Source organism: Dermacentor variabilis, chromosome 1 (genome assembly GCF_050947875.1).
Source record: "Dermacentor variabilis isolate Ectoservices chromosome 1, ASM5094787v1, whole genome shotgun sequence".
NCBI classification, from domain to species: domain Eukaryota; kingdom Metazoa; phylum Arthropoda; class Arachnida; order Ixodida; family Ixodidae; genus Dermacentor; species Dermacentor variabilis.
In genome coordinates, this window is record NC_134568.1 from 107,760,739 (window position 1) to 107,885,983 (window position 125,245).

General features: G+C 47.5%; 1 protein-coding gene and 1 pseudogene across 1 annotated transcript; one reads left to right on the top strand and one right to left on the bottom strand.

Annotated features, from left to right (window-relative positions):
- The first annotated feature begins 30,608 nt into the window (after positions 1–30,608).
- On the top strand, positions 30,609–104,602 carry LOC142582723 (alpha-L-fucosidase-like). Its single transcript, XM_075692703.1, has 9 exons — positions 30,609–30,694; positions 66,642–67,008; positions 78,662–78,768; positions 79,854–79,984; positions 88,544–88,674; positions 88,772–88,869; positions 90,508–90,640; positions 100,088–100,258; positions 104,137–104,602. The coding sequence occupies exons 1-9, from the start codon at positions 30,691–30,693 to the stop codon at positions 104,450–104,452; spliced, it is 1,458 nt and encodes a 485-aa protein (XP_075548818.1). The 5' UTR covers positions 30,609–30,690; the 3' UTR covers positions 104,453–104,602.
- On the bottom strand, positions 56,574–58,572 carry LOC142571787 (uncharacterized; annotated as a pseudogene).
- Positions 104,603–125,245: the final 20,643 nt, after the last annotated feature.

Here is a 125,245-nt window from a genome sequence, read left to right on the forward strand (position 1 = left end):
TCGCTGAAGACTTAAGTTGGAATGATCACGTGGAAAATGTACGTAAAAAGCTATCTTCTGTTGTAGGTATAATAGGTCGATTGAAATCCTTTCTTCCTGTTAAAATTAAAATTTTACTTTAAAATACTTTAGTATTGTCAGTTCTGCAATATTGTAACCTCGTTTGCGGCACTACTAGGAAGGTGAACCTTACGAAATTGCATTTGCTCCAGAAAAGAGCCGTGCGATACATAGCCAATGTCCCTCGTTTATTTTCTACGGCAAATCTGTTCTCAAAGTTTGAAATCTTGCCTGTATTCTTTTTATACAATTATCGTTTAATTTTGAACTACAGGTCATACTTGAAGTCTAATAACTCTATTGTGTTTACCATGGCTGATTTAAAAGCTAACCGTAGCACCCGTGATACTAGGCATAAAGAGGAATGGCACGTATGCACACCTCGGATCAATTACGATAAACAATCATTAACGCTTACTGTACCCATTCTACTTAATCAACTCGCACAAGAAGACTTTGATCCTTTATGCAACTCCAATAAAGAAATAGGACTTTTCGACAGTTACGCCAAATAGACTAGAATGTCATAATATTTCTATTCACATATTACAGTCATGAGTGCATGTTAGCACACCTGTTCATATGTGTATATAGATCCGTGTGCATTGCTTGTGCATATAGTATGTATCTGAATGTGTGTGTATATATGCATAAATGTGAAATTGTATGTGTATGCAAGTATGTATGTATTTTGTGTAATTTCATACTAGGTTTTTTCTTTCGTTAAAAGTGCATTTGTTTCCAATATTACTTTGTTGCAAGTGTTGCATCTTTTGTGATGTTTCTGCAGTGCGACAGCAATTGGCGTCAGTTCAGCGACTCGCTTCGGGGCACGTTGACTACAAAGAAAACATGGCGCATTCTTCGAAGTATGATTGACCCGGGAGGAACAAAAACAGTCGCGAATCGCACACTTAAGCTGCTTGAAAACGAGTTTGAAGGTCGGGAAGCTGACATGATAGACAAAATTAAAGAGATATACGTAGGAACTGTACCGACCGGGCAATCCACCAAACCCGTTTACGAAGGTCAGGACCAACCGGAACTGGACGCCCCTATAACCTTTGAAGAGGTTTACGCAGCGGCACACTCCTTCAAGAAAAACACGACCCCAGGGGTAGATCAGGTCACGAACGCAATGATTCGCAATCTAAGTGACGACACGCTAAAGAGCTTGACCAAATTCTTTAACGACACGGTCTGGACAGAGGACGGCGTCCTTCCAAAAAAATGGAAGGAAGCAAAAATTATTCTTATTCCAAAACCAGGTAAGCCTCGTAACATCAACAACCTTCGACCCATCTCCCTAACGTCGTGCGCGGGGAAACTCTTTGAAAAGGTTGTGCAGGTCCGGCTCTCGAACCACATAGAGCTAAACAACGTGTTCCCCTCCAACATGTTCGGTTTCGGACCCCAAGTGTCAGCGCAGGACGTTTTTCTACTACTAAAGCACGAGGTCCTGCACCCCAACAGAGGGTCGGAAGATAAATTTGTACTGGCATTGGACATCAAAAAGGCCTTCGACAGCATCTCCCACCACGCTATTCTGGAGGGACTGGAAGCGGTGAACTGCGGAACGCGAATTTATAACTACGTGCGCTCATTCCTCAGCCACCGCACGGCCACAATCGGATTAGGCTCCACGAGGTCCGACACCTTCAACTGTCCCGACAGAGGTACCCCTCAGGGAGCTATACTCTCTCCACTGCTGTTCAATGTAGGGATGAGAAAGCTAGCCCTGGAGCTAGATAAACACCCGAATCTCGGTTGTGCGATATATGCCGATGATATCACGTTCTGGGCTCACCTGGGGTCCTACGGGGACAAGCAAGAAACCCTTCAAAAGGCCGTAGACGCAGTCGTGGAATACGCGAGGGCGGCGGACATGGCATGCGCACCCGAAAAATCGGAATTCATTCGGGTGCGTGCGAAGTACGCAAGAAAGAAGGACTGGGTGCCGCTCACTCTGACTCTCGACGGGGTGCCAATTCGTGAAGTGGAGACACTCAGAATATTGGGGATGTGGATACAGCAGAATGCTGGAACATCTCACACCCTACAAAAACTAAAGGCGGTCACAGGAAACGTGGCCAGAATGATAAGGAGAGTGGCAAGAAGCAGAGACGGCCTAACTGAGGGAGAGACCATCAGCCTGGTTCACGCATTCGTAATTAGCCGACTCACATACGCCCTTCCGTATCAGGCCTTGACAAACCAAGAGATTAAACAGGCAAACGCAATAATAAGAAAAGCCTTCAAAGCCGCCCTTGGTCTTCCCGAATGCACTAGCACAGAGAGATTCGAGGGACTGGGCCTGCACAATACTTTTGACGAGTACGCAGTCGCGACGTTATATTCCCAGAAAGAACGACTTTGTTCTTCAACTCAGGGCAGGGAAGTATTGGCGAGGTTAGGCTTTCCCCTGAGACCCCAGTATTGCGGAGAGGAAACGGCACAGATAGACCGCAATGTTCGATCGCACATCGCGGTGGCCCCAATTCCCAAAAACATGCACCCCAAGTACCATCCCGGACGACGCAGAGCAAGGGCAAAGACCCTTCACAAACGTTTCGGCATGGGACCGGGGGTGTATTATACGGATGCCAGTCGAGCCAGCTCAGACACTTTCACCATAGTCTCTACATGCAACAACAACGTAACAACGGCATCCTTCAAAACCGCCTCGGCATGCGTGGCAGAGGCTGCAGCCATTGCCTTGGCCATTCAGGACGCCGAGCGCCAAACCAATTCGGCTGTCATATTATCCGACTCACAAGCGGCTTGCCGCCTGTTTTTACAAGGAACGGCACCCAAATCAGTAATCAAAATTTTAGGCACTCAACTAGAGGGGCACCACACTATCGTCTGGTGTCCGGCACACGAGCGACTGGCAGGAAACGCTAGGGCAGACCGTATTGCTCGAGGTTTGAACGTCCGAGCAACGGCATGGCCTAGCGACGTCCTTCCACCGAATTCTCGTGACATCCTCCTACAGCAAAGGCAGGAGCGGAGACGTTTTGGACATCCTCACTCCGATTTAAACAGCGAACAGGAGAGGGACTGGCGTCGTATTCAGACGAATACATACCCCAACCTGCACCACCTACACAGAATACACCCCACGAGGTTCTCTGACGAGTGCCCGTGGTGCACAGACACACCCACACTAAAACACATCACATGGGAGTGCCCCAGGAGGCCTCCGCACATAGACAGTCCCATATTACACCAACATCCACTAATGAGGAATAGGCAGTGGGAGGCATGGCTTGCGGACGAGGGTCGGGAGAGCCAGTTGGCTCTTCTGGACCAAGCCCAGCGAGCCGCTCGTGCCAGTGGGGCCCTGGAATAGGGGCTCCAACCATCGTGCCTTATTTTATTTACATTGAATAAAGTTTTACTCTCTCTCTCTCTCTGCTGTCAAACTTATAAGGGGGCGGGACCCTCGTCAAGCTGTACCCCAGATTTTAGTCCTGTCTCCTCTTTTTCAATGTGAAAAGCAATAAAAACATCATTCATCTAGACTCTGGCACAACTTAAACCGGTCAACGGCAGTGCCTTCATCACTAGGGGTGGGGGGGGTGGGGGTGGAGCGCTGTAGTGGACATTACTCATAGAGCCCCTTGGGAAGAAGAGATTGGACTAGATTTCACACCCGTTTTTGAAGTCGAGCTTTTAGCAGTGGTTTTAGAGCTTCGGAAACTCCCTTCGAACTCAATAAGTGCGGTTATTATAACAGATTCCCTTTCCGTGCGTTATTTGCTTACAGCTTCATCCAATTCGCCAACTCTAAAGACGTTTCTAACATTGGTTCCTCCGCAGTTGAAGTCTCTAAAACTATTACGGGTACCTGGCCACTGTGGCTTACATTCAAATGCAATGGCAGACTCATTAGAGCGAGTATCCGTGAGTTGACCAGTAGTGGCGCACGTAACAGCAATTAGATATAGAAAATATTCAATTCCAAGAGAGGTTAATGAATCAATAATAACAAGGACAGAATTTCAGCGCCTAAAATTTCCGTGGAAAATTCAGTGGTGTCAATCAAGGCAATCAGAAGTAGTAATCATGCGATTATACGGTGCCGTGTCCCTTCATTAAACCTACATGTACACAGGACTGGTCTGACGCTATCGCGTCTGTTTCCATCCTGCCAAGAAACAGAATCACTAGATCACTATATCTTGGTATGTCGGCGATACAAATTATTAAGAAAAAAAGGCATCTAGAACTTCCGCTTGCTAAATTAGGGTTAATGTTATCATCAGAAATGCTACATTTCGGTGCGTTAGTTATAGGGGTCAGCCACAGGGACGTGTTTGATGCCGTTTGCAGTTAGACACAATCAACAAAACGAATAACTTTTTGATTGTTCTTTTGTAAATTTGTATGCTTTTATGTTTCATTTTCTTTTTTTTTTCGTCGAATATGTAAGACTTCAACAGAATAGGTAATCGTTTCAGCACGCAATTTTTGGACAACCCCCAGTGTGCATATGAGCCATAACATGAGGTCATCATCATCATCACCATCATCAGTGCCATCGCATACGGGCTCGACGATGGTAGCCCCGACATCAACGCAGCCACCTGATAAATAAATGACAATTCTTTCTGGGCCTTCTGTTGCTACAAGTTGGTGACCTCGGACGTGATAAAACATGAGAACTGTATACGTCTAGCTAGTTTCTTCTCGACGCCATGAAACCGGCCGCCGAACAACGACGTCTCGAAGAAAACCGAACGTCTTCCGACGCCGCACTCAAACTTCCCGATTTCTGGCCCTAGGACAGTGAACTCTGGTTCGTCGACATCGAGGCGCAGTTTCGCCATCACTGATTCACATCTCAGGCGGCCAAGTACGGCAACGTCGTGAGTGCGCTTAACCCAACAATTGCAGCTTTGGTCCACGACAATTTGCTAGCTCCTCCACTTGATAATCAGGACAACTACGGCGCACCACCCACTCTGAGTCGCGACGGATTCAACACCTCCGCTCATCGGAGGAACTTAGTAAGAGAAAACTGACTGAGCTGCTTCGCCGCATGACACAACTACTCGGGACCAGTGCATGATCAGGAGACTCGAAAATCCTTCGGGAGCTCTTCTTTCAGCGTCTACCGAACCAGGTACCCATGATTTTATGTGCCTCACCAACTACGACATCTGTCGAGCCGTTAGCGACAATGGCAGACCAAGCTATGGATTCTTTCCATCTTGTGATATCCGCTGTTGAGCGTTGTAATGCACCTGTGGTGGCACAACCCCAGTTACAGCAATACTTCGACCAACCCGACAGTTCCAGCACACACCTTGATGCACAAGTAGATGAACTAACTAACTAGGTGACTGCCTTACGCTTTCGTGCGAATAACCATCGGCAGTGGATTCGCTCGCATGTCGAAAACGTGTCACGCCCTCCGTCTCCCTTTATTTATTGGTATCATGCCAGTTATGGTACTCGCGCACGTCAGTGCCGTCACCTCGCAACTTTCCGCGAAGTGGTCGGGCTAGTCACTGATGACGCCTAGTGCTACTGACCCTACATCAAGCCGCCTCTTCTGCGTCACCGACCGTGTCACCAAAGTTCCCTGTCTTGTAGACACTGATGTTGAAATTTGTGTCAGTCTCCCGACTTTTCAAGACTGCAGAAGACATCGCCATGACACGTATTTTCTCATCACCGCCAATGGTTCTAACGTTAAAACGTATAGCCAGAAATCTGTCACTCTTGAGCTTGGTCTGCGACGCCCTTTTCGATGGCTATTCACCGTCGCCGACGTCCGCGGGCCGATTATCGGCGCTGACTTTCTGTGGAAGTTTAACCTTTTCGTCGACCTTCGCCACTACCGCCTTCTTGACTCCTCCACAAGCCTGTCCGTACAAGGTATCACCACGTCTGCACCACCTTTGCGTCTCGTACAAGCACACACCCAGGTATCGAAACCGTGGTCCACCATCCTGCAGGAATGTCCAGAGCTGTTCGCACGAACCTCGCAATATCGTCCAATAGTGCACAACGTCACGCACCACATTGTCACTAAAGGACCACTAGTATACGCGCGCCCTCGCCGCTTGGCACCAGACTATCTGAAGATTACAAAGAAAGAATTCGATGACATGCTCGATTTGGGCTTTGTTCGTGCTTCCGCTAGCCCTTGGTCATCTGCTTTACACATGGTGCCCAAGAAGACGGGTGATTGGCGGGCGCGTGGCGATTACCGCACCTGAAAACGAAGTGGCGGTTCCCGATAGGTACCCCTATACCCCACATCCACGATTTCACCGCATTGCTTCATGGTTGCTGCATATTTACAAGGTGGATCTAGTAAAAGTCTTCCACGAGATTCATGTCGAGTATTCCGACATTCCTAAAACCGCAATCATTACCCCTTTTGGCATGTTTGAATACGTGCGCATGCCATTCGGCCTCCGTAATACCGCAAAAACATTTCAGTGGTTCATCGATCAAGCACTCCGTGGCCTTACATGTTGCTTCGTCTGTTTAGACGACATTCTTGTATTCAGTCGCTCTGCTGTGGAACATGAATCTGACCTACGTAAGGTGTTTCAACGCATCCATCAAAATGGCCTGGTTGTAAACATCTCGAAGAGTGAGTTTGGCGTTGCTTCTCTCGATATCCTGCGCCATTGTGTAGAACATGGCACCCAAGCATCCAGTGTCCAAGCGATTAAAGATTTACCAACTCCGTCTTCCAAAAAGCAAATACGGGCGAATTTCTTGGCCTCATCAATTACTATTGCAATTTCATTCCTCGTGGTGCTTCAATTTTGCAGCCTCTGCAGGTTCTATTCTCTGGCACAACACGAGGACGCCTATATCATGGACTAATGCTGCTGAATCTGCATTTATCGCTGCCAAGAACGCCCTTGCTACTACTACTCTACTGGCACACCCGCAACCAGACGCTCCAATGTCCGTTATGGTATACGCCTCGGACATTACTATTGGCGCCGTGTTTCAAAGCTGGTTGGCAAGACATGGCAGCCTATATATTTTCAAGGAAGCTGATACTGCAAAAAACCTGCTACACACTTTCGGTCGCGAGTTGCTAGTACTCTACCTCGCAGTGCGTCACTTTCGTCACAGCCGCGAAGGGCATCAATTCTTCATTCTCACCGATCACAAACCACTCATTTATGCTAATACCTCAAACAGTTCCTCGAACACTCCCCGCGAAATTCGCCAGCTTATATATATCTCCGAATTCACTACTGATATTCGGCATATCAGTGGTGCTGATAATGCAGTTGCTGACGCTCCGTCACGTAAGTCCGAGTAAAGCCAAGTAAATCGTTCCGGCATTGAATTCGTCCGCCTCGCTACCACTCAACGCACAGGCCGTGTACTTCAAACACTCCGGACTGCCAACGATTCTCTGCGCTTCGAAGATATCTTCCTGTCTGGGTGCAACGTGACAGTGACATGCGACATGTCTACGGGTCGTCCTCGACCTTACATTCCACAACAATTTCGGCAGCAAGTTTTTGACGCACTACACTCCTTATCGCACCCTGTAGTACGCGTCACACCGTCTCGTCACTTCCCGCTTACTGTGGCCGCGTATGAACGCTGACGTCCGTCGCTGGGCTCGGGCATGCATAGAGTGCCAGCGCGACGAAGTGAGTCGACACACTACGAGTGCGGCTGGTCATTTTCCACTACCAAGCGTTCGTTTCGGCCACGTTCACATCGATATCGTTGGTCTGCTACCATCGTCCTCAAACCAACAATACATACTAAATTGTATCGACCGCTTCACACGCTGGCCCGAAGCAATGCCACTCTCTCACATTACTGCAGAGTCCGTAGCTGAGGTCTTCTTAAATGCCTTGATTTTTCGTTACGGCGTACCACACACCATAACGACCGACAGAGAAAGACAATTTGACTCGTCCATCCTTCAAGCTACGCACATAGGTCGACAGCTTATCACCCAAGTTCCAATGGCATGGTAGAACGCTTCCACCGTCAACTGAAAGCAGCACTTTATGCCCGTGACTCCAGGATTCCATGGACAGAGCGCCTGCATTTCGATGTACTAGGTCTTCGCACAGCTCTGAAAGCAGAAGCACAGGGTTCCTCAGCAGAACTCGTTCTCGGCACCACACTTCGCGTACCCGGTGAGTTCTTCGCCTCGTCATCTGCTGACCTACAATCTTACACCGAACGTCTTCGCATTACAATGGCCACTGTTATACCACCTCTACTTCGTAACTATCGCAGGAATGTTTATATGAGCCCATCTTTACTTCAGAGCAGGCACGTATTTATCCGTCATGACGCTACTCGCGCTCCTTTTCAAGCTCCGTACGACGGTCCCTTCAAAGTCCTCAAGCGTGACGCCAATTTTTCTCACTTCTTGTCAGCGGATGCGAAGAGACAATTTCGTTCGACCGCTTGAAGCCAGCTCATCTTGACTCTGGCTGTGCCATCTGCATGAATGAATGAAGAACTTCTATTTCCACCAAAAGGGGCTGTCTGAGCCCGGCCCCGGCACGCCGGCCGAGGGGAGATGAGGAACTCCCCGCAGACTAAGGGCGAAGCAACGAAATCTTCCTTACCTCAGTGAAGAAGCCTTCATTGCAGTGAGGCCACCTTATGTCACTCCGAAATCTTCCTTACTGAGGGGCCCGCAGTGAAGGTTTCCTCTGTGCTTCCTCAGCGTAAGGTAGCTCCGAAGCTACCTTCATGCGTCCTTACGCCGCTCCTGGCACTGAACGGGTGCTTCACCTCACTGCTTAGCCACGTGGCATTTGGTTGGGCATGCGCGCTGTCGCCCGCCTGCGGAGAAGCGTGAGCACGGTACTTCTTGCCAGGCATGTTCGTTTCAGTCGCACGTTCGGCATCAATGGCGTTGCTAGGCGTTGCACTGCGCAGGAGTGCCAGCGTTGCTGGAGCCCAGCAAGTTTTGCGCTATAATGTGGTACTTTTTACGTTTAGTAAACAAAACTAGAATAAAGCGCGCACGCGTGTCTACATTAGCACTTCAATTTAAATATGGTGCGACGATACAACAACTTTTTATTGAATAATCGTGTTCGTGTAAAGCTTCTTAGAGCTGCTCTCGAACCCAGGCATGCGGCCACTGTGCCTTACGTGAGGACGGGCAAAGAGAGCTTTCAGAGTACGCTTGCTTCCTCCATCGGTCTTTCGCTCTAAAGAGGCCGCACGTAAGGTCAGGAAGCGGTCGAAGGAAAGGAACGTATCATTGTTTGGGCCTAAGGGCTGGTGAAGCTGCTTCCTCACGGCCTCAGCCGCCAGGCGGATGGTTTGCTGCTGGACGTTGGGGTCTTCGCTCCGCAGCCAGACCTCGAAGGCTTCTATATACTATCTATGTTTTGGCTGATCCCTGGGTAACCGGCACATTCTCAGGTTATGTCGTCTAGCGTACCCCTCTCGCCGCAATCTTTGCATTTGGAATCATTTTCGACCCCTGTCTGCGTAAGATAGACCTCAAAATGGGCAAGTGTAATTACCAGCTTGCAATCGCCTACATATAGGCGCCTCATTGTAGAAGAGAGACCCATACAGAGGTGGGAGGGTTCTCCTTTCATCTTTGTAATGCTCAGTGATTTCATGATATGTGATTACACTATCTTTCATTCGAGCCTTCGGGCTCTTCCGCAGCCGCCCGGTGTTAGAGAGCTCGGGCCAGCTCGGTGTGCAGCCTCATTGCCTAGGACAGATTCATGCGCGGGTATCCATATAATGGATATTTTTCTATTAATTGGGTTACCGAGGAGTATGCGTCTAGCTTCCTCCGATTTTCTTCCTTTACAAAAATTCCAAATAGGTGTTATGCTATCGCTAATGATTGTGTTCGCCTGTGTACCAGTGCATGCGAGTGCTATTGCGATTTCTTCAGCCGCACTTGCATCTGTAGTGTGTGACGAGGGCGTGATTTTGGGTATTCCGCCACTGTCTACGACAGCCGAGACTGCAGCCCCATGTCTAACGCACGCTGCGTCGACGTAGGCTACCTCATCAGCTATTTTATCATTCATTCTTCGTATTATGGTTTTAGCTCTGTGCTCCCTGCGTTCTTTGTTGTGTGTGGGGTGCATATTTCACGGTAATGACTGAATTAATAAATGTTTCCTTGTGTCGGAAGGAACGTCTGTTTTTTTTCATTCTGGACTCTGTCTGTCTGGAGGCCAATCCATCCAAGAATGGTCTCCCGGTCTCTGACTAGCTGAGTCGTTCTAGCTGCGCTATTCGCACTGCCTCTTTTAATTCTTGCCATGTGTTGCGCATATACCCATCCTGTGTAGCACCTCCGTAGAGGTAGTTATGGGAAGCCCTAGCACCCGTTTTGTAAATTTTATAATTATGGTATCGAGTTTGTCACGCTTCGCTTTCTTGATGTTGAAAATCGGGTTGCGTAACACATGCGGCTGATGATATAGGCTTGCAAGTGTCGTCTTTATGAGGCGCCTCTCCTTGAGGCCGTGGCTTTTGAGCGACACCCTTGTAAAGATCCCCGTTACCTATGCGGCATAACTTTCTAGCTTCTTGATTGTGTTCGTGTTCTGTCCGTTTGTGTGAATAAACATGCCTAATATCCTAATTTCCTCGACTCTCGAGACGAGGGATCCTTCTACCACGATTGCGAGGTCTGTTTTTGTCAGAGGGGAGTTTTTATTTCTGCCTTTTGATTTAATAATGAGTAGCTCGGATTTTTGTTGAGAGCACGACAGCCCTCTGCCCGCTAAATATTAGACAACCGTGTCTCCCGCTATCTGTAGTTTGTGTTCTATTTCCGCATCATTGCCTTTGCTTATCCAGAGGTTTATATCGTCCGCATACATGCTGAAATTTGAGTCCTCGATTTGACTTAATATGGGGGGTGTCCTCTCATTGCGCTGTTGAAAAGGGGAAAAGATTGACCCTTGGGGGGTGCCCTTACTACCTAGTTTAATTGTGGGAGATTCAATGTCTTGGAATTTCATCCTGACTTCTCTGTTTGTTAGGAAGTCGCTGATGTAGTTATATGTTTTCTCGCCGACCTCGATCTCCTGAAGCCCTGCGAGTATGGCTGCGTGTTTGACGTTGTCAAATGATTTAGTTAGGTCTAGGCCGAGGATGGGCCTTTGTGTCAGTTGTCTGGGAGCTAAGTATCTCGTTTTTGAGCCTGAGCATTACGTCCTGCGTGCCGAGTCCCGGCCTAAACCCCACCATCTCTTGTGGCCAAAAGTTTTCCTGCTTCATGTATCTAGTGAGCCTCGTCTGCACTACGTCCTCCATAAGTTTGCCCACATATGAAGTTAGCAATATGAGCCTCAAGTTCTGCAATTTTGGTGATCTACCTTGTTTGGCTATAAGGACCATGTCGGCTTTCTTCCCGCTTGTGGGAGGCGTCCAGATTCCCATACCTTGGCAATATATCTTGTTCACGCTGCTATAGGCTCTTCGTCTAGATTCCTGAGGAGCGTGTTTGTTACCCCGTCCGGTCACGGTGCCGACCTGGTTTTTAGACCGATTAATTCGGCCCGATCCTCAGCTTCCGTGATAATCGTGTCCGGCACCGGGTTGGGACTGCCCGTGTATTCACGTGGTGTCTCGGTATCTATCTGTCCTATGTACAGTTCAATTAATTTGTCAGTCAGCTACTTGTCTGTTACTGTGAAGCCGTGTTTTGATTTAATTTGGTTTATGTTTGCCTGCGTTTTGATTTGCTTGGGTGAAGCAGGTGCCTCAGGATGTTCCATGTTTTGGAGACACTGATTCCCTTATCCATTTTGATTATCCACTGATTCCCTCCTGCACCAATTTTGCTCGTTTAATTTTATGCGTATATCTCTATCTCCTTGTTGTGTCTGGCCAATTCCTGCCTAACGTTCCGGTTCCATCTTCGGGCCCTTAATTTCTTTTCTAGGTTCCCTTTTCTTTTCCACATGTTTAGCAGTTTGCTATCGATCTTTGGTGGTGCGTGCTCGTCTTCTATGGTGGTGGATGCGCTGTTCGCGTGCTTTTTCAGCTGTCCCGTCCATTCATCAATGTCGGTTAGGCTTCCGGAGGGTTCAGCTTGCCTGATTTGTCTGAATTTGTCCCACTCCGTAATTTTGGGTTTCTTACCTTGTTTGATCTTGACAACCTTGCCTAGCGTGAGCGAACTGATGTAGTGGTCACTGCACAGGTTTTGCTCCGTGTTTCTCCAATTAACTGCTCCTGCGTTCCGGCTAAGAGTGAGATCCGGGACTCTGTCCTTACTAATACTGTTGCCCATTCGGGTGGGCGTGTTGGGGTCTGTGTGAAGTGTAAGGGCGAGCGTTTGTATGTCTTCCCATAGCTATCTGCCTTTGCGATCCTGCCTATCATACCCCCACCCCAGATGAGCCGCATTGCAGTCTCCTACTATTATAAGAGGATTATTATAGAGGATTATAAGAGGGCTTTGCGAAATAAGGGTAAGAATCTGATTTTTCTTTGTTTCGGTGTACTGTAGACATTAAGGAGGAATATGCTTTTCCGGTCCTTTCTCTCAGTAATAATTTCCGTTAGTATTGCGTCACAGTATGGTATGGTATGGTATGAAGAACTTTATTTAGGTCCTGAGGGATCAGTCTGGGACTGATGCCCCTAGATGTGATTTCGTGGTCTATAGCGGTAATGTTTCTTTTCACGAACGTAGTTACCCTGGATTTTTCTCCTCTATCGGTGCCGAAGCTTTGATATATCGACAGTTTGGCCGGGTTTCTTCCTCTCAACAGCAGTGCCTCCATCGCCTGGGGGGGGGGGAGGGGGGAGCCGTGTAGTGGACACTACTCATAGAGCCCCTCGGTGGAAGAAAAAGAGATTGGACAAGCGCCATCAGGCACATAGGTTCGACGATGGTAGCCACGACATCAACGCAGTCACGTGATAAATAAATGGCACTTCTTTGTGAGCCTTCTTTCCCTACAGAGTCATCGTAATTCCAGAGTAAATAAATTTTCATGTATTGAGCAGTCAAGCATTTCGGTTTCTTTAAATATAATGTTTGTATCATTCGCTCAAACGCCATGCTCTATTGAATTGACTGAAAACGTTACGAGGAATTGAAAAAACTCTCCCTCCACAACTGCTGACGAAGCGCAGCGCGTCCAACATGCATTCAAGTATGGTATACATATAGTGCATTTAGTAGAGGTTCAATCACATGCACGTGATTTTCGAGCGACGGTGACAATTGACAACGATGAGTGACAGCTTCTCCCGTTGCCGAGGGCGAGCCGCCAGCGTTGCCGCGTCGCCAGTTTTTTTGATCAGCCAGAAAATTTCTATTGTCAGCCAGAAGACAGCACGGTGCCTGCTTTCGGTTACCGCGTTAATTGCGCAACAACATGGTAGCAGCCAGTCCATCCTCTTTGACAGCTTTGATGTGAATTCGTTCCTGCTAATTTTACTCGCCACCGTGACAGGAAGAAAGGATCAAATCAGCCTTCGTTTCGTTTCATCTTCTGCTGAATTTGAAGTATTGGCAATATTTTGTCCTTGAGATCAGCTGTTTTGACACTGTTAGACCTAAGACGCCACCGAGAGCCGCGAGTGTGTTTTGATTTGTCCTTGCCAAATGGGAGGGGGAAAGGAAACAGCCTTTCACGCTGGCAACTTGGAACGTATATTACTGCAGATGACGGCAAATTAGACCTCTATTGACACTTTGGATCAAACACAGGCCTCACGCACGTTTGCGATCGCTTTACAGGCGTACAATATTGCATTTATTCGTACAATAAAAGAACTTCATCGCCATTTGTTTCGCGTTGTCGCGTCCATTAATTTTCCCACCGCACGACGCTACAGCGCGACAGGGTCCGCCTGTCGCGTCGCTTGAAAAGCACGTGCACGTGGTTGTCTCTCCCATTGATCAAGACGAAAAGTAGAACACACTCTAAATACCCTGAAGGGGATACTGTGTCTGCGCACTCAACAAGTATACAAGCTGTCGTTCAAAAACTCTGGTTGCAAACCGTCGCGGTGTTCCGCGCAGTTGTCTTCTTCTTTCTCACCCAGACGCGAGCTACACTGGCGGTGTTGGTTTAGCGAACGCCTTGCCACGGCCGTCACCTTCCTGCCGAGCTTCTCAGAACGCAGCAGTGAAGGTATGATGAAGGGCTCGAGCAAGCAAGAAGCGAATGAAAAATCTATCGCCCTCTGGAGAAGTTGTCGCCGACCTTGACGTCCGGCCGTGCCGTACGTACTGGCGACTTGGTTGGCGGCAGCGGATGATAAATCTTCCGGCGCAGCGCTTTCTTTGTGTGTCTCCGGTGTTTGGCGTATAGCAGTTCGCCGCTGCAGCTTCTGCCTACGCCGTGTTGACGACTTCGTGGTGCTTTCATGCGGCGTCGTTGAATCTCCGATACTCTTTCAGGATTGTTCTGTAGTCCACAAGAGGTGTACGGGAGAGTGTCGCGGCTGCAAAGGCAGGATGTTGGCTGAGCCCGTACTCACGCGAGTCGTCTGCGTGGTCGAACGACGTGGGGGCCGGTCCATGCTGGTTCTTGGTTCCGAGCGTCCTTGGTGACGCTCTCGAGCCGTCATTCCTGACGCCGCCTTCACGAGTGCCGAAGCATTCGTACTGAAGCACGCAACTCTTACGTCGAACACCGCCTGCGTGACCGTCCCGCAAGCGTCGCGTCGTGCACGACCGGTGGCCTTTCTGAAGATGGTCTCTTCGCCCTTCGAAGCCGTGGCGACAAGTGTCACCGGTGTTCCGCGTAGCCATTCGCTGCTGCAGCTGTTGCCGACAGGACTCCGTGGTACTTGTGCGCGGCGTCGTAAAACCTCCAGTGCTCTTCCAAGATTGTTCCGTAGTCGCCAAGAGGTGGGAGAGCATCGCGGCTGCGAAGGCTGGTCGTTAGCTGAGCACGTGCTTGTGCGCGTGTTCAGAGCGGTCGAATGACGTTGGGGCCAGTCCATGCTGGTTGCTGGTTCCAAGCGTCCTTGGTGATGCTTTGGAGCCATTATTCCTGACGTCGCCTTCAGGAGTGCCGAAGCACTAGATTTAAAAGCCGTGTCTTTCACGTCAGCCCCCCCCCCTCCGCGCGACCGTCGCGCAAGCGCCGCATGGTCCATGACTGCCAGGCTTTCTTATAATCAGGTCTCTTTAAAATTCGAAGCCGTGGCAGCAGGTGTCTGCGCGCTCTCGCCCATCTTGTAATGATCCAGTGGTTTAACTGAGCTGGACCCCTGGATTTCGAGGTGCGCCATCTTGGCTTGGGCGGTTCCTTGCTGCCGACGTTTTCGGTGGATGAACGCCAGTTGCCATGAATTTCCTTTTGCGGTTGTGATTACGAGACTACCTAATGCGAAATTTTACCACAGCTCCATGCGTGTTTTCATATCGCCGTATACTGAGGCATAGAATTTGTGACCGAAATCACCGCACCGACTGGCAGTGGGCCAGTGGCGTCAGGGTTTTCGCAGAGGGAGGAGAAGTATGGAAACGCTTGTATGATGAGCGGCATCGGAGCCAGCTCTGGAAGAAGACGACGAAGAACGCGCGAGCAGTGGCACGAGCGCGAGGGGTATGCAGTCTGGGTAAGTTGGCATGACGAGCGGCATCGAAGCCATCTGGGGGGGGGGGGGGGGGGGCAGACGACGACGAACGAACGACCGGTGGCACGAGCGCGTTGGCGCTGTTACGCCGAGGGACGCTGACGCTCAACCCAGGAACGGGCGCCTAAAAGCTGCGCTCAAAAAACAAATTGGCCTCAGTGCGAAGTTGATCCTCTGTCCCCCGCCGCTGCTACCGCTCGGCACTCAAGTGCGCTAACCACTGCGCCACCGTTGCTTTTTTTCTTTATTAAATGGGAACAGAATTTTGAGCAAAACAAGAAAAGCAAAGTGCTACAGAAATTTAAGGTGACTTAAAACACATTCTCAGGCAAGCAATTTCAAACGTTCAGTAAAGACAAGTCCGGCGCTGTTCGTTTGCAACGTACACGGTGCGAACGTACACACTACGTTCACACTACGAAACATGACTGCTGCTTCGCGTGGTTCATCGTCCCTGTTTCACATTCTACTGCGCCCAAGGCTATGTAGGCCAAGTAACATGAACATGTCATATGGTGGGTCACATGGTTCATTAAAATGTAGGAAACGAATTGTGTATGGTGTCATATCTAAATATTTGTTAAGTGCTCTTTGGAGAATGTCCCAAAAGAAGACGGTATGCCTACAATCTACAAAATAGTTATAAATTGTTTCAGCATGCGTACACAAACAGCAGTTTGTCGACCACGGCACGAAACTGTCCCTTTATTTCAACCAGGTTTTGAGAGGAGTGGATGCCAAATGCAACTTAAAGTAAAAAGTTTTGATCCCTGGAGGAACGATCATTCGACGGGCACGCTTAAGTACAGCTCGGTAATAACATTCCAAATAAGCCGCACGATAATGGGGAGCAGGAAACAATGTGTCCATGAGTGCAGCAGAAATTTATTTTCGAGAGGCAGTTAAAATATAATCCAAACTAAAGCGAGCCTTTAGAAAGTGAATGCCTCAACAACCTCCTTCAAGAAGCCCCAAATGGCCGTTGGTGTATCGCTGGGACTACACATCTGTTTCTGAAAGGTAATCGATTAATCGAAGTTGTAACATCCCTCTTAGAAATGGATGGTTTAGATCACGAAAGAAGAATAACTGGCAAACAAGTTGCCTAACAAAAGGTGAACTAGGCCAAGACCCCCACTCAAGAGGGGAAAAAAAAGGTTATCATGCCGCATGGCCTCAAAACGGGAGCTCCATCCATAGGTAGCAAACGCACGATGGAAAGCTTGCAACCTAAGCCGCCGCTAGCAGTGTAACATCTGTAAGACAAACACAAGTCAAGCAGCTAGGAACAGATTGCAAGCTTCAGCTCCGCTAGATATGGACAACTGCCGCCCCTGCCATTTGTTAACCTTACATTGTACTTCTGCAACTTCCACTGACCAGTGAGAATTACTGTTGCGATATTGAGAGAGGGGTACACCTAAGTACTTGAAGTCCATCCTTCACTGAATACTTGCAGTGAGTTGGCATCGTTCACCAAAGACCTAACCAAAACCTTGAATTCTTTTCAAAGTTTACTTCTGCACCAGATTCTGAAGAAAACTGTTGCATTATGGCGAGGGCAATCTCTGCACTTTTCTTATCAGCACAGAAGAAAGCTATGTTGTCTGCATAGGCAAGTACACGGACCTCATTGGATAACAATTTGAACCCATGAAAGGTATGAACCTTCAGAATTCTGGCGCAAAGCAGTACCAAGCACGAATGCGAATCAGAAAGTATTTGACCCTATTTTTTGTTAGCCAAAGTAAGGTACATACAGATAATTGCAAATATATTTATTATTCTTCATACCTTACATTATTTTTCCACATAGTTTCCACACCGGTTCAGACCAGTTGTCCCATCGCAGCACTAAATTTGAAATGTCCCTGTGGTAGAATTTGTCCGGCTGATTGTGGAACCACGGTCGGACTGCAGTCTTGACTTCATCGTTGCACGTGAATCGCTGTCCTGCCAGGAACTTTTTCAGCGGACCGAAAACGTGTAAATTACTAGGGGCGAGGTCCGAACTGGTATGGTGGGTGGTCCACACTCTCCCAATGAAATGACCGGAGCTTGTCGGCGGTTCTGATTGCCGCATGTGACTTCGAATTGTCGTGTAGGATAACCGCGTTGTTCACATCGAGAATGCCTCGGCTTTTTCGCCTGATGGCAGCCGGCAGACGTGACAGTATCGAACAATAACTGTCAGCCATTATGGTTGAACCTTGTGGCATGAAATACAACAGAAGCAGTCTTCGGCGATCCCAGAAAACCGTTGACATCACTTTCCGCGCAGATTGCACTGACAGAATTTTTCTTCTTTCACTCCGGCATGAAATGTAGTTTCCACGTTTCATCGCCAGTAACAATGCGGTCCGGGAAACTTTCACCCTCCTCGGCATTCCATTGCAGTCGATTCAGTGAAGCAATTATTCGCTTGCCTTTCATCATGTCATCCACCTGCTTAGGCACCCACTGACATGAAACATTCAGGTACACTAAGGACCCGTGAACGATATCGTAAACACTCCCATACGAAGTGCCAAGCTTCCGGGAAATGTCCTTTGAGGTGCGCACATTGATCCGCTTTCACCATTGGGTCCACGCGGGAAGTGTCGTCAGGCAGCGACGCACGCGGCCTTCCCGAACGCTCATGGTCGTGCAAGTCTTCACGGCCTTTTGCGAACTCACAACACCACCACGTCACACTTCTAAAAGCGAGACACCTTTCCCCATACGTGGGCTGCGTTTACCTGCGGATTTCGATGCGCGTTCGTCCCTTCCTACATAGAAAATGGATCACACTTCGTTGCTCGTAAGCCGTGGACGTGTGAATTACAACTGCCACCTTCAACAACTGGCAGCAGCGTAGTGCCGCGGAGCTACCGGCAGATAAGGCCAAGCCGGTCGAAGAACCGCTGGGAGTGGATGTGTTTACTTATTTGCAGCTCTCATGTGGAAAAAAAATAGGGGCAGAGTCTTTTGGATTCGCCGTCGTACAAAGCGAATAATGTAGGGGACAAGGGATAACCTTGTCTTACCGATGCCTTGAAGTCTATAGATAGATTCGGATAGACAACCAGTAAATATTAGTGCCGTTATTATAACACATGACTTTGTCTTTAAAAGAAAAGACCCAATGTTTATGCGCTTTAGCACGCGAAAAAAGGAGTAGTGATTATCTTTATTAATGCTTTTCCCAAATCGACCTTAACTATTGCCAGCTGACATACTTTCTGCCACACAATCTTGCACAGACCGCGCAGCGTGGATATTTGTCTAGATTCATCTTCCTCTAATGCCACATGTTTGATGGTCTCTCACCACTGATCGAATTACTTCTTGAAGGCGACTAGCTAATATATTCTCAAATATCTTGTAATGCACGTTGCAGAGCGATAGGGAGCGATATCCCTCAACTTTCTGCAATTTAGGTGCTTCACGGATTTTTTTTTTGATAAGCACTGTGTGCCCTTGATTGAGCGTGGCGGTAGGTATCCAATTCTGTAAGCTTCTTCATATACTTTTTCAGGCAGGGAAGGTGGGGGTGCTCCACAGGACAAGAGGATATGGGATGTGTTCATGTATTCGCCACAGTATCGGCAGGGTGGGTATCTTCAGGTAAGAGGCCGCGGAGGAGGTGCATTCGCGCTGGTGTAGGGAGTGTTTCAGTCCGGGCCTTACGAATCAGTACACCTTGTTCGCGGGTGAGCACTTTGCTGAGCTTGGGGAACTTGCGCCTTGCCTCTCGATAAGGCCGCAGAAGCAGGGAGCCCACCTTTCCGTCTGGGCTGGTCGCGGAATGCAGGGTACAAGGCCATAAGTCTCGCAGCCGAGCTGATTCGCTCTTTCATTTACCGGCAGCCCGTCATGACCAGGTATTCAGATGATTTCTAAAGAACCCTGAAGGTGCTCTTAAATACATTTCGAAATGTGGGCCGGGAGATCGTTGTGCAACAATTTCCTGCAAGCCGCCTTGCAGTCGGTAAATATGATTCTTGGGTAGGCTGAGTTACTAGGGGGCATGTGTTTGATCGCGACTGCGATGGCTGTCAGCTCCGCTAAGGTCGGATCTGTTTCTGGGGGTACCTGCGTATTTGCAGTTTGAAGGCCGTTATTCACGACTGCTATAGCGGAGCCCCGTGCACCAACGTTAGCATCAGCGTAGAAGTATATGCCGTCAGGGTGTCTTGCCGTGTACCTCTTGAAGTAGGCAACTCGCTGGCGTCGCCTCTCCTTGCCTCGTTCTGGATTCATGTGGCGTGGCAGTGGAGCTATGGTTAGGAGCCCGCGTTGTTTCGGGGGTAGTGGGCACGTGTCCACAAGAGGCGCAGCTTCTGAATGATGACCGAAACTATGGAGGATGTGCGTGCCTTGACACGTGCGCTGCAAACGCAGTTCTTGGCGACGACGATGAATACTGACTATAGTTGCGCCACCGTGTTATGGCAAACGATGTCAAGGAGGAGCTTAGTGCTGGCACTAAACGGAATGCCGATGGCCATCTATGTCGCCTTCCGGATAAGCGCATTAAGGCGATTGATATCTTGCTAACGGAGATTGGTATAGGGCAGGTGATAGCGCAGACGCGACATAATTAGTACGTTTCTTAGTTGAAGCATATCTCTTTCTCTTTCACTCCATTGGCTCGGTTGGAGACACTACGCATCATGGGCAGCACCTGTTCTCCTTGCCTGAGCAGGTGCTGCACCGTCACAGCGGGACCTCCATATTTCTGGATATGGAGACCGACTATCTTAATACATTTTGGTTGAGAAATCGGCACGTCTTCATTTGCAATTTCTATTGTGGGTGGTCACCATCTTTTGTGATGGACCAGTAGCAACTCAGATTTTTCTGGCGCTCATCTAAGGCCAATAGTTTGAGCAGCCTCATGCACCATGTTCATAGCCTGTTAGAGAGTTTCTTGGATATGTCATGGCGAAGCCGTGTTGATCCAGATGGTGATATCATCTGCTTAGATTGCATATTTGATGTCGGGGACGTCTCGTAGCGCTCTGTGGACTATGCACATAGCAAGATTAAAGAGTGTGGGCGAGATCACTGAACCCTGCGGGATACCTTTCTGCGGATGTGAGGTACTGTTGTGAGGTGATGTCGCCTACTCGTAAGCGTGTACGTGCAATTCCGTAAGAAGTCCCTGATATAGTTATATAGCTTCGTTCCGCAGCCAGTAGTTTCGAGCTCTTGCAGCATAGCATCGTGGTTAACATAGTCAAAAGCTTTCTTGAGGTCAATGGCAAGAATAGCTTTAAGCTCAGCGCTGCTTGTTTTTTTCGGGATTTCTTCGTGTAGCTGCAGCAGAACGTCTTGAGGAGATAAGTGATGTCTGTATCCAATCAAATTATGGGGTAGGTGTTAGGATTTCTCAAGGTGACTAAGAAGTCTGTTAAGCACGATGCGGTCCATTAGCTTACCGACGCATGATGTTAGCGATATTGGGCGCAGATTCGCTATGGGTTGGGGCTTGCCAGGCTTCGGAATGAAAATGATACTGGCTGTCTTCAGCTCTTCTGGCAAGCTGCCGGTGTCCCACACATTGTTAATTTGCTGAAGTAAGAATGCATGATCGGCTTCTGTAAGGTTGCAAAGCTGTGCTGTCGTAATTTGGTCTGGTCCTGGTGCTTTATTCGGCTTTTTCTCTACTAAGGCACTCTGTAATTCCGCTAATGTGATTGGGCCGATGAGGATCGGCTGCGGAGCGACCGCGGTGAGCTGCAGCCTTCCTGAAAAGTCAAGCCATCGTGAAAGACTACTCGACGCAATGTGCTTGAAACACTACTTTAATGAGAACTCCGCAAATAAAACTCAGCTGAGAGATCACAATATGGGCGATTTGTCGTCTTGCGTTGTTGCGACATCGTAAGCAATAACATTACACCAGGAAACATGACGCAGCAGCACTAAACTCAGCAAGGTGTTGTGGTCACTCTAAACTCGGCGAACTACTCTGCGACAAACTCAGCGACAAGTATTATCCCGTCATAAGATTTGCTTAGGTGTCCCCACAGTTTCCTTTACGCCAAAGACGCAGGAATGAGATGGGAAAATTTATAGCATTTCTTAAAGCGCATCACTAAAGTTTTGCTTCCCGTAGATACCAACATATGTGTGTTGGATCTGCATGTTCTTTTTTTTTTGTTATTGCTGACTCTGCGACGCTTCTTTCTTTTGGCACGCTTTCCGATGCTCACTTTCGAGTCTTCCGCTCTCATCACGTGCTGATAGACTAACCAAATCGGCCTCGATTGCTGTTCTTACACGAAGTCTGAAGGCTTTGCGGTTACATATCCCCTCTCTTCGTTACCTCGTCTCGCGGACAGGTTTACCCACTCATATAGGAACAGCGCAGCTGTTTTATATCGAGAAACACAGCTCGCAGGCATGCGAGCTGTCCACAACTGCTGTCCTTTCCTCGTAGTGCTTGAGTGCACTGTTCTTACCTTCGGCTCAACATTACACTGGTGTCTGACCAGTCAGTATCTCATTTGCAAGAGCTACCTTCGTGACGCACTCACTTTCTTACTGAACCAAATTGTCCACAGATGGCCTAACTGCACCTCTAGCGTTGTATTGGCACAAAACCTCGTCGCAGTCAATGTGGTCTCGATCAACGGCCTTTTCAGCAACTACGCCACGGTGTGCGGATCCTGTACCACCTATGAGCACTCTTGTACGCTCACAGGGATTAATAGCATGTGATTTGGCGCTCGGCAGGATCATATAACAACGTATTCTTTGCAACTTGCGCGCGCTACTTCTACAGATGCCTCACATTTTTGCTGTTTCGCTTCAAGCTCATGTTCCATCCTTTCAAACTCTTGCATTTCTCGCTCCCGTTTTTCTAGCTCCCGTTTTTCTGGCTCCCGCTTTTCTACTCCTGCTTTTCCTGTTGTATTAGAATTAAACTACCGAACTATCTTATGTCCTCCGGATCACTGTGGATTTCTAAAATGGCCTCACGAATTTAGACTTCTGGCGTGTCTTCCTCTACTTCTACATAGAGCTCCTCACACAATCACAAGGCAGCTCTTGCTAAACTGATCATGTCCATGGTCACCACTTTAGGCATTGACACTGCTGTCGCAGAATACTTACGGCTATACCCACACCAATCACAATACAAATAAAAAAAGATTACCAGCGGTTCAGTTCTGCTTACCTAGAAAATTTGAATCCTGGAAATAATTGCACCAGAAACGACACCCGTACCCTCAGAAGCAACACCATATCCGCAAGTCGCCCACAGTACCCAGTTAGTTAGAGGAGGTGGTCAATCCCAAATTGCCTCCAGGTCATTGGCATTCCTATAGATAAACACGCTCCAACTATTTCTACGTAAGCACAAGGTCTGGCTTCAGTAGCTGGTTCAGATTCAGATAAAAGCAGCTTTCTGCCTGAGACACGCAACACGCACAATTTCTCTATACTTCTATAAACGCTGTACCGGCTTTTAGCAATTGCAGGCTATAAGACCCGAATCATTTCAAGTGCAACTCCAGACACTCACCCTATACTATGCATTGATGATGTGCTGCGTTGATGCCACCACCGCCATCAGTTCCTTTAAGACCCTCAAGGTGCATATATTACATTGGAGAGGCTAAGGGCGAAAAATACAATGCAAGAATTAGGAATACAGTACCTAAAACGGCAATTCACCGTATAAGATCAAAAGAAGGCATAGAAAAGAGAACTGGTGATAGCTCAGAAACAACAGGCCAAATAAAATACGTACTATGGAGAAAATAAATCTTCCAAAAGTACGCTATAAGAAATAGGCAATGTTCATGAATAGGTGTCCAATGTATTTCGTTTGATACTATCTTACTTCATGTAGGTAATGCGTTTTTAAAGCAAGTGGGGTCACATATGCTTACTAATGGCGCAGGTAAATTATTCCAATCGATCGAACTCCTAAAAAGGAATGACTGTGAGCACGTGACAATGTTGTGACACAGACGTAAATGTTATGTTCACGATCACGGCTAGTAGGATGGGATTTGGTCCCGCGACCTTGTGCTTACCAGTTTCGCCATATTTACCGGACCGGAATAAACTTTGGTGTTTTCCAGTAAACAGAGAATGATGATTGATGGTACGACTGTGAAAGTATGCTCTCTAAGATGATTGAGGGAATACTCTCTTAAGTTTTTCAAAAAGTTTTGTGTGATTTTATCTATCCCGCAGGAAGAAGTAAGTTTAAGATCTTCTATTACATTTTTTACAAAATTATAGTTAAGAATGATGGTGTTCGTTGGGAAAAAAATAGTTCGCGGTTGCCTGGAAAGTTTGTAAGCGTGTGATGGAGATTAGAATGATTGTATACAGGCACCATTCAGGTTTGTAACGCAGCGACGCCGGGGTACAGGTTCACCGGATGATGCGCCAAGTGATATAAATTCTGATTCATTACACCTTACTACATTCCAGAAGCCTTAATTTTGGTGAATATATAAGCTTGTTCGGGAGGGTAACATTAAAACGCAAGGATATAGGAGTCTTTAATGTGGATGGGTAAGCAGAGGCAGCTTCTTAGTAATCGGACCAATTGTTCTGGTTCTGCATCGGCTGTGTGAAAAATATGTTCTTTTTCTCTGTTAGATAGGCGTTTTACAGATTTATTATATTACGAAACATTGTTATTAAAAACACGTTCAGTCTGAGTAATCCGGTTGATTAGATCACGTACTTTTTTGTTTGAATATATTCCAGTTAGCATCCAGTGAGCGCTCGGAGACTTTAGGTCAGGAAGGCATCAAGAAAAATAACGAGTTCATTGTTAACAGCTGCAATGTTACCGTTTCTGTAGTTACAAATATTTTTAGGACGGGTATAGGACGGTAGAACTGATAGGCTAATGGGAAAAAATGCGAGTGGTCGTGATTGGTCAAGCCGGGTGAGTGGGTAACGCAAGCTGTGGTATCACTCGATGACATGAGAACAAGGTCTAGAATTTTCATGGTAAAAGCAGAGCAAAAATAAAGGCCATACAAGACAGAGAAATGCACATGACAGGCGCTCAACTGACAACTTGTTACTTTAGCGCCTGTCCTCTGTATTTCTGTGTCTTATGTGGCCGTCATTTTTTGCGCTGCTTTTACCACGAAGATCAGCCAAATGGCCCAGTTTTGCACTCTGTTGAAGGTCTAGAAGAGATGAAGTGTAAGAAATATTAACAATTTAGCTTAAGTAATTAGTAACAATTTGGCTTAAGTTGAAATCAGTGCATATATCAATAAAACGCTTCAAATCTGCGGAAAAATTATTTAATAAAGGACGCGTGTCTGGCCAGGAAATGTTGAGGCATTTGAAATCGCCCATAAATAAATTTGCTCCTCCTGGGAAACGACCCGCGATTTGGCATAAGCAATCGTACACACTACCACAAAACGGTGCTCGGTAACAAGCACCGATGACATCATTTTTGAAGTTTACAGAAACACAGCGCCATACACGTTCAATGTCACACGTTATGGCTAAGGGGAACAGTCAAAGCACCCATTAACAGCGAGTAAAACACCACCTCCTATTGTGATAACGCGATCAGCGCGATAAACATTATACTTTTTATTACAGTGGAATGACCATGTTTCGGTTAATGCAAATATGTCAGCGTCACAATAATTTAGTAAGCTGCACAGATAATCTTTTTTAGGAGAGAGGCTACGAATGTTAGTAAATGGAACAGGTAGCCTAGATATTTTAAGCTGAGGATCCCTACCGCTCGCGTTGTCGTATCGGCGCGTGTTTTGAACAGTACGGCGAAACCTTAAAGATCGAACTGATGCCGCGTCATCTTCATGGGACACGTGATGGTCCCATCTCATAGACCCTATCTTCATTGGCGTCATATACGTAACCCGTCATCGATTAGTAGCTTGTTATACATTAATTTAAATGACAAATTTGAACCTTTTGCGTACTCGATAAGGGTTTTTCTTGAATGACGTTTAGCTGCACTGAAAACTTCGCTGACTGCAGCACTGTTGTATTTTAGCGTTGCGCATTTCGATAGAATGACTTCGCAAATTTACTATTAGTGGATGTGCTCTCTCTGGAATAAGAGAGACAGAGAGAGCGATCTGGAGGAGGAGGAAAGTCACTAGAATAAAACAATTTATAAGTGCAAGTCTATGAGAAATATGAGAATGAGAATATGAGAATATCGCGCTGAGGTGGCCTCTTGGATCTTTACCCGTATGTGCTTAACATTGTACCCCTAGATTCAGTTAACTCCTGTAAATACCTTGGCATCCATATTACGAATTGCCTCTCATGGAAAATGCGCATTGACTACGTAATTAATAATGCTAATCGTAGCCTCGATTTCATTCGCCCATGATATGATATCGCTCGTTATCTTCAGGCCGGGTTAAAGTGTTATTAAGAATAGCCATTGTTTTTTGCTCTGACTGAAAACCGGAGTCTGTAGCAACAGTGTGGTATACCGGAAAAGAGTAAATTATTCCTACCAAGGTGGTCTTCCATATAATATAGTCCGGCACGCAGGATTGCAGCGTGTTTTGCGATGCTGCCAACCGTCTCATGCACGTCACCCAACTCGGGCTGCCATTTTTCAAAATTACTTGTCTGAATTTGTACACTCTCAAGCTTTTCTTTAACTTCGGATATCGATGGAGTTGTTAGGACTCTGGTTCTGGGTCCGTAGCTCGCAGTCGGGCGTCACACAGAAAGTGGCTAGTCTAGGCCACCGGAGCGCCTAAAATGTGGTAGCTGGCCTGCGCTACTGGGGCGTCGCACAAAGCGGACCCATGCCCTCGTCCCGTCGCTATCGTTGAGAGTTGGTTGTTGGTGAGATGGACGTCGTCAGGAGGTTGAAAGTAAAAGGTGTCTTAAATGCGTGGGCCCTTTTATGCCTACCCTACGAGGAAACCCGTCCTTCGCGTATAAGACGATCGCTTTCAACGTATGGGCGCAGCAGCGAGCGAATTGACCTTCCTGCCGCCTCTCGCTTCAATGCGAACTAAGCGGCGAGAACAAAGCGCACACGAAGCTATCAGCACTCGGCGCACTCTATTCCCATCCCAGATCCCTTTCAAGATTGGGCCCGCGTGGCCGTGCCATACACAACCACCGCTGGAGTACAGTTGATCGCGACTGATAATGGTTCGCGTCGAGAAGAGGCAGCGTCATCGACCAGGTCTACGTACGAGGTCTACCAAGCATGACTCGGTTCAATTAAGTCACGTACTACAGCACGCATAGGCCAGTGCTCATCTTCCTCGAAGAAGCGCTATCATCCAAACGTATCATCATATAACAAATTGATGAAGATGGCCTTAAAGTCTTTGGTACATAACCACTCACATGGACAGGTCAAAAGTAGGGAACGAACACTGCTACTACTCACCTCTTCTTCGTCGTCTCATGCTAGTGAGTGAGTAAAACGTTATTGAATATAAATAAAATAAGGCACGACGGTTGGGGCCTCTATTCCAGGGCCCCACTGGCACGAGCGGCTCGCTGGGCTTGGTACAGAAGAGCCAATTGGCTCTCCCGACCCTCGTCCGCAAGCCATGCTTCCCACTGCCTATTCCTCATTAGTGGATGTTGGTGTAATATGGGGCGGTCTATGTGCGGAGGCCTCCTGGGGCACTGCCGTGTGATGTGTTTTAACTCCCATGTGATGTGTTTTAGTGTGGGTGTGTCTGTGCACCATGGGCACTCGTCAGTGAACCTCGTGGGGTGTATTCTGTGTAGGTGGTGCAAGTTGCGGTATGTATTCGTCTGAATACGACGCCAATCCCTCTCCTGTTGGCTGTTTAAATCGGAGTGAGGATGTCCAAAACGTCTCCGCTCCTGCCTTAATTTTGCTGTAGGAAGATGTCACGAGAATTCGGTGGAAGGTCGTCGCTAGGCCATACCATTGCTCGGACGTTTAATCCTCGAGCAATACGGTCTGCCCTCGCGTTTCCTGCCAGTCCCTCGTGTGCCGGACGCCATATGATAGTGTTGTACGTGCCCTTCTAGTTGATTACTTAAAATTTTGAGTATTGATTGGGGTGCCGTTCCATTTAGAAACAGGCGGCAAGCCGCTTGTGAGTCAGATAATAGGTGTCATGCTAGGCTCAGTTAACATTTCGGCGTTGCAGCCGCGCTTCTCCGTTTCACGATTCTTTCGCGGTGTTTGTCGCAATTCTACCAAACACAGCAGCGACGAAGAAACAGCAGGTGATTAGTAGCGTATTCATACGCATCATTTAGTTAACTCCCACAGAAGATTATGTGTGTAATTTATTTACATATTTACAGCTGGCATTACAGCACAAAGCGCCATTGTTTTAGTAGAACACTGTATCTCAGCAGTCTACACGACTTATCGAAGCACCAAACATATGCACCCAAGAAGATGAAGACAACGCGGACCACTGACTCTCGCGTGCAGCCCTTTCTTTTTTTTTCTGTAGGGGAGTGTTCTATTGCAGACGTCAACAATTTGCCATCTAACGGTGCCTTAAGGAGGGTGAAGTCGAAATAGTGGCATGTAAAATTGCTCTAACGGAGCCTAAGCGAGCTCAGTCAGTGGAGCAGATTCAATTGCGTGCTGATACCGAACGGTCGCATCGTGGTAGTGTCGTATTACAGCAATCAGAAATTCGTTGACTTTAACAACGGAATGTCGAAGCGACAAAGCTAATTGTTTGCTGCGTTTATGAAGGAGGCACTGGGACTCGACCTCTTAAATTGGGACACAATGCCAACACCACGCACAGCGGGCGTCATTGATTATCTGGTCGCAAGAGGACTTCGATCGCATTTTAAAAATCCACGGTTACATCTGCTGCTTCAAACTTCATAGGACGCTACTCACGCTACTCAACGCGGCACCCAACATGGTACCGCCGACCAGCGTATCTCAACATAAACGCGCCAAATTCATAGCACAGACATGTCAACACATTAATAAAGGATATTTGAATGCAGCAAACGTGTAGTACTTTAAGACACCTAATGGGATTCTTGTTAAGAGCATCTCAATCATTTCAATTTTCCCATATCTTCGGCAGATACTTGATAGCTGCATTATACGCATTCAATAAACATTTGTTCACATGCGCTGTGCGGATACATGAACACAGACTCCCACATCGCGTGGTATCTGGCTAGTTTTTCACAATTCATGTTGTTGCACATTTATTGGAACAACGACTAAAGCCTCATAGAACTCGAGACGCACTCAACTGTTTTCTTCGGTAGCAACAAGTTACTGTATATAAAATTATTGCATGCGTCAAATGTAATTATGCCCGTTGTCATCTAAGTGCCCAAATCTAGGCGGCTTCATCGGCTAGCCCTTTATTTTCTCTAACGGGCATTCACGCTCGCGGTGCTCCTGACAGAGAAATGCCGGCACATCGTTTTCAGGAAGAAAGAGTGCTCGTTATTGTTTTGATGTCAGAGAGTCCCGATTAAGTAAATAATAAAAACAACCACTTAAATGGGCAAACTGTAAGCTTGTCTAACCTTTATCATTTTTGCCTCTAGGCAACCAAATTTGGTCAAGCTTGCACATGCGCATGCCGCCGATTGGTTTAAAAACGTGTATATAAATGGCGGGATGAGGGGGGGGGGGGGCGACGAGGCTCACGTGGCACACTAATCATCAAAAATAATTGACTGGTATACAATATTCGTAATTGCAACATACGAAAATGAATGAAACAGGTCCCAAAGCGCTAGTAGCCTTGCCCTGAGAAAAAGATACCAGCGACAAAGAAATATTCCACCCACTTAGCCAAATTTAGTTCCTTCTGTTGCATGAAAATGCGAATCGTTACTATTCATCTTGATAACCATATTGGAGCTTGATTTTCCATCCCTGGTGGAGCTAAACATTCTGCAGGCTATTACAAGGATAACTTTATATATACGTAAGGGTAATTCGACTTGACTTAGAAAAAACGTTCGCCAAAGGCACTATGACAAAACGTACCCGCCTTAAGTAGCGCTGTGGCTGTGGCGTTACGCTGCTGAGCTTGAGGCCACGGGTTGCATAATTCCACGGTGGCCGCAATTCTATGGGTGTGCAATGCAAAAACGTTCGTGTACTTATATTTAGGTGAACGTTAATGGGCAACTCCGGCGTTTTTTTTTTTTGCTATATTGGGATGCTGTCGTTTTCAAATGGCATTGACATTCCTGTCACCGGTAGGGTGCTTCAGTTTGCTCGGAAACGCAGTTCTTAATGACCAGTAAAAGAGGAACCGGAACTGAAAGGGGTAGCTGCTTTGTGCGACGTCACGATGAGTCGACGACATCAGATCGTATAAGCCACCGTAATGTGAACAAGCAGAACACGTGCTAAAGGCGCAGTACACGCGGCGCTAACGCCGAAAAGGCGAAGCTGATGATGTCTCCCGACGACTTACTTTTGTGCTTGAATGCATAAAACGAAGTTTTATTAAGAATGTAAATGGAACGCCAATGCATTTCTCCGCAAACTTCGGAAATTACTATCGCGAAACTGGTGTCGTCCTGAGAATTCGTGCCAAGTGCATTCGCCTTGAAACTCCACGGCTAGGCTTTGTAAATTGCAATATGGGCCATAAAGTCATTGGTTAAAAAATTAGTGAAATTTTGATGATTAATCGATTATGCATTTCAATTTTTTTTCTGCAAGTAATGTCCGCCGCTTCGAGTAGACCAGCTCATGAACTAGAATTGTGCCTATGTGCCACAGGCAACCTTTACAAATTTTTCAAAATGTTCGCTGAACCACCCTGTATATACTTCCATCCACGTCAGCAATATTATAAGTTGGAGGCAATTGCTTTTTCCTGTAAACTCGCTTTCATTCTGCGTATATATCACCACAGCAGCATAGGCAAGCAAAGTTGTGAACAGATTGCGATACTATTGTGCGATAGCGCGTATCTGGTTCATCGTGACGCTATCAGGGGGAAGCCGCTCACGCACCGGCGCAGCGATGGAGCCTCGCTTTTCCCTCACTTATCTCGCCTTAGCTCGAGTGTCAGCCGCCATAGCGCAGCATCTCACCAAACAGGCGCAGTCTCCCGTCAGCTGCAGAAAACAGCCATGGGTGAGCTCCGTCGCACTTCCGGGCGACCACGCATGATTTTTTCCTAGCCGTTTGGGCTGCTCGCGTGTTCATGCCAGTGAAAAAAAGATATTTTTTTGCTGTTGTTGCTGGTGCCATTCTTCGTGATTATTCGATCCAATGGCAACAACTCTGCCGCTTCCTGGTCGTCCGAAGTGCATAACTTTTTTGATGGATTTTTATTTGTTTGTAAATGTTCATCTAGTATGCTGTCTTCACTATGTAGATTCCTTCTATTGTGCTCTTTACCTTATACTGTTTAAAATGGCTGGTTGTCGCTTGCATTGAATGAAAAGAAGGGGAAGTAAACAGGCCCCAATTTTTGTTAGCCGCAACCACGGATATGAATCCAACAGATAATGAAGCCATAGAAAGCACAGGGGAAGTTACTTGTAATATTCTTGTTAGCTTGAATTGTAGAAGTGATAAGATAAAGGGAAACGAAAGTGTTTAAAAAAAAGTTGCCGTGTATCTATATGTGTATCTATGCTATCTGTATTTTGCTTCGCTTCCTATACATAATCTTGTTATTGGTTCAATTCAATAGTCATACTGGAGAACGTTGATACATTTACTTCGGGGGGCATTATAACATTTACGAGGTGTATATAGGACGTCTGTCTCGAGTTATTACGGCATGTTAAACACTGCTAATGAACAAGAACAAAAGAATACGCTTTAACTTTTGCAAGCAGAGGACGGCAGAGAACTAACTCAGGTTGTGAATAAAATCAGGAAATTGAGGGCATAAAATGGAGTTTAGGAGACGAAAGACAGGTGTAGTTGGAAACCATGCAGTAGAAGTAGTAGAAATAAAAATGCTTTATTGCTAGCGTGAGGTAGTCCAGTAGAAATGGTCGGGCCCTCAGACCAGAGCGCCGGTGGCCTCCGCTGTACGCCTGACCTAGTGTATTAGGGTCAATTGGCCCTCCAGTTGCTAAACAGGAGTGTCTCCCACTTCTCCGTTAATTTGATGTGTGTTGTGAGTTCCCGCATGGTGCGTACATCTGCCGGGAGTTTAGTGCATCCGAATGTGATGTGGATGAGTGTAGGGCTCTCTCCACACCAGTGGCATCCCTACTGTTGTTATCTGGCTTGGAACGTGGCGTTCATCCTGCTGAGGTGTGGAAACAATCTTTCTCAATTGTTTTAATCTTTCTCCAATCGTGTGCGTCTCTCCCATTCAGATGTTTGTGAGGGGGCGCATAGGTTTCTCGAGTGGTTGCTTGATCAGCAAGAATCTCACGCGGTTATCGTATTATGATTTGCGGTTGGACCTCCAGAGGCACTGTGAGAGCCCGCCCTATCGCGCGCTTAGCTCGGGCTATAAAGTTCGCTGTCTCGTTACCTTCCTGGTCCTCGTGACCGGGGCACCACACGACCCTGTGGTGGTGGTCATTTGATTTGGTGGGAGGTATAGGCTGCACACCTCTCTTGAATCTGATAGAATCACTGTGTTCTTCTGCTTTCTCTCTCCCTTGCGAATCGCCATCGCTTTCGCGAAGGTTTCCGCCACGATGGAACTTATAGCGCCCAGGCATGCCTGTACGACTGTCCGGTCGTCCGGCCCTGTACGTGGTGACCACCACAAAACACACTCGCGAGTCTCGTTTGTGGAATTCTGACACCATGTATCATCCTAAGGCATGACTGAGGCGACAGCAGGGTGTGCAGAACAAGAATGCTCGTTTAATGCATGTGCTGTACTTATATCTTCGGTAAACGCGCACTGCGCGTGTCCATATCATCTGTAGACGAGGCGCACGTGCCCGATACAGACGCGATGTAGGCTGGTGATAATAATGTCCCACCAACTACAGCTTGCCAACACATTGTTGGGAAGCTATATAACACAATTATGAAATCTTGGGGCATTCAGATAACGCGACAATCTTTTGCTGGAATTAATATAATTAGAGCAACGGTGGATATGACGAAATATACAATCAACGTCAATACGCCATTTAAATTAAAAAAAGTGTAGCAATTGATTTTAGTTTCTTTAGCGCACATGTTGCAACTGGAGCTAGTCAGTGCTGGCGGCGTGCTCGATAGTATGAATTCTGACAATAGCGCCACTTTAGATATAGTAGTCCCCAAAAGTCAGCTGCAAAATACAAATTGTAAGTAGAATACTGATTAATTTCGTCGCAAGTTTGAAGGTGTACATGTCGAAACTAATGCTTTTCTCAGAATTCGTACCCATAGTGGATGTAGCTTGAGCACATTCAGGCTTGACAGACTGAATCATGCCATTCGAATTGCTTACCTAATATAGTTATTAAAATTATAATTTGGGCGAACCAGTTCAGGACTGACTTCAATGGCAATGCTAGTGCACCTCCTGTTGTCCGCCAGTGGCTATATATTTAGCTAGCAAAAACGACAAATTCTGAGTCGAATCAGTTGTTCATAATACTTCGAGACAAGCGTCGTTGAAGCAACCGGTATGCAGCAAGACGGGCGAGAAAAATTTGCTTTATAAAAGTGCGAGTGCATTAATTACAACTTACTTGACGGAGATAAAGCCGGTGGTGTCTATCTCAGTCCTGCTTTTCTTTCCTTTTTTCTTCGTTTTTTGTTTTCTTTTTGCGTTACACCGGTCGTCATTTTTGCGATTAAAGGTTGTGATGACCTCAGGAATCCTGGTACATACCCACTTTCAGGAATCGACCAAGAATTGGGCGGCGTGACTAACGAAAATTTGATCAGTCTTAAAACTTAAATCGAATGTCTGCGAAATATTTAAGGGAGGAACAAAATTATAAAATTGAGGCCAGTCAGACTGGCATGAGCATAAGAAGAGGAGAAATATCACAAAGAAATAGACAGAGGGCGACAAAAAAAAACATAATTAGGCAGGCAGACGGCGGGCCTCAATAATAAAGTTTTCTATCGCTCTGTAAACATTCCTCTGGCGGCGACCAAGAACGACCAAGAATAAGCGATTAAAAATGTGCATTCATGAAATAATTATGGCCCCGACAAATAAGGCGGTGAAACTTCAATCATACTTCTTTGGTTGCTCTTGTCTTAAAGGCGACCTTCTTGGAGCAGGCTTCGTCTTAGCAGACGCGGACAAGACCTTCTAACCAGGGACGTACAGGGCGTCACGCGTATGTTCTGAATAAGTTACTTAGCTCGGCACCCGCGCTCCACCTACTGCAGCACTTCTTTCACATTTTCTTCGCTGATGCGAAGGAGACGAACTGGGTGTTTCTGCAATTCCGGCCCAGGATCAACTTCAGGCACATTTTCAAACAAGGTAGAAAACTGCGAGGTTCACGAGGGTGTCCACTTTTATACAGTTTGAACCACCGATATTAGATAAGTTAGTTCGCTCTGTGCTTACTAGTGTACTCTTGACGAGTTGTTTCCATTGCTTGTGTACTTCATTGTCCCCAAAACAAATACGGTCTTGTTCAACACTCTGGTCATTATAACGGAACAAATACAGCGCGCATTCTTCCCGCTCGTACTGAAGGCTCCATCTCGCTCGACGCTAGCGGCGTCTGTAATGTGGATCATCGCGAAGCTTCGTGGCTGTGCCGCTTTGGATCTTTGTCGGGATGCTGTACCTTTGGTCCTCGGGAGCCTATACATGCAAGGCTTACATGTAGACTCTTCATTTGGTCTTAGTGAAAAGCCTCGTAAATTAACGTGCCATAGATTCATCGGGTTGTAAAGCTCCGCAATGATACACCAGTCGTCACGGTGGTCGTAATGTGTCCAACCAGAATGTTCTGATTAAGCGGCATACCTATTCAGGTGAAATGCTGGCTCCATCGACAATTATTGTGAGAACTAAAAAAATAAAGGAAACAGCCCTTTTTGTCGTAACTACTTCAGTCACGAATCATGATGCACTGAAATGAATGATGATTTCAGAGAAAAAATTTGGGGCAGTGGAAAGCGATAGCATTGCAAGATCCCTGACTGCTTGTCACGCTTCTCGGTAACCGGAGCTTTCTTGTGGACGCGCGGAGGTGAGCACCATCTGGATAGTGTTGTTGCAAGGAACCGGGCGGTCCGCGTCGCTCAATGAACGGTAGAAACGCTGGAAAAGGAGTTTGTGTTCGAGTTATGGCGTAACAGAAATATTTTTACTGATATATTCGAATTACAATTCGACGCTAGCATATCTGTAGGGTGTTTTTAGGTCGTACATTACGATTTTTCTGACGCATTTTACTCTGAGGAATTCAGTTATTTCAGTAACGCCTATGCGCCATGCGGAGGGCCTTCGTGCGGTTCGGAGGGATCTTTCGCGAAATGACGTCCGACGCCTGATTTTTTGCGACACGTGGCCCTTAACGCTGTAGCGTTAATAATGAAGGTGATATGACATTCCTTTAGGTGTTTTCTAGGGTGTCATTGTAATTGCAGAGTAAATAAATTATCATGTATTTAGTATTCAATCATTTCGCTTTCTTTAAATACAATGGTTGTATCATTTGCTCAAACGACATGCTGAAGTGAATTGACGTGCAATGGAAAATACCCTACCTCCGCAACTGCTGACGGGTGCAGCGCGCCCAACATCCATATATGGCGGCGTCAGGCCACCTCCTGTGACCACGTCACCCGTATTGTTCGCCGCGAGCTCGAGGGCGCCTGTTCGCCAGCTTTCTCCGCGACGCCTCCCAATCCGCCAGCAACCACAATTGCGATGATTCAGGCCGTAGTCAGACAGGAATTTGAGAACATGGGTCTAAACTCCGTGTGTTCAACGTCTCAACCCAGCGTTCCCCAGTTCTCTACTGGTTTCCTCGTCCCCGACAGTCCTTTTCTGCCATATCTCGCCGCAACCAGTTCGAATGGCGTACCCCTAATGACAGGCCGATCTGCTTCCACTGCTGTCGCATCGGCCACGTCGCTCGTCACTGCCGCAACCGATGGCCACCACCTCCTCGGACATACGCCGCCACTTATTCCCGCACCTTTGGGCCTTCTGTTCCCTATGCCACCCGCCATGAACCCACTGCCGCTGATGTCCCTGCTCCGTACCTTCGCTACAGCGGCTCGCCCTCACCTCGACGCCATCAGCCTCGTTCGCCCCAACCCCGCCGCTTCTCTTCTCCGCCTATCGCGTCCCGGACCCAGCCGGAAAACTAGGCACTGCAGCTTCTGGAGGTGAAGCTGCGTTGTCGACCCTGCCCTCAAATGCTCTGCTCACGTTACCTACGAACCAAAACCTTCTTGACATTGACGTGCCGGCTATCCTGTCACTGCACTCATCGATACAGGCGCACATCTTTCTGAGTGCTACCTTCCGACGACGGCTCAAAAAGCTCCTCACCCCAGCGTCAGCACGCGTCGTCCGCGTTGCGGATGGCGGTACTGTGCCTATCGTCGGCATGTGGACGGCACGTGTCAGCATAGCCGGTCTTCTTCACCATGATTTCTCACACTCCTGTCCTCTTCACCGTGATTGCTCATTGCCCCCACGACCTAATTCTCGGCCTCGACTTGCTCTCCGCGCATTGTGCTCTTATTGACTGCTCTGCCAGTACCCTTCGCCTTGAGTTGCCGATTCTTGCAGAACCTTCTGACGCACCCTAGTGCCGCTTACGCCCCACCGGCTTTTTTCGCCTGCTGCCAAAGTCAATAGCCTTTATTGAACTGTTGTCTTCCCTACCAGTACCTCATGGCGAGTACCTCGTCACTCCTCTGCCCGACATTCCACTGTATTATGACGTTACCGTGCCTCACACTATACTTACTATTACTGCGAACCGCACTCGCACACCTATCTTTAACTTTGGATTGGCAAAGGAAATTCTACCGCAAGGTATTTGCCTTGCCAACGTTGATTGTCTCGGTGACCATCATGTGGCAGCGTTATCAACTGATGGTTCTTGCGGGCTTCGCAGGCTTCCTCGCGCCATCCTCGGGCGCCGATTCCAACATAAAGAATATGGTTGCGACGGACCTGTCCTCTGCGCAGGCTGAATACCTTTGCCAAGTATTATCGTTCCACCGAGATATTTTCGACTTCGACGATTGTCCTTAGGCCGGACGCTCGCGGTCAAGCATCGGTTTCTTACTGGCGATGCTATGCCTATTCACCGACGACCGTTCCTGCGTCGGAACGCCGAGTAATTCAAAGTGAAGTGAACAAAATGCTAGATAAAAACATCATTGAGCCTTCTTCGAGTCCCTGGGCGTCACCTGTGGTGTTGGTTAAGAAGAAGGACGGCACATGGCGCTTCTGTGTAGACTACCGTCATCTGAACAACATTACTAAGAAGGATGTCTACCCGCTCCCAAGTCTAGACGATGCCCTTGACTGCCTCCACAGTTCCAGCTATTTCTCTTCTATTGATATTCGTTAAGGATACTAGCAGATTGCTGTTGACGATATGGACAGAGAAAAAATCGCGTTCATCACACATGATGGCCTATACCAATTTAAATAATGCAGTTTGGATGATGCAACGCCCCTGCCACCTTTGAGCGTATGATGGACTCCTTGCTTCAAGATTTCAAATGGTCCACATGCTTCTTCTACCTCGACGACGTCATCGTCTTCTCGCCAACGTTCGACACTCACCTTGAGCGTCTAACAACTATACTTGATGTATTTCGAAAGGCGAAGCTGCAACTTAACTCGTCCAAATGTCGTTTTGGCCACCGTCAAATTACTCTTCTGGACCATCTCGTTGACGCTTCCGGAGTACAGCCTGATCCCGACAGGACTCGCGCTGTCCGAGACTTTCCGGTTCCGAAGACAGCCGCAGACGTCCGAAGTTTTGTAGGACTATGCTCGTAGTTTCGTCGTTTTGTTCCAGATTTTGCGACAATTGCTAGACCCCTCACTAACCCTTTGCTGCACCTTGTTGCATTTACGCAACATTCCGATGAACGGCGTTAAACACAGAAGCAAAGTCTGTTTAGAGCTGCCTGTACACATTGTTGCATTTCCGCAGCATTCGTCTAAAAAACGAGCCGCCTTGTTCTACATCTGTGCTCATCCTTCACATTTTCTACCAAAACAAACGTGAGGGAGGCTGCGCGCGCTCACGAGCATTGATACAGATAAGTTTTGCCAATCGTAAAGTTGTTTTTCCATAAGACAAAGCGAAAAAAAAATTCTTGCGCTAAGCTCCACAACCTCCTGACTCTGTAGATCCAAAAAAGCATTGTTATCTAGGAATAGTTTGTTCCTGGCGACAAAACGATGCTATGTTGCGCAAATGCAACAACGTGTACATGGTTTATTTTCTTCAGAAAAGTGAAATGGCTTCCAAACGCTTTTATGGCCGAGCAATGCTTTCCGATTGTGAACGCAGCGACCTTTCCTGGAGTGAAGACAACAAAGAGTGTAAATCCGGTTTGATTCAATATGTGTGAAAAATGTTTTCAGGTCTAATTTTCTTTTCAAAAGGAAGCGGTGCATCCGCACGCTGTCGTGTCGCGTCATCACCGGGCACAACCTTGTATAGAAGCACAGTCTGTGCTTCTATGTTCTAAGTTTTGACAATAACACGAAAACACTGCATTGTTTTCTGGCTGCACGGGAATCTGCATGACGTACTGCACGAAGTGTGGGAACCACCTTTGGTGCACAAGCAACAATTGCTTCTTAGTGTTCCACACTAAATAGTAGGTGCACCAACGATTGTCACGTGCAAATGAACATCCGAGTATGAATGGCACTGAGTATATTTTTCACCTTCAACTTCTTAAGGATTTGCACGTTGTTGCAAATACGCAACATACCCTTTTTCTGCGAATTCAAACTACAGAAATTCGCTAAAGTTAGTTTCCATGGGAGCACAGCTACTGTTATCCTTCCCTACAACTCGATGAATAATATTTTGAGGAAACAAAAAATTGTGCAGTAAAGGGCTAATCTTTTGAATAAAGGCGTACAATTCTCGTGGGGCACTTCAGAAGCCGCCGTTTTCTCTCGTCTCGTCACTCTTTTAACCTCACCAACCATTCTAGCCCACTTCGACCCTGATGCCCCTACAGAATTGCGCACAGATGCTAGCGGTCACGGCGTAGGTGCCGTCTTAGCCCATCGTCAGCGTGGCCAGGATCGCGTTATTGTTTATGCGAGCCGCCTCCTAGCACCATCGGAGCGCAACTATTCCATTACGGAACGAGAGTGCCTTGTTGCTGTCTGGGCGGTTGCGAAGTTCCATCTTTACCTTTACGGTCGCCCTTTTTCCGTAGTCACTGACCATCATGCCCTCTTCTGGCTCTCATCGCTAAAAGATCCTACCGGCCGGCTTGGTTGATGGGCTTTGATGCTACAAGAATTTTCATATTACGTGGTCTACAAGTCTGGCCGCCTGCATCAAGACGCTGACAGCTTGTCGCATTACCCTGTTGACGACCCTGACTCCTCCAATAGTACCAGTGCTGCTTGCGTATTCTCTGTATCACAGCTGCTTCATTTCGCCGACGAGCAATGTCGTGACGCCTACATCAGAGCACTCATCGACCGTTTTGAACACTCTCCGGCCGATGCCACTCTACGCCTCTTCGTCCTCCGCGATGCTGCTCTGTACCGTCGTAACCTTCATCCGGACGGCTCTGAGTTCCCTACTTGTCATACCTAAACACCTCCGCTCAACCGTTCTAGAAGAGCTTCACGACGCACCAACGGCAGGACACCTCGGCGTATCTCGAACCTATGACCGTGTACGTCGCCGTTTTTTCTTGCCGGGCCTTGCCCGTTCCGTACGACGTTACGTCGCCGCTTGTGAACTTTGACAACGACGCAAGAAGCCTTCCCAGCTCCCCTCTGGTTACCTGTAGCCACTCGACATCCCTGCCGAGCCCTTCCATTGTGTTGGCCTAGACCTTCTCGGCCCATTTCCGAAATCTACATCAGGAAACAAGTGGGTTGCAGTCGCGGCTGACTACTCGACCCGCTACGCCGTAACCCGCGCCTTTCCGACCAGTTGCGGAGCTGGTGTCGCGGACTTCCTTCTACATGATATTTATTTATTTTTATTTATTTATTTCATGTACCCTCAGGGCCATTGGCATTGGAGAGGGGAGGGGTTACAGGCATACAAAACAAGAAAAAAATAGGAAATATGATACAAGGAATAGGAGTATTGCAATAAAAGTTAACAAGTGTGTCTACTCATACAATATTAGCTAAGGCGTCCTTGAAAAGCTGGTAATCTTTGATGGTGGCTGTCAGTGCGGGAAGGTGATTCCACTCTGCTGCTGTACGAGGCATAAATGACTGGAAGAAAGCGTTAGTTCTACAAAATGGGACACCGACCTTGTAGGCATGATCTAATCGAGATGATAGGTGACGTGGGGTAGGGATTAATTCGCTACGCAGGTGTGGATGATGAAACATCTTATGGAACAGACAGATACGAAACGCTTTGCGACGTGAGGCTAGGGATGGTAGATTAACGCTTGATTTCATTAAAGATATGCTAGCGGTCCTGTTATAGTTGGAAAGAATGAAGCGAACCGAGTTATTTTGGACCATTTCTAGTGAATGTATTAGGTTTTCATGATGAGGGTCCCAGATGGATGCGGCGTACTCTAGTTTCGGACGTATTAATGTTTTGTACAACAGCAGTTTGAGGGAAGAGGGCGCTTTAGAAAAGTTGCGGCGGATGTAACCAAGCATACGATTAGCATTGTTAATTATGTATGTGATATGTGCAGACCAAGTGAGAGTGGAAGTGATGTGTACACCAAGGTACTTGTATGAGCCTACCGATTCTAAGAGGACATGATCTAAGGAATAAGTGGGGATACTGTTGCAAGTTCTTGATACACGAAGAGATTTACATTTTGTGAGGTTAAGTTCCATTAGCCATGTTTTACACCACAATGAAATAGCGTTCAGGTCAGTCTGAAGAGCGGTTACATCGTCACTGCTTGTTATTTCTCTGAAGATTACGCAGTCATCCGCAAATAAATGGATATGAGAGGAAACAGAAGAAGGCAAGTCGTTGATGTAGATTAGAAAAAGAAGAGGCCCGAGGACGGAGCCTTGTGGGACGCCGGAATGGACAGGGTTTGATTGAGAGTGAAGATTATTAGTTGACACGTATTGTGAACGGTTTTTAAGGAAACACTCAATCCAAGCAAGAAGTTTGGGGTCAATGTTCATGAGCTGTAGTTTGTGAAGTAGCAGTTTGTGAGACTTTATCGAAAGCTTTGGAGTAGTCTAGGAAAATGCAATCCGCCATTGAACGAGTATCAAGAATTAGGTGTAGCTTATGTATGAAGGAAGCCAGCTGCGTTTCACAAGAATATGTTATTCGAAAGCCATGCTGTGAACTTGAAAAAAATGAATTTGACTCAAGAAAGTTAGCAAGCTGTGAATATAGGATATGTTCTAAAATTTTGCATGGGATACTGGTTAGTGAAATAGGCCGATAATTGAGAGGAGAATGCTTGTCACCTGATTTCTAAAGTGGAATCACCTTACCGACTTTCCAATCAAGGGGCAGGTATCCTGTGTCAAGCGACTGTTGAAAAAGTTTTGCTAGTAAAATAGATGAATAAACAACAGTGCTGTGCAAAAATTTCACGGAAATTAGGTCATGGCCAGGAGCAGAGGAGAGACGCAATGATTTAATCACGGTTTCGATGCCACAGGGTTGAATTGTAATTGGAAACATAGCCTGGTAATCATAACAAGGTGCAGTGGGTGGGGAAACATTACAGGTTACAGAAAAGTTTTGGAAAAATGTTTCATTGAGGACGGATGCGATATGATCACAGGGTATGGCATTCCCAGAGTTATCTACAAGAGTTATGGTGTGATCATCTTTTTGGTTAATAACGCGCCAGAATTTTTTGGTATCATTTGTTAACATGGACGGCAGCGTGTGACATAAAAAATTGTTTCTGGCGTTTCTTAGCGCTGATACATATTCGCTTGAAGCCAATCGGTAGGCGCTCCAACGAGCTTCACTCGAGGAAAACTTTGCCGACCTGTACAATGGACTCTTTTTATTTGATAACCGTCTTATATGAACATTATACCAGGGAGCGTCTGACTTGCTAATTACGATGCGAATGGGAATGTACTTGTTGGTTAGGTAAGTAACTTTTTCTGCGAAGATTGCCCAGTTAGTTTCCACTGTACGGCTGTCGAAATCCTGCAGGAAAACATCAAGAAATGAGCATAATTCTCTATTAATCGCGTCAAAGTCTGCTTTATTGTAATTACGGATGGTTACAGTCCTTTTGGTATGTTTAGGTTGTGCGAGATTTAAGTGAAAAAAGAGTAAAGAGTGGTCGCTCATTCCTGGAACGTGAACGATGTTGGAAACTAGGTCGGGCTGTGAAGCGAGAACAAGGTCAAGGGTATTAGCAGCAGAGTCTGTGGTTCTAGTCGGTTCAGTTACAAGCTGTTCGAGAGAAAAAACGGAGCACATTTCTAAAAATTCTTTAGCTAGCGTGGAAGGTAGGTGTATCGTGGGGACAGTGTTAGACCAGGTTATGTTTGGCATATTAAAATCACCAAGCAAAAGTAATGGGCAGTTTGGGTAACGGGATGAAACGATGTTAACAACATCGTGTAATTCATTTACGAAGTTCTGTGTATAGGTAGGGGGCCGATAACAGACCCCAATGATAACTTTTTTATGATTTAGGGCGACGCATGCCCAGACAGTTTCTAAAGGGGTGTTGACGTGGATGCACTGTGAAGCGCAATTTTTCGTGATAGCGAGCAGTACGCCTCCTCCTTGTCGCCCAATGCGATCGCAGCGATAGATGGAGTAATTATTTGCAATAAGAAAGAGTCCGTGGTCTTGAATTTCAGGACGTAACCAGGTTTCAGTTAATACCACAATATCAGCGCTGCAGGTGTCGATGGCGGACTTAAGGCAGTCACGTTTGCTGATGATACTGCGGATGTTAGTAAAAAGAACGGATATCTGCGAAAAAGAGCGTCCACATCCCCTCGCGCGTCCCTACGGACTGCCGTGAGCCGAACTGGTGGCATTATCAGCTGAGGGCGGTTTCTGCGCGTGCTGTTTAACAGAGTTAGTAGGATGACTATCATGTGATGGCGGTTGCTTCGTATGCTCGTTAACCCAGTTAGATTCGGGATCGTACATGTAGTATTTCTTATTCATTAGTAATTTGTTATATCGGAGCTGATACAGACCTCCGTCGGATGCACTTTTGGCAAACTCGGTTAATTTCTTTCGAGCGTGACGTGTAGCAGGTGAGTAATCTTCATTAACTGTGACGTTTTTGTCCTTCGGCTTTTTCCGGGCAGAGAGGACTATCTCTTTTATCTTAAAGTTAGTAAATTTTACTATGATCGGACGTTGTTTTCCTGGCGAATATTGACCTAGGCGATGAGCGCGTTCAATGGCTGAATCCGGAAGGATGTCAAGTGCGTCAGCCAAAACTACTTTAATTTTTTCTTCCGATTCCGCCCACGATTCCCGGTGGTCATCTAATCCATAAAAAATGAGGTTGCAGCGTCGTGATTGATCTTCAAGTTCGGTCTGCCGTGATTGCAAAGAAGCAGAATTGATTGACAGCGACTGTACGGAGGTCTGGATGGTGGCTATTTCGTGATCAATTTGGTCAAGTGAGTCCGTTTTATCTTCAAGGTCATCTAGTCGTTTTTCGATGGCGCCAATTTTGATTTCGATATTTTTTTGACTGGCTTTGATGGCTTTAATGTCAGTGACCATATCAGACTGGATTTTTGCTGCTTGCACGGATCGAGCCTGAAGATCTTTTAGAATATGAAATATGACTTTCATCTGTTCGCCTGGCTCGTCAGGCAAGGACTGCAGTTCAGCCAAGGACTGAGAACGAGTCGGGGGACCTGGGTTCGACTCAATATCTCCAGAGCATAGTAATAAAACACCCATTGAAAAACAATCAACAGCAATATCACGGAGCACTCGTGGGCGCGGGAACAATAATAGGAAACGGTCGTCGCTCCTTCTGGCATACATGGAAAAAACGTTACACACCTGTAATGCGCAAAAGCGCGGAGTGTGAGACATGTTGACAGTGATGGTCCCGCGCCCACTGAAGAAACTGTCGCACTGGCGCCTTCTTATATCGACTGTGGTTGGTAACGTCATCGTAGACTTGGATGATGCGCAGTAGGCGGAGATGACGAGCGGAGCAGTACGGTAGGGGTAGTGCGGTTGATAGCAGAGCGGCGTCAATGGTATGGGGCTGGAAGGGCATTCGGGTTCACCAGGAGGCAAGGCTGTGGTTGACAGCAGGAAAAGCGGCAGGTACACCTGTAATGCGCAAAAGCGCGGAGTGCGAGACATGTTGACAGTGATGGTCCCGCCCCCACTATAATTTTGATGCATGGTGCTCCGCGTTAATTGCTAACAGACCGTGGCTGTACGTTTTTGGCCAAAGTCATTGACGACATCATGCGGGCCTGCTCCATACAGCATAAATTTACCACCTCCTAGCACCCTCAAACGAACGGCCTCACTGAGCGTTTGAACCGCACGCTTACCGACATGCTATCGAAATACGTTTCAGACGACCACCGTGACTGGGACCTGGCTCTACCTTACATCACCTTTGCGTACAACTCTTCCCGTCTCGAAACTGCCGGCTTTTCCCCGTTTTACCTCTTGTATGGCCGAGAACCGACGCTACTACTAGACACTGTGCTTACGTCCACCACAGCTTCAACTAGCACTTATGCCCGTGATGCAATCGCCCGTGCTGACCATGTTCGACAACTTGCGCGCGTTCGTCTACAAGTTCTCAGGACAAACACAAGCAACGCTACGACCTCCGTCACCGTGATGTCCATTTTGTGCCCGGCACCCTTGTGTTGCTTTGGTCACCATCGCGTAAAGTTGGCCTTTGTGAGAAATTGCTTTCCTGTTATACAGGCCCATATTGCGTGCTCCGCCAAGTGACCGATGTCACCTATGAAATTGTTCTAGCCACGCCCACTACGTCCTCCGCTGTGACAACCAGTGACTTTGTCCACGTCGCCCGACTCAAGCCCTTCAACTCTCCACGCGCCTTGGATATTTAACAGCACCGTGACGGCACTTTTGCCGTCGGGGGGTAGTATTACGATATTATCGGGAGATACTCAAGAGAAGAGCCGCCGCGAGAACAACGACGAAGTGGGTCGGTGCCCTTGGCGCGAGCGAATCTCGGCCTGGTGCTCTGGCTACAGTCCAGTGTAAATAGCCTGTAAATAGCCTCTTCGCCTCTTCCGTCTGTGTCTTTCTACACGTAACAATATAGTGCATTTATTAAACGCTGAACCACACGCACATGATTTTTCGAGCGGCGGTGACAACTGACAATGTTGAGCGACAGGTTCTGCCGCTGCGGTTGGCGAGCCGCCAGCGTTGTCGCCTCGCAGTTTTTATTTTTCTGGCTTGCCAGAAAATGTTTCTTGTCACCCGGAAGACAGCACGGAGGCTGCTTTCGGTTGCCGCGTTAATTGCGCAACAACATGGTAGCAGCTAGTCCATCCTCTTCGACAGCTTCGGCGTGAATTCCTCCTTGCTTATTGTACGCGCCACCGTGACAGGAAGAAAGGTTCAAATCAGCCTTCGTTTCGTTTCATCTCTTGCTGAGGTCGAAGTATTGACGACGTTTTGTCAATTCAACTGTTTTGACACTGTTAGGTCTAAGCCGCCACCGAGAGCCGCGAAAGTGTTTTGATTTCTACTTCCCAGATGGGAGGGGAGGGGGTGGGGCAGGGGGCACAGCCTTTAATGCTAACAACATGTAACATTTTTACTGTAGATGACGGCATACTAAAGGTATAATGACACTTTGGTTAAAACACAGGCTTTGCGCACGTTTGCAATCACTTTACGGGGGTATACAATACTGTATTTATTCGGACAATAAATTAAATTCATCGAAATTTTTTTCGCGTTGTCGCATCCATGTAGTTCTATGTAGTTCTCCCACAGCACGACGCGACAGCGCGACAAGGTCCGCCTGTCGTGACGCTTGAAAATCACATGCATGTTTTTCTCTCCAAATGATCAAGAGAAAAGGTCAAACACATTCTAAATACACTGGACACGGTAGTCTGTCATGCGCACTAAATAAAATAGAAGCTGTCGTTCAGAAACTCGGGTTGTAAACCGTTGCATTGTTCCGTGCAGTTATCATCTTTGTCACCCAGACGCAAGCTACACTGGCCGCATTATTGTTCTGAACACCTCGCCACGGCTGTTACCTTCTAGCTGAGCTTGCTCAGAAGGCAGCGGTGAAGGTGCCAAGGGCTCGCGGAAGCAAGAAGCGAATGAAAAATTAATTGCCCTTTCAAGAAGTCGTCGCCGACCTTCGCGTGCGGCCGTGCCGCAAGTACTGGCGACTTGGATGGCGGTAGCTAACAGTGAATCTTCCGGCGCAGCGCTTTCTTCGTGTGTCTCCCTTGTCCCGCGTAGCAGTTGGCCGCTGCAGCTTGTGCCGACGCCTTGATGACGACTTGGTGCTGCTTGCGTGCGGAGTCGTAGAATATCCGGTGCTCTTCCAGGAATGTTCCGTTGTCGCCAAAAGTTGGGAGAAGATCGCCGCTGCAGAGGCTGGTTGTTAGCTGATCCTGTTCTCGCGCGCCTCTTTAGCGTGGTCGAACAACGTAGGGGCTGGTCCATGCTGGTTCCTGGTTCCGAACGTCCTTGGTGACGCTTTTGAGCCGTCATTCGTACCGTCGCCTTCACGAGTGCCGAAGCATCCGTGTTGAAGCGCGCATCTTTCACGTCGACAACCGCCCGCCCGACCGTCGCGCAAGCGCTGCGTCGTTTATGACCGGTGGGCTTTCTGAAGTTGGTCTCCCTGCCCTTCGAAGCCGTGGTGACAAGTGTCTCCGGTGTCTCGCGTAGCTGTTCGCCACTGCACCTGCTGCTTACGCCGTGATGACGACTTAGTGCTGCTGGCGTGCGGAGTCGTAGAATCTCCGGTGCTCTTCCAGGAATGTTCCGTTGTCGCCAAAAGTTGGGAGAGCATCGCGGCTGCAGAGGCTGGTTGTTAGCTGATCCTGTTCTCGCGCGCCTCTTCAGCGTGGTCGAACAACGTTGGGGCTGGTCCATGCTGGTTCCTGGTTCCGAGCGTCCTTGGTGATGCTTTTGAGCCGTCATTCCTACCGTCGCCTTCACGAGTGCCGAAGCATCCGTGTTGAAGCGCGCATCTTTCACGTCGACAACCGCCCGCCCGACCGTCGCGCAAGCGCTGCGTCGTCCATGACCGTTGGGCTTTCTGAAATTGGTCTCCCTGCCCTTCGAAGCCGTGGTGACAAGTGTCTCCGGTGTCTCACGTAGCTGTTCGCCACTGCACCTGCTGCTTACGCCGTGATGACGACTTAGTGCTGCTTGCGTGCGGAGTCGTAGAATCTCCGGTGCTCTTCCAGGAATGTTCCGTTGTCGCCAAGAGGTGGGAGAGCATCGCGGCTGCAGACGCTGGTTGTTAGCAGATCTTGCTCTCGCGCGCCTCTTCAGCGTGGTCGAACGACGTTGGGGCCGGTCCATGCTGGTTGCTGGTTTCGAGCGTCCTTGGTGACGCTCTCGAGCGGTTATTCCTGTCGTCGCTTTCACGAGTGCCGAAGCACTAGTTTTTAAGGGCGCAACTTTCACGTCCACCACCACCCGCGCGACCGACGCGCCAGCGCCGCGTCGTCCATGACCGCTAGGCTTTCTTAAGCTGGTCTCTTTGCACTTCGAAGCAGTGGCAGCAGGTGTCTTTGGTGTCTCGCCCATCGTGTAATGATCCAGTGGTTTAACTGAGCTGGACCCCTGGATTTTGAGGTGCGCCATCTTGGCTTGGGCGATTCCTTACCGCCAACGTCTTCGGTGGACGAATCGCCTGTTATCACGAATTTTCTCTTGCGGTTGTCTCCAGGAACGACCTTCTGGACAGCGGAGATTGTCGTCTTCGTCGTCTTCTAAGCAGTGTCTCGACCCCTCTTTTCCTCGCCTTTGGCGAAACCGTCGCAGATTTGTCGTCCGTCCTTCGTGGCGACGCAACGTCGTCTGATGGCCGGGTCTTTGTCCTAGGTGGTCTTCCTGGCAGTGTGTTGGACCGTCCTGATCGAGAAATGTTCCCTAATAGGCCAGAGGCGGGAGAGCGTCGTGACTGCAACGGCTGGTCGGTGGGAACGGCGGCCTGCCTGCTCGTTCGCTTCCGCGCGCTACGGGTGCATGCGCTGCCGGTCGGTTCCTCCTTTTCTTTTTCTACGATGGGCGCAGAACAGCAAGATTATTATGCGAAGCATATTAACGTAGGTTTCGGGCCTTCGCGCGACGCCCGGCGGTGGCCACCATTGACCCTGAAGTTGGGTCACGTGACATGACGTCACGTGATGACGTCACACCGGCTGCAGATGGGGCCTCATATCGCGCCGTCGGTCGCCTCCCGGCGGTGGCCACCATTGACCCTGAAGTGAGATCACATGATGTGACGTCACGTGATGACGTCACACCGGCTGCAGATGGGGCCTCATATCGCGCCGTCGGACGTCGCCCGGCGGAGGCCTCTATGCTTCGGTTCGCGCCGTCGCGCGCGACGCGGCGGCGGCGCCACCATCGCTGCATCACGTGATATGTGATGTCACGCCAGGGATGAAGCGGCGCGCGCCCGCCGTCGTGTCGGTCTCTGTGCCCGCAACCGCGCCAGCGTCTTTGCGCCGGGCGTGTATGCGGTCAAGATGCCTCCAAACGCTAAGGATATGCTAAGGTTAAGCCTCCAATTTTTTCATTAGGCAAGTGCGTTTCTACAAAACTACGCGGGGACAGCGCGACAGCTTTATTCAATTTACGAGCGGCTCAATAATAATAATGAGGAGCTGACAAGAACTAATAACGAGCTTTATGGTCACATCAGTGACGAAGCGTTTGAGGCGGAGTATAAGCAACTGTGAGAGAGTACAAGGAGAAGGCGATCCACATCTAGCTTAATCCATTTCTAGAGCAAACGCAACTCTCCCGAAACATTTTGTCGCGTATGTATGTTCGCGGCACGCTGCCATGCGTTCGAAGCGTCGCTGTCAGCGTGAACAGAAAGGGCAAAAGCATTTTGGCTGTACAGATCCAAGATGAGGCCACACTTACTGAAAAATAGTCACAATTTGGTGCGAAAGCTTGCGAAGCATGATAGTGAGGAGGAAAAAAGTTTATTTATAGAAATTAGCTGACGATAGAATCGTCCGAGGTGGGTGGCGTCCCTGTCCAGGGTGCCGTCGGCCTGAGCTTGTCAGCGGGGCCTCCCACTGCAGAACGGTTGCTCCGGTGATGTATGGTGTCGATGGGTTGTGCCCACATTCCCATACCATGTGGTAGAGGGCATTCGGCGCAGAGAAGAAGGCGTACTTGTAAGCGTAGCTCGCAGGATACATGGCTTGCAGCAGGGATGCGTGCGGGAATGTGCCAGTCTGTTTTTTCCGGGAAATCACCGCGTCTTCTCGGGTCAACTTGGGATGCAGGGGTGAGCAGGTCCTTCTAGCCAGCCTCTAGTGGCTAAGGATGTTGTTGTAGCTTTTCAGCATGCCATTGTGTGGGTGAACCGGGGCTCGTGAACCCGGTGGTAAAGCCTGGAGAATGCGATCTCGGGCACCGGCGTAAGCCGCTAGGTTACCCGCCAGGGACTCGTGTGCCGGGGCAAAGGCAATGTATAGTTCTTGAAAGTTGCGCAGTTTCTCGAGGAGGCTCAGGACTTGTACGGAAATGCGGCCCTTTTGGAAATTTCTGCGTGCTGTTTGTGAGGCCGTGATGACTGTGGGGGGGGATGTGATCTTCCCCTCGCTTACCCATCGTTGCCGCCAAAGCTATCGCCGTTTCTTCCGCAGAGTCGATGTCTGGACTGTTCACCGAGGCCGCTGCTACCTGTTCTCCCTGGCCGTTGATCACGCTAACATCGTGGGCCGCTCTGTTCTTGTACTTTGCAGTGTCGGTGCATCTGGCTTCTCTTCTTGATCCTTCGTAGACCTAACGTAGAGCTTGTACTCTCGTTTTCCTGCTTTATGTGTTGTATTCCAGGTGCATTTTTCTCGCGATACTGGGCACCGTGATCTTCTCCCTTAGAGGTAGAGGGGCCCGCTATTTTCTGGATTCATACTCGACTGGGTAGCCAAGTCTTCTCAGCGTGCCCCTGCTAGTGCTGACGAGCTTCAGTCGCTCTGTTTGACTCGTCTTGTGGTCCTCTGCCAGTTGCTCCCAAGTATTGTCAATGTCCGGGCTGAGTAACTCCTCCATTGACGTCGTCGGGGGAAACCCCAGTGACATCTTGCAGGTATTTCGCATGAGCGTATTCAGTTTGTCCCTCTCGCTGTTTTTGAAACCAAGGTACGGGGTGCCGTAAATGACACTGCTGATTATGAGGGCTTGTATTAAGTTGATCGTCTCCTGCTCCTTCAGGTCGTGCTTTCTGTCACTCACTCTGGTGCGCGACTTGGGTAATTGTCGCTTGCAGCTTTTTAGCGGTAGCTAGACCGGCACCGTCCTTCTGGAAAGTAAAATGCAGGATACGGAGTACGCCCACCTTGGGTATGTTAACTCCGTGCAGAGCTAACGTTGGGTTCGGTGCCTCCTGGGGAGGCAGCCCTGTCGTCCTCTTTTTTGAGGGTTAGGAGCTCCAACTTTTCCGGGGCGTATGAGAGACCAAAGCGGTGTAGATAACACTCGGTCCTCTCGATATGACTTCCTGCAAGGCGTCTTGTTTTTCGCCCGCCGACCCTGTGGACGTCCACAAGGTCAGGTTGTCCGCGTATGTTGCGTGACGGACACCCCGGATGTTCCGCAAGAGGTTCGGCAGTTCCCTCATCGCTATATTGAACAGCAACGGGGAGATCACCGACCCCTGGAGGGTTCCTTTCTGCGGTATTTGGATATTGTCGGTCCTGAGGTTCCCCAGGCCTATGGTCGCCGTTCGACCAGTCAGGAAGTCCCGGATGTAGATGTGCGTCCGCCGTTCGCGGTTGGTATGTTCTAGGCTGTTGACCACTGCTTTGATGGAGGCGTTGTCGAATACCCCCTTTATGTCGAGTGCCAGGATGGTACCCTTGTTGCATGTTCTGACGCCGTTGATAACTTCCTCTTTCGGCTGAAGTAGAATGTCCTGGGTGGAGAGGTTAGGCCAACCAAACATAGTTTTCGGCTGGGGTTCGCCTTCTTCCAAGTAGGGCGACAGTCGATTGTGGGCCATGTGCTCGAATGTTTCCCCGCGGACGACGTGAGGTAGATTGGGCGCAAGCTCTGTACCTTGATGGGCTTGTCGAGTTTCGTCTTCGTCACGTCCGCTTGCTTCCAGGAAGCCGGTATACTGCCGGTCTTCCACCTTTCATTGATCTAATTTAGAAATCTCTCCGTTACCCCATCTTCCAGATTAAGGAGAATCTCGTTGTTAATTTTGAGCTATCTGGGCGTTGTAGTTCTTGTAAGGTTTTTAAGGCTGCCACCATCTCCGACTTGGTGAAAGGTTGGTGTAGATCTAGGTTTCGTTCTCCCTTATACTCCGGGTGGATGACAGGCTGCACCTTCCGTTGTTGCTCGTCTTGGAACTATTTCTCGTTGAGGCTTCGAACAGTTCTTCCTCGGTGCCCTAGAAGTTGTGTGTAAGTCTGTGTATGTGTTGCCCAGTGGCTGTTTTTATTCCGTCTTGGCCAGGAGGGTCCTTAAAACGTCCGAGGTCTTTCGGTTGCTTAGAGTTCCCTGTAATTGGTCGTAAACTTTATTCCAATCTAGCGTCCGAGTTTTTTAGCGTACTCCGCCACCTGTCGCGAGACTGCGGCAAAGCGGATCTTGAGTTTGTGGCTTCTCTTCTGCTTCTTCCATCTCTTCAATAGTCCTCGTTCAAAAGTAGGTGTAAGTGGACTTCAGTATTGTGCGCAGTGAGTTGGACAGTCTTTGTGTACTTGGTAACCAAGTCCATCACGTCCTTGGTCCACTCCTCGATGTCCTCGAGGTTACTGGGGTGTTCATCTTTGCGGAAATCCGGCCAGTCCGTAATTTTAGCCTGACATACTCTCACGAAGGTTTTATGATGCGTGATTTCGGTCTGCATGATGCGATCGTCGTTGCCCAGAGTCTCGTCCAGTCTCGACCAGTGGACTTGCCTTAGGCTATTGCAGAAGATCTCGTCTGGGCTTGTGCCTGTTGAGACGCTGTTGCTGATTCTAGTTGGTATTTGAGCATCGATCCACCACGTCAGCTGGTTGTGTTGTGTCGCCTTGTGCACCTTCATACCCTTCTTGTATTTCTCGGTGTCCCCAAGCCACGTGTGGAGCGTTCAAGTCGCCCACCACGAGGAGATTTTGACCCTTGGTGACTTTCTTCACTTCTCCCAGGAACTTGTCCAAGTACTTGAGGGTATCGTGCGGTGGACTGTATACATTCAAGATGTAGAGGCTCTGTAGAGTTTTCTTGTGAGGAACCAGCTCGATCAGAGTGTGTTCGATTCTGTGATTGATGTGGTGTTGCTGCGTCGTGTGATGTTTCTTGATCAGGACGGCCATGCGGGTCCTTACCTGAGCAATGGGCATTTCGTAGCCGCGCATCTTTATAACATGTTTCTGTAATGCAACGACGTCCAGTTGGTGTAGAGTGCATAGGTGAAGTAGATTTTGCCATTTCCAATTTATTGCGCTGCAATTCTATTCTCAAATTTTGAGGGTTTGGGTTGCTCCTTTCTTCTGTGCTGTCTTACTCGCCATCTTGTTCTCGTTCATCTGGGCTTCTCCGATGGGATATTCTGGCTTTTTTCTTGCCGGTTGCTCTATCCTTTTCTAGAACAGATATACATTGGCTGAGCTCGTTGTCCATCTGAGTGATCTCTGGGCGGAGCGTTTGTAGGGCTGCTTGAGCGGTGACTGCGGCAAATGTGCTTGGTATCGACGGTCTGAGACAATTCGGCCCGGAACTCATTTCTCTGTTCAGCATCGTCTTTGGCTCGGGCCTTGTACATCTTGTACTCTATTCCCGATTATAGGAAAATGGGTCGGTTTTTTTACTTGGGGCTGGTTAGCCCAGCTGATCTTTTGCTGTTCTTGTTGTTGCCGTTTTTGCACTCGTTGATCATTCTCTTAGTTGCAGACCTCGACCTGATATAAGCTGGGCTGGATAGTCTGCCGGTTTCATTTGTTTCATATTGCGAGGTCCTTGGCCTTGTCTCCCTCGTTATAGATGGCTGCCTGCGTCTTGATTTTCTTCTTTCCCTTACGTACAGGAGTGGTGGTCTTGGTTTGAGTCTTTGCTCGCACTCCTTGCTTTCCTTCTCCATTCGTAGTGTGCTTGTGGCTTCAGCACCTCGCACCGGTTGTAGATATTTCTGTTTGGGTTGGGGGATACGCCCTGCCATTGGCCCATCTATGAGCAGGCCTTGCAGTATTGTACCGATCTGCGGTATTGGCGGCATCATGTGTACTAGCTGGCCACCTTCACATAGAAAGGGATGTGTGGACCTTCGAAGGTGATCGCTACTGAGGTGGATTTTCCATTGTTTGCTATCTATTGATAGCGATGGCAAATTGTTAGACACCTATACGAAGTAAGGTTAGTTTTATAAGCTGCATAAACTGCTGTAAACATTCGCTTACTGACTAAATTAATAAGCACATTGTCACGCGTGCACAGACAAACACGAACAAATCTCAATCAATCACCGCAGACCCTGGCTATCAAAACGTTGACGTGGTGAATAGCGGCAGCAGTGGCGAGGGAACTCCCCTTCATGCTGCCTTTCGCTTCAACGCGAACTATGTGCGCGAGAACAGAGCATACACGAATCCGTCAGCTATCTCAGGTCGGCTAGCCTTCGAGTCTACCGCAGATTGCCTCCAAAATACGACGCGCACGCGGCCGGGCTCAGCCGCCGCAGATGCGCACTAACTCCCCTCCCCCTTTCCCCACGCTCGCACAATTCTCCGTTTCTCCCCCTGCGCGCGTGAGAAGACAGACCCCCCCCCCTTCCTCCCTTCTGAGTGCGAGAAGACACCGTGCATCAAGCCACCATCTTTCTCGGCTCACACTCTCAAGCTTTCACTCATTCCTGCAGCATATTGCGCGCGGCCGCGATGTTATCGTACTTGGGCTTTGTACAGAACATCACAGCGACGACGATGACTTGAATTATGAAGTTTTACGTGCCAAAACGACTTTCTGATTATGAGGCACGCCGTAGTGGAGGACTCCGGAAATTTCGACCACCTGGGGTTCTTTAACGTGCACCTAAATCTAAATACACGGGTGTTTCCGCATTGCGCCCCCATCGAAATGCGGCCGCCGTAGCCGGGATTCAATCCCTCGACCTCGTGCTCAGCAGCCTAACACCATAGCCACTCAGCAACCACGGCGGGTCACGACGATGACGATGGCGGCGGAAATTCTCCTGGAGTGTCCAATAAAACACGCTTGTAATGCCTGTTACGATGCTTGCGAGTATTTGGGCGGCAATTAGGCGATAATTTGAATTTCTGTTCATCTGTTTGTTTTTAACGTTTTAACACGCTGGCATTGAAGGCAGGTTAGTGTCCCGTGCCGGACATCTACACTGATGCTAGGCCAAAGGAAGCGAGTTCTGACTAGCTTCTGGGTCGCACGAATTGCGGGGTGGCTCATGTTGTGCAGTTGATCAAAAATTTCGCGATGAAAAGCCAAAGCCACGAAGGGTCGAGGAACACCAGTGGATGTCTCGCACGTTATCAACGAGGAAGAAAACGGAAAGGGGCACTCATTGAAGGATAGGGACGCGGATGAGGAACGAAGGCGGTGCAGCTCAGGGTCGTTGCGCTGGGCGTCTGCTAGCTCCTCCTTGTATACTGGTGGCTGGACCGCCAGGCCATCGACGCGGGAGAGTGCATCAACGGCAGCATTTTCCGGTCCATGCATGTGGCGGAGGTCCACTGTGAACTCTGAGATAAAACACAGTTGGCGGATCTCCTATGCAGTATAGTTGCTGGGATTCCGATGCAAGACAAACGTCAGGGGCTTATGGTCTGTGACGACGGGAAAGTCCCAGCCATCCAGATAGTGGCGAAAATGCCTAATGGCGAGGTACACTGCAATGAGTTCTTGGCCAAATGCGCTGTATTTAGCTTCAGGGGGTTCCACTTTTTGCGACAGAAAACAAAGAAGCTGCCAACGAGATACTTGTTGCTCGAAAACTGCGCCGACTGCCATGCTCGATGCATCGGTGGTGAGACGAATTGGGGCATCAGGAACGGGATGTATGAGCACGGTGGCCTCTGCCAGTGCCTTCTTGGCAGTAGCGATGGTAGATGCAGCTTCCTCAGTCCATTCAAGTGACGCAGCCGGATCTTTCCCGATAGCCAGTAAGTCGGTCTGAGGCTTCAGGAAATTTGCACACTTTGGAAGAAAGCGGCGATGAAAGTTCAGTAGGCCCAGGAATTCTCTGTCTTTTTATTGAAGGCGGGGTTGGAAAGTCTTGAATTGTATTCACTTTGCTGGCAGGAGGCCGGATACCTTGTGGGGTGACAAGGTGTCCGAAGAACTCGATGGTAGCGACGCCGAAGAACAGTGAAGAGACACTTGTTCGGATTAATGATGAGACCGTAATCATCAAGTCGTTGGAAAAGGGCGCGAATGTGAGCCTTATGCTCGGGGCCGGATGAGCTTGCGACGAGATCATAAAGGTAGGCGAACACGAAGTCGAGGCCTTGCGTGACCTCGTTGATAGTGCGCTGAAAAATTTGTGCAGCGTTGCGCAATCCAAAAGGCATTCTCACATGCTCGAAGAGGCCGAAGGGGGTGGCAATGGCAGTCTTCGGAACGTCAGCGGGTTCCAGAGAAATTTGATAAGCTTTCAATAAGTCGATTTTAGATAAGATCGTGCACCCAGCCAAATTCGATGTGAAATCTTGTATGTGAGGCAGTGGATAGCGGTCTGGTAAGGTGTGGGCGTTGCTGGAGTTGGAGACGATCCCACCGCTGTCAACCAGATGTTGGATCTGGAGGACAATCCCAATTGCTGTCCCCCAGATTTTTGGACCTTGCCGTTGGGTGCGGGAGTTGGCCGAGGTTGAGGAGGACTTTGAGCTGAAAACTGGAGGTTTATTTACATTATTTACGGTGAGAGTACACAGAAAATAACAGTCATAAAAGTCATTACGGGCCGGCAGCAACTCGGACGCTGCGGCCCGTGGCAAGAAGCTCGAAAGAGATGAACGAAGAAATGCTCTCTGCTGCTCCTGGTCTGTGTCTTTTAAGCCCTTCGGTGTCTCGAAGACACGTCACGTTCGGCCAATAGGCGAGCCCGCTCAGGTGACGCCATTTTCGGCCAATCGGCAAGCCCGCTCAGGTGTCGTCATTTTCGGCCAATGGTAGGCGCCCGTGCGATTGTGTCACACCCGGCGCACAGGGTCGCTCCTTGGGCCCCAATTGTACGAGCGCTTACTTCTCTCTGCGGTATTGCCATTCTGACTTGCAAACGCCGTCAAAAAGGCGGATGGGGGCGACGTTTCAGTGCTACAAAGCAGCTTTTCTCGGGCCCTGCGTTACCTGAAACCGTGCCAGGCTCCCGCTACACTTTCGGGAAGAGTGAAACAGTGAATAGCTCCACCTGCGGCGCACGAGGTGGGGGACGCCAACTCGTTTGCACGTGCCGCGCCTCGAGAACGGGGTAGATGTGCTTCTGCGCTCCTTAATTAGCTGTGGCGCGATTCGATGTGGTCTGGTGAACTTGAAGGAGGCTCAGGAAAAGGTCCCGTATCTAACAGCGTTCAGAGTGCGGTAATCCCCACATGGTCTCATGGTGTGCTAATTATCCTAGTCTGTATGGTCAGCGTTGCGAGACGGTATGCAGGTACCGGGTGGTGGTGGTGGTGGTGGTGGTGGTGGTGGTGGTGGTGGTGGTGGTGGTGGTGGTGGTGGTGGTGGTGGTGAACTCCTTATTTCGCCCATGAAGAGGGGCCAGTCCGAGGACCCGTTTTGCTGGCCTAGAGGAGGTCGGCAGGCGTCCCTTGGGATGCTGCGACCTCCACGGCGCGCTGGATGAGCCGGCGTTGGTCTGCTGGCTCGGAGGCATGTAGGAGGGACTCCCACGACTCTAGGGTGTTTGCGTTGTCTGCGTTGTAATGCGTACATTTCCTCGTCATGTGTATGAGAGTGGCCGGAGCTGAGCAGTGTTTGCACCTAAGCGCTATCTGTTGCGGAGAGATTCTACTGTACAATAGGGGGTGCGGAAGCTGCCTGTTTGTAGTTTGCGCCATTGGACGGCCTCGCGTCTTTTAGATCGCGTTGTGCGGGAGGATATATGCATTTCTGAGTCGGTAGTACTGAAGGATGTCCTTCAAGTGGGAAGTGGTCAGTAGAAAATCGTGTGAAATAATCGTGTCAGGGGAAGCGGGGCGGTGGGTCCTAGACTCGGCTCGGCAGCTAAGATCTCGGGCAAGTGTATGCACCTGGGCGTTTCCGCTGAGCGACTCGTGGGCTTGAGCCAAAAAAGTAAGCGGATGATGGAAGAAAGAGGAGTAGAAAGTAGAAAGTGTGATGCCTGGCGAGAGATACGGCCGGCATCGTAGTTGCGGATCGCCTGTTGATAGTCACTGATGGCGACTTTGGTATTAGGATCAGCTAGCGCCAACGCAATGGCAACCTCCTCTGCTACGGTGACTCTCTGCATAGCGAATGCTGCGGTCGGTGTACCAGCTGCGGTGCGGGGCCACCATCGCTGGCTTCGAAGGGTGGTAAGAGGCATCCGTATATGTGACATCCGGGCGTCCGCTGAAGCGTTTCTCGAATTGACGTGCACGGTCGGCCCGTCTCTCGGCATGGTGTTCCGGATGCATCCGTTTGGTAACGGGAAGAATGCGGAGATTTTAACGATATTCCGGTGTAAGGTCAAAATAAATCGGGGCCGCCCTCGTTGGTGAGATCCCAACTTGCTGCAGTTCCGCTCGGCCAGCGTGTGAGTGAGAGCCGCTCGTATTGGGCGGTGACGGTAGTTTCGATCAGTTTGCTCACCGTAAGCTTGTGAGTAGCTTGGACATTGAAAGCCCCAGGTCCGCCTTATATGCTTTGCGAAGTGACGCCTCTAGCCGTTCGCTTTCGGAGCAGGTGAGACGTAGGTAGGGTGCAGAAGGTGATACGGGAGCAGATGAAGGCTTGAACGAGGCGCAAGAGCTTGGACTCTCGCATACCTCGGTGCTTGTTGGAGACTCACTTGAATAGGTGTCCAATCTGTACCACCGACTGGTCGATGCGTTGGAGAGACATATTGTTACTGGCGTTTTCCTGTAGGTGTAGGCCCAGAATCCTGATGTGATCTTTACGAGGGATAGGGTTACCTTGCACCTGGAGGTTGATCTCAGGAAGTACGTTTGGTGGGCGTCGTCCTGGGGACGGGATGATGATGTAGTCTGACTTACTCGCCGAGCAGCTGAGGCCAACTGTATCGATATATTCTCCAAACCGATTGATGGCGGTCTGTAGAGTCTCTTCGAACTGGCCTTCACTGCCTTGTGTGATCCAAAGAGTGAGATAGTCAGCATAAAGACTGTGGCGTAGGTGGGGGATGTCAGCCAGAAGCTTGGGCAGGTCTAGCAGTGCAAAGTTGAAGAGCAGCGGCAAGAGCATGGAGCCTTGCGGCGTGCCGCGGTTTCCAGGAGAGATGGTGGAGGGATGTCCCGCGCCGGCGCTGAGTTGTATTTGGCGGTCGGTGAGGAAGTGTCGGACGTACGCATACGTGCGATGTCAGACGCTGAGAGCCTGGAGTTGTTGAAGAATCGCTTCATGAAGGATGTTGTCGAAGGCCTTGGCAACATTGAGGCCGACGATGACCTTCGTGTATAGTGTGCGACGCATGACGACCTGGTGATGGAGAAGAAGCATAATGTCCAGGGCTGTTAAGTGAGGGCGGAAGCCGAACACCGTGTCTGGTAGGAGGTGGTTGTCTTCGAAGTAGCGAAGGAGTCTGGTCTGGATAACGTGTTCCATTAACTTCCCAACGCAGGACGTAATAGAGATGGGATGGAGGTTGACCAAGGTGGCCACTTTTCCCGGCTTGGGGGTGAAGACTAGCTTGGCGCACTTCCATTCCTGCGGAATGGTACCGCTGGCCCAACGCTCTTGAAGGTAGTCAGTGGGGGCGTGAACAGAGGCGCCGTCTATATTCCTAAGCATCGTGTTAGAAATGCGGTCGGAGGCGGTCGCCTAGTTGGTCTTGAGGCGATTGAGTTCTGCACGGAACTCCGCTGAAGTGATAGAAGAGTCTAGACCAGGGTTGGCCAAGCCCTGATATAGGGGGGGAGGGGAGGCTGGTTGCCGGTTCGGGGCGTATGTAGGTGTTAGTGAGGTCCTATTTGAGCTCATCTGGCGTGCCATCTGGCGTGGAAGATTCGCTCAAGCTTTTGGCGTGCTCGGAGTTTGCCTCCAGCCGGGTCCAAAATATGTCCGAGAAGGTCCCACGTGTTACGAACTTTAGGAGTCTTGTTCATGTGGTCACAAATGTTGCGCCAGCTCCGGCAGGTGAGTTCGATTGAATTGTTCTCGATGTTTGTGTTGGCGCAGGCCACTCTGCGCGGCTGTTGCTATATCGGCGCGAATGTTGAAATCGGCAGAGCATGATATTTAGACCACCTTATCAGTCGGCACTCTTATATTTCTTACTTCGAGGCCTAAGCACTGCTTGCATTAAACGGGGCGTATGTGCGTGTGCTCTTGGCTTTGCAAAAATGCTGATAAATACCTCTTGCAATCTACTTACAGCAATGAACATGTAAACAGAGGAAGTGTGAGGATATTTGTTGCTGCTCTGGAAACTACAAATGAATGCGATGTCAAGTTCTTGCGCGCATTTCGTTTATTGCACAATGACAGTATTACGATTTACCCACACTTATCGCCTGCCTCTGTGTGTGGCCTGGCAGCTTTCCCGTTTGCTGCTTACGCGGCACGCGCCTGTAATAGGTTGCTCTCCAGGTTGATACAAGTTGCCATATGGCTGCTCTCCATAGCTTTTCTCGCCGTTGTTAAACGCCCCCGTTTCTCTGGCGACCTTTGAACCCCTTGCTCTCAATCTCGGTTTGTTAGCCGGGCCTCACTTGCTATCACTGCTTGCAACCTGCGCAAGGTGCCTCCTCCATAAGGTCGCCGCGCTGCGATATTATGCAATTACGCGTATTCTCTAGCGGGGCGCGACCCCTCAATGAGAGGGTTGCCCATGGTACCCCTCTCATTGAGGGTACCAGTACGCCGCCTCCAAGGCTGTATCTCTGCAAAAAAAGCAGAACTCACTCAGATGCACTGGTAAATATATGTTAAGATTAGGCCTCGCTAAGGTTCACCAGAGTCATTCAACCGGGCTCACTCGGATTCATGCAGACTCACCATGAGCAGTACCAACCAGGCTAACGCCACTAATACGTACGAAAGTCTGACTCTGGCATTCTCAATCAGACCCACGGGCTCAAGAACCCGTACCCACTCAGGCTGACTCATATTCGCGACGAAATTACAGATGCACTCATGCTCACAGAATCGTGCAGCTCAGACTTACCCGCAGTAATGAAATCACCTACTCACCCAGAGCGGTTTCGCAGACTCAGGATCCAGTGACTCAGATCGACAGGCTCATATGTCATAACTCATCCCGTCTCGTTATCCCTAACTCAAGGTGAGAGCAATTTCTCTCAGATCTATGTGCAATATCGTAACCACGTCGCGCAGTGTAAAAACAAATATACCGCTCTAGCGTTTCTTGCACACAGAAAGATCAGGAATTAGCAAAAATTCAGCACTGGGTTTCTGGATGTTTTTATAGCATTCAGCATCATAAATCAACACATTCTTGTCAAGTTCCATTGTTGTAACATTCGTGGGAAATGTTTGTCGTTGCTCTCTTGCCATCCTCAGCAGGGCTTTCAATTTGTAGTCGGACTTTAGCTTCAGGAACCATATCCGACATCCGGGAAGAAAAATATGGTGCGAAAAAGTCTGCATATAGAGAAATTGTTTGTATAAATGTGTCTAAGCAATACGGCGAATAGAAGTTAGTATAGTTGCCGCTTGTACTGTCCACAAGTGTTAATTCGTCCGCGTTTCTTCGTGCCATATTCCTTGTTCCACTTTGCAGACATCTTGGGACACTTATCGTGCATGACGCCTGTTACAACTAACGTCCGAGAAGGAAGCCTACTAGGTTTATTCGAGTTTCTTTCACGAAATTAAGGAAGATTTTGATATCAATTATTCCGCCAAATGCATCATCTACGCCGACGACACTAGTTCGTGTTCTATTTTTTTTTGGTCACGCAAACGTGCTCACTATTCTAATTGGTGAAATCACGCACTAGCCTACATTCACATGTGGGTACTCATTAAAAAATGTAAAAAAACGAAATAAGTTTTGTTTCACACATGCAATAAAACTATTGACTATCCCGTTCTTGAGGTTATGTAGAAGGTATCGGATTCGCGCAGTCCTTTCGGGAAAAAAAAGCAGCATGTACGAGATCGGGGGTGAACAGACAGACAGACAGACAATGAACTTTATTTGATCCTGAGGAGCTTCAGCGGAGGCCCCTATCGGGGACCCGCGGAAGCCGCTGGCCGCGTCCAAGTCGGGGCAGGAGTGCCGTGATGTTCCGCCCTTTCTCGGGCCCTCTGGATTGCCTCTAGTTGTGTCTGGAGCGATAGGCTTCGGAGTGCCTCTTCCCAGTCGGCTTCGCTGGAGAGAGGGCCGTTAGGTAACGCGGGGCATTGCCAGAGCATGTGCGCTAAGGAACAATAGATCTCATTACAGTCCGGACAGCTCGAATCGACGTCTGTGTAGATACGGCTGAGAAAGCCCAGCGAAGGGAAAGCCCGTCTGGAGCATTCTAAGTAAAACTGACTGAGACCTGTCTAACTTCGGGTGAGGAAGAGGATAGGCCCTTCTGCTAAGCCGATAGTGAGATGTTATCTCGTGAAAAGTAAGGAGCGGATCGTTCTGCTGGATTTCATCCTGTCCCCATAAGGCCTCCATGCCGCCGCGGCGCGTTAGATCTCGCGCAGGGTCATGGGCAAGCTCGTTGAGGTTAGGTATGTTCTGATGAACGTCCGCACCCATATGGGCGGGAAACCAAGAGATGAAGTGAGTGCCAGGGTTTGTTCTCTTTTCCAGAATGGAGGCAGCCTCGTGGGCTAGGTTACCCGATTCGAAAGCTTTGATGGCCGCTCGTGAGTCGGTGAAAACGTTGGTGCGCGAGGGGTCGGTCATGGCCAGGGCTATAGCGACCTGTTCCGCGACTCCACTTGAAGCAAACCTAACCGACGCCGAGGAGCGTAATTCCCCTTTGCCGTCAATGATTGCCAACGCGAACGTGCTAGAGTTGCCGTACTGAGCCGCGTCGACAAAGACAGTCGAATCTTGATTCTCGCTGGCCTTCTGTAAAATCGCCCGTGCTCGGGCTTTTCGCCTCCCTACATTGTATTGCGGGTGCATATTCCGAGGGAATGGGCTGACCACAAAGGTTGCCCGTGCCTCCCTGGATAAGGTGATTTTCCGTTCATTGAGTATTCTTGGAGCCATGCAGGCCTCGCCTAGGATGCGTCTCCCTGCCCTGGTTGACGGGAGCCTGACTACCTGAGCGGTGACCTGCGCTTCGATCACTTCATCAATGTCGTTGTGCATACCGAGTTTGCTTAACCTGACCGAGCAAGTGGTTACTGGTAACCCCAGTACCTTTTTGATGCTCTTGCGCATGAGAATGTTAAGCTTATTCTTTTCGGTTTTGGTCCAGTTAAAGGCCGAGGCTACATAGTTGATGTGGCTCATTAGGAAAGCGTGATGGATCCTGAGGAGGTTGCCTTCACCTAGTCCCTTCTTTCGTCCGGATACTCTAGCAACTAGTCTCAGCATGCTCTCGGTTTTCGCCGTGATGCGCGTGAGCGTTTTGGCGTTACATCCACGCGCGTCAATCAGTAATCCTAGGATTCGGATAGATTCGACTTGAGGAATGGGCTGCCCGTTTCTTGCAAAGAGGGATATGGGAAGTTGGTTTAGGGGGGTGAGCCCCCGAACACCTTGCCTGGCCGGCCTGTAAAGTAACAATTCAGATTTGTTTGGGGATAGTTGGAGGCCTGTGTCTTCCAGGTAGGACTCCGTTGCGTCTAGGGCTGATTGTAGCGATTGCTCTACCTCTGCGAGTGATACTCCGGGGCACCAAATCGGGATGTCGTCTGCGTATAGCGAGTGGCTTATATTAGGAAAGGATCTGAGCCTTTCTGACAAGCCCTTCATGACTATGTTGAACAGTAAGGGGGAGATGACTGCTCCTTGGGGAGTGCTTCTGGCCCCTAGTGCGAACTCATCTGACTTGAGTTGTGCAATCCTGATGGTGGCTGTTCTGTTCATGAGGAATGATCTAACAAAAGCTTGAAACCTTGCTCCCAGACCTAGGCTGGCCGTGGCCTGCAGGAAAAATCGATGAGATACAGTGTCAAAGGCCTTGGTCAGGTCAAGGGCTAAGATGCCCCTAACATCCCTAGTGCTGTTATCGAAAATGTGCTTCTTAAGGAGTAGCATTACATCCGGTGTGGAAAGGCCTGGCCTGAAGCCGACCATGTTGTGCGCGAACAGTTCGTTGCGTTCTATGTAATCCGATATCCTGTGCAGGATCGCATGCTCCGCTACCTTGCCTACGCAAGAGGTTAGCGATATCGGCCTTAGGTTGTCAAGGTTTAGGGGCTTACCCGGTTTCGGGATAAGCACAACTGAGGCTGCTTTCCTCTCGTCCGGGACGCACCCGTTCTCCCAAGTTTTGTTGACCTCTTTCGTTAGCAACTCAATTGATCTATCATCCAGGTTCCTTAGCAGTCTGTTTGAGATGCCGTCCGGACCTGAGGCCGACCTGCTATTTAAGTTGTGAAGTACTGCTCTGTTTTCGGACTCCGTGAAGGGGTCATCGAGCTCCTTTACCGTGTCACATTCGATGTTGGGATATTTCTCTGAGTGTGCTGCGCCTAGCGGGGGATATCTATTGGCTACCTCGTCTAAGAGCGTTTGTTCGGTTCCTCCTTCTTGTTTGTGCCTGTGAATGAGGCGGCACAATGTCTGTCTTTGATTGCTTTTGGTTTGCGTGTCATCTAGCATGTGCTTAAGGAGATTCCATTTTCCGCCTGTGCGCATGCGCCCATCGACTGCTGAACAGATTTCATCCCATTGTAGCCTAGCTAACTCGGTGCAGTACTGTTCAATCTCCCTGTTAAGTGCGGCAACCCTCTTTCGCAACCTCCGGTTAAGCCTTTGTGTTTTCCATCGCCTCAAAATAGAGGCTTTAGCTTCCAAGAGATGTGCGAGGTGCGGGTCCATCCTGGAAACCTCGAGCTCAGTTTGAATAGTTTTTGTAGCCTTTTCAACATCTGCTCTGAGTGTCTCGACGAGTTCGCTGAAGCTGGCGTATTCGCCAGTGTCCTCCTTTCTGAGCTTACGGAAAGCATCCCTGTCCGTCACTTTAAATTCGAATCATTTGAGCTTGTTTACATTGCATGTTAGTCGTTCTAACGTATACCTTCTTTGATGGATTATTGTGGTTAGACAGGATGTTCCAACTATCGCGCACCAAACTTTAAAAATATGCATATGCTATGTAGCTGGACAGCGCCAAGGTAATGTTGTTTGCCGTCGCTTGCAGGTACTCAGATTATCTTTTGCATTCGGCCTAATTACATAAGTAGTCTTAATTAATGAATTAGCTTCTCAAATATTATAATTAGATGAAAAGTGTAAATGAGAAAATTGTAGAGCACCATGAAAAACTCCCGATACAGGTTTATGTTGCTCAATACGTGCTACATAAAAGTGTTTTTCCGAGCGTGAAGGAATCCCGCGAATACAAGCAAAATTACCGCGCCACTGGCCGCCCGAAGCACTTCGCGTGTATTCGCGGGCTGCTTTCAGGCTCGGAAAAACACTTTTATGTAGCACGTATTGAGCAACAGAAAGCTGTCTCGGGAGTTTTCATGTTGCTCTACAGTTTTCTCATTGACACTTTTAATCTAATTATAATATCTTAGAAGTTGATTAATTAATGCAGACTAATGTAGTTAGGCGTAATACAAAAAATAATCTCAGTGTATCCAAGCGACTTCAAACAACATTACCTTGGTTCTGTCTAGCTACGTGGCATTTGCATATTTTTAAATCTTGGTGCATGTTAGTTGGGACACCCTGTATATGCTGCTATGTATAATTTGTACATACGCCATTGCTCATTACTGCGGGTCCTCGAGGGAGACTTAGTCATTTCCAGGACGGGCGTCATCGCGCTCTCAAACGATTATCACGCTCACACACATTGTACCCCAATTCTGTCTCTGTCTCGTTAGTCCCATCAGCATAGGAATCCCCTTTGCGTATCACAAAATACACGCCGATCGTAAGAATGGTAATCGCATTAATATCGCCAATCATTTCCAATGGATGGCTGCGCTGCCAATTTTTAATGCGCTAGCATTCTTAGGGTGCTTCACGCATTTTCCGGGGGCCAATTATCTATCTATCTATCTATCTATCTATCTATCTATCTATCTATCTATCTATCTATCTATCTATCTATCTATCTATCTATCTATCTATCTATCTATCTATCTATCTATCTATCTATCTATCCGTTTTCCTGCCTACTCGGATCACTGGGCAGTCCGTAATCGAACGGGTAGTGCATCGGGCTGCTGTGCTGAGAGAACAGGGTTCGAAACCAACCGTCGGAACGGGTCCCGGGTCACCGGGTATGTGACAATGTGTTCACATGTGCCGCTCTTCAACGAAGCTTTCACGCCAACATGGGTTAGTGTAAATGCAGGACTGGGTAGGTGCCGCTGTTCGAAGAAACTCTGACGCAGACTGGAGTACTGGAAATGTTCCACTCGCTCTGTGTTGGTTTTAATGAACGTCTTTGATACCAACTTTGCTCACGTGGTATGTGCCAGTAGGCGTGTGCCGCTTTTCAATGAACGTCTTTGATGTCAACTTGGGCAACTAGGCATGTGCCACTGAAATGTGTCGCTCTGCAATAGCGAAAAAGATCCCTTAAATTTCTTCGATGCTGAGCGCTATCGAATCCACGTAACACGAGTTCCACGAAGACCGCAACTCGAAGCATCAGCAGACTGCGCCGCAAATACACTGGGTATGTGCCGCTCTTCAGCGAACTTCTCGCCAACTTGTCACTGAGTGTACAGCAAGCGAGGAAACAATTCTCAGCGTTTGCCGGCACTGGCGCGCCACGCTTCTCTTCTCAGAGCCCAAGCGCAGGCTTCTCGGCAGTGCCACTAGATGGCGCAGCGTGTCCAGGAAAAAAGTGCGAGAGAGAAGCCCGGTTGCCGCATGACGAGTTTCTGAGCACTCGCACGCACCGGCGCGTCACGGATTTCGGAGGCCAAGCGCAGGCATCGCGGCGGCGCTAGATGGCGCCAAGTGTTCTCAGGGAAGCGCGAAAGAGGAATCCCGCTGCAGTACACAGCTCATTCATAACTCGTTTCGATGGTGGCAATAGGTTGTGCCTCCATATTGATTCAATGCGAAACACATTACGTGGACGGTCATCGTGAGACTGGTTCTGCCGAATGTTCTTTTTTTTAATATATTGTAGTAGTTTGATTTGTTGCTATGCTTAAACCGGTACTTTCATGGTCTTTCAAAACCTGCTTTATATTTCTGCGGTATCCCACATTGCGAAAAACCCCGGTATAGCCAATTGCAGCGTAAGTAAATAAATGAATAAATAAATACGGTACGACAGAACCAACTCACCTACTGAGTCCGGCTGCGGGCTCTGATTGACAAATCTGTATGCATTGTCAAAAAGAAAAAAGGCGCTACGTTACCCAAAGAGCCGTCCTTACTAGATAGGGGATGATATACGTATAAGGCGCCGGCCAGTAAGGACACGTCTTACGAGGTTTGTGAATGTGGCCTTGTTGTCACTTTGTAGGTGCTTGATGCTCGTCTGAATTTCTCTGGAGTGGCAAGCGAATGAGTCTGGTGATCTGTGTTTTCCCTTTCATGTCGCATGTCCACACAGTGCAGTGCTGGCTTGTGCCCCTGGCCGCAGTTCTTGGTTGCGCCGCGCTGCCTCCCGGCGCTGAGGCCATCGGGCCCTACGTGCCAACCTGGGACTCGCTGGACAGTCGGCCGTTGCCCGCGTGGTTCGACAAAGCCAAAGTGGGCCTGTTCCTGCACTGGGGTGTCTTCGCGGTGCCCAGTTACACGTCCGAGTGGTTTTGGTGGTACTGGCAGGGCTGGGGCGATCCGCGGAACCCACAGCCTGCCAAGTTCATGGCTAAAAACTACCCACCGGACTTCACCTACCCGGCCTTTGCGAAGGACTTCACGTGCGAATTCTTTGACCCGGACGAGTGGGCACGCATCTTCCAAGAATCTGGCGCGCGGTGAGGGGGAGCTGTTTTCAAAATTTTGGCTTTACTTATTTGAAATTGTTGTATTCATATAGGAGGTTGTGGCCAAGTACTGCACCAGTGCGGCCAACCCTGCTCTGGTGAGGGAGTGCGTCACCGTTTCTGGTCACGGGGATCAGGCCGCACTCCAGGCCTTTTTGTGCAATTTTATCAACATGCGGATTTTTTTTTTAATCCGGTGGAAAATTGCGCGGCACCGGGATTCGAACCACGGCCCTCTTGCACGCGAGGCGGATGCTCTACCTCTACGCCGACGCTGCACCGTTTGCAATGCATGCTCACTGACCTGGAGAGGCAAAGCAGAAGGGTGGGTCTTAAGATTAATCTGCAGAAAACTAAAGTAATGTTTAACAGCCTCGGAAGAGAACAGCAGTTTACGATAGGTAGCGAGGCACTGGAAGCGGTAAGGGAATACATCTACTTAGGACAGGTAGTCACCGCGGATCTGGATCATGAGACCGAAATGATCAGAAAAATAACAATGGGCTGGGGTGCGTTTGGCAGGCATTCTCAGATCATGAACAGCAGGTTGCCATTATCCCTCAACAGAAAAGTGTATAACAGCTGTGTCTTACCAGTACTCACGTACGGGGCCGAAACCTGGAGGCTTACCAAAAGGGTTCTACTTAAATTGAGGACGACGCAACCAGCTATGGAAAGAAGAATGTGGGTGTAACGTTAAGGAGATAAGAAGAGAGCAGATATGGTGAGGGAACAAACGCGGGTTAATGACATCTTAGTTGAAATCAAGAAAAAGTAAAGGGCATGGGCAGGGCATGTAATTAGGAGGGAAGATATTTATTTATTTATTTATTCAGTTTACCCTACAGGCTCGGATGAGCATTGAGTAGGGGGGGGTTACAGAAAAATGACAAATAATTAACGCAAAGAAAGGAACTGCATAGTAAGAGAAACAAATAAATTTGTACATTGGAAAAAAAGGAACACTGTTGAACATTGGAAAAAGTACATACAAATTCAAGGAAATACAATGGAAAACAAAGTCCAAAAACAATACAAAGGCGAATACAATACAAAGTCGTACTACAAAGTCAAGCGAACATGAGAAGTTCCAAATGTTCACGAAATTTCCCAGGATCTTTTACTGAGACAATATTATTTGGAAGGTTATTCCATAGTGCGATGGCGCGCGGTAATGCAGAGTTATTGAATGACTGTGTGCGGCCAAAAATGCGCCTGAAACTGAGATGATTATGAAGTCGAGTAGATGTGCGAGAAGGAGTTTCAAGCGACAAGCGGCTAGACCATGAGTTATAGTAGTATTTATGTAAGAGGCATAGGAGAGCAACAGAGCGGCGGGAATCCAAGTCCGGCAGGAGAACATCGCGTTTAATTTGGGTAATGCTAGATTGACGACTGTAGTTAGAAGTTATAAAGCGGGCAGCACGATTTTGTATGGATTCCAATTTATCTATTAGGTATTGTTGATGAGGAGACCAGATCGAAGAAGCGTATTCAAGTTGAGGGCGTACAAAAGTTTGGTAGGCCTGTTGACGGATGGTAGATGGCGAGAGGTGCAGATGACGACGTAAAAACCCTAAAGTTCTGTTAGCTTTAGCGCATATTTTCTCGATATGAAAGCTCCAGGCTAGGTTAGTAGAAAAATGAACGCCAAGATATTTGTAAGTAGAGTCACGGGGAACTTCCGACGAGCAGATTTTGTAAGGAAACTTAGGATATGATTTCGTACGAGTGAAGGAAAGAACGCAGCACTTAGATGTGTTAAGTGTCATTTGCCAACGGTCGCACCACTGATTAACTAGGTGAAGGTCATTTTGCAAAGTTAGGTGATCATTATGACAGTTAATCGTTCTGTAAATGACGCAATCATCCGCAAAAAGTCGTATGCAGGAGGAAATGTTGCTCGGTAAATCATTTATAAAGATTAGGAAAAGAAGAGGGCCTAGCACACTACCCTGGGGTACACCTGATGTTACAACAGACGTGGAGGAGCTGAAGTTATTCACAAATACAAACTGGTGCCGATTAGATAAGAAATTGCGAAGCCAAGATAATGTTAATGAGTCAATCTTAAGAGCAGTTAATTTAGCTATTAGACGACAGTGAGCCACTCTGTCAAATGCTTTTGCATAGTCGAGAAAGATGCAATCAATCATTTTGCTGTTATTCATGCCATAATGTAAATCTGATGTAAATTCCAATAGTTGGGTGTCACAAGACAACGCTTTACGGAAACCATGTTGATTTTGAAAGAAAAAGTTATTAGATTCAAGATGGTGGGATAAATGGGAGGCAATGATGTGCTCGAGAAGCTTACAACAAATGCATGTTAGTGAAATGGGGCGGTAGTTACCAGGTGAGTGTCTGTTTCCATCTTTGAATATAGGAATAACTTTGGCTATCTTCCAGTCAGCAGGTAGAAGACCTGTTGATAAAGACTGCTGAAAGATGTAGTACAATATCTGACTGGATGTAGCTGACGTGTTCTTTAGAATTTTAGAATTAATATTGTCAATGCCACATGATGTAGACACCTTTAAATCGCGTATTAGTTTTGAAATGCCTTCAACACTAATATTTATAGGGGACATGAAGCGATAATGAAGGTCGGAGACACAGGGAATGGAAGAGCAGTCTTCATTGGTGAACACAGAGCTAAAGAACGAATTGAAAGTTGAAGCACACTCAGATGCAGGGACAGGAACATTGTCAGCGTCATGTAATGTTACTGTATTACTGCCACTATCAGTAGAGATAGCTTGCCAAAACTTTCTAGGGTTAGTGTGTAGAAGTGAGGACAGATCTTTGGAAAAATACTTCTTTTTAGCTTCACAAATTGCTAGGCAGTAACTAACAGATAACAGACGGTCATCAAGGGTTACGGACTGGATTTCAAGAGAAGGTGGCGGCAGAAAGTTAGGTGGTTGGATGAGATCAAGAAGTCTGCAGGAACATGGCCACAATTAGCACATGACCGGGGTAATTGGAGAAATATGGGAGAGGCCTTTGCCCTGAAGTGGACGTAGCCAGGCTGATGATGATGATGATGATGAGAATGCCCGTATACAGGGAGTTTCACGTAACTTGAACCAAGGATTTAGCAAAAGTGGTTAACCGCAGCTGAATGAAACCAACGACATATGGTATGCCGTCATGTGGCGCGCGTTAAGACATTTTTTTTCATATTGATCTTAATTAGTTAAATAACTAAGATCAATTATGCAATATCTCTAATATTCTTTTAAGACCAAGTCCATTTTTTACGCTATACAGGGCATTTCAAAACTACTGATCCACTTTTTTGTGGCCATGTGCATGCTGCGTGGTGATTTTTTCCGGCGTTTAAAGACTCACGAAATATGAAATAAAACCATGTGACTGCGCTCGTGCCACTATGGTATTGTAGCGCTCTCAACCGTGCGTCGAGCCTATCGCTTATCAGGGACGACGGCGCTTCCTTTCCGTGTGCCACCGTCAAAGATGCTGAAGTATAAACCCCATGCAAGCGATCCTGCACGCGACAGCGACAAGCGACTCAATGGAGATGGCTGTCGCGTTCGCTCGTCGCCTACAAGTTGTACCCCATGCGAGCGATGACTTCGAGCGACGTCTCCCCAGTGTTGCCGGTATGAGGGCAGCAATATAGGCGCCGAAACTAGCGTGACGCGTGCTTAATTAACTTAAGTTGATGTGTTTTAGTGTAAAAAGCAGCATAACTTATTTCTGAAAGTCTTGCAGTAGGTTCTTATCCTTCCACGTATAAAAATTCGATTGTTTGCTCGTTCCGTGCGACAATCGGAAGTACTTGAGTTATGTACATCCAGTTCCGGCTTCGCGCTATTGGCTGGTCGCTCATAGCACTTCCGGGCGACGAGCGACGAATTCTAGATTTGCAGAACCGAGCGATCGCGCGACAAGACCGAGCGATCTGTTCACGCTACGGCCCGATCCGTCGCTCGAAGCCGTCGCTCGTCGCTGTCGCGCACAAAATCGCGCTCATGGGGTTTATGCTTGACGCACTGTGAAGCCGATGTGCGGCCGCTCACTTCGCCACGATTCGCGCGCACGGTTCTTTCACACGAAGGCGGTTGAGAGCGCTGCACTACAGTAGCGCATGAGCGCAGTCACGTGGTTTTATTTCATATTTTGTGGGCCTTCTTTATACACCTGAAAAAATCGCCACACAGCATGTACGTTGCACCAAAGAATTGTATCGGTCGTTTTCGAGTGCCCCCTACAACGTAACAAAACACACTTGGCCCTAAAGAGAATATAAAAAGATTGCATAATGGATCTTAGTTAATTAATTAAGCGCAATATAAAAATACCCTAAGGAGTGCCACATGAAGGCAAACAACATGTCGTTGCTTTCATTCAGTTGCGGTTAACCACTTTTTTTAAGATCCTTGGTTCAAGTTAGATGAAACACCCTGCATATAAGTATAGTACGTCCAGGACTCCAGGACCTCTCTGTTGCATCGCCTTGGGCGTCATCCTTCGCCTTGGACGTCGAAGGATATGTCGTCTAAACCTACGTGTCTCCTCTCTATGTGTACAATGTTTCCTGCAGAAAAATGGAGAACTTAATTGCTTGCATCAATAATTCTAAATCCACTGCTAGAAGAAGCCTTCTCTAGGCTCTGGTGGCATTGTGAAAATTTCTACAGCCTGCAATTTGAAGTCTATGCACCCTGCCTCCCGTAATAGACCATTTATTTCTACTCCTTATTTTTTCCGCATGCGCGTAGTGGTTCACGCAAAACAAGCGTTTTAGTCCCTTCGCAAGGATCCAGGAAAAACTAAATGTTTATAAGTTTGGTAACTTCTAATGTCCCCCATCCCCATTAAATCATCTACAACTGCAATTTCTCCACAATGATCTTTCAAGGCATGCGTATGCTTTTATTTCTACCAAATTTTAGCTTGATACGCATGATAGTTCTGAAACGTGATAGTTTTCCCTCTCTCTCTTTCTCTCTGAGAGAGAGAGAGAGAGAAGTAAGGAAAGGCAGGTTAACCAGTCTCACGTCCTACAGAGTACCTAAGCGCAATTAAATCAACTTTGATAATTTACCATCCGACTTGATTCCACACTCCCAGGCCAAGAATGCCAAGTCATGCTGGTGGAGTGGGCTAACCGCGTCGCGGCCACATGGAATCCACGCTAGCTCCTCTGACAGCGCCTTAACCACTAATTAACGCCTCCAATAAAGTTTACTTCTCTTCCTTTATAATTTACCACAATGTGCCAAATTACCCTACGCATCTATAACTTTGCCCACACATCCACCCCTGACATGCCCAACGTCCTTTCTAAATTTTATTGCACACTTGCCCCAGTGGTTCTCTGAGTAAGTTTTCGTCGTCATTTGGAGTGGACATCAAATCGAAATAAACATGCTTCGAGCGGCCAGTCACGCGGCAGTTTTTTGTGTATTTGCGGACTTCTTTCATGCTCGGAAAAACACTTTCATGTAGCACGTATTGAGCAACAGAAAGCTGTGTCGGGTTCTTCATATCGCTCTACAATTTTCTCATTGACACTTTTCATCTAATTAAAATATTTGCGAAGTTGATTAATTAATTATGACTAATTATCTAATTAGGCGGAATGAAAAAAATCAATTTCAGTATCTCCAAGCGACGGCAAACAACATTACCTTGGTTCTGTCTAGCTACGTGGCATTCGCATATTTTTAATGTTTGGCTCAAGTTACGAGGGACACCCTGTATAGCAGTGAGGGCTATCGGCCAATGGCGAACAGCACTTCCGAACAACAGGTTTTGTGGGTCAAGAGCGCGAGCGCCAAGACTCGAGACGCCTTTGCAGAACAGTGAAAGTGTAGCATAGTCGTATAACACATGGGACCATCAGTCAAAGAACACGTAGACTCGATGGAGTTACACTTGACGTAATTATGAACCAGTCGTCCTGTTTGCAGCCGCTTTCAATGGCAATAGTGGCTCACATTTCTTAAATCCATAGTTCTTTGTTTTTCTTGGGCAGGCAATAGGCTGGCAGTACGTCAGCCTAAGTTCGTTAGCATTTGCCGCCACCAATACATTTTGTTTTTAATTAAATGCTTCACATTTCAGAATCTTAACCCTAACAACTTGTAAGTATAGCTTGTATATCCAAGGCAGTTTCGCCACCGAGCCACATATAGTGATATAAAAACATGCAACCTTACTGCGTAACTTTTTTGTTGCACGAGGAAGGTCTGCAATGGTAAAGACCTGTGGTGCCACAATACATTTTCTCATAGGGTGTTTATACATAGCAAACGGGCATGTTTGTTTGCGTCATCCGTAAAAAAATGTAATGAAATTCCAATGAAAAATAAGTAATTGGCGTAGCAATTAGAGGATATGTTTACATATTTTTGTCACATGCTTATGACGCGCGTACGACAGCACCCACAGAGTATTCATCAGTGCATAGGCGGAAAGCTTTTTTATCTTTTTCAGGGGGAGGGGCGGGGCTGGGGGGCCCGACCAGCTTTCTGAACTCCATGTGTGTGTGTGTGTGTGTGTGTGTGTGTGTGTGTGTGTGTGTGTGTGTGTGTGTGTGTGTGTGTGTGTGTGTGTGTGTGTGTGTGTGCGCGTGCGTGTGCGTGCGTGCGTGCGCGTGCGTGTGTGTGCGTGCGTGCGCGTGCGTGTGTGTGTGTGTGTGTGTGTGTGCGTGTGTGTGTGTGCGTGCGCGTGTGTGTGTGTGCGTGCGCGTGTGTGTGTGTGCGTGTGTGTGTGTGTGTGTGTGCGTGTGTGTGTGTGTGTGCGCGCGCGTGTGTGTGTGTGTGCGCGCGTGTCTGTGCGTGTGCGCGTGTGTGTGCGTGCGCGCGCGCGCGCGCGCACGTGTGTGTGTGTGTGTGTGTGTGTGTCACCTGTAGGAGAATATGAGAATTTGCAAGACCTGATAGTACTAGACAGTTCGGTTTCACAGCCTGAGTTCTTTCCCACCATCAAGAATCTGGCGTCTATCGGTGGTGTAATCTTCCTTCGCGTAATTGTCGTATACTTGACTATCACTAATATTGCTTCGCCTTTCCGGCGAAACTGCAGTCGCTCTCTCTCTCTCTCTTTTCTTTTTCTGTGAGTCCGAGTATAAGCGCTGCTGCGCATGTCTGCTGTTGATTCTGATTTCGGGTGAATCTGGCTTGGCCTCATTTCGGTTACTGAGTGAATTATACAAGGTGCGCCAACTATCATGCACCAAGACTAAAAAAAACAGTAGCATTACTCCAGCCGCAAGTAATTTTTTACTGAGATTTATTTTGGTAATTACAATTAATTATCTAACTCGAGAAGTCCTGTCCTCATTATCAAAATGTCAAGGTGACATTTGTAGACACCCCCAAATGCCATCTAACTGCGGTCTTTTCAGCGACGTACTAATTGCGTAGAATTATTTCCGATTGGCAAAGAAGCCTCACGAATTGAGAAACATACCACGTGACTGCGCTCCAAACCACATCATAAAGCAGTGCCCTCAAATAAGCTGATTGAAAGCTTCCTAACATTGCCTGTCGCAAACCCAAAGAGACAGCGCATCACCTTGATAATGGTACAGACTCTCATTTCTACGGCACATCCGTCTCTCAAGGCCGACTGATCACATTGATAACAAAAGCCCCTTGATAATGCGGCCGAAGCACCGCTCTAACCCCGCACAAAAAGCGAAATGCAATAGAATAGGCATGGAATGTTTCAAATTCCCGGCTCTGCTCGCACCGCATCGAAAGAGTGCGCGCGCAGCTATATTTTGCGCCAGAAACCTGCTTCGGACCAAATTAAAGTCACGGTTTTATTTTTCATGAAAGTGTACGCATCCTGCAAAAACAGGTTCGTGGCAAAAATAAAAGCGAAAGAAACAGACCGAGAAGCGGCCCATGTGTAGAGAAAAGGCAAAAACCGACACATTCAAGAAGGAAAATATACAACTTCTAAATGAGCCGAATTGGCAATCGGGATGCTTGCAAAAAAGAAAAATGAAAAAAGAAGAAAGGAAAACCAGAAAACATCAGATTTCAGTGTGCCCTTACTATATATTAATTAGTAAGCCCCATTGGACACCAGCTGCTGCCTAGAGGATGTGTTCGAATAGCTCTCCTGCAGCTACGCAATACTGAGTCCGCTTTATCACATCTTCAGTGGCTTTCTTCATGACCGACGCTGGGATTCTACGGCAGGCATCTGTTATCCTTGCCTTGAGCTAATCTGACGACCGTCTTGATCATGTAAGCACGATCTTTCACATAACCCCAAAGAAAGAAATCGAATGGAGAGAGGTCAGGCCAATTTACAGGCCCGTGCCTTCCAATCTATTTCGCATGAAAAGTCGCATCCAGCTAGTTTCGTGATCAGTTTCTGTTGTGTGCTGGTGCCCTATCTTACTAATACCACGTAAGTGGACCATATGACAGCGGGACTTCGCTGAGAATCTCATCAACCACTCCTTAAAGAATTTCGTCCACGTAACGCTGTCCAGTCAGTGTGTGACTGAAGATAGGACCGATTATAGCACTGGCGTAAATTCCGCACCACACATTGAACGACCACTGATACTGGTGCCGATTGCGCTTTAACCAGTGTGGATTGGAATCACTTCAATAGTCTGCATTATGCAAATTTACCTGGTCGTTTTTCTGCGAAAATTGGCTTCATCTGTGCCCGTGATCTTGTTCAAAAAGTACGGTATGGTATGGTGTGAAGAACTTTATTTAGGTCCTGAGGGATCAGGCTGGGATTGATACGGGCCGCTCCCACGTCGGTACAGAGAGGTCGAGCCCCTCTGCCGTCACACAGGCCCTCTGGACAACCCTGAGTTGGTCCGCCAGCACTTCACTGTGCAGCATCCGCTGCCACCACTGTTCACCTCGAGAACCATCACCGGCCAACGCCAGGCAGCGCCAAAGCATGTATTCAAAATCGAGCAAACCCCCACACTTACTACAACAGACTGAAACCCCGCAGCCCGGATTAATTTTATTCATGATGACCGGGTTAGGGTACGTTCGTGTCTGCAGAAGCCTTAATGTAAACGCCTGTGGCCTATTTAATTCAGAATGTGGCAGGGGGAATACCCTGCGCCCTAAGTAATAGTGTTTGGTGATTTCGTTGTAGGTTAACAGTTGGTCCCTGTACTCAGGAGCGCGAGATCCAGCCCGGTGACGGTGACGCATCGGTTTTTGTGAGGACCCAATTATACAAATCTAGGCGATTCTACAGGCCCCTATCTTCCACGCATTGGTGCTGGTTCAGGTGGTACAGCTGAAAGGCCGTCATTTAGAATCCTCCAAACTGATGACTTGGAAATTGGTACCTAGGTGACCACGTCCCGCACGCTAGAATGAGGTTTTGAGGTCATAAATGGTAGAGCATACGTACCTACGTTATGACTCAAAGATAGAGTCCTCCGCCGCTGTTTCTTGAAACTGCCGGTTTGTCTCAGGTTTTCATAATTTCTGATGGTACTCGATGCGTTTGGTCTACCACCACACTTCCATGATTGATATATATTTGCGACCTTCCTCTTGTTGCCATTTGCAGATCCCAAGGCAAGGATGACGTTCAGAAGAGTATAGGCTTGGGCTGGTTGGTAATTCATAGTTACACTAGAAGCATAGCGCGGAAAGGACAATCGACAAAGACTAGACAGGACAAGCGCTTATCCTGTCTAGTCTTTGTCGATCGTCCTTCCCGCGCTATGCTTCTAGTGTAAGGATGTTTTCTTTCTACTCATTAGAGAAAGTCATGGCGACTGGGACGAAACAAAACGCACCCTTAAACATTTGCACTGACGTTGTCAATTCGCTTTTGTGGTGATAGGTTTCGTGGAAAAAAAAACATCCGTGCGCTTTATCTACACTAAGACAACAACTATCACAGCTTGTTTCTAACTAACACCAAACGCGACGTGTTACTTCGGCCAGGGCGGGGCAGGTGAGGCGCTAGCTCGATCACGAGGTTTTTCTTTATTTCCTTTATTTTGTCCTGGTTAACTCAGAGGGAGCATGTTCGAGGGCGCTGCTTTATGATTAGGGTTATACAGGAACACTAATGGAGGTGGGAGCGCAGTCACGTGGTATTCTCCATATTTCGCAGGGTTTGTTTATCAATAGTAAAAAAATAGTACGCAATTAGTAAGTCGCTGAAAATACCGCAGTCAGATGTCCATTGGCTGGGCCTCTAAATGCCTAATTGACACTTTAATAATTAGGATACTACGTCTCGAGTTAGATAATTGATTACGATGACCTAATTAAATCTCAGTAACGAAAAAACTACTGGTAGCTACTCCACTGTACAGGAAACAATATGCACTAGATTTTCCTCGAGTAATGCATTGCTCTTTTTTAAATCTTCGTGTATGATAGTTCACTGGGATACCCTGTATATATTTATGACCTCTTTATGCAAGTGATGATGTTTCAATCCCTAATGAATGTTATTAATTATAAGAAATGTTTTTGTGAGTCGTTAGCATTGTTTACTGGAAAGAGCAGCAATACTGAGACACATATCATTCACGTGCATTTCCCACTCCGTTGATAAAAGACTCTGCCGAAGGGGTCACTGAAGTCTGTAGGTTTTTTCAGGGTCAAGAAAGCACGCAAAGCAATTTGAAGCGAGGTGAACATACAGCAACATATTCATTCTCTAAGCATAGGCTATCCATACCTTTAGAAATAATTGTTAATTGGCTACCTCCTTGTCTTTCAAAAATATAATGAAATTTGTCCTGTGTATATATTTGAATATATAAATTTAAAACAATGTTGAAGTGAGAAAATATGGATGAGGTAGCCGCCGCTGGTGCTTCTAATGAGCTTGGCCTCCTATTGTCAGGATTTGCACAAATAAAGCGAAAGTATGAATTAAAAGTCATGCACGTCCGTGCCAACAATGATGTAGTAAGGTACTAGCCATAATAAAATTTTGAGTGAAAAGGTTGAGGCAAGTCAAAAGAAACCTGAAATGATGTGGGTGAAAAAGCTCTAGTAATGACACTTTAGGTGTGTGTGTGGCGGAAGGGGGGGGAGAGGTAGGCTTCGTCATCGCCGGGGAGGAGGCCAGCCTCCCCCACTCCCCCGGAAAACTCCGGAGGGGGCTCCGGCCCCGGAGCCCCACCGTAGTCGGCACCTATGCATCAGTGAATGATATGCAAGGGCCTCAACACATTCCCTTGTATGGAATAGTGAAAACTAGCCGCCGTGGTTGCTCAGTGGCTATGGTGTTGGGCTGCTGAGCACGAGGTCGCGGGATCGAATCCCGGCCTCGGCGGCTGCATTTCGATGGGGGCGAAATGCGAAGACACCCGTGTACTTAGATTTAGGTGCACGTTAAAGAATCCCAGGTGGTCAAAATTTCTCGAGTCCCCCACTACGGCGTGCCTCATAATCAGAAAGTGGTTTTGGCACGTAAAACCCAACAATTTAATTTTTATTAGTGAAAACTCGTTGCTGCGCTTGCAGCATCCACACGGCAGCCTCAGCGTGCATATGCGTTAGGCGTGCGCTTTACAGCACAATGGAAGCCTTGCAATAGGTGTTGTACTGGAACACATGTTTGAGTGTGGTGTGTCTTTTAACAGCATACAGCAGATATTGTCGAAATAAGGCCCGTCGAATATCGCTTTCCTTGGCAGGTACGTTGTTCTCACTACAAAGCATCACGAAGGGTTCACTTTGTGGCCGTCAAACGTGAGCTTCAGCTGGAATGCGATGGACGTTGGGCCAAAGAGAGACTTAGTAGGTATGTTTTTTTGTTCTTTTTTAACGAGGTTTGACTCGGATGTTGGGAATGGTAAATACGCATCACAACTTATGACGGGCTTTTGCAGCCGGAAGAAAATGGCAGAATAATTAACGCAGACCTGTGTTGGACCCCCTTTAAATGCGGAGTTTGTGAATTGTGCTATTTAAATCATTACCAGCTTGGAAGGTATACGGCTCTGCTCGCCAACGTCATCTCAGCCAGGAACAATAGTGCAACTTCCTCTGTTGCACCAGCTTTGTGAATCCACCGGGAAAAGGATTAGTCCGACGCTTATCCATGCTAGAACAATATAACTGTTACAACAATTTTCTCGCGTTGCACTGAAATTTGATGATTTCGCCATTAACCTGCATATCTTTCGCACAGGTACCAATGGCCGCGTGCCCTACGACAGTGCAAATATGAAGCCATACACGTCAGTAGCAATTTGTACGGGCTTCGCGAATGCAGAGCCATGGGTCCTAAGGCCGAAAGCCGGTAGCTGTAACATCACGACACGTCTTTATGGTGGCTTTGCTTCCAAGCGCGTTAGCCTCGAAACCTTAGCGACAGATAGTACTCGTATCAAGAGATACGTATGACGCGGCGTAGATGAAACTAGTTTGCAGTCATTTATTCGCAATATAAACTACTATAGTCATTAAGCGTGTCTGTGTGGACGATTGACATCACAGCACCATATGCATTGACGTAACCGCCGTCTTTCACAGGCCCGTCAGGCGAACGGTCGTGGAGTTTGTTCCTCGTAAAAATAGCGAAAAGTCGGCCTGACTACGTGAGTAGTTGCGATGTTTGCGCATTGACGCATGATCGATGGACGATGCAGAGGTAGAAAATGTACTTAATATACATTTCCAGATAGTGCCTATATAGGGTGAGAATTGCACGCCTCCGTTATACCTGGTTGTATGGAGTCTGGCGCGCTGCTGTGCGGGCCATATCCCACCTCCTCAATCGTGTCAGTGCAAAATAAATGTAGACTCCGCACTGCCACTCGAGCGCTCTATGCATGTATAATCTTTTCGAGGGTGCTTGGAATAAGAAGCCGATATTTTTCGCAGGAGACCTGGCCAAAGCGATTCGGTCAAAGACGGATCTTGTGTTCGGCGTTTACCATTCTCTGTTCGAATGGTTCAATCCTCTGTTTCTCCTGGACAAAAGTAACAACTTTACCACCAGCTATTTTTCGGAGGTGAGCCACCGAAATAAACTTTCGTTCACGTTTCCCAGCTCTCTTTATTTTTCCTTCTTTTGGCACGTTATCCGCGCAGTCATGCTCTTTCATAGAAAGGCATGCAGCTTGGTGAGGTTTGTGCAGTTTGCAACATGGTCGACAGAGGAACGCACTTGACTCAACAAGGAAAATGAGCTCTTGTTTCTAGTATGATGATACGCGAAGGATTTATCGCTCATAAATCAGTACTGAAAGAGAAACAAAGAACTATATTAAAATTAATAAGAAAGGACGCACAAAGACATATTCATCTGTTTCGCATTTGGAAGTGTATGGGCCGTATTAAGTAACGATTCTTCTATTTTTTTTTTCATTTCTTTGCTCTTACCCACCGCATGGCTCAGTGGCTATGGCGTAATGCTGCAGAGCGCGAGGTCGCGAGTTCGTACCCCGGCCTCGGCGGCCGCATTCTACCGGAGCAAAAGCGTCTTGCGTACTGTTCTTTGAACGCGTGTTAAGAAGCACCCGGTACCTAAAATAATTCGCGGCACTTCGTTATGGCGTTCCCCCATAAACCATTGCAGTCTTTCGGGACGTTAAACATAATATCCCCCCCTCTTTTTTTTGCCTTTGTCACAGTCTTGCACGAAGCCGCTCCCCCGCTGTCGCTAGGATCGGCCACTCGGCGAGACGAATGCAAAAAGCTTAATAGAATTAAACTAAAACAATCTTTTCAATATACAGCCCCAAATCCTTCAGTGATGAGAACATCAATTATAAAGAATTATGGATTCGAGACAAATTATAAATTTAGTGACCAAGATTCACAGCAATTGCGGACATAATTTGGGTGCTAACCACCAGAACATAATTCATGGGAGTTAGTTAAAAAAAATTTATTATTAATCACTTTAGGACCATTGTTGCAGTTGTGGAATTCAAGTCGCTCAGTTTTCAAGGCATTTCCATTTAGTATACAGTGACCTTAACAATACTGCCAGTCTCCATGGTTACATGTTCCCAAAATCTGACACGACGCGCTCTGGTATTAATACATAGTTTGGTCCCACATTGCGTAAGGAAGGCTGTCTCGGAAAGTGTTAGGTAGGATCCCAATGCATTCCGCCACAAGGAACGGACTTTCCAAAGCTGGTGCTAATCTCCTGATTCTTAGTTGATGTGCCTTGAAAAATCGCCGGCTTCACTTCCGCAATTGTATTATGACGTTCACTGCCGTCACCATCTCACTGTGCCTAAATACTTAGCCGTCATGCAATATCTTTTTTAAGGCGAAAGCCTTAAATGCTTCATTAGACGGTGGCCTTGAAAGCGTGGCATGCGGTGCAGAAAGTCATGTGAGCACGACTCGCGCGGACACGCGCTCGTGTCACTTCTCTAGCGTTCGTCGTCACCTTCTTCCCCAGGTGGCTACGATGCCGTTCATCATGCAAAAAAGGCAGAGTTAATTAAGTTAGAATTAATTCAGGCACTCGAATCCACGACTTTTGGTGGGAGTCGAACCCTCCAGCTTATGTGGCTCCTGCTTATGTGGAAGTTGAATCCACGACCTTTGGTGTTAAGGCAGAGTTAATTAAGGCAACTTAATTAATATTGAGTTAATTAAGGCACTCCAACACTCGACCTTTAGTGGGAATCAAAGCCATGACCCCTGGTCTTAATTAGGACGAAGTTAATTGAGGCACAGTTAACTAAGAAAGCGTCAATTAGGGCACTCGAACCCATGACCTTTGGTAGGAGAAAATAAGTAATAAGAACTAACAACACATTGGAATGAGTGTCAAGTAATTTTAATGAATGTCTCTTGAACGCACAGGCTTTCGCCTTCACCCTCTTTGCCGTATGCTGAAGTGACTGTCATTTTTTTTTTCAAAATGTTCCTGCGCCGAAACCATTTCCTCCTCATTTCGTCGTCATCATCGCTACCGCCTTTCTTCGCGCTTTCAGCAAAACATTTCAGTGACAGACATTCCAAAAGAAATCGTCACTTCACGCATCCTCTTCGTTGTCGCTGTGTCAGTTTCATACAGATACAGGAGGGTCTCGCAATTTGTTGTCCATAAGCCACTGTGCATCGTTGTCAGGTTGGTCACTTCATCTGACAGCCCTAGGTGACTTTTCCACGCAGATGATGTGCATCCGGTGCAAACTCCGGGAGCAGAACACGTCGTACATTTCTCATGCCCTTCTCAGAGAAAATCGCAAGATTAGGTTGTGGCAGATATACAAACCACCCTGGCTCGAAGTCTCCGGAGAGAGGCTACGCCCATCCTCAGGTTGCGGGAAAGGGAGGAGACACACTATAAGAGAAGCCTTAGCAACTAGGGTACGTGTGTCCCGCCAAAAGCGGGTTCGGAAATAATTGAAACAGGTGGGGTTCCAAATCACGAGAGCGAGCGAACATTTTTGTGAGCCAAGGTAATGAATATGCCGTGACTATATGTCACTTCACCTGCAGTGGACTCTTATTCAGACTTAAAGGGACACTAAGGCAAATAGTATCGACGGGGACTGTCTAAATACAATTCCAGAAACCTGGCAACGCTTGTTTCGTGCCAAGAAAAGACTTGGTTTACGAGAAAATTGCATCTGAAGTGTCCGAATAGCTTTATCGCAATTCAAACCTCCCGCCACCCAACCGGGGAGTGGTGACGTTGCATACGCCGGCACCGCCCTTTGCTGCCGTCGGGGACGGCGGCATGGTTTTTTGCGCGAAACGCAAACGCGCGGCCTTGGACAAAACCGAGCCAAGATAGGGCGGTGGATTCGCCGCTGGACCGTTCGAGCATCCCGCGACATCACATGGAAGTGAAATTCTCTGCTGCTTGCGGTTTGTGTGAGTTTCGCGAGCCAGCAAAACCACCGCAACACTACGCGATAACGAAACTACTGAAACGCGAAAGCGCGGGCAGCGCAGAGTCTAGCGAAAACGAAACTTCGACCGCCCACGTCGTTGTCAAGGGTAATGTCAATGAAATTCTTCTTTCTAAAATTGAAATAGAACTGGGGAACTGGCATTTTCTTTCGTCTTATAATGCCATGCAATTATGTTTTGTCGTGCGATTTTGCGCGCTGTGCACAAGGAAACATGACTAGTGGTATAATTCAGTGCTACACGAATACTGAGGCAGAACAAGCGGATAGCAGAGCTTGATCACGCGCTGGAACATGGTAGAAAATGGCATGGTTTCGGTACCTGCGCACGTGACCGCACGACCGTGGGAACAAGCAGACGAAGCGGAAGTACATCTCGCTTGCTTCGGTGCGAAGTAAAACAAAAAACATGCAGACATTCCGTTTGTGTGTTTTATTATTTCTCTAAACTTCAATTTGTCAATTCAAGCAACAGATCGCACAGATAACAGATGTTGTCTTGAATAATTTTTGAACTCACGTGTACCCACGAGCGACGTCACACTGCGGACACCAGTGCGTAGGCGCAGGCACACGAATACGTCATCCTCCGGCTTGGAACGCAGCGGCCGCGAGAAGATAAAACAGCATTCGGTTTGAAATTTCATATCTTTCCGCAGCGCGTATATAGCAATGTAATAATTTGCAGACACCACTGTTATCGCGCAATGTATTCTCTGTGCTAGCCAGCTCAACATGGCAAGACCTGGTGAGGGGCCCTTTAAGAGGAAAAACCGAAATCAGGAAAGACATAATTTATGATAACTCAAAGGGAAGCTCATTACTTTTCGAAGCGAGATCAGGTTGCCTTAGAACACATACTTATAAAGCGAGATATCAGAAGGAAGAATACGAGTACGGCTTGGAGCGCGGCGGCCGCGAGGAGAAGAAAAAACGGCGTTCGGTTTGAAATTTGAGATCTTTCCGCGGCGCGTAGCGATGTACTATTTTGCAGACACGATCGTTATCGCGCAATGTATTCTCTGAGCGTGTCAGCTCAAAATGGCCAGACCTGGTGAGGGGCCTTTTAAGGATTTTAATTCTGGGATTTTACGTGCCAAGAACACGATATTATTATTAAGCACGCCGTAGTGGGGGACTCCGGATTAATTTCGACCACCTGGTAGTTCTTTAACGTGCACCTAAATCTAAGTACACGAGCGTTTTTTTTTTTCATTTTGCCCCATCGAAATGCGTCCCTCGCTGGCCAAGATCGAAACCGCGACCTCGAGCTCAGCGGTGCAACACTATAGCTACTGGGCTATCATGGTGAGTGAGTGAGTAAGTGAGTGAGTGAGTGAGTGAGTGAGTGAGTGAGTGAGTGAGTGAGTGAGTGAGTGAGTGAGTGAGTGAGTGAGTGAGTGAGTGAGTGAGTGAGTGAGTGAGTGAGTGAGTGAGTGAGTGAGTGAGTGAGTGAAAACATTATTGAGCTCTAGTAATTGTGTTCTTCTGCGGCCGGGGAGACTCTTCAGGGGAGTCTTCATTTTGGAGGCATGGTTTAGACAACTTGGTCTTATTTTTCCTTTTCTTTAGTTCCTGACAGACTTTCTCTTGGAGTATCCTCTCTCCGTGGATGAATTTGTAATTGTTTCAATGCGATTTTGTGGGGAAATTCTCCGTACGTTATTTTCCATTCATTTCTTCCTCGAACATTCTTGTCTTTAGTAAGAATTAAGCCTGTTCGCTAATACCATCAGAATTCTGGCCAATTCCCCCGCAGTGTGTATGCCGCCTCACAATTGAAGGATAAACAAACCAAACCAATGTTTTTTGAGAAAATGGAGGTGGCCCGGCAATCTGAAGTTTCAATTATAAAGCTGCGCTGCGTATCCCATCGCTTAATTTTACAGCGAAGCTGTATATGGCTAGCTGATTCGTCCGTTCGTCCGTCTGTCGGCCGCCTGTGCGCCGAAAACTCCTCCAGCGCAACCCCATACGCATGCGTGAAAATAAAGAGAGTGAGAGAGAGAGAGAGAGAGGCGATTAGCCAACACCACCAAGATAGCACAAGGCCTGTCGACTCCGATCCATGACGACACGCTACCTGGCCCGAAATTTCCATTGGCAAGGCTGGCGGTATGAAAGCGGTGACGACAAAATCACTGTTGCCTACTCGGGAGCAGCCTCATTAGATTCATGGCAGTCGGGCCAGGTTACATGACGTCATAGATCAGAGTGAAAAGGCCTTGTGCTATCTAGGTGGTGTTGGATTAGCTGTGCCAGTAGTGACGTCGTTGCTCTCCGCCGCAGCCGTGTGCGCGCGCAGCAGTTTCTCTCCGGCTCCGAAATGGGTAGGCCACGCGTCATACGCACTCCTTAGGAGCAGGCAGCTTTCGATCAGCAACGCCGCGAGCAGAACCAGGAACGAGCTCGTCTACGCCGTGCCGATGCTGCAGCCCGGGCACAAGAGTAGGCTCGTGTAGCCGAGCGCAAGCAGCAACTGCATACTGACGATCTGGCAGCCTACCAAGCCGTCGTTTAATGAACCATCGGGATTAAGCCGTCGATAAACACCGGGGCTGCACGTTTCAGCTTCGCTGGTTAACCATCTGTACGGAGTGCTTGGGCGGTTATGTTGCTTTAAACAGCACGGTTAGTCGCCAACGCCGTTCTTTACTTGCACAAATCGGGTCTCGCTGTATCCCTCATACAGCTTATTCCGAATATGCAATAAGCCGGAATGAATTGATCACTTTTTTATCGTGCAGGCTGTTTTCCGCTAACAAAAAGAATGCTTTAAGGAGTTGGGCATCGTGATCTCGGGCTGACTTTATGCAGTTCTGTGGTACTCTCTCTTGGACAATCCGTATTGGGATACATTCACAGGAACGTTTCCCGAGCCATATTACCTATGCGATAGAAAATGATTACCCCATTAACGCTTCCCATTTCTTTCATGATTAGTTTACTTATGATTCATTAAATTATAAAATTCAGATAGGAAAAGAACAAAGTCATACTTCTACTACCACTAATAATAATATTATTATTATTCAAAATTTAAGTTATCCTTCACCTCAACCCTACCATTTACATTAATTGCCATTATTATTTTAAGTTATTTCTACTTATTCTTATCTGTGCACGGCTGACAGCATTCTTCCAATTTATTCTTTTATTTATGATATGTTTCTTTAATATATTCGTTTACATATACCTTTGTTCGTTTATCATACTACCAAATTCGTGGCTTATCCCGCACAGTGTTTGTGATATTGTACAAGACACATTGTCATCAGCATCATCAGCATCATGGGAGGACAGCTTGCTGGCGTCGCAGTGAGTTCAAAGCCGAACGAATCATTGAACTCTGCTGGCTTTTTTTTTTCTTTCGTTATGCATGATGTGTTTCGGCGGCGGCAGTACGGTGTGTCGCTATACGCTGCTTGAATAGTAACCGCATTAACGTCGACAGTCATCGCAAGATGCGCTCTGCCGTAATTTTTTCTGCTTTTTTTTGTTCACTATGCTCTCCCCTGTTCCGTTAGACTTGAGAATCGGTGAAAAACGTTGCATTTGACGACGCTTCGATATTGGGAAAATCTGGATGATTGTACGAGACCGGCGGGATTCAACAAAATCAGCGATGTTTTACGAGAGTCTGTGGCTATATGAACCAGATTCACACCGCCTATAAACATTTGGTGCTTTAAAATGTCTAAGCTCTAGCACCAAAGCGTCTTCCCATGGTAAGGTGCTGTCATAAACGTCGCAAACAAACTAGCAATTGTTGACGCAGTTTCTTTTATTAAGAGTTCAGCAGCACCCCCCGCCCCCAATCCTCACAAGAGCACATAATAATCCAATCTATATGTCGGTATAATATGTTACAATTCTATTCCAATGCTAATCCTTTTCGCGCCTAGTCACTGGAATGAGTTATACGCTTTCACGTTGATCGGGTTGCCTTGAACGGTGGTTGATAAGAAATGTATAGAATCGAGCGAAAGGCGATCCTTACGTTGTACCAATCGTACTTTTTCTCACTTAAAGATTCATCCCAGTGCGGTGTATTCTTACCCATTGTATAGGAGAGATGAAATATGGACGAGCTGATATATCGATGTGTGCGAAAGAAAGACAGCGCAAACTACAACGAATGATAAAAAGTGGTGTAGCCTTTCGGCTACCCTTCTAAATGCATAGTGACGTCCTCCCTTTCCGTCACATTTCATGGAATTTCTGTAAAGGTGGAAAAATGAACTACGTACGTAAAGGGGAAACAACTGCATCCGGTGTTTCTGAACATGCTCCACAACTTTTTCATGTACAGCACATGGCTCCACAACATTTGACCCGCCGTGGTTGCTCAGTGGCTATGGTGTTGGGCTGCTGAGCACGAGGTCGCGGGATCGAATCCCGGCCACGGCGGCCGCATTTCGATGGGGGCGAAATGCGAAAACACCCGTGTGCTTAGATTTAGGTGCACGTTAAAGAACCCCAAGTGGTCAAAATTTCCGGAGTCCTCCACTACGGCGTGCCTCATAATCAGAAAGTGGTTTTGGCACGTAAAACCCCAAATATTATTATTATCCACAACATTTTCATGTAAAACGTATGCCCTAAAGCTAGTAAAATTAACATAATCGATGCCAACTAATTAGCTAATTAAGCGCACTACAAAGAATATTCATAGTTTCTCAAGACGACCTACTGTAGCCACAGCCATCTGCAATGTACCACGTTTTCTTTAGGGTTTGTTTCAGTAGCGTGAAGCATATTGTAAGTACAGAAAGAGGTCCTGTGGTCAAAGAACGAACGGAGGACTGCTTAACAACACATTTTGAGAACCTCAAAGAAAATAGCAGTTATAATACACATAAAATAGTGCGACACTGTACTCAAAAGTGAAAGAAGATAAAGAGGGAAATATTTAAAACAAGTAAAACCTCAGATTAAATTTTAACTCGGTAATGTCAAATATACGCAGACTCATCACACTACGAATGAACTGTTTTCTAAACAACAAACTTAATAAGAGAGAAATAAACGCTGCTCGGGCTTTTCGATTTTGTCTGACTGAGTCCTAGTCGTATGCGGCGTTTGAAAAATTCCATACACCGTTTCTCCCGCGTTCCTTTTACGCCCCCTTTTGTCAAGGAGTGAGTAATAAACATTCCATTCATTTATTCGTTACAGAGATATTCCCTGCAGAAATGTCGTGGCAAGGTTCTCTTGCTAATTTTCTTAGGGTTCAATTCTGGCGCAGGCATTAAGACGCTCTCTGTTGAACTAACGGTGAGGAAACTTGCTGGCTATTACTTCAACAATCTGATTTGTATAACGTAGTAAGGAATGGGAAATGATTAAGCTTGTATGTAATAATCCCTTAGTAATGACTCTGCACTGAATGGTAAGCTGCTGAGTGTTATGAGTCTAATGGCTTGATTTTGGAGCGTATAGTCACGGATGGCTGCACCTGTGGCGGTATTCTCGGGCGACCACTATGCAGCTTTCATAGTCCGGAGTCGCACGCGTATGCAGGCTCTCTAGCGATCACTTTCGGAGATACTTTCACATTCACCTTCCTCGTTGAAACTTGATATCACGTGGGAGAACTTTGTCTTATATTGCTTTCGCGAGAGTCTCAAGGCATGCTCTCGTTTGTGTGACGGTTTGACCTAAACGTACGCGCTTTTTCCTCAGGGCAAAACACTCGTCGAGCTGCACGAGCTGGTGGAGCGGTACAAGCCCGAGATCATCTGGTCGGACGGCGACCCTGCACCCGCAGAATACTGGAAGAGCCGGGAGTTCTTGGCCTGGCTCTACAACGACAGGTAGTAGACAAGACGCGCCTGAGGACGATGTCTTGTCATGGCTTCGCGATGTGTTGTTCTGCGTAGGCGACACAGCGCTTCTTTCTCTGTCGCGCAGCCCTGTCCGAGACACGGTGGTCACTAACGACCGCTGGTGCAATGGCTGCCAGTGCCATCACGGCGGATACTTCACGTGCGACGACCGTTACAATCCAGGCAAGAGCTAAGAAACCCGGCTGGCCACAGCCAGCGTTCAATTCGTTCTCTGGCAGTTTTTTTTTTCACTGCCTTACATTTGCATGTGCAGGGTGTGTGGTTCGTTTTCATGTTATTGATACGAAAGCACCAAATAGCCCATTGAGCAAAAAAGCCGGCATCTGTCGTCTGGACATGTTGGGTAAGAACATGTGGCAAGAACAATTATATGTTGGGTAAGAACCGGAAAGGAAAAAAAAATATGTGACAACCGAACACGCTGAATCCGACAGCTGGAGACCTAATGGTAGAAACATCGTGTGGTCCACAAGTCAGGTAGTATACAATCGCCTAATAATTACCGGCCGATCTCATTAACAAGTATTCGTAAAATATTAGAACACGCAATACAGGGTGTTCTTGAGCTGCACCATTTTTTTTAAAGATTGCCTATAGCAGATAGCACAATTATAACCATTGATCTAAATTACTCGATGAGGCGGCCAAAACTTGTACAGGAAATCAAAATGTTTAATTGAGTAATTAACCGAATTACTCAAATTAACTCTTTAATTGAATAATTTATGCCACATATTTCGATCTACGAATTATAGCCGCTGAGTTCGCACGGCGTATCCAACTGGAACGAATTATCTGGACAGCACCAGTTCCGACATTAATTTTCAAAGTGTCCGACGAAATGCATTCATTTTTCGCGGGCTGGTCATCAAATATTTGGTTTGCATTCTTGTTTTGTGCTTGCTTTTCATTGAAATGAATGCTGTTCTGTATGTTGTATGCATGTTTCCAAAGATTGTATGCACTTTTCGCTTCACTTTGCTGAGCGCTTGAAGCCTGCTTCACCTCCGCCGCGGATAGGCCCGGTTTTTCACTACCTCCGGGATCGGCCCGCATTTTTATTAACGGACGCGGACACGAGAAAGTACTGACCAACTAGAGGCTACCAGCTTCGCTGTAAAAAAAAAAAAAACTTTATTTTTTCTCCCCCTGCCCACATTTCATTTACGTCAGCCCACAGCTTTAAGGTAGGGATGCCTGCTTGTCATACAAACTGGTTTAGCGAATCTTTCATCCCTAGGACAAATGTCGACTGCAACCACCTTCCTGCTTCCATCGCTCTTATCCCGGATTGTAACAACTTCAAATCTGATCTTAACCATGCTTTTTATTAAATTGAATGCTTATGTATTTCTATTTTCGACCACTCATCTCTTTAACGCCCTCGGGATTTGAGAGTACTTGAAATAAATAAAATTAATAAAATAAAGCATGAGATATGGACATACATCATATAGTACAGTATAGTATGGTATAGTGTAGTATAGTATAGAGTAAAATAGTACAGTAAAGTATAGCATACCATATGACATATATGGTATATGTTATATGGCATATTATACCTCTCGGTTACAGAAAAAGCAGCAGACGATAGATCGCTACTATGACGGGCTCAGGCGACTAAGTCACCGCCGTCTCTACTATTTTGTTCTGCTGATTGCTCAGTGCCCCTGGCGCATTACACGCATCTGAACCCCAGCGTCTGTGCTTTCTGTGTCCTCTACCTGGGTCCCGTTCAAATCTGTGCTGGTGACATGTTTAACAATTTGAACTCCAAGCAGCGGCGGTTTGAATGCGCAGGAGTGCTACAGCCGCACAAGTGGGAGAACTGCATGACCCTGGACCGCCAATCCTGGGGCTACAGGAGAGACGCTACCCTGGCCGACGTGCTTTCGATACAGGAGCTCATCAAAACACTCGTCGAATCAATCAGGTACAAAACGTGTACTCTGCGTATAGTACATACACTATACTCTGCGTACGCTTTTACGTTACAAGTTAGAAGGTCTCACCGCTGTGCGGGTACAGACTCGCCGCCCGAAATTTACACCCCTCAATTTGGAAATTTGGAATTTGGTCTAAAAGCCTATACCCCTCCCCCTTCCTCCTTTCTTGCGCTTTTCACCTCGAAATAAAGAAAAAAAGTTGAAAATCACTCAGCATACACTAAACAGGGTGAAGGCGAAAGCATGCGCGCTCACGAGGCATTCATTACACTAATTGACATTTTCATTTTAACGTGTTGTTGCTTCCTATTACTTGTTTTCTCCCGCCAAAGGTCGTGGGTTCGACTGCGTTAACTAACCCTACCTTAATTAACTGTGTCTTAACGCCGCCCTAATTAACACCAAAGGTCGCAGGTGGGACTCCCACCAAAGGTCGTGTGTTCGAGTGCTCTAATTAACAATATCTTAATTAACTGTACCTTAATTAGCTTCACCTTAATTAACACCAAAGATAGTGGGTTCGACTCTCGACTTTCACGATGTCAATTGGAATCCAACTTGGAGATGTCGCCGGTTCGCCCATATCTCCAAGTGGTTTCGACTCCCACCAAAGGTCGAGGGTTTGACTTCTACCAACGGTCATGGGTTCGTATACCTTAACTATGCCTAAATTAACTGTGCCTTAATTCACTTCACCTTAATTAACACCAAAGGTAGCGGTTCGACTCTCGACTTTCACGATGGCAATTGGAATCCAACTCGGAGAAATCGCCGGTCCGCCGATATCTCCAAGTGGTTTCGACTCTCACCAAGGGTCTCGGATACGAGTGTTCTATTTATTTATATATTAATTAAGTGTACCTTAGTTAATTCTGCCTTGATTAACACTACAGGTCGTGGGTTCGTCTCCCACCTAAGCCCGGGGGCTCGACTCCCGCCAATGGTCGTGGGCTCGAGTGCCCTAACTACCTCTATTTTTATTAACTGTCAATTACCTTCGCATTAATTAACACCAAATGTCATGGGTTCGACTCCCACCAAAGGTCGAGAGCTCGACCCCTAATTTTGGTGTCATTGAATTATGGTGTCACAATGCCGGATGGACAAATTTTAGTCCCATGAGCCGCGTAAGGCTTTCGCCTTAAAGGGACCCTGAAACGCTTTTGACGATTTTCTACAAACGTACTGAGTCGTTAGAGTAGGTCCTTCTGATCATTAATTGACACATCTAAGTGCTCTGCGTAAAGCGTGTAATTTATTATAAGGTTTTAAAAATGCACATCGCTGCCGATCGCAGCGCACTGCTCGGCGGAATTTTAAGCCGCCCCTATCCATATGACCGAAATCACCCACACGACGTCAGTGGGGCGAGCTATCCGATTGGCTGACAAGGGCGCGTGATCGATAATTTTTCCAACTTTATGGTAAACAAATAATCTTTGTAATAGTTGGAATGTTAGTTAATTTGTTTTTATGAAAAGAAAGTAACATAAAGAGAATGCACAAGGACAATTTTTCAGTACATTAAGCACTTCCGGCACACAGCAAGTGTCGTCTGCTTGTGTTACAACGTACTCCATTTTGACGAGAGCTCCGCGGTCACAGTTGGTCTCAGTCTTTTCGCGAGCACTATGATTCGACTTTGTTGCCTTGTGGACTGCAAACGTAGCGACTGGCAATATGTTAAGCTGCGACATCGTGTCCCTCTGCAAGGCAGCGTACGAGCGAACTGGCTGCTGCGCATCGGACTACCGCTATCCGATCGGCGCCAGGATTTGCGCGTTTGTGGCCGTCACTTTACACCGGAAGATTACTAACGCAACAGCGTTTCGCGAGTCCCGTATTAGGGCAAACGTAAGCGCAAGGGGACAGGGTCTGGCCGCTTGACTGTGCCGTAACGGGATGAGCCGAGATGAGCAGAAGGGCAAATGTGAATGGTCTGCACGGTGCAGCCACCTGGTGGCATAGAGCGCAACCATACACAGTAGCAGCAACGAAGCGTATTCTTTGCTGCTGGTGCGTATTTTTCGCAGGAGTGTAATCATCGACACGTTGTTTTTATAAATGTTTAAAATGTTTTACACTTGGTTAGAGCAATATTAGCGCTTTGTTTGGCTGGTTAAGCGCTGCGCCAACAAGTGTCTGGACCGTGTAGACCGATCAGGCCGCTCACGTACGTCTACGCCAAAGTTCCTTCATCAGCTTGAGTTTATGCCTCCAATGATTTGCCGAAATGACCAGCTTGCCTGTGGTTAACGAAATACCAGACACGTTCGGCGCTACGACAGAATGCTCGCAACGCACGCTGCTTCGATAGCTCTCGCTTGGGGTCGACAGCCAAGCGGCTAGCGGAGAGGTCTCGCGCGGGCGGGGGCGGGCTCCAAAACAAACGGAAGTGGACGATGTGACGTCGCATCGTGACGCAGGACCAGTGAAGGCGGAGCGTAGCCCCGCTCGCTCGGCGAACGAGTTGAGGAGGAAAAGCGTGGATGGGGAGGAGGGTAACTTCTAATCGCTTGTAGCTCCATTAATACGTAACGCTTCACTCAAATTGTGGTGCGAATGTTCTACTTAAGCTGTACCCCACGAGTCTACAAAATTTGTCCGAACCGTTTCAGGGGCCCTTTAATAAATGAAGGTCTCGACGAACCAAGGCTTCTGAGCGTCGCTGTCACGTGAGCATGTCTATGAGGTTAAGGCAGCGTACATGCATGGCTGGCTGACTAAACATAAAGGAGCCGCGGCCCTATTTTTGAATAGCTACATTTACATGGATGCGACCGCAGCATTTGTTAACGCGTCACGGTATACAGGATGTCCCAGCTAACTTTAGCCAGAGTTTAAAAATATGCAAATGCCACATAGCTGGACAGAACCAAGGTAATGTTGTTTGCCGTCGCTTGGAGATACTCAAATTATGTTTGTATTCCGCATAATTAAATAATTAGTCTTAATTAATTGAACAACTTCTCAAATATTATAACTAGATGAAAAGTGTCAATGAGAAAACTGTAGATTAACATGAAAAACTCCCGATACAGCTTTCTGTTGCTCAATACGTGCTACATAAGAGTGTTTTCCGAGCGTGAAAGAAGCCTGCTATTGCACACAAGATTGCCGCGCGACTGGCCGCTCGAGGCACTTTGCGTGTTTTCACGGGCTTCTTTCATGCTCGGAAAAACATTTTTATGTAGCATGTACTGAGCAACAGAAAGCTGTATCGGGAGTTTTTCAATGAAAAGTGAACCCAACAAAAACCGTCTTGTTGCTGCTATCTCTTGCTTGCTTGCGTGCTTGCTTGCTTGCTTGCTTGCTTCCTATGCAATGGCGCGTACCCACTACGGGGGATAGGCCAAGACGCCGGCGGTTAAATGGAAAAAGGATATAGGAAAACGTGTGTTTTTGAAAGGAGAGCAAGTTAGAAGGTAATAATTCTTACTCAATTTAATTGGAGTTTTGTAAATTATTAAATAATAAATCAGTAAATTAACGTAAATTTGAATTTGTAAAATAATAAATAAGTAAATTAACTAGGTATTCTCCTTGTGTAACCAAGGAACTCGCATACGGCCCTGCATACGTTCATATATGGCTAAAACACAATGTAGTTGGCGCAAAGGAGAGAATGTTTTCAGTGTTTATAGCAATGCCTGATTTTTCGGAATGGAATTTCGAAGTATTTCTTTCTCTTAATTGCGGATCGGCGGCAGGGTATTAAAAAATTATCAATGGTTTCAGGTTCTTTGCAAAAAAGACAGTGAGGACAGCGCCAGACCAGACGTGTGTAGATAAAAATTTATAGTTGGAATACGGCATCGTAATTTTGTGAGGGAGATTTCCAATTTACGTGTGCGACACCACTGATTGTCCCAAGTGTAAAGCAAATGGTTTAAGTGTGATATTTCGAATGTCTGTTTTGCAGAGTATTTTTAAAGAGGTAGTTTTCTAAATCTAGCCGCGGTGATGTAAGCAGAAGTTGGCAGAACATACGACTGGTTCATGTAGGGATGTGCGTGCAAGTGCGTCGGCCATTTCATTGAAAAACAAACCACGGTGACCTGGTGCCCGTACCAAGCGCACCAGACAAACGTCGAAGGGATCAATGCTTCTATTTGGTTCAAAAGTGTACTGTTTGAGGATGAGGTGAGTACTGTGCACACTGACAACGAATCGGTCACTGCTACAGCTGTCGAAGAATTTACAGGAAGTTTTCGAAGAGCTAAAGTAATTGCTAATAATTCTGCTTGAAATATAGGTGTAAAATCAGGAAGTCGCATTGAATACGACCAGGATAGCGCATCAGAAAAAATGCCTACACTCGCTTTCTTGTCACACATTGATGCATCCGTCGCTATCACATTATTGATTTTGAATTGTGCTAAATTATCTTGTAATAATCCGCCTAGATATAATCCGCCTAGGCAGGAGTTTGGCATTGGAAGGAAATATGTCGTCAAATTCAATTCTAATAGTACTTATGGGTTTTTGAGGGGAATGATCTCGCGTATATGAACATTTTATGTTTCTTGTTATGCTCGCACAACAAGAACCTGCGAATTGTACAGACGGGTCCATGTTTCTTCAAAGAACGCAGATCCTTCCTTAATAAATACATACTGCGGTTGTCTCAATGAAGGTGCGTAAATGTTTAACTAGGTTTTTACTGTAAGAATGCGGAATCTTCAAACAAGTTTGCGTAATCGGGCTTCTTGATATAATATATTATTAGAAACAAATTTTGACACACCAAGATAAATCCGGAGAGCCTCTCGCTCTAGAAGAACGAGGTGGTTAATCCTGTATGCTGGCACACCAGAAAATAAAACGCACCCAAATTTCAACATGGGTCTAACATACATACGATAAATCTTCATGAGAGTGTCCCTGCGTAGACCAGAGCGACATTGACCGAGTTTGCGGATCATCCCGACAGCGCGCGCTGCCTTAGACGCAACATGTTCGATGTGGTTGCGCCAGCTAAGTTTTGGATCGTATATAACGCCCATATACTTAATAAAGACACGATGAGGGATTATTTCCTGGTGGTACTGGAGGGAGACATTAACCTACAAGGGAAATACAAGCGAGGCAACCTTGCTAACATTTAATGACATACGAAGATTCTCAAGCCAATCTTCAATTAGTGAAAAAATATGACTGTAATATTCTCTGCAGTGAGTGGAATATCACTCGCTGACGCGAAGAATGCAACGTCGTCTGCTTAAACATACGCTTGTACGTCATCATACAGTAGAAATGAACTCATTGGAATATTAAACAAGATAGGATAGATAGATAGACAGAACTCTGTGGAACTTCTCTGGACTGATTATACTTTGACGTCTACGTAAACGCCGCCTTGGGCGCAATATAATTTTCTATCTCTTAGGAATTCATATATCTAATTTGTAATATATGGAGGAAAATTCATGCTGTTTAGAATATTCAGGAGTCTGACATGCTCTACGCTGTGGTCTGCATTAACTATATTAAGAGCCACCAACGCGGCATACTGCCGCCTGTGTCGAGCAAGCTTCATGCGTCCTTTCAAATCAACGTGCGCGCACCAAATCGAGCATCCCGGTCTAAATCTGATCCGACATGAGCTCAGTATTGTGTTACCATTTAAAAACACCAATATACGCACATATAACACTCGTTCTATTAGTTTCAATTTATTAGATGTTAATGCAATGACCGATTGCATTATGTTGTCCATATGCAATGCCGCTCCTTGTTTCTTAAGCAGGGGGAGAAGTTGACGATATTAAGTAGGTCATGTAGAGACACGTTAAATACTATTTTTAGCATGCTCGTTGTGATACCAGCTGGACCTGGAGCTGAGGCAGGTAGCAGTCTCGCTACGTGAGCAAGCTCTTCAATCGTTACATTTATAAAATTGTACCCGGATGTAAGTCTGGCAAAGTTCAATTGTAACTGAGCTGTAAAACGCATTTCCAATCCTCTGCCATATTTTCCCAATGATTCTGATAATTTTTTAGGCGATAGGATTACTGAATCAATATTTACGGGCGTTGGTATATAGCCTTGCGAAAACGAAGAAACCTAAAAAGCGCTTTTTTATTGCCACTCTTCGATAAAATATTGTTACGTTTTTCATCTTAATTATTCTTTGCTAATGAAACTGTTCGTTTAAACACAGCTGCAGCATACGTATAGTTACTCCAATTTTCTTCCACGCAGCCTTTCGGCGTCTGTAATCTCCGTGCATATAGATAGAGTTCCACCAGGGACAGCCAGAATTACCTTTTGCTGTCGATACTACAAACTCAGATTTCTTTATGGTACCCTTCAAAACCGAGCAAAGGCTCATAGCTTTAGTGTCTCTCTCCATACCTATAAAAAAGACAACGTGGACTGTAACGTTTTATTGAATTTTGAATAGTCCACAAAAATATGTACTTCATTATCTGAAGAAATTAAGGGACTGACAGTATACATAAATAGAGGACGGTGATCAATAATTGTGGCGTCATCAACGACAACCCAAGATGAGACTGATAAGCATGAGCTAGCAAATGATAAGTCTAAGACAGAGCGCGACTGACATGGAACAAAAGTTGCAACTTTAGAATTTAAACAAGTAAAATTGTTCGAAGCCCAATCCCATAAACGTTTCCCAGATGCATCTGTGCGAAAACCCCACGCCACATGATGTGAATGAAAGTCACCCGCGAACGGTTCTTTTTTTTTTTTTTTTTTGCAGTAGTCCACGGTGACCTCAAGTGTACGGACATCTTGTATCCCAGCAGGGAAGTAGGTATTAGCTATAGAGAGCGTTGCGCAGCCTGGACGTGTTATTTCTAATACTAAAATTTCGCATCCAGGAGATATATTCTGATATGAAATTTTTGCTCTATGACAAATTTTAGATGAAATGAACGAAGCCAGTCCTCCACTTCGGGAAGGTCTACCCGATCGAAAGCAACGACAGTTTTTTTTAAAATGAAAATCATGACCAGCTGTCAACCAAGTCTCTTGTAACAGTATATCGGGAGTATTTGGGATATGGGATATATTAACTCTGTAGTAGCAGAAAGTATTGACCGGCAATCCCATTGGAGTACCCTAAGGCACCCTATGTTGGTGAAAGCCGAGCAGTGGCAACTGCTTGCTCCAAAATACTTTCTTTCAAAAAGTCCGTCCTATTAAGAGAATCTTTCGCACACTCTTTAGTTTTGGAGTTAGTAGGAGAACTAGGCAATTTGTTATTAGGATATCTGGTGCGTTTGTGAGCCCGAGGGTCCATGTCTACATTTTGATTGCCTAGCGACTCTGGTTCTGAGTGAACTTATTGATCAAATTGTTGTGAAGTTGAAGCTTGTGCTAAATCTGTACTCGCTGAGGGGAGCGATTTCGACAGTTGTGATTTAGGGGACTTAGCAAAAGAGGAGGTCTGAGTTTGGACACTACATTTTATTGAGATATCTCAGAGAATTGCGTAGACAGTACTTCAGCCAAAGAGTCTGTCAAATTTGCTTGAAGCTTTTCTGTTGCTTTTTCAACAGCTTCTTCTATCACATTTTGGGATCGTCTGGGAAAAAGATGAGTCCATGCTGAGCAACTGGTGGGCTGTAACTGCAGCATATCCCTGTGCTCTGCTCTGAATTTCTGCAAGAGCTTGGCGACGAGTGCAACGTCTCCTTTCAATTATTTCGATCACTTGAAGCTCCTTTGATCTTGCAGGACAATTAGAATAATCAGCGAGATTATTTCGATTACACAAACAGCATGATGCATCTTGAGATGTACAATTGTTATCGCTATGTTCATCCCCGCATTTACGGCATCGAGTGGTTGACCGGGAACCGTTAGCGCTGTTTCAGAAACGCCGACACGTGAGGCAATGTAGTGCTCGTGGGGCTAGAGGTTCAGCTCTGTAAATCAATGGCCAAACCTTAATCTCTGATGGGCGAGCCGTCCCTGCAAACGTTGCGATAACTGTTTTAGTTGGGACTTTCTTGTTATCGATTACCCGTGTACAGCGGTACACAGATACTACACCTGCCGGAGAGAAAATGTCTAAGATTTCTGCTGCTCTTAAGCTTACATCTGTAGCCTTGGCGCTCTCTGGCCACTTCTGGCCCTTGTGCCAATAAGCTCCAATCATCATCATGATCATCATTATCATAAGCTCACATCTATACCGCGGACTGGGCATTTGCAGCAAGCTAAGTGAGGTGGGATGAAACAGCTCACCGGGTGCACGGCAAAATTAGTAGATTTTAGCATATCTTGCACCTGGTTCGGTGAAGAGCAGAGGATCTCCCCTCGTCCAAACTGACGAATCTCGGTGATTTGCTGGAAGTGAGTGGAGACTGCCTGAAGTTCAGTTTGAATTGCTTTAGAATTCTTCACGCGGATCATCCCCCCGTTTGTGGGTGCCAAAGCCACAGGAACGCTGCTGGTTCTGCTTCGAAGAAACAGCTCCACTGGTGTATCCTGAGGGGGGGTATGGAAGCAGGCCAGAGGGAGACCTTCTGGTCTGGAGAGGAGACAGACATCGGTTCAAAAATAACCACGACTTTCAATCAAAAAAGTTGTGAAATAAAACTACAAATGTAAGAGAGTGACCGCCGGCCACTCGACAGCAAACCTGAAAGTAGATTGTATCAGAGCTAGGTGATCTCCAGTTAGCACTTTATGGAACGACAGTAGCGTCGAACACCGCAGCGCGAGTTAGGCTCGAGCGGTACAGGCCTGGGATACACCAGCCTGGGAGCTGCGGCTGGTATTCATTATAACTGTTTGTTATTTATTATATCACTATTTGTTATAACTGCACGAGAGTCCGCGCTGTTTTGTTCCTTAAGAGGGCCGAAGCCATCGAAGTGGCGGTGCATTTGAGTGCTAGCGTCATCGTTTTGGAAACGCTGGTCGCGAAAGAACGTTGGAGTATTCGGAGCAGCACGTAACTGGTTGTCGCCCTAAAGGCATCAGAGCCGGATTACTCGATGAAGCCTACCTGCTTTCTTTTTTCATTTAGAGTGCTCATTCGAAAGCATGCCATGAGGATAATTATGTTACTCTCATTCCTATATTTTTCATTTTCTACCCACTAACGCTGCTCATTCTATACTAACTCTGCTATACTATTCTATGCTGCTCATTCTACCCACTAACGCTCATTCTATAATGCAGTACAGTCTAAATGACCCGCTTTTTAATTCACACTGTTTAAAGAACCGGTTGTCAGATGAATGCAAAACTGCATTAGATTAAATGATGGAACAAGAGCTAAAGCAGCTCTTTGGTTATATATATAGAGCTTGTGCAGCACGATGGATATCTAGCACTTGGAAACTTTATCCACGGGAGCCTGTGACAATCTGATGTTTTCTTATCTATGTCTCTGAGCGCTGACGATTCATGGTCGTGTTGGCAGTCCGTTCAAAAGCAACATGCTCTTGCAGTTGTGGAGGCAACATCCTCATCAACGTGGGGCCAACTCGAGACGGCAGACTGGAGCTCATCTACCAGGAAAGGCTGCAGCAGCTAGGCCGCTGGCTCAAGGTGAATGGCGAAGCTGTCTACGGGTCAGCAGCATGGACTTGCCAGAACGACACTGCGGCTCCCAACGTCTGGTATGCGACTCGTACCCATAGCCCTTACTTCCCTGTCCGTAATCACGCGGCAAATTTCCACGAACAATTTCCGCGAGAGAGGACGTATCTTTTCTCAAAAGCGGTTTGAAGATGTTTCACTGCACCGTTCTTTTTGTTGTTGTTGTTGTTGTTATGCAGAAGTTGACAAAGCTTCAGCATCACTGCGACAGCTTATAGCGTTGCTTTATGCGGGCTTTGTAACTCAGGTTAACTTTGTAACTTGGTTTTTGTAACTCAGGTTTTGGAAAAAGTAAGCCCTAAATTAGGGGACGCTTTTGGCTTGGCGTACGAAGGAACGCCGAAATAGTAAAAAAAGAACCCCAGGTGGAGCTATGGTTCCGCGCATGCGCAGTGTCGAGGCTATTTTTGGGCACACTGAGGTAGCGCAAAACATGCGCCAAGATGCGAGTCCAAGGCATAAATTTCGGCAGAGACACTTAAGACTGTTTACGTGTGGGAGTGTGAAAGCATTATACCATTCGTAGAACTCGAAACATCACGAACGCGCTTATTTTATACACTCATGACGTGGCGCCACCTCCACCCCATTGGCTGCGCCGTCACATGTCCACTGATGCACGCACCAGGCCAAACCTTCAGACAGCCAGATGGCTGCGACGTGATGTGCGCAATGACGCACGCACTAGGCATACATTTAGTCTGCACCGTGGAGCCGCCGTGGCGTCGGGGAAGCGTGCTCGTCTCGCACAAAACTTTCATTTCAAAGTTGTTATATTCCTTTGTTTACACAAACCTGCCTGAGAAATTTGACGTCAATCCCAGCATTTCTCGACGTGTTTTTACCATTTGCACCGTCGGCCATTTTTGGTACTATCTTTCGGTCGCGCCGACTACGACGGATTTTCGCGTAATTGGGCATATAATGCTTTCGCATTAAAACTCTTTGCGACTGAGTAGCCATAATGAGTGTTTCTTAAGATACGATCGAAAGAGCTCCAGAAGTAATTGAGAATGTTCAAGGGGTCGGCGTGGTCCGTTTTCATTTTAAGGACGTGTATCTGGATAACTTTATCCCTCTCAAAAGCAGGCAAGACACATGGTTGTGCATTGGTTACATCTGCGTGAAATTGAATTTTCTAGTGCAATCAAGAACCATACAGGGTCATTGGTAAATCGAAGTTGTGGCACTGTTCAGTTTACCGTGAAGGCGACGCTGTCGTTTCTGGTGCATAAGATCGTGATCATGGGCTGCAAGTTACACAAGTAGCTTGTAAAGAAACCCCAAAAGGGGGGACTGCGAATATAGCATATTTTCAGTATCTCAGCCCTTGCTACACTGCTCTGCTCATTTCATTTTAAGCGAAGCTGCTACTACCTAGATGCGATAGAGAGTCACAGCTCTAAGACGTCCGCTCCAAATGCCGACAAAAATAATCGAGAGAACCACTGAGATAGCACAATAAAATTTGGAAACGATGCCTGGTATGTCAAGTGGGCAGTGAGTGGGTTAACTTATAACCATGTAAGGTAACTAGGCACGTTGCGGGAGATCATCTAGTTTCTGTTAAATGCGCCTTGGGGTGTTAACAATAGGTCATTTTTAAACTATCGGGCATATCAAGATGAAGCCTAATAAAAATAGAGTGTCTTGAAAAGAACATGGTGCAGAAATTTAAAATTTGTCAATGCTGTGGGGCGCTATAGGAAATTATCACGCTTGCTTTAATCTGAGTTTCTCGATGCTATCGAGAAATTCGCGAAATTGAAATGAACAATCCAAACTGGAAACGTTCTTGTGCTCCGGAAAACCGTCCAGAGGCCAGAGGACTAAAATGTTCTGCCGTTTGCGAAACAATAAGCGTAGTACTGTAGTCTGCGCTGGGAGGAACATGCTGCAAACATTTCTAAATTGTAGGTGCGCTGGTGGCATCTTAGGTCATTTGCAAACTGCCATGGGAGTCTTTAAAACACTCCTTTAAGGAGTGTGTATACGGCCGACATCTACACGGTGCGATACTAAATGATGTTTGTTTTGGAGAAAATATTTGATCACAAAAATTTTGTCCAAGTAAGTTGTTGGGGCCAATTATTTAACGTATGTACCGTTTATAAAAGACCGCCATCGTCTCAGCCGGATTATTTAAAAAAATTACGTGACCACTTGGTGTTTGTATAAAGAAGACCACATTATCCTCGCTGGAGATTTGAATCTCCATGCTGCAAACTAGACTTATCGGGAGTGCGTGTATGATAAACCCACTTTTTGATAACGCACTTCTTGTTATTATGCTTACGTATGACCTGGCGTAAACTGCCACTGACTTTACGACAGCAGTTGGCAGAGCCTGTTCGACATTAGGTCAATCTTTACTATTTAAAGTATTGCAGAATACGTAGTTAATATAGACAATGAAAACCCAGAGCATTGTATTGCGCGCTTTTCTTTTCTTCGTGGCAGTCCGAACGGCCACTCTGAACAAAGCACCAAGATCGTAAAAGACTTTTCGCAGGCTTAACGTTTGATTGCTTGCTTACTTGCTTGCTTGATTGCTTGCTTGATTGATTGGCTGATTTTAGATTGTCTTTAGCTTCTTTACAACGAGCTCCCGAGTGATGCCACTTTTCTCTGGAACAGTTGGACTTTTATTAATTATTCTATTGATGACTATGTACCCAGCAAGCATGTTCGAACTAAGAAAATGAATCTGTGGATGGCTAGAGATATCATTTACCTTCATCACATACTTCACCGTGCAAAAAGAAAGGAAAGAAAGAAAAAAACTTAAAATCTCTGTTTGTAGTGTAGCGGTTTTAAAATGTGAACTAGCTTTACAACTGTCCGATTATAAGGCAAGCTATTTTTTCTAGTTCTCTTTCAAACTTTTTAAACGACAACCCTTAAAAGTTCTAGCGCTACCCAAATGAATCCGTAAGCAAAGTCGATCGGGTTTCAGTAAATGGTCGCGCAATAAGTAATGGAAGGGTCACGTTGGACTGGGCCGTGGCTGGTTCGCTGAAATTCTAGTTGTTATTCTTCGAGATCAAGCAAGTCTTCCGGGGATTTTACCTTACTAAAATAAGTGCAAAAGAGCACCCAGGGCAAGCGACGGATTTCCGAAGAATGTGTGAAAAGTCCGGACCTTAAGAGGGAAAATGTTGTTAGTCTACTGATCTAGCTGTAACAATAAACTCATTTAAAGAAAAAACAAAGGTCTTGAATAGCCAAGACCCGTTTTCAAAAAATGATGTTACACCAAAACTGTTCATAAGAGCAGATGCGAGCCAATCATCATGTTGGACATATATTATTACCGAAGGCAGCTGGCCAATGGGAAACAGCACTTACGAATGAAAAACTGTGTGAATATGGTTCTAGGTCAGTTCGAAACACGACATTCAAAGCAGCGTTTCCTAATTTTTATCAAGCCGGTTGAAATCGCGCTTCAACACCCCATGGGGCATGTTGGATGTCTCTCGAAATTTTTTTTGAGTGTCTGGCTGTTTTTCAACAGTTTTTATAATTTGTAATTGACTACTCGATATTAATAGTATGTTGAAATGATAAAACTGTATTGGGTATTGGTAACCAGGACAACGGCAGTATGATAAGAGATCAAGCACGGTTGTATTACATTTTAGTGAGATTAAGAGGAGAAAATAGAGCTGGGAAGGAGATGTCACAGGCGTGGGATGTGCAGATAACTTGAGGTCTGTCAGAGTACATAGCAGAATGGCTGCCGAGGAAAGGAAGTGCAGTCGAGGGAGCGATGGAGTGATTAGAATAGGCAATTTGTAGACAGGATGTGCTCGGCAGATGGTGGACAGTGGATCTACACGAGAGGCCTGTGTACTGCAATGGGCTAAAATGTGATGATGACGACATCCGGTTAGCGCAGGTATACGCAGGGTCTGACTGAAAACCGCGACCAGGCGGTGTACGTATTCGTACTGGAGTGGCCGGCGCAGAGCCTTCTCCAGCTGGCTTCGCTGCAGCTGGGCGCCGGATCACGGGTCGTCCTGCTGGGCGCCGAGGAAGAGACCGTAACAGTCGTGGAACGGACGGCTCTCCGAGTGACGCTGGCTCTACCGGCGCTCACCGTGGACCAGTTGCCCACACCCTGGGCCTGGGTGCTCAGAGTCACGGGACCAGCCAGCGGACACTGCCCCGAGGCGGTGCGGCCGACGATCATGAGCGGCGTCGGGACGGTGTGACGCCAAGAGCAGAGGCCGCGAAGGCGGGAGAATCGACGAATCTTCTCTCTCCAATTATTATCTTCCACGATAAGAGGGCAGAGAGTGTCAGGGAACACAACTTTACTACATGTTCTCAATGTCTTTGCATAAAAGCAGAAATCAAATGAGGGCACGTGTCAGCGGTGTTTTTAATGCGTTAGCATTCTTAGGGTACACGCACTTTCTGGAGGCTATCTATCTATCTATCTATCTATCTATCTATCTAATCTATCTATCTATCTATCTATCTATCTATCTATCTATCTGTCTGTCTATCTATCTATCTAAGTGTGTATATACTTTCGTATCTAACCATTTTCCCGCCTACCCGGGTCGCTGGGTAGTCCATGGTGGAATGGGTAGCGCATCGGGCTTCTGTGATGAGAGAACAGGGTTCAAAACCAACCGTTGGACCAACTTGGGTCACTGATTATGTGGCAACGTGTACATATGTGCCGCTTTTCAACGAACCTCTTTCACGCCGATATGGGTCACTGTAGATGCGGGACTGGGTAGGTACCGCTGTTCGAAGAATCTCTGACGCCGACTTGGAGCACTGGGTATGAGCCATATTCGGTCTGTGCGGGTCTTCAATGAACCTCTTTGATGCCAACTTGGGTCACTGGGAGTGTGCCGCTTCTCAATGAACGTCTTTGACGCCAACTTGGGTAACTATAGTTGTTGCGCCACTTAGAATGTGCCGCTCTACAATGATGAAAAGGACCCCTTAAATTTGTCTGATGTTGAGTCGAATGTAACCCACGTCACAAGGGTTCCTCAAGGACAGCAACCCAACGCCTTAGCAAGCTACGCCACAAGTGCACTTCAATGAACGCACTTCAATGAACGCATTTCAATTAACGCTTTTCACGCCAACACTTTAGCGTGCGGCGCCATGAATACACTGGGTATGCACCGATCTTCAATGAACCTCTCGCCAATTTCGGTCACTGAGTATGTGCCACTGAGTGTCCGGCAACCGAGGGAACAATCCTCAGCGTTCGCAGGCACCGGCGCGCCTCGCTTCTCATATCGAAGGCCACGCGAATACTTCTCGCAGCGCCATCAGATGGCGCAGTGTGTCTCGACAGAAGCGCGAGGGAGGAGCCCGGTTGCCGCATGACGTGAAGGGGGTTCAATTCGCCTTTTTCATGTTCCTGTTACGCCTTCTGCCGCACGCCACTGGAAACGTTTTGGAAGGGTGCCGGTGCTTTCGCCGGTTGATTTGTGTACCTACGCCCATGGCGAGTGTGCGTCGGTTGTGCGTTTGGTGGATCACGAGTATTTATTAATGATTTCTCCGGGGCAGCATTTCGTTCCTGGAAGCCATGTAGCACTCGTCGACTACTGGGTGAGCAGGCCTGAGCGCGCTCTTGTGCTGTCAGTGCGGCCGATAAACGCACGCCGAGTTCCGTCTGCCGACACGGCGGCCTGGGCGTTTGTTGTCGCTGATGTCTGCTCTTGCACTTCGCTTTTTGTATTCTTTTTACACATTCATAACACATGTTACATATTCAAGAAGTATTCGAGCACAGCCTTCCGCGTCGGATTTGCCAAAGCAGTGCACCAATCGCATTAAACCCGCACATCACATTTCATCCAGGCGGGATCATGAACACAAAGTGCAACCCATATTTGCTCGTACACTAAAATACCAAAGTTCAGTTCTAGTGCAATCCATAAACGAATGGAACGCGTTACCAGGAAGCATTGTCGCTTGCACTGATGCAGCTAGTTTTCGAAGGGAACTTCTGGAGCATCTTCATGAATAACGGCTATTTTTGTTTGTATGCGTCTCTAGAATTATATAATGTTTCTTTTTTGTTTACTCGTGCATACTTAAATGTATCACTCGACCTTTATATTATACTACAGTGCTTACCAATTCCGAGATTCATTTCAGTGTTCCTGTTTTTATGCGCATTCAAAATTGTGTAATATTTCTGTCGTTGCGCCTGATTTAAATATGAATAACATCCTGAAAGTGTCGTTATACCATAGTCGGTTCCTTTTACCCAACTCATATCTTTTTCTTGTTGTTTGTTCTGGTGCTTCTATATTTGACACAATGATTTTGTATTGCACCTCTCCCCCCCCCCCCCCACCCACTATGTTATGCCCTTCAGGGCATTTAGGGTACCTAAATAAATAATATATAAATTTGTTTACATCGACATCTACAGCTACAGATCGTTGTTAGCTTCCGATATTGTGCAAGCGGCGCATCGCTAATATGATCTCGAAATGTACCAAAACATGCATATCTGCTCATATGAGCCGCATTGTTCCACCCTGAGACAAGTCAATATGAGCGGCCGAGCCACATAAACAACGGCAACTGCGATCCTGACACATATACTACGGGCTGTTAATTATAGATTCTGCCATGGCTTTTCTTTAACTTCATCACATACTTAGTTTGCGCGTGCCATGAAGCATTATTAGAGAAAATTGTGCTCGTCATAAGCGCTCACTTATAGGCAGTGTAGTTCTCTTCCGAAAACGCGGATGGCATCGCTGACCCCGTTCGTAACTGAGTGAGGCGATTGTTTATGCTGCTGTATCGAATGTACTGTCTCTTGTTTCTCATTTGACGCATAGGTAAACAATGCTTCTCTGGAATTAAGAAATGTGCCAGCATAACAGCGTGCACAGACCCACCCATCTACGTAGCGAATGCGACCGGCAGCCTTCGGGAACGGTGACGTGCAGATGTTGGTACAGCACTGTGTAGCGCGCCGCTTGCCGCTTATTGCGTATGCCCCGTGTGAAGAGTAGTTGATATCAAATCGCTACAGGGCCGCAACTGAACTATAAGAGCAGTTTCCTCAGTCGTAACTGATTATATTTAAGCTCAGGTTCACCGGTAGGGGGTGCACGAATTCGACGGGGCCAGGCCTAACCCAACCTTAGCTAAACACGACAACATTGGCTCAAACTTCATGTCCACGGCTTGAGAGGATCGAAGCTTGTGCATTTCAACTTCGAAGGCATGTTTCGACTCATATTGAGCGTGATTAATTATACTGACCCTTTTAACCCTTTTCAATTTTTAACGAGCGGTACTCACCCTTGCCGACATTCCGAGGTTCAAGTCCTTTCTTTGGGGATTAGCGATAAAATTGGCAGATGAGCAAAGTATTTTATTCTTGGACAAAGTTGTGCATCGGGAAGGGCCGGCAAAACAGGCAGTCCTTATGTAGCAGCGGTCCGTGAGCTTGGTCACACAGATTCATTCCATTCCTTAATATGCCAGTCACTATTTTCGCAGCCAGCTACTGCACACGTCTTCAATCCACCGTTCCACGATTTGCAGCACGATTGGAGCACAGTACGTTAGCGAAAACCCAGTTGCATTTCCGACAGCTGATCGCACAGAAGCAAGCTAGAAGCAGTAATGGTTTCGTATTCGTGCATTGTTGCTGAGGCCACGTGCGGCGCGCCGCCGAAGGCGCCATCTCATTTCTCTAGAACAAACTGCTCCGCGAAAAGGGTCAATATACAAGCGAATGCGCTGTGACTATCGCGTTGTCGGTTCGACGAGCGCTCGCTTGGAGTTCGGTCAAACGATCATGGTCGGCACGCTGATTTTGTCTGTGCCGTTGACAAGAAAGCTCGTCGGTTGCGTCATTGTCGGCCTATAATGATAAAATGGTCTCAGTGACACACATGGACACACTGTGATGAGTAGTCAGGCAATAGTTGGCGTCAGCGTCTTGTCGGACTCGCATTGACCCAGTGTTACCGCGCCTTAAACGCGTACGTGAAGTCAGGCACGCGCTGCCACCACCAGCAAGAAAGGGCCGACGCTGTAAGAAGACTTCGTCAGCAACGTGATATTTTCCAGCGAAACTGATTATGCGGACCCTGTGGCGTTGTTGTCGGACTTCGCTAAAAAGGGGCCACGTGACCTAGAGGCCTGGATAGGAAAGGAAGAGCTCAACAGGGGGAAAGGGGTTGGAGTGACGTCTTTCCCCATGTGAGAGTGTTATCTCATACGCGAATCTTATGCAATTCATCGACGATTGATTCCACTCTGCCGCGAAAGAGACAAATGTTATGCTGGCGGTTTGCGACCAATGAACACTTCCCAGTGATTGAAACGCGATACTAGGAGCGCGTGGCTACCGGCAATTCTTCCTGGCGCAAGAAGTGCCGGCAGCTGCGTCAATCGTCAAACCAATCCAACCATTCGTCAAAACGATTGCAGCGCCCGCATCTTCAGTGGTGGGCCTTGCGCCCAATATACGGTGGTTTAGATTAGTGGTTCCGCACATTCCATCCCAGCTACAACTATGGGAACACCACGAATAGTGCGTACTTCTAAGGAAGAAGCTGCTTACCGCGAACGTCAGCGAGAGTTGGCTCGTGAACGGGCTCGTCGTCGTAGGGCCGGCCTCACACGCAAAAAAAAAAGAAAAAGAAAAAAGAAACACTGGAAGAATCGCAAAAGAAAAGCACTCCTAAAACTCCTACAGCATTGTCAACATGCGAAGCACGCAAAAGCGAAAATGAGGTGGAAGAATGGTAAAACAAAAGGTTCACAATATAGACTGCTGGCGAAGTTTGACTTGCATGCTGTAAGACTGAGTGTAACTAACACAGCTTCGCTGTTTGAGCATCTTCGCGGACTGGAAGGAGCGGTGATTTTGAAGTGTCGCCGAAGTGTAACGCAGGGATTTATCGATAAATTTGCTAGCCATGAATGTGTGGCGGTAACTACGTGGTTCACGGTGCAGTTGCAGTCTTACGCTACCACGTTTTCAGCAGCGCACCGACGTAGAGCTATATACCAGTGGAGTTCCAATGCGGTACACGCCACGTGTGTTTGCTGCGGTGCGCATCCATAGCGCATTTGTGCGGCTTTTTTTTTTTCGGGGACTTTTTTCCTATACCAGGCCGCGCGGCCGCGCGCGCGTGCCTTCCAAAACGTTTTGCGACTAATCCGCTAGGGCAGGGTGCATGCGCCGTCGCGCCGTGAAAAAGGCGGATTGAATTGTTGAAACTGGTTCCCAGACAGCTGTAAAAAATAAAAAAAGTCGCCGCCCAAGCACTCGTGCGGCCCCGGTGTTTATCACAGATGTCAAGTTCATATACAGATTTTCATCACGTCAAAAGTGGTCGTAGTTTGCGTCCATTTCTTTTTTTTTTTCTAAATTTGCACATATATTCGTTATCGCGTGTTTCCGTTTGTGTTCCCGTGGATCACGAGCGTGTATTCGCAACTGCTGTATTGCAAGTATTGCAAGTGCGGCAGTAAGAGGGACGTCACTTGCTTGCCCGCGCAAAGTGTACAAACCATGTCTGACTGATCGCAGACGCGTTTGCTGTAGCTTAGAGGAAGCATCGTATAAGCGCTGTCCAAGCATATTGAAAGGCCGCTTTCAAGGTCGCCTGTTTTACGCGCGGCTCAGAACCACATTGTTCTGGCGGCCCGTCTCGCCACTCTTAGGGTTTGCCCGTGAGCGAAAGTTTCAGCATATATTTCGGTATATGTATATGCCAGTGCACCCTTCTCACACCCAATGACTCGGCCTTCGGCAGCGCAAAAGACGGGGCGTAGCAGTTCCGACTCGTTTTGACAGGACTTCTCCGATGCCAGAGGCAGACAGACGCGACAGTGAGCTGATGGGTGTGTCTCCTCGCATACGCGACTCGTGGATTCCCGGTAAGCGCTGAACCTTCTTTTTTTTTCATGCACGTTTTAAGTGCTGTCCAAATTCGCCGAAAATATACAGTGATGTAATATCTAGCGTGCTATTATCCGCTGCAGGACTTCCACAGGCTCGTCCAGTATTATATGAAGTAAACGTTGTCAGATGCGCGCGAGCAATCTCCTTTTGAGAAGAAAGCATTAATTAGTGAAGCACCTAGGCCGGGTTGTCATTTTTGTAGGCGTTTAGATAGCGTCTCCTGGTGGTTGAGAAACGAAGCGATACCACTCTTTCTTCCTCTTTCGTTTTCTGGCTTTCCATTTTTGTAACTGGCGTAGTTGGCATTCTTTCCGTCTTGCTTTCCTCCTATCCGTTCCCAAATGCAGTGCAGCAAATCAAAAGTTCTTCCAGTTAACCTCCTTGTCTTTCCCACCAAATTTCTCTCTCTCCCTCTCTCTCTTACATAGGCACTGCGATCTGGATAAGCAGCAGAACGTGACCTCACTCAATAGAGCGAAATAAAGCCAAAGGAAAGACAGGTAACTTAACGAAAGGATATCTCCGGCTGGCTACCCACACCAGAAAAGGAGGAAATAGTTGCGATATCGCGATCTGCAACACCCGTCTATCGCGGATAATTCAAGCGTGTTTTCAGACCTGTAGGATCATCTGGGCTGCAATAATCCGACATAAGGAGGCCTCATACCCTGCAGGGTTATTGACTGAGCTAGTTGGATGCTCGGTTGCCATAGTCAGAAGTTCGAATCCTCGTTTTTTTTCTCTCTCTCTTTTTTTTAAAATCTGAAAGTTGCAAGCTCGAATTCACCTCCTCCAGCACATTACATCTCCAGGCTTGGAGTGGCGCCGGACACCGACAAAAATGCCGAGAGCCAGTGGGGCTATACAAATCCAAGTACAACCAAATTAGGAAGACCCACTAAGCTTCAACAAAAGAGTCTCCCTCACCAGAAAAGGAATTGGCCTCCCTGGTGCAGTATTCGGCCACCCCCTCCCTCATGATTCCTACAATTAACCCATGGCCCTCAGTCCCCAGCATCTGCGGAGCACCTGACCGAGGCGGCGGTCAGACCTGTAACGCTGCAGAGGGTGCTAAGGCTCTCCTGGACCCGGACACGTATTTCCAATTGCTAGTAGGTACAGCGGGGCGTGGCACTTGCGGAGACGACGGACGTTTGCGCGCATGCGCGAGTAAGAGTGGGTGCGAGAGAGGAAATGTGGGGACTTTTGCTCCTTGAATATATGACTTTGCTTAGGCACTACGGAGGAGTTTCTGAGCACGTGTTGTATGCGCTTGTCTCTCTAGGCGTGCCGGCAGAAGTCGCGGGGCGCGGTAGTGCTGAACTTAGCGTCGCAAGTTGGCGGCTCGACGCAATTATATTTATTCAATCGTGTTTTTTAGTAATTGAAACGACGTGGCATTATTTCGCATTATTGGCGGCGCCTCCGGGACAAAAAAGCGGCAACGGGGACATCAAAGCTGGAACCCGGACTGGTCCGCGGGTTGGGGCTTGCAGAGGGCTGCGCGTGCCAGGAGAGTATAAGATCAGCTGCCCGCTATCGCGGACAGCCAATTTCTTATGCGAACACCCCCTGGCACGCTTCGGCCTCCGCGGCTCCAACCCGCGGGCCGCCCTGCTTCCAGTTTTATCTTTCCGCTACCGCTTGGGTGCCTCGGGGATCCTGCGCCGCCTGGTTTCATATAACCCCAGGTGCTCTCCTGAGGCCTCCGTTTGCCGTTTACATGTGCCCTCCTGGAGCAGTGCTTGTAAAAAATGCAATCTATCGTCGCTACTGAAAAAAGCGACCCGCGACTTATACAACACCAGCCAAACTTTTGCCCCTTCAGACAGCGATCACCAAATGGGGCATCTGTGCCCACTGCCTCCCCGCGCAGGCAGCCAGCGGCGCAGCGTAAACAAACTGGACCGCACTCTGCAATACCGACATGCCTAGGGGACAAACGCATACAACACGCGTTAAGGAACCTCCTCCGTTGTGCCTAGGCAGACTCAGATATTCAAGGAGCAAAGGCCCCCACATTTTCTCTCTCGCACCCGCTCTTACTTGCGCCTGCGCAAAAACGTCGAGCGCCATGAAAAGCGCCACGTCCCGCTGTACCTACTAGCAATTGTAAAAACGCGACCCGGACAGGCTGCCCATGGAAACTGACCCTTGAAAAGTTTAACAGCCGAACTCTCCCGAGTGGAGCTAGCTTAGCATGACTCTTTGAGGAACTATCAGGCATTGTTTGGAATATCATTGTCCTTAGTGAGGTTAGAAGAACTGGTGAGGCTTATACAGTGCTGACAAATGGCCACTTCGTCTGCTATAAATGACTTCCAGATAAGAAGCAGTACGGAGTAGGACTGCTAATCCATAAGGACGTAGCGGGCAACATTGACGAATTCTACAGCATTAATGAGAGGGTAGAAGTAGTCGTAATAAAACTTAAAAGAGGTATAGATCAAAGGTAGTACAAGCCTACGCCACAACCTCCAGTTATGATGATGACGAAATAGATAAGTTTTACGAAGATATTGAATTAGCGATGAGAAAAGCGCAAACTGAGTATACTGCCGTAATAGGAGACTTCGATGCAGAAGTGGGGAAAAAGCAGGCTAGTGAACAAGCAATTGACAACCACGGCGTCGATTCTAGGAACACTCGAGGAGAGATGTTGGTAGAATTCGCGGAAAGGAATGAACTGCCAATAATGAGCACTTTCTCCAGGAAGCGTAGGAACAAAAAGTGGACCTGGTAAAGCCCTAATGATGAAACAAGAAATGAAATTGATTTCATACTTTCTGTCGATCTCAGCATAGTGCAAGTGTTAGGTAGGGTAAAGTGAAATGATCATAGGTTAGTGAGGTTTAGGAGTCACCTCAATTTGAAGAGAGAAAGAGTAAAATTTGTTAAGAAGAAACAGGCCAACCTAGACGCAGTAAGAGTAAAAACAGACCAATTCAGGCTGGTACTCGCAAACAAATATGCAACCTTGGAACAGAGAGCTGAAGATGACATAGAGGTATAACTAGGCTGGCTTCAGAAGCAGCAATTGAAGTGGCAGGTAAGGCACCAAGGCAACCAGTAGGTAAGCTCTCCCAAACAACAAAGGACCTAATAAGGAAACGACAAAGAATGAAAGTGTCCAATTCAAGAGATCAGATAGACTTCGCGGAACTGTCAAAACTGATGAGCAGAAGAAGGAGAAAATAAGGGATATTAGAAATTATAACGTGAGAAATACTGAGGAAGCAGTAAAAAATGGACGCAGCATGAAATCAATCAGAAGGAAACTTGGCATAGGACAAACCAATATGTATGCACTGAAAGATAAACAGGGTAATATCATCAGCAATCTCGAAGATATAGTAAAAGCAGCGGAAGAATTTTATGCTGACCTGTACAGCACCCAGAGCAGCCACGATACCTCTATTCCAATTAGTAATGAACAGGTTACAGAGGCTCCTTCCATAACTTGCGATGAAGTTAGTGGGGCCTTGCAAGTCATAAAACGGGGAAAAGCGGCAGGAGATGATGGAGTGAAAGTCGATTTAATCAAAGATGGAGGAGACATTATGCTTGAATAACTGGCGGTCCTTTATACGAACTGTCTATCGACTTCAAGGGTCCCGAAGAACTAGAAGAATGCCAACGTTATACTAATCTGTAAAAAGGGTGACATTATAGGACTACAAAATTATAGGTCCATTAGCTTACTCCCAGTGTTATATAAAATATTCACCAAGATAATCTCCAATAGAATAAGGGCAACACGAAGGTCCTCATTGACCCTTTGCATATATATATAATATTTGAGATGTTGATTAATTAAGACTAATTATCTAATTAGGTGAATATATGAGTATCTCTAAGCGATGGCAAACAACACTACCTTCGTTCTACCTTCGTTCTTCGTTCACTACCTGTCGTTCTAAGCTTCATTCTGTCCCGCTACGTTGCATTTACATATTTTTAATGTTTGGCTCAAGTTACGTGGGACACCCTGTATATACGCATAGGTATTTAAATTGACTATGGGTATGACTTGCTGTTGAGTTGACACCATGTAATTATTCGTCTTTTCATTAAAGATCATAATTCCCGATGTCTCTGTGCAAAACTAAGGCCTAGGTTTGTCGCTGCGTTGCCACAAATATACAGACTCCACGTGAGAGAGAGGGTGATTATGGAGATGAAGAGGCGCTATTTTCTGCAGCAATAAAGGAATTATTATATTAATCAATTAATTAAATAATAATTAATTAAGAAAATGGCGTACCCAGCACCAGGAGAAGCACGTCTTAGCACATTGCGAAAGGGAAAGGGACATCAAGAGAAAAAAAAAATTACCGACGATTACGTTACTTCCTAATGCGATATTTGAGCGCAGCAAATAAGCTGTTTCACCTTTTCGATAGATTGAGGCAAAGAAATCGAGCAACACATGTATGCGCTATCACAGAATTTTTTTTTAATTTTTCACACGTATTCCTTTAACAAAGACTCCACTAACAGTTCTTGACAGTCATGAAGGAAGCTTTGTGGTCGGAGAAATAGACTGATATATGTTCGACTTGGTACACCAATGCTTGATTCTCAAAGACGAGATCTATACAAGTGCCTCGCGAGGTTGTCACAGCCGTGGGACGCGTTACGAGCGAGAGGAACGGGATGTTCTCCCGCATAAGTGTTAGGAAATTGCTGTTTGTCTTTATGTCAAGCCGCCACCGATCTGGCTCTCTGATTGCCACCGCACAGGGCGAACGGCAGCGGCAATTTCGGCTCGGGCGGTGCACATATACAGATCCGCCGCCACCGATCTGGCTCTCTGATTGCCACCGCACAGGGGTTGCATTGGAGGAGGAGCGAAGAAAGGAATTAAGTTCGAGCCGGCGCTTTGACAACCGGAGACTCGCAGGAAGAGGGGGGAGGGGGGCGGCGTGTACACCCAGCGGCAAACGATGGGGGCAGAAGCGCGCGCAGCAAGCGGACAACACGATAAAGGGAGGAGGGAAGAGATAGCAGCGACTGACTGATGCCGCTGACGCCGATAGTGAGTCAACCCCAGCTGCGGAGTTGGTTTCAGGGACAACGCCGCCGATGCCGACACAAACAATATGATACCCTCGCTTCCGCAGCGCTAAGAACCAGGTCTAGCCGTGGGAAGGTGGTCACGTATTCGTCGACGTGCCGGGGTCTACGTGAAATAACCGGCGCGTCGGCAACTGAAGAGCACCCTATCCGCCACACAAGAACAGGGGGGGGGACCCTTTCCTCCTCTTTCTGCATGGCGGCGACGGTGTTCTATGCAGTCACGTTATCTTGACTCTCTAGCGGCGTCAGCGGCATCCAGCGGTATCAGTCGGTCGCTGCTAGCGCTGGGGGGATGAAAGGGGGGCGGAGCTGGTTACGAGGCCGACGACAACGCCGACGACGACGCGAAACCCAGGAACGGACGCCAAAGAGCTGCGCTCTAAAAGAGAAGAGTCCTGGTCGCAGGCGGAGTCCCAATTAAGGGTCTAGAGAATACAAGAGGGCGTTGGTGAAATCAATTGAATTCCAGTGTATATGCGTCATGTGGCGAGCAAACGATTGCAGCCACCACCCAACAGTTGCCACTCAACAGGCGCCCGCAGTTCATGGTAATAAACGCCTCCTGAATACCGTTCTTGGCAATTATATCGTCATCGGCCATACCTCGTTGCGTATTTCTTAGAGGCAGTCGCTGTGAATTACAACTCCGTTGTCGTGACAACTTACAACTTAGAGAACAAGTCACACTTTTGACTCTTGCGATTGTGGGAATAACAAGAATATGGGTTCAGCGAAACGCAATTCTAAACAGGAAGTTTGGAATAGCGTATCTCGGGCTTACATGCGTAGGAGAGATAAGTTACATGTGTTAAACGTAAGCTACACTACCGCATGTTATGGTGCGCGTCTCTTCAGAACTGAGTTTACTGTACGGGAACGCCAGCATAATAAGACGTTAGAAGACAGGGTGCTGTCTTGGGTCTCCTGAGAAACATATCCAAGTCATCAAAATGCTTTAGCAACCACTCTGTCGTTTCTAGGCCAACGCGTCTTGTTAGATCTACTGTTACGAACGGCCTGCAAGGGTACCGACCTACAAAATTTTCCCAGCCAGCCGCAGCTGCGAGCTTCCCAGAAGCGACCATGGAAGCCTTCCCCACCTGCCGCGGCGACTCGTTTTGTAGGGACGACGGTGTGCCGCATTAATGTCCTCCCTCGGCGCCGCTATGACTAAACGCCGTCGGCGGGCCAAGTATTGTTTGTGGAATCGCCACCGCCTTCACGGTTCGATATAGGAGCAGGGGAGCCCCTGGAAGATATTTTGCGCTGCCGTCTCACGCAGCTCAGAAGTCATGGACAGACGCGGCGGCCATTGTCTGTGGAGTCAACACTGGGATGAAGAGGCGCCTGCTCGGGTTAAGCACCGTGTCTGCGAGAACCGACTCAACTCGGCGTGGTCAGTGAAACCTGTCATGAAGTGTGTGTGTAACCGCCCCCCCCTCAAAGGCTGGTCGGCTACGATGGCTTTTGAACGCTCCGAATTGGTAGCAGTTTGAATGGCCGTTTTTCCCTTTCCTGGGGATCTAGGGAGGACAGTGTTTATAAGCAGCTGTTGTGCGGCTGCTCAGTGTGCATTCCCCTTTGAGTGATGTTAGACTGATGAACTGTAACGTTCTCCATGTAGATACTGTAAATAAATCCCATTTCCTCGTTCTCGATGAGAACAAATCTCTCCCACCAACAACTTCCTCAGCGTGGATAAGTGGACGACGGAATGGGCCAGCTACCATCTATTTCATACCCGACTCCAAACATTACAACTGGCTGAGAGCGGTGAGACGGACTTTGCGACGTGGTGTTGTGTCTGCGGTGAGTGATTGGTTCTTGCTTTGACTATCTAGGCTTCATTTTGTGGCTTTTCTGTTTAGAACAGTAAGGAAGCTAGATTGTTGATTGTTAGCTACGTTGTGTTTTCCTAGGTAGGTTTAGCGAGCAGGACCAAGGAAGTAAAGCAGCAATCATGGAGTTAAGGACACGGCTGAAAGACGAATTGTTGATTGTTTGGTGAGGAACTGGGCCTGGAGGTACGCAAGGAAATGCTAAAATGGAACTCATTGAAGCTGATTTCCGTAAAGGCCAGCGAGCAGGACATTGCAATTGGGCTAGAACTTCTTAGGAAAAGACAGAAACGGGACAGAAAGAGAGAAGAATGGGACAAGAGGAACGCGAGTTGCGAAAAATGTAACTTGAGCTTGAAAGAAAGCGGTTCTAGTTGTCTCAAGGAAGTGAAGGGGCTCTGGAGCGATCAAGTGAGGCAGAATCATACCGCATGGACAGGCTGTTAAAGCCATTTGAGGTCGGGAACGACATAGGCTTGTTCCTAGGAAATTTTGAAAGGACTTGCGAGAAGATGAACTTTGGTCCAAGTATATGACCACAGCGGTTGCTTTCTACGTTGCCGTATGAGGCTGCGGAAGTAATCGCCAGACTCAGTGCGCAGGATGCATATGATTATGCAACGGTTAAGGCTAGTCTTTTGAAAAAGTATCGCCTTTCAGCGGAAGCTTTTCGGCAGAGGTTTAGAAGCACAGGCAAGAAGGATAGCGAGGGATATCCGGAGTTTGCATATAGCTTAAAGGCCACCCTAGTCGAGTGGTTGAAAAGCGTGGAAGCGTACCAGAGCAAAGACATGATTGTTGAATGCATGTGTCTAGAGCAGTTTTACAAAAGCATCCCACAATCTGTCAAGTTGTGGGTGCAAGACAGAGAAATCGTAAACACTGTGGAAAGGGCGGCTGAATTAGCCGAAGAGTACGCAACGCGTAGAAAACTGAACGCCGAGGACGGAAACTGGGACGGCCGAAATGGACCGCGGAAACCATTTCCGTTCAAGAAGGGTTCGCAGACTAGACGACCGGAGCCTGTAGACGTGGAGGAAAATCCCTCAGAATAGAGGGTGGAGAAATCAAACGGGGAAACCGCACAAAAAGAGCAGAAAAGAAAGTTCGAATCGGTTAGACCGATCCGCTGCTATAAGTGCCACAAACTCGGACATATCGCTGTAAACTGCGGGAAGCCCAGCGTAGTTTTCTCCTACGTGGATGAAAAAGACGAGAATATGGAACTTTTAAAAGCATGCCTTCAAGACCTGCAAGTTAATGGTAAATCGTGCCGGGTGCTGCGAGACAGTGCCGCCACGATGGACATTGTCCATCTGTCTTACGTGACGGTAGATAACTTCACTGGAGAAGTAGCATGGACCAAACATGCTGTAGAAGAACTCAGCGTGTGCATGCCCATGGCCAAAGCCAAATTCAGTGGACCGTTCGGGCAGCTCATGACCGAGGCTGAAGTTTCCAAATCTTTGTCGCTGCAGTATCCTTACATTTTTTCGAATCGGTCAGATCAATTACTGTGTGACAAAGGGTTTAAACTGGGGGAGGGCGTAGTATAGGCGTTGACGCGAGGCCAAGCTCGGAAAATCGCATCGCTTTCGGCTGAATATGCAAAACCTGCTCCAGCGGAAGTAGCAAAAGAGGTAACTTCAGTGACCAGATACGAATTAGGCTCGAGGGACGAAAAAAAAAAACGATTGAGGAAAGCCTGCCAGATGACCAGCTCAATGAGAACGGATCACTAGGGCGTCAAGAGTAAAACATCTTTATTAATAATATTTGAATGGCGAGAGCAGTGTGGGAGGAACCCTCAGTCCGGGGTCCCTAAGATGATTCCGGCGATGTTTCGAGCACGTTGTATCACAGCTCGGAGGACCTCGGGAGGTCCGTCGCGGAGGGCATCGTCCCACAGCTCTTTGTTGCGTAGGGGGTAAAGGAGAGTTGGCAAGGGAGGAAAGAGATTTGCAGTGCATTCAATCGTGACGTGGAAGGTTGTGGGCGAGCTGCCACAGCCAGGGCAACGATCTGCATAACAGTGTGGGTAGAATTTATTGAGAGAGACAAGATTTGGAAAAGTTGCGGTTTGTAACTGGCGTAATGCCACTGCTTCCTCCCGCGAGAAGGACGGCGGTGGTGCGGCGTGGGTGCGACGAATGCGTGTATAATGACGGAGTATGTCTTTGTAACGGAGCAAGGGATCCCCCCACTCTGAACTAGTCGCCTCACCACGCCGAGTCATCCGGAGGGAAATTTCTCGGGCAACCGCATGTGCGCGTTCGTTACCCGGCAGCGAGGTATGACCAGGGCTCCAGAGTAAGTGGATGCGGGGAGGTGTGGTTGGTGTATTTTGCGGGATCTGTTTGAGAATTTGGTGCGCCGCTCTCGGGATGCCATGTCCTGATAGGAACGCCCAGCATGCCTGTTGCGAGTCTGTCAATATATACACTTCCTCAAGAACACGGATATCGTATCGAATTGCAAGAGCAACACCGAGAATTTCTCCGTAAGCGGCATTTGTTCCGCACATTGCAGCAGAGTCTCTCAGGGATTCGGTGCCATCCAAAACTACCGAGGTATAGGCCTCTTGAGTGCGTGATGTGTCCGTGTATAAAGTATGTGTTTCCGGGATGTTTGCAAGCATGCGGTGTTGCGTTTGGAGGCGATCCCACCGCTAGCAACCAGTTTGTTGCGTACTCCAGGGTAGCGTACCGTACTGCTGCCGAGAAGTAGCGACGCCTGTCTATCGAAGCTCGACCGACATTACTTATTGGGTAGCTTGGCGTTGTCGGCGGGCTGCAGGCATCCGGTAGATCATGGCGACCAAGCAGGGGCGAGACGATTTGCTAGTGCCAAACTTGCACGGTTTATGCAAAGGTAGTTGAAAGAAAATAAGAAAAGCATGAAGTATGAAGTATATCAAAGTACATTTCTGAGCCCCTTAAATAGGCTCTCTACCAGTGTGGGCGGGATCTTGCTTCCGTCGATGTCACGTGACAGGCACAGAGAGAGGGCCCCTCCTCCTGCATTACCGAGCACGGGCAGGAGAAGTCAACCCTCATTTCGACGAATCCTGGTAGAAGGCCCTTTGTGCGCAAGCTGACTGACGTTGGCCCTCGCAGGAGAAGTCAGCCCTCTTTTCGACGAATCCTGGGAGAAGGTCTGGCGAAATTCCTGTCGCCACGTGGTGTCAGACGCCAACCCTAACAGCATCTCCGGCGGGGGAGGAAGATCCCGACGTGTAGGGGCCAGCAGCCGCTGTACGAGGGATCGGCGTTTCGGTATCAGAATTCCCCGTAGAGGTCACGAACCCTTAGTTCGTAGCAGGTAGATTCCTGGGAGTGGTCATCCGTCCTCGTGGCGCTCTGGTGACTTTTCTCCGTGGTCCGGTCCGGTGAAATTGGTCTTGCAAGCAGGTCTCGCAACTTTTCGTCTCCTGCGTGGGCAAGTAATCACCCCAGAACAGTGCCGGACCCACAACCACAAAGCAGCGAGCACAAGGCCACCCTCCCCCGAGACACACCCGGCTTTTAAGAAGGAAGAAAACCCGCTACACCTTTCCCTACGCGCGTCCTCCCCCCCTCAACACTAAAAACAGCCATTTCTTGAAAGCGTTAAGACGTGGTTATTAAAATCAGCTAACAATCGGCGTCACTTCGGAAAAACATATGAACGCACGAAAAAAATGCCACGCAAACCCGGATGAGCATGAGGCTTTCGATACTCTAGGGGCAACGACTTAAACCGTCGGCATTGCCGTTAAGCTTGCCCTTCTTGTAGCGATATAGGAAACTAGCTTCTGCACCGCCCAAACTACACGAACCGCATGTTTCCAACCTATCGCAGTGGCGTACTTATCGCACGTATTGGTGCCACTGAACAGTCTGGCCATCTTCACAAGTACGTAATCACAAGCGCGCTAGCCTTGTGGTCACTATTCAGAACGCGTACTTGCGTCGTAGGCAAACTTTTCATTACGCCTACTCATGTTTCTTCCTTTAGTCCCTACAGGACACGTAGCTTAAACGAGCAACTAAACTTGCGTAACTTACGCACTCCGCAGAAACCTTAAAAAAATGCGTCTGCTAATAACTCGTTCTACGCACGCTCACTAAAGAAGTCAGAATACGGCTGCCCTCAGTACACACGAGCAACCCAGTCATAATTCTGCTTCCTTCCGTCCACACAGGACAGACGCTAAAGGAACTAAGGACGCTTCTCAGTGTAAATCATGCACTCACTGAAAACCTACGCGGTTAACCTTAAAAAATAAAAACGCATAAAAAGAAGGTTAACTAAAACACACACGCGTTACCATAGGCCTCTCATCGATAACCTTGACACTCAGGTTACTTACACACACAAAAAAAGAAAGCCTATATACTCATTAATGAACACCTCGCGAGACTAAACTTTTACCTAAAAGGCATCTTTCCAATCTCGGAGCTTTTCAAACGAAAACACAAACAAAGCTCATACCTTACATATTGAAAGAAATTCTTAGTCTCAAATCGCGAAAATTATCCGATGCTCAAAAAATAAAACAAAACACCTCATTTCTACGGAAGCTCCCTTGGTCTCCCGTTTCAAACGTTTTTGACTGACTCATACCACGGCCGCTCGATCCAAAAGCACAAGGTGCGGCCCGCTGCGTCGCGCCTGAACGGCGTCTCGGGCCTAGTTCTCCGTGTGCCCGCTTCGGCGCCACTGCTCGGGGATGGCTGCTGATAGAGAGCGCATTCACAGCCGCGTCGGCACGCGCGATCTACACTCCAGTCAAGGCGTAAATAATGCGTTTTATATTTGGAAATTCCAGACAAAAGCTTTTAAGTCGTCATTGGAAGTGCTGATTACGCCACAAACGCCAACAGATTGGCACAGGGGTAGAAATCTGTTCTAGAATACGCCTGAACGCTATCCGTGACGGTTGCCCGTACGATGCACGACCTGGTGATGCACTTCCATCGAGAGGTACTGCTTGAAGCAATCTATCAGTACATTTATTCACTTCTCGTGAACACGTACGCAAAGAAAAAACTTTACGTAGAGAGAACTTGTACCGAGTTTCCCAAGTAATGCAAACTAACTTAGATGAAATAGAAACGCGTATCCAATGCAAATAATCATCAGTAGATTGATCTGAAGTGAAGGCGCTAAAATGACGGAGGACAAAGAAGAAACACACACACGCACAGGGCGCCCTGTGCGTGTGTGTGTTTCTTCTTTGTCCTCCGTCATTTTAGCGCCTTCACTTCAGATCATGCTTAACCAACACGCCCAACTATCCATCCTAACAGTAGATTGTTTCTCATGACAACAAAGTATATTGAGTGATGCTAGAGGTTATCTAAGGAGTGCGCCCCTTTTAACGAAGCTTCATAAGGCCTCTGCTTCGAACATGCTCATACCCTTTATTTGAGCCCGCTTTCCATAAAACACATTCCCGCAGGATTCTTTCATTGTATAGGCAGGTTTTTTTTTCCCCATGAAGTGGCCACTTAGTTGTTGCTAAAAACAGCAGCTTTGTCTCCTTTTTCCGCTCTTTGTAATACCTGAACGAAGGACTGAATTTCGTTGTTGTTTTCATAAACTAATTAAGAGGCGGTTTGTGATTTCGTCCCGTTCGGACTGCAATTTTTTCAACTCTTCTCCTTGGCGGGCAACGTCCTTTTTTTTTTTCAATCTCTTGACTGCTTTCTTTGACTGTTCTAGGACGTCCACAATATCTAATGTAGTTTGGCAGACCTGGTCAACAGAAAAACTACGTTCAGAGCATGATTCTAAGGCAGTATCTGGAACTAGAGCTTCCACCTCGTCGCTGAGAAACTGCAAGGCACTTTCGATGGTGGGGCTTTCTCCTGAGCTGCCGCAATTATCGCTTTCCTCAACTACTGTGTGATCAGTAAAGTTTCTTCGATGGCGTTTTTTGGGCTGCACATTCTCCTTTTGCAGGTACTGTGGATATTTGCAAAACACGGTCGGTACTGCATTTGGAAGCAGGAGCCTAAGTTTCGTGTTCTTTTTATAGTCACTTTCTGTAAAGTGCAGGGAGCAAACCAGAGACCTATCGCTCGGTTCCCACTTGTTTCCTCTTCCCGACACTCCTTGGCGAGAGATATTTTTTTGCCGCGCTTCTCGACGCTCGAAGTCGCAGGGGAACTCGGGATATTTCATAGTCGGGTCCTTTTTGGCATTTGTGTCGCAGAGTCGCACACAACAGTTGCGCGGCATCGCGCCACATGAACGAGGCTGGCTACGGCACACACGCACACCGAAGAGCCTTAACAAAGCACAGCAAGCACAGGCAAACTTGCTCACACACGCGCACGCGAAAAAGCACGAGATTAGTGCATAAAGCACGAGACAAACACGTTCTGACGCGAGAACCAACGCCCGCTTAGCCCCGGCGCGAAGTCGCGAAAGCATCCCCGAGCAGTGGCGCCCTCACCAAGAAAAGTGGTCGCAGCTGTAAACTCGGCCGAGACGCGCCCGCCTATTGTCCGCGGCGCGACGTAGCTGGCCGCACCTTGCTTTGCATCGAGCGGCCGTGCTCATACTTTGAGCCGTACTCGAGGGGGTCGCGGTCCGAAAGCTACTCTGGCTACGGAGGAACAACAAAAGGGCTGACTCACTATCAGCTCCCCCAAGACGTTAGAGTCCCCTGCCAATTTGCGTCCGGGCGCCCCGCTTTCATCATGACTTCGATTGGCCGCGTCGCTACTCCCCACTTGGTCTCGTCTTGCCACCTTGCGCTTCTTCGTACTGCACGCTGAGCTTCGAAAAGAACGACGGAACGACGAGGAATTTAACTGCCCCGTGCCCTTTGTCCGCGTCCGTGCAGAACATGCTTCTCGGTCCCCTTTTGACCGGTGGCTCGAACGTGTTTGATGCGTCAACATCGTCGGTGATGACCGCACCTTTCTTTTCGCGCCTGTCGCCGTCTTTGGCTTCGCTACTTTAGCCACCGCATTCCGATCCTTACGACGCTTCTTTCTGCGGCGCTTTCTCTTTGAATTCTCCTTCATGTCGCCTTCTGGCGCCTCGTGCTGGCCGTTACACATCTCATCGGCCCGGATCGGTCTCTTGCCCGCACAGTCTGAGTGATTATCATTTAAATCGACTCTATCTTTGCCTCGACTGGCGGACAGCTCACCCGACTCTGGCACAATGCAGCAGGCTTTACTCGAGTTATGCAACTCGCACTCTTGCGAACTGCCCTCTACTGCATTGCCAAGCTCACTCTGTGCATCGACACACAGCCCGCCGGTCTCGAGCGCTGCCTCACGTGCACAGTCCGAATGATTCCTAATTAAATAATCCATCTCTAGGCTACCTAGACTGGCGGAGAGTCGCACCGATCCCTGAACAATGCAGTTGTCCTCACGTGAACACGGAGCTCGCCATCCCGAGAACTACTCTCAACTGCATCGTCCAGCTGGCACCTCACTTCGGCACGCAGATCTGACTCGACATGGGTGCTCGCGTCTGTCAAGTCCGCAGTATTCTGTACCTCGCTAACGACCTCGCTACCATGAGATGCGACGCACACGCGCGGTAACTGTGCCAATTTGTTCGCAGCTGGCCCAGCTGTCTCTACAGTCCTCTGTTGGCACAACACCTCGTCGCTCTCACTCTGGCCTTTAAAGGCATCTGTTACCACTAAGGCATCGTTAGCAGCTAGCCCTTTCCTTTCGCGTATGAATGGGCCGCTAATCTCACAGGCAATACTTTTCTCGTCGGCTTTTGGCGAAAGCAGTGCTAGATACATTCTCATTCTTTTGCTCTGTAGTGCCTACAGAATTTTCAGACAGGCGTTGTCTTTGTTCCTTTAAAGGAAAGATGAAACGGTTTTCAATTTCCATGAATTGCTGGGATTGGGAAGAACAGACCTAATAATTTACGGTTCCGAAATTTTTTTTCCGTTTTGTTAATATAAGGGGCGGAAATCGCTTTCTAAATCACCCACGCGGACACGCCCCCATCGCTTCCCGGAGCGCCGGGTGAGGTTGTTGCCAGAGGAGAAAACCGGCGAGAGCGACGTCATGGGCGGAGACCGAGCCAACCGAGCTGCGGACCGGCGTGCTGACATGTGCTGGCATGCCTCTTTCCGTCCTGCGCTTTACTGAACGACGCTACGAGGGATCTGCTGCCGCCGCCGCCGCCGCTTT

Bases quoted from the DNA above. Each gene is read 5' to 3' on its own strand.
- LOC142582723 (XM_075692703.1), top strand. The intron at 79,985-88,543 runs GTGAGCCACCGA...CTTTTTCCTCAG, and splicing joins CCACCAGCTATTTTTCGGAG to GGCAAAACACTCGTCGAGCT. The intron at 90,641-100,087 runs GTACAAAACGTG...ATGCTCTTGCAG, and splicing joins ACACTCGTCGAATCAATCAG to TTGTGGAGGCAACATCCTCA.